At 35.1% G+C, this 132471-nt stretch overlaps 4 protein-coding genes across 4 annotated transcripts; 3 read left to right on the forward strand and 1 right to left on the reverse strand.

The window, feature by feature from the left end:
* Positions 1-2896: 2896 nt before the first annotated feature.
* LOC137390583 (probable inactive protein kinase DDB_G0270444) lies at positions 2897-7233 on the reverse strand. Its single transcript, XM_068076912.1, has 2 exons — positions 7047-7233; positions 2897-3843 (listed from the first exon to the last, which is right to left on the reverse strand). Exons 1-2 carry the CDS (start codon positions 7231-7233, stop codon positions 2897-2899), a joined length of 1134 nt encoding a protein of 377 aa, XP_067933013.1.
* Positions 7234-7351: 118 nt separating this feature from the next.
* On the forward strand, positions 7352-13814 carry LOC137390584 (platelet binding protein GspB-like). Its single transcript, XM_068076913.1, has 2 exons — positions 7352-7460; positions 10543-13814. Exons 1-2 carry the CDS (start codon positions 7352-7354, stop codon positions 13812-13814), a joined length of 3381 nt encoding a protein of 1126 aa, XP_067933014.1.
* Positions 13815-27000: 13186 nt separating this feature from the next.
* Positions 27001-40213, forward strand: LOC137390263 (uncharacterized). The gene is made up of 4 exons (XM_068076597.1): positions 27001-27230; positions 30273-30482; positions 34336-34479; positions 39968-40213. The coding sequence occupies exons 2-4, from the start codon at positions 30278-30280 to the stop codon at positions 40108-40110; spliced, it is 492 nt and encodes a 163-aa protein (XP_067932698.1). The 5' UTR covers positions 27001-27230; positions 30273-30277; the 3' UTR covers positions 40111-40213.
* Positions 40214-40732: 519 nt separating this feature from the next.
* On the forward strand, positions 40733-105471 carry LOC137390585 (uncharacterized). The gene is made up of 19 exons (XM_068076914.1): positions 40733-40820; positions 40870-41241; positions 41291-41859; positions 46845-46976; positions 47097-47268; positions 49001-49149; positions 52720-52860; positions 55559-55733; positions 68449-68619; positions 79904-80049; positions 80883-81102; positions 81339-81421; positions 82140-82281; positions 83591-83786; positions 85994-86218; positions 90986-91104; positions 91573-91661; positions 102821-102927; positions 104803-105471. Exons 1-19 carry the CDS (start codon positions 40733-40735, stop codon positions 104822-104824), a joined length of 3318 nt encoding a protein of 1105 aa, XP_067933015.1. The 3' UTR covers positions 104825-105471.
* The last annotated feature ends 27000 nt before the right edge of the window (positions 105472-132471 follow it).

The raw sequence follows: 132471 nt of genomic DNA on the forward strand, positions 1-132471 counted from the left end.
TAGACTTGCTGCATACATCACACTGGGGTGTAGAAAGAGTAAAACAGCTTGCTCGTCGATACGCATGGTGGCCTAGCATCAATGCAGACATAGAACAGCTAATCAAAGCTTGTGAACCTTGCCGAATCTGTGCTAATGACCCAGCCAAGACTTACCAAAGTTGGCCGTCCACCCAACTACCATGGGAACGAATTCATTTGGATTATGCAGGACCTTTTAAAGGTCAGATGTGGTTGGTTTGTGTAGATGCACATTCCCGATATCCGTACGTTGCTATGCTAGATGTAGGAAAAACTACTTCTAAGGACACAATTGGCGTGCTACGACAGATCTTTGTACATGAAGGTCTTCCTCGGACTATTGTTACAGACAACGGCCCACAATTCGTGTCAAATGAATTTGACCAGTTCTGCACCATGCATGGCATTAAACATATAACATCTCCCGCATTCCATCCTGCATCGAATGGAGAAGCGGAGAGATTTGTCCAGACTCTTAAGCAATCTGTAGAGAAGAATTGTGCAGGAGGGGAGAAAATCAAGACTGCCCTACAACTGTTTTTAACCACTTACAGATGTTTACCTCATCCCTCTTTGAACTGGAAATCACCTGCTGAAGTTCTACATGGACGACAGCCGAGAAATACTCTGACCTTGCTGAAACCAATTCAGAACAAGAAAACTCTTTCACCAGGTCAAGCATCTTCTACATCATCACGGTATGAAGTAGACTCTTTGGTTTATGCAAGGAACTATAGCTCTGGACCTAAGTGGATACCTGGAACGATAATTAACAAGCTGGGTAACATACTGTATGCTGTGCGAACAGACCGTGGTGTATGGAGACGACATGCCAATCAGCTACAAGCTAGACTTGAAGTTAATGATACATCGACCAATGACAATATCATCACAGCTTCAAATGATCTTAACATCCAACCTGCCCAATCTGTACCTGTTGAGAGGCCAGTACAAAGTCCCAGATATCCTACTCGTAATAGAAGACGACCTGATTACTATGACAGTTCTAAGTTCTAACAAGGTCATGACTAACCATAAACTCAGAATAGTGAGGGAGATGTGTTACATATTAGCTGTGCAGTCAGCTTTCTTTTAGCTGTGCTATAATTGCATAATTGTCTAATAACCCATAGCTATGGGCTTGCTAACTAAGTCAGTTCCTTTATGTGCTTCTTACCTGTTAGCTGTGTTTTCTGTGATACAAGACTTATTGTGATAATACAATACAACAACTACAATACAACAAGTATATAGAGTAGGGAGGTAAAAGTATATAGAGTAGGGAGGTAAAAGTATATAGAGTAGGGAGGTAAAAGTATATAGAGTAGGGAGGTAAAAGTATATAGAGTAGGGAGGTAAAAGTATATAGAGTAGGGAGGTAAAAGTATATAGAGTAGGGAGGTAAAAGTATATAGAGTAGGGAGGTAAAAGTATATGAAGTAGGGAGGTAAAGTATATAGAGTAGAGAGGTAAAAGTATATGAAGTAGGGAGGTAAAAGTATATAGAGTAGGGAGGTAAAAGTATATGAAGTAGGGAGGTAAAAGTATATAGAGTAGAGAGGTAAAAGTATATAGAGTAGAAAGGTAAAAGTATATAGAGTAGAAAGGTAAAAGTATATAAAGTAGGGAGGTAAAAGTATATAAAGTAGGGAGGTAAAAGTATATAGAGTAGAGAGGTAAAAGTATATGGAGTAGTGAGGCATTTTGATGAGTTTTGGCTGTTGAAGAAAAAGTCGTAGACCTATCTAAACCACCAATCATTCAATTACATGTAATATATTCAACTGTGTGTAATATTAATGCGCTCTTTAACCATGCCTTTAATCTCGTCAAAGGCGACCACAAGCTGGTGTCTATTAAAATTGAAAACAATGAAATGAAATCTTTGTAACTTGTAAACATGTGTAATATAAAAACTCTTTTTAATGTCTAGGAAAAATCAATATATTGGCGGGCAATTTCTGCATGTTTTAGATGACTCACCTTCCAGTTAAAAATCTGTACTTGCTAATCTCCTACAATTGTGAAAATTTTAGAATTGCAAAAAATTTAATTTTCACTGGTTTTATATGTAAGTAAGACTATTTGAAAAACAAATATTCTGTTAGCGGATACAAAGAGAAACAAAGAGAAGCTTAAGACCAGCGCAAATCCTCATAACAGATAACACTCTTCAGACAAACAGAGCCGAGTTTCTGATCCGGAATGGCGGTGGTGCTGGTCTTGTTCCACCTACCAGATATATCTACAACACTAATAACAAACGTACATATGACTTAATAAAATTATATAACTTCTCCCACACCTCCTCCCTTCTTCCTCCCTTCCTCTCTTCCCACCATTATTCGGCCATCTAACCAATTATAATGCATGTCAGTTGAATATATTTTATTACTAGCTGTGCCACCCGGCGTGCCGTGTAATAGAGGAGTCATTGCACAGAAAATTGATTTGAATTTAAAGTATAACAACAATTGCCATTTTAACTTTCAAACTACATATCATGAGAAAAGTGTTTTGTATTATAAACAATGAGAAGTAGTGAGAGTTGTTCACTATTAGCGCTATGTGAGCGAACAGCTTCTCGTGACGTTATGCTATGACCCACGTCATACGCAAAACAGTTAGGTACTTGCTCTCATATAATGACTTATATTGGCAAGGTTGCTATTCGATTTCTGTAGTCTAGTGGGCAAGGTGTCAGACTGGCACACGGTCCGGTCCGAGATCGAATCTGCTTCGATATGGCATCTTGAAAGATTTTAAGGGCTATAGCCGGAAAACCGACATACTTTGAGAAATATATATGTAGATTTATTTCATCTTCTTTTCTCTCTCCCTCATGTATTTTATCACCTTCATATATTCTCTCTTTCTCATCTATTTTCCTCTCTCTCATATATCCTCTCGTCTATCCTCTCGTCTATCCTCTCGTCTATCCTCTCGTCTATCCTCTCGTCTATCCTCTTGTCTATCCTCTCGTCTACCCTCTCGTCTATCCTCTCGTCTATCCTCTCGTCTATCCTCTCGTCTATCCTCTCGTCTACCCTCTCGTCTATCCTCTCGTCTATCCTCTCGTCTATCCTCTCGTCTATCCTCTCGTCTATCCTCTCGTCTATCCTCTCGTCTATCCTCTCGTCTATCCTCTCGTCTATCCTCTCGTCTATCCTCTCGTCTATCTTCTCGTCTATCCTCTCGTCTATCCTCTCGTCTATCCTCTCGTCTATCCTCTCGTCTATCCTCTCGTCTACCCTCTCGTCTATCCTCTCGTCTATCCTCTCGTCTATCCTCTCGTCTACCCTCTCGTCTATCCTCTCGTCTATCCTCTCGTCTATCCTCTCGTCTATCCTCTCGTCTATCCTCTCGTCTATCCTCTCGTCTATCTTCTCGTTTACCCTCTCGTCTATCCTCTCGTCTACCCTCTCGTCTATCCTCTCGTCTATCCTCTCGTCTATCCTCTCGTCTATCCTCTCGTCTATCCTCTCGTCTATCTTCTCGTTTACCCTCTCGTCTATCCTCTCGTCTACCCTCTCGTCTATCCTCTCGTCTATCCTCTCGTCTATCCTCTCGTCTATCCTCTCGTCTATCCTCTCGTCTATCCTCTCGTCTATCCTCTCGTCTATCCTCTCGTCTATCCTCTCGTCTATCCTCTCGTCTATCCTCTCGTCTATCCTCTCGTCTATCCTCTCGTCTATCCTCTCGTCTATCCTCTCGTCTATCCTCTCGTCTATCCTCTCGTCTATTCTCTCGTCTATCCTCTCGTCTACCCTCTCGTCTATCCTCTCATCTATCCTCTCGTCTATCCTCTCGTCTATCCTCTCGTCTATCCTTTAGTCTATCCTCTCTCTTTTCCTCCATCTCTTTTTTGTTGTTAAAATATAGCTTCTGATTATTTGCTATGAAAACCAGATCAGAAAACTTATTTGAAGGGTAAAAGAGATTATTTAAAGCCATCTTATTTATGATGTGACTGTAAATTCTCCTAGTTTAACCTGATTACTGTTTTCTGACAGCAGAGTTTTCACCTAGCTAAGAAATTGGTTGTGTATCAAGTACTTTGTGTTGTATGAAGTATGTTGGATGAAGTTTATTGTATGTTGCATGAAGTCTATTGTACGTTGTATAAAGTCTATTGCATGTTGTGTGACTAAAGTCTGATGTACAAAATCTATTGCATGTTGTATGAAGTCTGTTGTATGTTATATGAAATCTATTGCATGTCGTATGTTGAATATTGTAATTGTGTGTTGTACAATGAATTCTGTATTGTAGCTTTTCTTTTTGTATAAATAGAAGTTCATATACTGTTAAATTATATATTGTGTGTGTCAATTAATTTAACCAAGAATAACAATGATATTTAGTTCATTCATGTGGAAACTGTGATGTTTTAATGGTTGTTCACTTAAAAAAACTTCGTAAATTAGAGATGAATGCATGGAGCAAATGAGCGGCTGACGTCAACCTATGAAGTGAGCTGTAATCCAACAAAGCAAGGAATTCATCAAACCAGGCAGCTGTAAGTAGCAGTCTTTGGCGTATGATGAATGACATAAAGGTGAATTAAAATTACGTAATGTTATAATGGATAACCATAATTAGGCCTACTGAAATCATTCCTGACTTTTGAGATCACATGCGAAATATTTCACGTTTCATCTCCATCAATAGAAAAGCTTACATAATTACTTCAAATCCCTGGGAATCAATAGAAGTAAAAATGTCAAGCACATGTGCTCCTATTTTCTACAAGCATAGGATGAGAAACCTGAAACTAAACTGCTGTATATGCTATCTATCTCAATGAAACACTAATATGTGAACTGACCCAAAATTATAGCTGCCACTTTTTTTGTAATTTCATAATTTTCCAAGCATCAAAATCAGCAATGAGTTCATATAAGCCGTCAAAGTCATCATAAAATCTTAATTTAATTTTTCAACTTCAACAAATTTAGAGATGTTTAAGAGGAACAACAGACAAACCGCTGCTAATGACAGATTAGGTTTCCTGCATGTAAAAAAATCTAAATTAAAATCATGCTTACACAAATTATTGCAAAATGGTGGCAATCCATGCGAAAAAGTCTCATACCATTTGTTTTTATCAATTAATCCAGCAAATCGTTAGATCAAAATATTTGACCTAGCAAATAAAATAATGAGGTTTCAGGTTCTAAATTACACTGGTGTATCTACTGGCCAGTTAACCGCCATAATAATTGAATAATGATAGGGAAATATGGGAATCTGGAGAAACAATAATCCTCCTTGTACTTCTGAAAAGGAATATTCTGTAATTCTTTGAAATTAATTTAGCAGTATTAAAATAAGCCGTTCAGGTTCAGAGTTTAAATTTAGACAGAGTTTAAATTTATGCAGATCAAAATAGAAAAGTATGGTTGAATTGAGAAATACATTGTGCTTTTATCACAACTCACTTTAAATGAGGATGCCACAAAGCATTTAGAAATATTTATATATTTAGTTACAGTAATATATTTAGATAAATTTTATTTATATAATGATTCATACTTATAGATATTTAGCTTTGTCTGTCTGCAATCAGCACAATAAACTCTGGGCAGTTTTAGTTTACTTAATAGTATGCATATTCTTAAACATGCTCAATAAATTTTATATTCAATACAAAGTATATGTAGCAGATAGCCTAAAATACTTTTTTTAAATCTTATTAGTGGCTTGGAAAGTTTTTTGGGAGACAATTATTCTACACACTTAACAAAAAATAAGTTTAAATTTTTATTACATATGTAAAGTAATGTAAAATGGATTTGTTTTGGATAATATGACAGCGAGATCTTTAATTGTTTTTAAAAAATTAACTCAGTTGCCTGTTTTTAAAGTGAAAACCACAATAAAGTGCTACAATCTAACATAATGAGGGGCACTAAAGTACAAGATTATAAAAGCATTTTACAAATTAAATTTGATTGTACTATCAGGAGTTTTATAAAATATGTGATTATGTAAGAACATCAAGAACAAATGTGCTATATCTCTACACTGTGTAATAACTCTACACTGTGTGATGTCTCTACATTGTGTGATGTCTCTACATTGTGTGATGTCTCTACATTGTGGGATATCTCTACACGGTGTGATTTCTCTACAGCGTTTGATATTTATAGGCCTCCACTATGTGATATCTATGCACCATGCCAAGTTTGAGTGTTTTATCTTCATAGGAAATTATACTAATAATTCTATGGTTAGTATATACTGTTAGATATACAACTTGCAAAAATTTAGCAAAAAGTCAAAAAGAACATTTTGTGTTTTACAATCATGCAACATTCACTTAGGCACTCGTCCACTTAAGGCATTTGTTCACTAAGGTGAGTAAGGAGCCATCCGTTTTATATATTTGGCTGAAGTTTGTTTTTAACTAATGTTTTATGATGTGATGACAAACTGAGCTATCAAACACATAAACAATTTTAACACAGTATTAAACCTATAACCGTCATTTAATGTATATATAGTTCAACTATCTATTCTACACCGTATCTATGGTACGTATCTATGGTTAGCTTTTCCTAGAGTACATAGCAGAGACTTCAGATGCTGCGAACAATTGGAACTCATCCAGTTAATGATGTAACTTAGAAACATTAAGCCGGTTGATTTGGTCTTTGTTGATTACATGTCTCGCCTGTTATATTATATTCATTGTACATAATTCGCACCAGATAAATGTACGAGTTTACTTTAAAACTTAACGGTATGTCTACTTGGATTTAGACACTATAAATAACAATAACATACATAAAACATCACCAAAAAATGCTTAAAAATGCAAATTAGAAGGCTAACAAATAACAGGAAATTTTTTTTTATTTAGCCGGTAAGTTATCTTTTTAGGAGTTTTAACAGAGAATATTAAATCTTTCTGCCGTGTTCTTTTGTAGTTTTATTTTGGTATGTTTGAAACTAACACCTACTTGAGTAAGTTGACTTCTCACAAAAATTAATAGTTTGCCTAAAAAAGGGATGGAGGCAAACTCTGCAAGACTAGCAAAAGAGCCAGGCAATTCAGTGTATTAGTGAGCCCGTTGCATTCAAAGGCCTGTATCAGTGAGCCCGTTGCATTCAAAGGCTTGGATTGATAAAGATCGATACTTTGCCAAAAGTTAACAAAAAACACAAAGCAGCAGTAAGGAAATGTTGTGGTAAGAGCATTCTCTGCCATCATCTGGCGCAAGCTGCAAGGAATTGAAGTGCCAGGTACAGCTCAATAGCCAGCCATTGAGATTATGACTAGCCCATGATTGAAAGGTTCATGGTCAATAACATCTGTGCCTGGTTAAATGGGCTTGTGGTTGTCTCGTTTGGCTCCTTCTATGTTTACAAACAGCTCTGATAAGGATTCAGAATGTGATGACCTGACCATCAACCATCACTTTGTGCATTATGCAGGTATATTAGATGAATGAATGAGAGCTGTAATTATGTTCACAACTTAATATCTAAGCAAGACTGATAGATTTGTGTTTTCTTGCAAAAAAATGATGAATTAAGAGGGTTTTCAATGTCATTATTGTCTACATTATTTTGAAGGAAGATGATCATTCATTTTGTAAACACTCCTATGACGGACATTTTCCTCATTATCTGGTTATGAAGCTGCTGATAAATTAAATCACCCTTACGGTTAAAAAAAATAGGTCAAATCTTTCCGCAAACATCAAACTGCAGCCGCAGAGGAAAATGACAATCCAGTTCACCACCTGTTTCCCCTGAATGCTTTGTTCTCTGAGCAGTCTTGTCCAAGCTGTTACCAAGATGTAAAATTAATCAAATGAGTTGATTGATACTCTGCATGCAACAAAGAGCTGGCAACTTATATATAGCTAATTTATAGTATGAAATTAATTCATTTGCTTTATGTTACATAACAATAATGGATCGACTAGCACCTATCCTGTTGCCACCCACTGACATTCATCGGTTTCTGTACTCACTATATCGCTCTCCATGCCTCTCTTTTTCACCCATTATATTCTCTTCTGCTATTCTCATCAAAAGCAACGAAACTTCAAAAGGCCACCAAATTTTTCTTTATGCTCTTAGATCAACTCTTCCGTTCCACAAGTTCTTAGTTGTACTCGTTTTCAGCAATAGTATGCATTTAAATTCTGCGTCTGGTTTGAATTCTTTTAGCCACTGATTTTTATGTATAATATAATTAATCTCATACGTCTTTAATGCAAAAATCAAAATAGAATTCGACACCAGGTGGTAGACTGAAGCGCGAGTGTACATTCCATGATTAATAACTCTGTTAAATTACATTATTAAAAATCAAAGAGCACAGAAATATAGTGCAAATGCGTTAAAAACTTTAAATTGACCCCTATTTAGTCTTTAAACCCTTATCAAATAAACCGCTGATTTATTGAACATAAATTTGACGTTTAATAATATCGGCTTAAGTTTAGTGGAGCAGAGGTGTGAGAGCGCGCGATAGCTGACACACAAGAAAAGGGTTTGCCCTTCAAGCGACTGTGCAAAGAACCCGCCTTTGACTGAATTAGTACTTCAATGCAATTTCAAGTAAGAACACAGAAACAGAGAAGCAGACATGTTTAACAGATAGTTACATGAAAGTACTTACAGCACAACATAAGGAGCCAAGACCTGCTGATGTACATGTGTAGAAAAGTACAAACGTACAAACATACAATTGTGCAGATAAACAGACATACAGATATATAAATATAGAGGGATATATAAGCATGCAGTTGTGTAGCTATACAGATATATGAACATATGGAAATGCAGCTGCTCTGCGATACTGTAATAGTGGCATCCACATTACAGTAGTACAGACGCATGGGCATGCATATATGCAGGAGTACAGTCGTATATACAGTACTATAGAGTATTATATAACAAAGTCTCTATGTAAGTAAACATTACCAAACGCTTGCTCCACAATTATTAGAGCACAACCAAAATTTTACTAAAACGTTTTACTTATTTTTTTAAATAGTTAATTCATACCTTTTAGTAAAAGCAGTGCTTTCTATTATTTTTGAAAACTTAAGTCATTTTATTATTTTAACTAAGCCTAAATTCTTATTGCCCGGTATAGCTTAAACATTTTTAAACAATTTGAGCTCTGCACACACTGATACCAGTCAACAAGTATTATCGTAGATATCACTAATACTGATACCAGCCAACAGGTATTATCGTAGATATCACTAATACTGATACCAGCCAACAGGTATTGTCCTAGATATCGCTAATACTAATACCAGTCAACAGGTATGATCGTAGATATCACTAATACCGGTACCAGCCAGCAGGTATTGTCCTAAATATCGCTAATACTGATACCAGTCAACAGGTATTGTCCTAAATATCGCTAATACCGATACCAGCCAACAGGTATTATCGTAGATATTGCTAATACTGATACCAGCCAACAGGTATTGTCCTAAATATCGCTAATACTAATACCAGTCAACAGGTATTATCGTAGATATCGCTAATACTGATACCAGCCAACAGGTATTGTTGTAGATATCGCTAATACTGATACCAGCCAACAGGTATTGTCGTATATATCGCTAATACTGATACCAGCCAACAGGTATTGTCCTAGATATCACTATTACAAAACTAAGAAAGAAAATATATGACTCAAAAAGAAAATACTTCTGACAACCATATGCTGGTTTAACACATAAATTCATTTGTCAGTTTGTAGTTAGCTATGAAGCATTGAAGAGTTGAGTAATAACAGCGACTCAATACCAACTCAATACCAACTCAATACCATCTCAATACCAACTCAATACCATCTCAATACCAACTCAATACCATCTCAATACCAACGCAATACATTAAGAGTAGGTTAGAGCATGGGTTTTGTTTGATAATTGTTGTCCAGAATAGAAAAAATTCTTGTGAAAATTTAACTGGCTCATAGAAATCTATATATCTATGAACTGGCTATAATAAAGATGTGAATTTGTAACTTGAGTATGCATGAGCTTGCACTAATTTACTTTTTTAAATGTTACCTTATCTCTAAATATTTTGATAGAAGAATTAGTTTAATTACCCAGATTCAAAGCAGTTTGAGATGAAGATGTCAGATGTCGCTGCATCTTCACTTGTGTATGAAACCTTCAATGAAAAGCTCGTAAAATATAAAAAGACTGATAAAAGTCTTACAGCAGACCTCATCTAGAGTCATACATATCCTTTAATATTTTTAGCATTTTTTATCTAGCCCTTCAAACGATATTAAAAACCAAAATATTGTTATATTATCACCAGCACTCTATATAAAGTTCTGTTAATTTTGAACGGCATAAGTGGAAATGTCGTTTACTTTAAGATTAGGTTCATTAGGTGATGACCACAGCGTTTTGTTGACTTTTAAAAAATATATATATATAGCCAGAACTGGGCAGTAGGCCTACTTCTGTTTAGCTTAAAGCAGTTCATATAACATCTGCTCATTAAACATTGCCTGCTGCCGAAGCGGTGTCATCTGTTTCTAAAACATCGTCTGCTCCCAAAACATCATCTGCTCCCCAAAACATCGTTCACTCCCTAAACATCGTTCATTCCCTAAACATCGTTCACTCCCTAAACATCGTTCACTCCCTAAACATCGTTTACTCCTTAAACATCGTTCACTCCCTACACATCGTTCACTCCCTACACATCGTTCACTCCCTAAACATCGTTCACTCCCTAAACATAGTTCACTCTCTAAACATCGTTTACTCCCTAACCATCGTTCACTCCCTACACATCGTTCACTCCCTAACCATCGTTTACTCCCTACACATCGTTCACTCCCTAAACATCGTTCACTTCCTAAACATCGTTTACTCCCTAAACATCGTTCCCTCCCTAAACATCGTTTACTCCTTAAACATCGTTCACTCCCTACACATCGTTCACTCCCTACACATCGTTCACTCTCTAAACATCGTTCACTCCCTAAACATAGTTCACTCTCTAAACATCGTTCACTCCCTAACCATCGTTCACTCCCTACACGTCGTTCACGCCCTAAACATCGTTCACTCCCTAAACATCGTTTACTCCCTAAACATCGTTCCCTCCCTAAACATCGTTCACTCCCTAAACATCGTTTACTCCCTAACCATCGTTCACTCCCTACACATTGTTTACTCCTTAAACATCATTCACTCCCTACACATCGTTCACTCCCTAAACATCGTTCACTCCCTAAACATAGTTCACTCTCTAAACATCGTTTACTCCCTAAACATCGTTCATTCCCTAAACATCGTTTACTCCTTAAACATCGTTCACTCCCTACACATCGTTCACTCCCTACACATCGTTCACTCCCTAAACATCGTTCCCTCCCTAAACATCGTTTACTCCCTAAACATCAGTCACTCCCTAAACATCGTTCACTCCCTAAACATCGTTCACTCCCTAAACATCGTTTACTCCCTAAACATTGTTCACTCTCTAAGCATCGTTCACTCCCTAAACATCGTTCACTCCCTAAACATCGTTCACTCCCTAAACATAGTTCACTCCTTAAACATCGTTCTCTCCCTAAACATCGTTTACTCCCTAACCATCATTCACTCCCTACACATTGTTTACTCCTTAAACATCGTTCACTCCCTACACATCGTTCACTCCCTAAACATCGTTCACTCCCTAAACATAGTTCACTCTCTAAACATCGTTTACTCCCTAAACATCGTTCATTCCCTAAACATCGTTTACTCCTTAAACATCGTTCACTCCCTACACATCGTTCACTCCCTACACATCGTTCACTCCCTAAACATCGTTCCCTCCCTAAACATCGTTTACTCCCTAAACATCAGTCACTCCCTAAACATCGTTCACTCCCTAAACATCGTTCACTCCCTAAACATCGTTTACTCCCTAAACATCGTTCACTCTCTAAGCATCGTTCACTCCCTAAACATCGTTCACTCCCTAAACATCGTTCACTCCCTAAACATCGTTTACTCCCTAACCATCGTTCACTCCCTACACATCGTTCACTCCCTAACCATCGTTTACTCCCTACACATCGTTCACTCCCTAAACATCGTTCACTCCCTAAACATCGTTTACTCCCTAAACATCGTTCCCTCCCTAAACATCGTTTACTCCTTAAACATCGTTCACTCCCTACACATCGTTCACTCCCTACACATCGTTCACTCTCTAAACATCGTTCACTCCCTAAACATAGTTCACTCTCTAAACATCGTTCACTCCCTAACCATCGTTCACTCCCTACACGTCGTTCACGCCCTAAACATCGTTCACTCCCTAAACATCGTTTACTCCCTAAACATCGTTCCCTCCCTAAACATCGTTCACTCCCTAAACATCGTTTACTCCCTAACCATCGTTCACTCCCTACACATTGTTTACTCCTTAAACATCATTCACTCCCTACACATCGTTCACTCCCTAAACATCGTTCACTCCCTAAACATCGTTCACTCTCTAAACATCGTTTACTCCCTAAACATCGTTCATTCCCTAAACATCGTTTACTCCTTAAACATCGTTCACTCCCTACACATCGTTCACTCCCTACACATCGTTCACTCCCTAAACATCGTTCACCCCCTAAACATCGTTTACTCCCTAAACATTGTTCACTCTCTAAGCATCGTTCACTCCCTAAACATCGTTCACTCCCTAAACATCGTTCACTCCCTAAACATAGTTCACTCCTTAAACATCGTTCTCTCCCTAAACATCGTTTACTCCCTAACCATCATTCACTCCCTACACATTGTTTACTCCTTAAACATCGTTCACTCCCTACACATCGTTCACTCCCTAAACATCGTTCACTCCCTAAACATAGTTCACTCTCTAAACATCGTTTACTCCCTAAACATCGTTCATTCCCTACACATCGTTCACTCCCTACACATCGTTCACTCCCTAAACATCGTTCCCTCCCTAAACATCGTTTACTCCCTAAACATCAGTCACTCCCTAAACATCGTTCACTCCCTAAACATCGTTCACTCCCTAAACATAGTTCACTCTCTAAACATCGTTTACTCCCTAAACATCGTTCATTCCCTAAACATCGTTTACTCCTTAAACATCGTTCACTCCCTACACATCGTTCACTCCCTACACATCGTTCACTCCCTAAACATCGTTCCCTCCCTAAACATCGTTTACTCCCTGAACATCGTTCCCTCCCTAAACATCGTTTACTCCCTAAACATCAGTCACTCCCTAAACATCGTTCACTCCCTAAACATCGTTCACTCCCTAAACATCGTTTACTCCCTAAACATTGTTCACTCTCTAAGCATCGTTCACTCCCTAAACATCGTTCACTCCCTAAACATCGTTCACTCCCTAAACATAGTTCACTCCTTAAACATCGTTCTCTCCCTAAACATCGTTTACTCCCTAACCATCGTTCACTCCCTACACATTGTTTACTCCTTAAACATCGTTCACTCCCTACACATCGTTCACTCCCTAAACATCGTTCACTCCCTAAACATCGTTCCCTCCCTAAACATCGTTTACTCCCTAAACATCGTTCATTCCCTAAACATCGTTTACTCCTTAAACATCGTTCACTCCCTACACATCGTTCACTCCCTAAACATCGTTCCCTCCCTAAACATCGTTTACTCCCTAAACATCGTTCACTCCCTAAACATCGTTCACTCCCTAAACATCGTTCACTCCCTAAACATCGTTCACTCCCTAAACATCGTTCACTCCCTAAACACCGTTCACGCCCTAAAAATTTTCTGATAATGCTCTATAAACAAAATTTTGCTCAAGCTTTCTGTTATATTTGTTGTGAGATTATCAACCATATTGTGATTCATTTCCAAAAAATTGCAGAGAACCTGTTATTCTAACAAGAACTAAGAGAGTAATACAAAAACACAAAAACTCAATTATTCATCAGCGGTAAAGCAAGCCTTTTATGTTCTTCATCCTGCTAGTCCAGGTTACACGACTGATTAGAATGTAAGCCGTGTGTCACTTCTGTAAGCGCGTGCAAGTCTGATTTATTTAGATAGAATGAAAAATTGAGCTAGAACATATAGTTCCACTTTTTATAAATAAACCAATAATTTAATTTCTCCAAATGTGAGGTTTTATTTACTTTTTAAACCTTTGTTTTCACAACTATTTAAAAAGAATATTTAGTTATTTAGGCATAGAAAATATTAAAACATGTATAGTGTTTTAATGGTATAAATTATTTACTGCACAATCATTGGCTGTTAGGTAATATCCATGGTGCAAAGAGCTATCAGAGAAACTTATTCACAATAATACTTTTACTCTATCATAAATGTAGTATTATATACTGGATGTGAATATGGAAAAACAGTTTAGTACAAAAATAGCAGTTCAATTTGGAAATTTTTTCTTGCAGTTTTTGTTCTTGTTAGCTGCAATATCATAAATTAACTAAAATGTATGATATAAATATATTAAAAGTTAATGCATGGCTAATAGACCATAGATGGTCTAAGATGATCTAAAATGGTCTAAGATGGTCTAAGATGGTTATAAGACTTGGTAAGAATCGACTTGGAGATATTAATGAGTAAACTTGTAAAAGAGGTTAGTGCTAAAAATTCTATGCTTCAAATCAGCATCATCTAGACACAACGAAAACCACAAGTGTTATAAAGCTTAAAATTAAGTTACCATCTTGTAAATAAGAGTATAATGCTTTTGTTAATAACTCTGTAAATGAAAATACTTACTGTGAGATTATTACGCAGCTTGTAATAAAATATAAAAGGACGTATGTATTATTTACATACCTGATTGCAATGGGCAATCAGTGGATCTGACAGACAGAGACTACACAATAATATGGTTGTCATACAGAGACTACACAATAATATGGTTGTCATACAGAGACTACACAATAATATGGTTGTCATACAGCTTTCTTGAGGACAAGCCAAAACTACTTGCTAGACCTTAAAATTCTACTTGTAGGCTTTCCTTAACCGGTGTCTCAGGGAGGCATCTGTGAGTCCTTAACCGGTGTCTCAGGGAGGCATCTTTGAGTTGGTAGGCCCTGAGCATGACTTCTGTCAACAGCTTATGCAGAGATAGGATGTAGAAGCTCGCAAGACTAGCACTTACGAAGATGGAATTTAAGAAAGTAACAATGACTGTTGTAAACTCTAGCAATCGACAGCGCAAGATATCACAGTCTCTCTAAAAACCTTCAAAGATATACATTGGTTTACCAAATACCATCATAAATTTATATTTTATAATTGTAGATATTGTATAGATCAGCAATATTCGTATTATCTTATATTGCTTAGTAGGTCAGTCTTTGATTTGGAGGAATGGCTGAATCATGAGGCATATACAAACCTATGTATACATATGTAGCTTGTTAGTTGAGACAATACAACAAAACAGACGACGAAACACTTCCTGGACTTTTTGAACATTTTACAAATTTTCTTATGTTGCTATCAAATAAAAACAGTTTGTATTTCTTTATTTTAAATTTTATGTATAATATTATTTTTGTTTATATTATATTATGGTATATTAAATTGTATTATTTTTATATTGTATTATATCATTGCTACAGCTTGCGCATCCAATGTCATTTTCAAGACATCTTGTATCATTAAAACATTTTTCTCAGCAAAGGAGATTGCCTGTCAGAGTGCAGACTACTCTATATCTCTGGCTATTGGCTTCAGCCACTAGAGACCGCTGCCTCTCGCTAAATCTCCTCTCTGCTTATCTTGTTTAGATAAATAACAACCTGAAAAATAAACATAGACTGCTGTCAGCATCTGTAATAAAACTAAAACTAAAATAAAACCAAAATGGTTTTGAGGTTATATGCTAAGATATTTTATGAGTACCCAAAGTGAGCCAAAGTGAACCCCTACCCTTGCTATTTTCAAACACTCAAATAGTTATAATATTGTAGTGTCATAGTTCAGCTCTAATAATAACAATAGGTCCTTAAAAACCTGCTCAGATATTACAGAGTTCCCTATGCTATCTAGACCAAGCTCTATTGAACAAATGTTATCGAAGGCTAACTATTACCAAGTTGAATATTGCAATTTGGGATCTCTATGAAAGCTCGAAAACTCCCTGAAGTGGTAAAATAAAAAAATCTATGCAAAATTGATAGTCATACTTTTGTCAAATGTTTTTGTTCCTCCAGATGTTTAGTAGATCGGTTCTGCATAACCAGCGCTTAATTCTTTCCGCTAGTTAAATTTCGGCTGAGATATTAAATGCACATGTGGTAGACACTGTACTTGCAAGGAAAACATCTTCAAACCCAAAATGCATAAAATACATTATGTAGATTGAAGTGAATAACTAATAGATGGCATAGTTCTATATTTAGGGTGTCTGGCGATTGCAGGCTTCTTGTTTTGACCAACATAACAAGAACAATGGATGATATTAACACCTAGAGTTCACCTAAAATGCATTTAAATTGATCTGACAGCTGTGTAAGTGCACATGTGTATTTGAACATGCCCAAAATGTGTTGAGGTGGCAAATAAAACGAGTGGCTTAACCGCATCTTGTTATTCAGGCTGCGCACTCAATGTTATGTAATAAATTATTAAAACTAATCTATGGCGATTAGAAGAGAGTGAAAGATGAGCAATGGAAAGCTACTAGGAGTGATAAATTGGCAGTAAATCATGCATATTTATCGCCTTCTCATCACACCCATAACTGATGGACATGCGTTTTAATGGAGTCAGACACAGCTGCTCGACAACATTAAAAATACTCTATCCCGAAAGACAAGAGGATCAATTAACCAAAACAAGCTGAATGTGGGTGAGGCTTGGATTAGTCTACACGCATTTAGACTGACAAAGGGCCAAATTGGGACTGTCATTTGAGCGACTCGAGATAAATAATAATATACAGCTTACAAAATTGACATTCAGGTAATTAGGATTTAAATTGGATATAGCCATAAAATTTAATTAAGCGTATTCAAAAACACAAGAAATGAAGCTAAAATAATAATCAAATGGAATCAGATCGTCAACCGAAACTGCGTATCAGCTGCCAGTTGCAGCTGTGTTTTCTGCAGGCTGCTTAAATTGATTCAAAGGTTACATATTTCAGGATAATTTGGCAAAACATGGATCTTAAACAGTAATTTTATGCAGTCTCAACCTCAAGTGAATAAAATAAAGATCAAAACCTTTAGATTCTCATGGTTTTTGATTGATGAAATATTCGGCGGTTTGTAGCTGGCAAGGATAACGTGAAGATTCACTCTGATGCGGGTATCGCTATGAGATATGACAACAAATACTGCTAGTCTCCCGATGAGAGTCTTTCGGCGTCAACAAAAAGTCTAATTGAATGTAAATCTCAAGCACTTATAGAAAAAATGCAGCATTATTGGAAAACAATCTCATCATAAACGTCAATCTTTAAAATCCCGCTTATTACTAGAATGTATCCATAAATATAGCACCGTGTCTTGTTAATGTAGACATTGTATGTTGACATAGACCGTAGGATTTGAAGAGTTATTAACTTGGCAGATATTGCTTAGCCGGTTAAATTTATTTAACGCTAATCTATGTAAAATTATGTTTGCCAATGTTGTTTTGAAGCACGCGCAATAATCGATGCTATTTGCAAGAACTTGAATTTTCAAAACAAGCCGAGTGTTTTGGTATCTATTACCGAGTAGGTATTCCTAGAATATGATATAACAGATATGATGCAGCTGAAAGAGTGAGTAAGCTAGCTCATGGAGTACATGACAGTTCAAATCATGCTCGCCCGATCCCTCCTCTCGGAGGGTAAATGAAAAATTGTCTGCGCTTTTCCAAAATCTTTTATAAACTCTGTGTTTGCTCTTATTGCAATGTTTGAAAAAAGTTACTAAGTCTTTGCCATAGTATTCGAGGTTAGGCCAAATCATTGCGTTCACCACATAAAGTTGGTACAATCATTGCTTGAAACCATGATTACAATGCAAATCACTAACAATAGTTACCTCATGAGAAAAATCAGAGCTATTTCAAGAACTCCTCGAATTGGCAATGATCTCTAACAAGAGAGGTGTCTGTTATGAAACCGTGAAGGTCATGTTGGTTACCTACCACCAGTTGGATATGACAAGGATCTCTAACAAGAGAAGTATCGTTAGTTTCTGTAAAATCATCTGGGCCCCTGACCAGCGTCATCAGGTAGTAATAATAGTAGTAATAGTATAATACTAATAATAATAATAATAATAATACCTGTCGCCTCTGTATTCAATTGTTTAGCTTTTTTGGAATTCCACCTCGAACTGTTGCAAACAACAGGTCAGGATTGATTTCCAAAGAAGGCCACTAGTGGTGACAGGAATGATATCCTACCTTGGATTTCTCTCTTCCACTGGGCATTTGTCCAGTCATCGACATTCCTTTGCCACAAGATTCAGATCACAGAGACATTGTTTGCTCAATCAAGCTCTTAAAAACACGCATAACCTCTGCAGTAAGCTAAACAGCTAAACAGACATCATACTCCACCTTCTTCCACCGCACACATTTGATCTGTTCGTACAAAAACTTTTTACTATTGGATGAATGAATGACTGAAAATAAAATGATGAGAGTTTTTGGTGAAGTGCGATGTCTCAGTTGACCCTAATGTTTCGTTTTGTCTTGCGTTTCATCGGAGCTTCATTTTTATGTAAACTAGGCACTAGTTTGGCGACATTCATCCTACTGACCTCTGTTATGCACAAGATAATAGTTTAAACTTTGGCGATTGATTACTCATCATATTAATATTCTCCTGGCTCTCTATTTATCATTCGTAGTAATAGTATAAATACTGTTAAAGCACTAAAAGACTGGTAAATATGCATATTGTGTGATGGCATGTGTATCATATTGCTGATTTACTGATGATATTTTGTGGTTTAATCTGGAGTCATACATCTTCCTAATTTTTGTAATAAAGGGCAGTCAGAGGAATCATGTCAGAGTATGAAGAGATGAGATTTAACAATAAGATAGCCGTTGACAATGCCATGATAGATCTATGCGGTACCCTTAGATTCAGAGATCACCTAGCCATTGACAATGCCATGATAGATCTATGCGGTACCCTTAGATTCAGAGATCACCTAGCCATTGACAATGCCATGATAGATCTATGTGGTGCCCATAGATTTAGAGATCACCTAGCCGTTGACCATGCCATGATAGATCTATGCGGTACCCATAGATTCAGAGATCACCTAGCCGTTGACCATGCCATGATAGCGCTATGTGAAACCTATAAGTTCAGAGATCAATATACTGATAATCATTTATATAGTAGAATATAATATGCAAAACATGAGTCAGATGAGTTCTGCCCTTGGTTCACAGAATGCTATTTCTATGTTGTGAGGAAACGCAATTGAAGTTTTGCTGAGTAGAGGAATGACGACTCCTCTGCGACACTATTAAATTACCAACTTTTAAAACACATTTGTTCAACTTACCCAATAATTCCTGACGTTTGCCTTTGTTTCTTTTTTTTGGCTAGTAACGAAAGGGCATCATTTTGTTGATGACTTTAGTTATGTTAATAAGTTATGCATACATCACTGTTGACAAACGCGAAATACCTGATAGCATCTATAGGCAACATTGTAAAACAACAAGGCTGTTTTGAGCACCCCACTGCCTGCCTCCAATGTTATATTTTTCAACTGCATACCAGCAGATTAGCCTTCAATTCCTGGGTGACCAGAGACGATGTGGCATCATTAAATGGCTGCCCTCACCGACATACATTTTATACTGGATTATTTCTCTAACTTACTCTAGTCAGGTTGAAAAGAATGCTAGCTTATTGTTTACCATATTATTAATGGTGATACACATCTGTACCATATCTCAAGTAAGATTCAAGGTTATGCAATGGTAAAAGCTACTTTCTTATTCGTTGAAATGGAAATGGTCATAAAGTCGTAACGAAATGGTAAGTCACTTATACATAACCTATATACAAAGTTAGCTATATTTTTTACAGTCACTCAACACCATGGCATCTTTTTAAAAACAAGATTTGTAAAAACATTAAAAACATTTTTTTCAGGAGTTTTGACAGATTAGCTGACATTCATCTCAAATCGTAATTAGGATTTGACTCAGTTTCTTATCAGCATATTTTCTAGGACTTAGAATGACCTTTGTCTGACCTGCTAAGGCTGCGTTTCTTGGAGCGGTTCAGAAGAACGGAACAATGTCACCACGAGCGTATATTAATTGGTTGGGTGATTAATGGTAAAACGACATTTTGCTTCACCAAATTTTGATACTCTAATTTCCGCAGGCTTGTACGAATTAGTAATGAGTAGAGATTAGAATAAACAGGTTTGTGATTTCCAAACATAATTCAACCAGAAAAGCATTAACTAATCCTCAGCGATACCAATTGAATGGCTCGGATTGGCTGTTTCCTACAATAGTGGTTTGTGGATAAACCACCAGCTCTTAGATGCTTACCCATTTCTAAATGAAGGAAATTTATTTGATGCAATCATAAAAAATATAGTTTGGTTGCATAAACGCCTACTTGGCTTTTCATAGGCATCAAGGAGAGGACCGAGAGAAGGAATGTCGACGATCTCTCTGCCTACATTCACACTCTTAGTCTTGACACAAGCCTTCAAAACACACAGACACCTTGATGGCATTGCGGTCCCATATGATTACAAATTATGACAAAATTATGTTAATAATAACAATAACTGCTTACTAAAATATCTATCGTATGCCGAGAACTTTAAGAAAACTGATGGGTGAACATGAAGATAAACAGAAAAAGTTGCTCACTAAGGAGGTCAAACGGACATCGTCAAGCGAGTTTGCTACATAACGCATAGGAAGTACGGTAGTAGTTCTGCGCCTGAAACCAGTCATTTACCTTTAACTTATTATTGCATATAATAGCATTGCTCTTTATCGGGGTTTTCTCTTTAAGATTTTAGTTTCAAACCAGAACACAGTTCTAGCCTCAAATTTAGAACTCAATAAGATATAAAACCTTACGCTAAATACTTTTATATGCACTTTTAAAATATTTATAGTAATGTTCACAAGACTATTTATTACAATAAAGTTTAATTTAAGAAGTAAATTAAGGTGAGGATTCTGTGAGCACCCTATTACATTAATGGCTTGAACGGCAGCATCCTTGAATAGATGCCATCTATGCAATTAGTAATACAGCCTAAAGGTGGTCCGATACAAGTTTGACAAGTTAGTATGACTATAATTGTCATATGCTTTTATGATCATTATGAGTGTATTATATTTTTACATCAGAGAAAGCAATAGGGAACTACAAATAGAGTGGTTAAAACCAACTTTTATACTGTACAATAGAGAGAGCAAACAGGTTCTTTAGCTCACAAAGAACACATAACTCCAAAATAAATAATAGTTTGAATTTTGATATGGCTACTAGCGCCATCTGACTTGAAAATTAGACGTTGGACTAAAAAGGAAGATAACTATTTATTTACATTTATTCACTGGAGAAGCATGAGTGAAATGTATGACACCCAGCCTCTGATTGCATCAACACCTCTAATACATGCGTATGTTAAAATATAATCTGGGGGAATGTTTTCTGTCATGCCACTCAAGAATGCTGGACAGGGTCGACAAACGTATATCAATGTATTTTTCGTACATTAAGTTAGTCATAACGTGCGTTTATCTTTTCGTAACAATTGAAATCTTTTGACAAATTGAAATTTGTATCCCTTTACTGTTATTACTTTTGAAGTAACTTCAAAGGCCCCAATTGTACCATTATGTAAATCTTGATGATTGAAGATAGAAACTTGTAAAGAATATAGAATAAATTTTTGAGAGCATCAGAACATCTAACGGCGCATTTAAACAAGACTTGACACTTGATGACTTGACGACTTGAAACTTCTGGCTAGAAGATTAAACTGTCATTATTGTTCCTGGTGTGTTGTATCTACCCATAAGCACGGAGCCAGTAACCTAAATTTTTGTTATTTCCATCACTTACTCTAACACTGAACCCACGGGTTACTGAGTCTACACTTGGGTTCTCTAATGTATGTCACAGTACAGGCCTCCTGTATTGATTATTCCCTACTTAAAATAGCTTTTTATATTTTTGTTTTTGTATATATTTGTTACACAACTTTATATAATGTATTTATTTTGAAACACATCCTTTCTTAAAGTACTTGTTATTGTTTGTGAAGACTCTAAAAAATTAGACAAAATACAATGTAGTTTGATAAAAATATTAACTCTAAAATATGCCAGTCTTGATGATCAAAGCAGACATGTGAACAATTAAACTTTGTACGTCTTACGGTTTACTGTTTGCTTCTTTAAACCAGTTCTTGTTGAGTTTATGTTGAATGCTGCGTTTAAGAAACATACCAGCTCTTTATACAAACTATATACGCAGTAGTATTATCATTTGTACTATTATGCAAATCTTGATCATTGAAGATAGAAACATGCAGACAGTAGTTGGGATTGCCTACTGAAAAAAACAGTTATATTTTGATGAAAATCTGCAACTGAAAGTGCTAACATGTGTTATTAGGCGTGTTAACATATGTTATTGGAAGTGTTGACATATGTTATTGGAAGTGTTAACATATGTTATTGAAAGCATTAGTTTAAGATATTGAAAGTGTTAACATGTTATTGAAAGTTTTAATGCATGTTAGTGAAAGTGCTAACAAATGTTATCATGAACAAAAAATAATATCCATTAATTACAAGCTTAAGACCTGGTCTTATGTCGTCTATGATCAAGGTGCAGCAGTTTAAGAAAAGGCTTTTAAATGTTTATAAGCCCTCATAGATTTTTTTTTCAGCTTCCCACATATGACTACCTATGACCACATATGACTACCTATGACTACCTATGACTACATATGACTACCTATGACCACATATGACTATGTTTGTATTTTTAAAGAAACCTCTGGGGCTTTGATATTTTCTAATTAGTTAAATTAAGTAGCAGAGTGAGCAAAGTTGGTATCATTTTAAGTAGCTTAACTTGTCCCAAACACTAAGTTACGCCGCTTATACTATCGCCAGTTTTTCCACATATACCGCTATAAAAGAGTTGCCAATTTTAAAACCTTCAAAAGGTTAACAATTGCTATTGGAAATTTTAACAATTGGCATTTCAAGATATTACAGCTTATTTAAGAACATTCAAAGATACGGTAGGTATACATTGGTTTGACAAGTAGATTCATACCTTACATTGCTTAGTAGGTCAGTCTTTGATTTGGAGGAATGGCTGAATCATGAGGTATATACACACTTATGTATACATATGCAGCGTGTTAGTTGAGACAATACAACAAAACGGACAACGAAAACAGTCTTGGGCTTGTAAAGTAAAAAGTAATTTGGTTTTAAGGTCAAAGCAAGGCTGGATATAGCAGATGGAGGACTAGTTGCAGTTTCCTTATGACAATTTTTGAAAGTATGCAATGTATCAGATCTTGTCATTTTTTGATGCCCTTTTAAGAGGGTCAGCATTTGTGAGACGGGACAGTTCTGGCTGAATTCACCAGCGTTTTTCTAATCAGATATGGCATAATTTTTGCTGCGGTTCATGTAACCATATCATTTGGATGTATGCCTATTGCTTAACGGTTCATGTAACCATATCACTTGGATGTATGGATGCCTATTTCTTAACAAATAGAGCTTCCTTGCCATATCTTATTCTTGCATTGCATATGCATCAAGTGAATGCTAATATTAAAACAATTTGAACAAAAATAAAATAAAAGTAGTCTATTTACTCCACTTAGTTGAGTAAATTTTAAAAGGTTTTCTCTCTTTCAGCATATACCTTTAAGGGTAGCCATAGCTGACTTATCTGTCCAGTTAATTTGATAGAGAGATTAATTTAGGAAGAAATATCCTTCTTGTTTTCAACAGCGGTAATTTTTTGGGTCAAAGACAATCCATTGTTTACCTTTCTTGACATCTCAATGGTGTTTCTACCCCGTAGCTGTAGGTTAGACATCACTATAACTGACGAGTCAAAAAACCAGACTCTTACACTAACACCACCAGATTGTATAATTTGCTATACTCTTACCCGTTGCTTCTAATGACATCATGTTGATATATAATATATGTTGATGATAATAAAAGCTTACAAATATAGCAATATCTCAAGAAACTTCTCATCTATAGGAATTAGAGACTCAGCATGGATGAGATGTGAGACTTTATAGGCATAAAGCTTTAGCTTTTAGTTCTTTTGCATCTTTGATCCTTACACCTAAAAATTATTATAGTATCATGTCTTTTGTTTACTTGAAGTTTCATTGGTTAAGATGCAAGCAACTCACTGATTTGACAATTACTGTTAAAGCTAATGACCTTATTTGATAGATGGAAAGCTATAATACATTCTATATTATTGTAGCCAAACCTTTTTGCTCTTAGTGAGATGAAAGTGAGTAAAGCAAGGTGGGTATGTTCTGATAACACATTCAATAGTAAGTTTGAAATGCCTAAGATTCAGGGGCGAGTCAACCAAAGAAGCTATACAAGCAGCAAGAAGCAGCAACATGCTATATGGCAGCGGATTAAAAAGTTTTCAAGATATTTGTATTTTTAACGACAGCAACCGAAGTGTACCAGATATTTCCTTTTAGTCCATGTTATTATGGTTAGTACGATTTATTGCTGCCAAGGTTTTCCCATCAATAGAGTTATTACGTCTATAGAATTTAGGGTATATTAGTTGTTATGGTTATCATGGTTGACATGATTATCATAAATAATACTGTTATCCCTGGCTCTCGTGGTTGACATGGTTATTATTGGCAAAAACATACATGTATTTTTAGCAAGATTTGCTGAAGATGTTTGCAAGTGACCTTGACCTATGAAGACAGCACTATAAAAATTGTGTTCATTGTGTTTATAATATGTTTTTTGTAAAAGTCAAAAAATAAAATATTATTTTCATTATTAATATTATTATCATCTACATTTATTAGATCGGTTAAACTGACAACAAAAGGACTAGTCTCAATGAAATCCTTCAATTAATAACAATAATAACGGTGTCAGGGCCCCTTAACTTAAACTAACTAAATAAAACTGTAGATAGCTCTGCAACATATAGATATGTTTTTCAATATTAACTTAGTGACGATGTGGAAAAGCCTATTAAAACACCTCTTAGGTTTAATTATGGCTTATGTCTTGTATCCTTTTCATACACTATAAACTGCACTGGAAATTTCTTGCTTTTTACTTGCTGACCACACATCAAAGAGCACCTGCTGGCACTCGTCATTGTGCAACAGTTCACTTCAACAAGCAATATGCAAACGCTAACTTTTATGCGAATACAACGCTTTTATGAATATTTTAATGACAGTCAAATATTTAAACTCTATGTTTTGCCAAATTTATGCACACCGATGAATGTTTTAGCACGAAAATGTGTCATCAAGGATTAATGTTTGCATTGCTATAGCGGTTACGTGTGTAATGGTATTATATTAATTAAAATATTCTTGAGTATGATTCGTCTTCCCGTTTTCTTTAAATCTTCATGAAAGATTTAACGATTCACTCATCTAATACGATTGTTTGCAACTACCTTTATAACACCAGCTATCCCGACTCCTCCGCAATACTATTGGGTTGCTACCTTTTCAAACACTTTTGTTCAACTCAGTCAATAATTCCTAATTTCTATCTTCTCATTTTTGTTTTCCGCATGTATTAAATACCTATTTTGTTGTTGACTTACTAGTGCAAATAAAAAGTTGTGTTTTATATACATACGTACGTACATACATACACGCACATACCTACATACACGCACATACGTACATACACGCAAGTACATATGTACACACGTACATACATACGTACATACATGCATACAAACATACATACGTACATACATACGTATATACATACATGCATACATACATGCATACGTATATACATAAAAACATGCATACATACATACGTACTTTCCATTCTCGGCAGAAAAGAGTTGGTATTCAGCTGGCAAGAACAAATCGAGGCATGCTTTTCATTCTGTTGCACCGGCTAGCCAATAGATATTTTTGTTTATCCTCGCCCTCTAGATGCTGCCACGGTGAATGTTATCAATGTGGTATGGCCTCCTTTTTCATTGCGAAGAGAAATGAGCGCACTGCTCTCTTGAACTGATTTAGGAGTAAAAAATATAATCTTTTATTGACCCAACAGTTTTAACATTTGAAAGACTTCATCTACGTAATTTGAATTCTACATGCATTGAACATACACTCATTTTCATAGGCACATCAAACGTTGCAGTCTCATAGAAAGCTGCAACCACCTACAATTTATATGGCGTTTTTGTATTTTTTTGAGAGTTATCTGCTCTGGGAGAATAATACTTTAAAATGTGCAGTTAATTTTACTCCCGATGGCCAAAACTGCTATACCTTCTTTAAACGGGTAACTAATTGTAAAAAAATACACGACTAATGCCAAACCTTAAAAACTTAACTAAAAGCTTTAATCTACAGTAGCTCGCAAAAACTGTCAGTATGCAATTAATATATTTATTTCTTTTTACCTCCCGCCCTAACAATGGTTTTATGAGAAACCAGCCGATCATTGCTTACAGTTATTTTAGTAGTCTACTAACAAAGAGTGCGTAATTTGGGGAAACGGTAAGTTATTATTATTTTGGTAGTGGTAGGAAAAAGCAACCGATAACATCATAACAATGAAAAGAACATTATGGAACGAGTTTCACATCGTACGTCATAGTATATTTGAGACGATGGTGGCGCTTTGCAGGAAGACATAGGTAGCGCTGCGTTGCAACAAGCGCCCTCTAGACTGCCAAAATCAAAACATAAATGCACGTGCTCTTACTAGAACACGAGGCGAAAGTTTTCTTCTGTTTAAGATATGTGCCGTACAGTAATATTGAGTTCGGATAAAACACATCTATCATTGGTGACATATAACCAGTTGGCTCACGACCTAGTGACACATTGAAGGATGCACTAATGCAAATACATGTGTACTACTAACACCTTTCTATAATATAGTCGACAAATTGCTTCAGCAGTCTACTCGAGAGAATCATCAACATGTTCCTTGTTAGGTGCTGACGATTTCTTTAACTTATTTAGCATATGTTGTGTTGCTGTGTTGCAAAGGTTCCAAATTCTTTTAAAATAATACGGTATGACATACATACTTTGTTGTTGATAATTAATATGATCTTTTGTTTATAGAATGTGAGTAATATTACTGATATATATATATATAATTGAAATTAAAATTGTTTCCTCACCCTGGATACTCAGTATGGGTGGTAAATTCTGCTCTAACTCGGGTCTCCTACCAGAGACCTGGGAGTTTGAGCACTCGCCTCAAGATCTTAGCTGTTCCCAATAGCGCACTTTTCTGCAACCCACCTGAGTTGATTGTTGTTGGTAGTTGGGCAAGCCACATTTTATGCGCCGGTGTTATTGCGCCCAGTGCCCCAATGACTACTGGGATTACAGTTGTTCTTACATTCCAGCAGTTTTCAATTTCTTCTCCAAGAGGGAGATATTTCTCTACCTTTTCTTTTTCTTTGCTGGCTATATTGTAGTCATTGGGTACTGCTATATCTATTATAGTAGCTCTCTTGTTCTCCTTGTCTACCACCACTATATCTGGTTGGTTTGCTAGGACATGCTTGTCAGTTCGGATGTAGAAGTCCCAGAGGATCTTAGCGCGGTCATTTTCATTGACCTTACCAGGAGCTTCCCACCAGTGTTGTGGTTTATTAAGGCCATACTCATCACATAGACTTCTATACACAACACCTGCGACATGATTATGCCGCTCAGTGTATGCGTTTCCAGCTAGCTGTTTGCATCCACTGATGATGTGTTGGATGTTCACAGGTGCATCTTTGCACAGTCTGCATCTAGGATCGTCTCTAGTGTAATAGATTTTTGTTTAGAGTTGCCTTGGTGGGAGCACTTGCTCCTGGGCTGTCATGATTAGCGACTCTGTATTGGCCGTTAGGTTTCCTTTGTTCAGCCGCATATATGTCTGGTGAAGATCACCAACCTTAGATATTTGTTGGTGGTAAGCACCATGAAGAGGTTTCGTGTGCCAGTCAATTTCCTCATCATCAGGGCGTAGGTCCGTTGTAGGAGCATCTGATTGAAATTCAGCTAGCAACTTATCTGAAGTGGCCATGGAGGCTGCATATGCTTTGATGCTTTGCTCCTCCTCTTTCACTGTCTGATGTACACTTTTGAGCACCCTACCGCCATCTTTCCTATCAAGATACAATCTAGTAGTATCAGATTTTGGGTGAAGTGCTCCATGCATGGTCAGCAGTTCACGAGTTGCTATATCTGTTTCTTTGATGGCTTCCTCAGTCCACTTTATTATGCCTGCTGGATATCTTATCACTGGCAGTGCGTAGGTATTTATTGCCATGACTTGGTTCTTGGCATTGAGCTGGCTCCGTAAGACCTGTCGAAGGCGTTTCTTGTATTCGGTAATGGCTTTGTGACGTACCTCGGCTTCGTGGTTGATGTTGCTTTGCATAATCCCCAAGTAGGCCTACTTGTACCCTTCTTCTATACCTTTGATGGTACCATTTGGCATTCTTAGGCCATCTGTGAGCATAGAATGGCCTTTCTTGAGAATTAGCCTTCCACATTTCTCAATACCGAAGGTCTATCATATAGGTCTATCGTATATATATATATGATATATATATACAGTCAAACATGGATAACTCGTTCACGGATAGCTCGAACACATGGTTAATTCGAACGGTTTCTTTGGTCCGTTTCCACGTAATGATAAATTGCTATAGATAACTCGAACTCAACACTGTTAATTCGAACTGTTTTTTTTGCCCAACGGCTACCGAAATGGTTGTTATTGCTTTAGAAAATCACTTTATTCAAAGCCATAGAGGTAAACCTCATCTTTTCGTAATTCATACGCGTTGTTATTACCACCATCGGCAAAATATTTTTGTCAACGACTTTTCTAAAGGTTTGGTCAAATTTGATTTATACTGCTATACGATGAATAGCACGGGCTTGCCGGGTCACGCGCGCAAGGATTTTCGCCACGCACATACAAAACAAAAACAGCATGTTGTTTTGTATGTGCGTGGCGAAAATCCTTGAGTGCGTGACCCGGCTAGCCCGTGACGAATAGTTTTCCGATGTTGATTCCGTGTTAAATCAACGTCGGAATGTTGAATGTTTAAAACGTCTTAAAAATTGTTGTAATTAGACGTATACGTTGTCTTAGCTAAAAAAAACTATTCATCGTTTGACCTAAACACAGAATACGTGTGTAAATTCAATAAGTATCCATTCAAAAAGCGTGAGTGATATACAATGTGCCGTAAAACCTCGTAAAACTTTTAATTGAACTGCCTCGGAGTGTTGCTCTTAACGAATCCCAGGTAAAGTAAGGTAATCCTTGCATAAACTTCAAGAAAAATCGGCAAAATTGATCGTGGGTAAAACGCTCAAAAGAAAAAGATGTCTTTTCTTTTGAGCATTTCAACAACGATCAAGTTTTGCCAATGTCAATCTAAAAAACGTCCTGGCAATAACATCACCTCAAACAACAAACCAATCTCAAGTGATAGAAAAATCTCTATACTTTTTGATAAAAACGTTTTAAACTTTACATTAGAAGCATTTAATTTGAAACAAGCCATTTGTGCTTTTTATTTATATTATAGTTTGCATATGTACATGTATCTACTAATAAATAAGTAAATACATGGACTTGTGACAGTGCTCTGATAACTTGAACGCTCTGATAATTCGAACACTTTTGCTCGGTCCCGTGAAGTTCGAGTTATCCATGTTTGACTGTATATGATATATATATATATATATAGATATATATATATTTCAAATGATTCATGATTGTCTTTCGAGTTCCTGATAAGTTTTAGTTTTCCTATCTTTAACAGCAAACAAGTTTACTTGCAGCGGTATATTTTTCTTCTCTGATTAATGATTATTCCTTAGTATAACATAGCTATGTGGTGTTTGAAGCACAATCTTAATAGCTTAATCCTAGACGAATGTATTTTTAAGTCTCTGAAAAATCGATGTAGGCAATAAATATTTTATTGAAGTATCCAGTATTGTTATTTTAGGGGGAATGGCCGACTCCAGCACCCTTGGGGATGAATCGCAAAGGCCTGTTGGCAATGCTGTGATTGAAACCCTCGAGAATGACAAATTGGCAGTACTTAATCGAAGTACATGTGCTACCGCCCTCAGCATGCAGAGTTTCTGCAGTACAGAGTACCAGCACACTGACGGTATTCAAACTAGCTCTCCTGCTGTTGAAAGAGCATTTGAATGTAAGCAATTAGTCACGAGATTTGCTTCATTTGTTAAGACTATTGCATGTTGGAGCAAAAAGTTTCATATGAATACAGTCAAACCCTAACACGTAATCATTTCAATGTATGAATGCTCCGACATATGGTATAAAGTTTGAACATGTATTCATCTTGTCATCTGCAGTAATTTCCAGCATGTCATGCCCAAGTTATTTAAATCTGCGATTTTAGAAATCAGTGCACTTGTACGCAGTTGTACAGTTGTAGTACTGCTGTAGTACAGTTGTGGTGTTGTACAACTGTTTTTGCTTATTATTTATTTGTTTTTGTTTATTTTTAAAAATCATGAAATCCTAAAAAGACTAGCACCAGTGACAGTATAAGTGATAAAAGGAAAGAGACAATGCTTTTTATCATTAAGGTAAAAACGATAACAAGCATGATCAAACATATTCAGATTAGTCTCTAAAATATAGTAGTTATCAAAGCGATAAATGTGAAGGGGATGCCAAGAAAAAAGTCTGACACAAGCAGAGAAAGTCTGACACAAGCAGGGAAAGTCCGACACAAGCAGAGAAACTGAACATGATAAATACATTTAAAGTGTAAAAAGTATTCAGTGATAAAACAACCATAATAATACATATAATAGTAATAATAATATAACAACCATAAGCGAAAGTCATGTTAAGTTTATGATGTTCATGATAAACAAAAAACTATACATCTCTATCACCTCTCCCTATGCGCTATCCATCTCATGTATCGCCAAGGCTACACATCAATTTTTGTGTCTGTAATATCATGGAAACGTGACAATGAAATACTCTTTTTTTACTGTTTATGTATTTAGGGTCTACATGCATTTTGTTTTTTTTACACATAGTCAGTTTTTCACATCTCATTTCTACATAGTTTTATATAATACATTTGTTTTAATGCTAGGTGGAATTACTTCGTATGTTTATCGTTAAGTATTTCGACTGTGGACTGAATTAAACAAATATTCGCTTCAACGTATCATGGTTGTGACATGCTAAGCAAATATCAAAACAGATTAACCTTGTGTGTTGAGGTTCTAACGGTTTTTAGTTTTACTTTGGAATCTGTAATGGTTAAAAAAATTGGAACATAACACCATTGTAATTGACAAATATTTCCTTAAAGGTTGACTTGCAACAAAATTCACATTACAGTTATTTGGTATCAAAAGATTCACTATGTCTTACTCTGTTGTGTTGTAGGTGCCAAATACGTGGAAATGGGATTACAAGCTCTTAAAAGCTCAAAAACGAAAACCTGCCGTAGATTGGAATCTCTTTATTTCTCTGGCGTATTCATTACAGTTTGGTTATCGTCTTGTCACGTGATGTTCTCACGTGAATTGAAAGGCCAATAAAAAGCTCATTATAAAACTTATCATAGCACTAGTTTATGACAAGCACTTCGGGTTTTACCGAAGACCCCGTATCAAATATAGATGCTCGCTACTTTACAGTTTTGTTTCGGTTTGGTCTAATCGGCAAGTCGTAATCTGATCATGTGACCCAATACTTCGCAAATAATTTCTGCAGCACTTTTCGATTATCACAAGTGACCAACAGGCTCGTCATGATTATCAGACAATGATATGTAATCCTTCGAGCTAAGGTTAAAAAGTTTAACGATTTTTCTACGGTAAGTTACCGGTATAAGATATCAGTGCTAGAAGTGACAGCATTAAAATGACGATAAATAGGCGCGTAAGAACAATAGACATGGTTTTATTGAATGCGTGAAGTATATTTGTGAAAATATTTCGACGAATGAGATTGTATAAAAGTGTAAACAGAAACCGTTCTGTAACAATTACGTCCCATTTGAGCTGTTTTGGAAAGCGAATCCAAACTACGGCGGTCTCGTGTGGATGCGATTAGTTGTTCATTTTTTAGCTTTGAAGAACCTGTAATCACATTCCCATATATTTTGCACCTACAACACAACAGAGTAAGACATGGTGAATCTTATGATACCAAATAACTGTAATGTGAATTTTGTTGCAAGTCAACCTTTAAGCTTGATTGTCATATGTAGAAGAATTCAGATGGAAAGGTGATTGTACGTCAAGATTTGACTTTACTGAACTTTATGAAAAAACTAGATTATAATTTAATAATCAATAAACAGTAATAATCAGGTTTAACCATTATTTTACCTTATTTTACCTTAAGTTTTAACGAAAAAGAGTGAAAAGCTTTGGAGATGAACAACGAGAAAATTGATTGTTATTAATGTAAACGATTCATTATTAATACGATGTTGTGGACACTTATCTACTGGTCACTTAATATTCTGGATTCATAAAGATCAAAAATAGGGAAAGTGGTGGTCAAATGGAGGTGATGTTCAAATCGAGGGTGGTGCTTTATTTTTCAACCCTTCTCTGATAGTGGCGGTCAAATAGAGGTGCCGGTCTAATAGAGGTGGCGTTCAAATAGAGGTGGCGTTTAATTAGAGCTTCTAAGGTAACTTTTATTATCTATCTTTAATAATTTCTGCTAGCTATTTTTAGTAACTTTTACTATCTATTTTTAGTAGCTATTAAGAATAGCGGTAAGAAGAAATAATGTATCAACTCTTATGATTATAGTAGTTATTAAAAATGCTAGGAAATTGAGTTGAACAATCTCCAGTATTTTACTTCATAAATGGTTATAACACCTGGGCTACGTTTTCCCACAAGAGGGACTTTACCCGAAACAGAATAATCGATAGGAATAAAAGCTTAGCTTTTGCTGGTTACTGAGGAATTGTAAGAAGTTTATCCGTTTGAAATTTCTACATTTTTTGTATGAAAGACACCACACCTCTCAAACTTTATAAATAAATTTTAAAAAATGAATGCCATTTTCTTAAATGTAGCATCAGGGTCATTCATTTTTATTTCATTAGATACTAGCGCTTACGGGATGCATATGTTCTAACATTCAATTTTTTGAGCATCTTGTGAGAATTGTGAGCTTCACAAGTTGTCACCTACTTTCAGCACCTCATGACTGAATTCAAAAGTTCCGGGGGGATTTTTCTTTGCACATAGTGGTGTGATTAATTACGCTGGTACAGCCCGTTTTTGGCCTTGATTGACTGTAACCTCTTGCCCTGCCAGAAATTACTTGAGGTTCCAGAGTCAAATATTTTTATTCAAATTTGACATGTTTTAAAAAAGTGGTATGTTGAGGGGATCATAGGTTGACTTTGCTTTCTTTTTGCTACCGGTAGAATTATCTTTTCATGCGCTTCTGCCTCCAAAAATACATAGCAAAGCACTTTAGATCTAGTTTTGACTGTGATTTACTCTCGCAATTGTCGAACTGCGTCAGAAATTCAGATTTTAAAACACAGAATTTTAGGAAGCTAATGATTACCACGCATCAGATTCTAATCAGTTTAGATTTTGGTTTAGATACATGTTGATATAGCCATGCCGCTGTCTCTCGTTATTTACATGTTGATGTAGCCATGTCGCTGTCTCTAGTTATTTACATGTTGATGTAGCCATGTCGCTGTCTCTAGTTATTTACATGTTGATGTAGCCATGTCGCTGTCTCTTGTTGTTTACATTTTTTACTTTCTAAATTAGGTTGCTTTAGCCCAAAGCTGGTGTTACATCAGCAATTTGGGGCAACACATTTGATGTGGTATACACATGAATCACTGAATCTCATGACATTTTCTATTGTGTAGAGTAGCCTTGGGTTGATCTGCTCATTTGTTTCCCCAAAAGTTTAATGTGAGACAACAATTAACTCATGGGGGCCAACGAGTAAACCTGCTGTCATGGGAAGCAGGCTTTTTATAGATTCCGTGTCGGATGCTTTTTCTCTGTTACAAGCAATCGGAGTGGAAGCCTCGCCATCTGGACCACCAATAAACACGTTGATGCAACAAGACAGACAGTTTCTGCAAGTTGATACGATCTGTGAAAACGGAGATATCTATCTTACCTCAACTGAACATCAGCCTATTACCTACATGGGTGCGTTTATGTAGCTACATATATAGTTTGGTTGTAGAATAATTTGTGTTGTACTATATTTCCCCAATGCAAGATATTTTAACTATTATAGCAATTGCCAGTTTCTGTATCATTAAAAGTTCATACCCTTCATCAATTTGGAATGTAGTAAATGAACCATGGACATGAAGTCGAGACTTTCGCGTCATCTTAGCGTTATACTCTGTGATTTTGTGTTGCCAAAGTTGTAACATTGGTATTATAACCTAAAATCGGCTTTGATGTGTTGGAGTCCATTATTGAAGGATAGAATTCGTGCCAGCTGATCTCGATTTTCCTGTTCAGGGATAGTTTTATAGGCTATGTTTTCCAATGTAGTGTTTACTTCTCGGCAGAGGCATTAGAATCTAATATATAGGCCTACATCAGGAGTTGCTAATCCTTTTTGCTTTTTTGGAGTTGGCCAAAATATATTAGTTGGCCAAAGTATACTAACTGTGCTACCCGGCGTTGCTCGGGTAATAGAAAGGTTTTTTGTCTTAGAAAGAAAGTTTTCTGTCTTTGGACAGAAAATTGATTTGTATTTAACAACATTTGCCATTCTAACTTTCAAACTACATATCATGAGAAAAGTGTTTTGTCTTATAAACAATGAGAGGTAGTGAGAGTTGCTCGCTATTACCCTGCGCGCTATCAGACAGTATGTTTAATAATGTAAGCGAACAGCTTCTTGTGACATTAGGCTATGCCGCAAATCCGTTGAGTATTTGCTCTCCTATAATGACTTATATAGGCAATCTAGCAATTCAATCTCTGTAGTCTAGTGGGTAGGGTGTTGGACTGGTGAATGGCAGGGTCTGAGGTCGAATCTTCTTCGGTACGGAATCTGTATTCCAAGATTTTAAGGTCTATAGCCGGAGAATCAAACCTACGACTACATATATGATAACCAACTTTAAGAAATATATGTACACGTATATATAGATTTAACAAGGTTGCATAAAAGCTCACTGCACTCTTTGATATGTGTGCTACAGCTTGTTTTATGTGCAATAGAAGAGGAGTTACGGGCATCGATCCATTGTAAGCTGAGTTCATTTACCACAATGATGCTATCAAATAATATACTATAGATCTGCAATTTTATACATGTAAATTATATAATAATCTATCAAATGCTGCAAATATATATATTCAAAAACAAGTAGCATAAACCATATTTAAAATACATTCAGAAATAAAAATTAACATTTCTGAAAGGAAAAAAATATTTGCATCGTTTGCTCGGCAGCCTCGGCTAGGTGCATTCTGATTGTTCCTTTCATTTGCAAGCATTTAATATTCTTCTGGGTGTCCAACACCTTCCACAGTGTCTTCTGACCTCAAATCTTCTTCTGTACGGCGGAGCTAGTCGAGACTAGTGTCTAAACAATTTTTTAGCAGAGCAAAACTTTTACGCGATGCCATTTAAAATAAACACTTTGCTCGCTAATAAAGCGAAACCGCGTGTAACCAAAATAGGACTAGCCTCAAAATTTTATTCTCATAATACGTAGTAGTAGAGATTACATTGTAAATGCTAAAACTTTTTCACATACATCAAAGTATTAAGACTGCTTTAAACAACGAACTACTATTAGTTTTATACAGTTAGTAATTATTTCTATAAAGTTGCATTCAAAGTTTCAACGAGAAGCAAAGGTATGCTTTGGATTTGAAAACGGACTTTGATATGAACAGAAACAACGAACAAATTAATTGTTATGTAATCTAGTCATAGTACGGTTTTGTGGATACTTTTCTACTGATCACTCGCTATTATCAAGAATGTTCAAATAAATGTGACGTCCAATTTAAGGGTGGTGCTCTTTTTTAAACCATTCCCCCATAGTGGCGTTTAAATAGAAGTGGCGTTCAAATAAAGGTGTGTTCAAATACAGGTTGTACGGTATACGTGTATAACTGTTTATTATACATCACATAGGTTATGTTTGGATGCTTACAATTATTATACATCAAATAGGTTATGTTTGGATGCTTACAATTATTACACATCAAATAGGTTATGCAGAACAAATCCAGTGAGTTTCACGAATTATTTTACACACGAAATTTAGCACAAGCGAGGCACTCCAAATAGGCAAGTGGGTCACATTTAGCCCATGGTCCATAGTTCGGCCAACCCTGGCCTACATAATTTATGTAAAGTTTTAGATTAGCGCTATATAGTTTAGCTGAGCTATGACCATTCTTCTTTTTGTGATGTATTTCAACTGCTATCCTTTTTGTGACACTCGCACGTGTACTTGTGTAAAAGTCACTTATATACTGAATCTGTCCGTCACATATGTTATTCAAATTTCAGCTCTATATTAACTCTCTTTCATAAGTTTTGTTACTTTAGCTATCAGCCCATTTTGTGTTTTTTGTTGTTTTGCCTCTCACTTTAGGCTCAGCTTTTCTGAAAAAAAAGAAACTCATAGTTTTATTTTGGAGGAAATAACCTTGCACAGTCAAACATTTTAAGGGGTTCATTTAAGTCAATTGCACAGTCAAACGGTTTAAAGATGTGGTTGCGTCAAATTTGAGTTGATCTTAAAAGAAAGCATTTTTTTCCTCTATCAGTTGATATGTCGTTTGTTGTGTTAGGCGATTTCATTGCCAAGATATTTGAAGATTAAAATCGAAAAAGTCTGATCACGGTAAAAATGCTCAGGCCAAAAAAACATGCCCAGACTTGTCCAAAATGATGTCACGCGTGATATATCTGTCAATATATCTCGTATTCACATCGGCTATTTGCGATAAAAGTCTAGTCCTACGCGGCTCTATAGGCATATATTTTATTTTGTATTTGCTCATGTTGGCTAGAATAAAATTTTAAATCCCGCTACAGATACATTATTATGAATGTTTCAAAGGCCTCAAATAACGAAAATTGAAAATTTGTCTTACTCTCTTTCTCCAAATGCTGTGTGAACATTGAGTACCGACTACCAATTCTAACGGTCTACGGTAATTCTGTCAAGCAAACTATGTAGAATAAGGTCTTTGTATCGGCACAGTTCCGCCGCTACCCACACTAACGATATACAGCCTCCCAAAAGCCCCGCCCACATTATGCCCGTCGCCTATCCTTGGGGCAGGGGATGTAATGTATATCATTGCCCACACCGAAAACTAGTTTCTTACTACCCTAAGTAAAATAAGCAAGCTGCGTCTTTGAAAAGAATATACATAGGGATAGAGTTTTAAGGATGAGAAATCTGCTGCAAACTGAATTTGAACTCACATTCTCCAGTTCTGCGGACATCCATATACCGTATCCAATTCACTACAATATTCTGCAAATCATGTTTTGCATTATCTTCAACAATATAATTTTATTATATAATTTTTACAAGCAAAAAGATTTTCATCTCGGCATAAAGCTTTTATTAAAAATATCAAGTCGTGGCCACTCACATAGTTTTAGCTGATACAATAAGACAAATTCATCTACTGCAGCAAACTCAAACAAAACATCACGATTTATACAGCACACATTCAAGTCTCTCTTTCCCCTTTATGGCAGTTTCCACACTGACAAAGCTGCTTCAGCTGGTGGGACGACATAAACTTCTTGTAATCAGTAAAACAAATGCAATAAATATATGTCATTCATAGATATGTCATTCTAAAGCGTATCTACTGAAAGCTTTCAAATTGGGAGTTTGATAGATTGCGAGTGTAATTTTAAAAACGAATAAATGTTTAACAAAGGCACAAGTACGCCGAGCCAACGATTCGAAGCTTTGGTTCTGGAATTTAGAGATTTGCATTGATCAATCGATTTTCTTCACTTTCTACAAGTGAAAAGTGAACATCTAAAGTCAAATCATATATCTAATTTACTAGATAAAACTGCCACAGAAAATGTGAAGCAAATGTAGCTAGGTGAACCGATAAAAAAATATAAAACGATGATTAGTGACGGCAAAAAGTTATAATTTTATTAATTAGTACATGTATTAATGAGTACTAAAATATTACCTTTAGTATATTCATCAATCTAAGCCATTGTATTGCTAGATGTTATGGATTAAAGAGAAGCCGTCAAGAACTCACTTTACATACGTATCTTGCAAGCACAGGAAATTACATTTTAGCCTCAAACAGGGAAATATAATCTGAATGTAAACTCAACAGGAAACTCTATAGGAGACTCAGAGTAAAAGATAAATTTAGCTCCATTCTCCGATCTTCCTCCGTAAAACTTTAACCACCTGATGCCCAAAAAACTCGGAGTCACCTTCGCAGTAACTTCACAGCAATTTTTACAATTATGTTGTTCGCCAATAAAACGTGTCGATCGAGTAATTCATCAAAGTAACGATGTTAATTAATTTAGTAAATATCGATGTCCATGCGATTTAACAATAGAGTAAAATCCCTAAATTTGAGATCACAGACAACGCGTTTTAAGAGTGATAACATTTTTTACAACCTATATAAAAACTTCGTCCTGATGATTGGCTAATAAAGCGGTCTTATATTTATCGCTCGCGGACTCTTTTCACATGTATCACTCGTTACGTCACTAATGAAGCACCCGCTTGAATCTGAGCTTTTTAAAAGATGGCCTCATTCAAACGCTTATATCTCTGGACAGGGTTGGTCTACAAAGCCAAAAATGACATCAAATTGTAGCTGATGTTTTAGCCTTTTATGGGTCTTAATTTCATTAAATCGACCTTTTTGACGCAACCAAATCTTTAAGGAGTTCATTTAAGTCAATTGCACAGTCAAACGGTTTAAGGAGCTCATTTAAGGTAATTGCGCAGTCAAAATGTTTTTGAAAGCAATCTCCAATCACTTGGGCAGGTTCGTGCAAGCCACTCTTGGGCTTTATATCTCAGTTTTTATGAGACAGAACTTGTGTGGGATAGTACTTTTTGCTCGTATGTTTGTCTACTAAAAAGAATTGTGCAACTAAAACCAACTCAGCATCAATATTTTTACTAGTAATTTTACCATTCCACCATGCAAATATAACTTTCGTGGCGAGTGTTTCATGTTGTAATTTTTTCAGACGCTAGTTTCCTCCTGTTGATTTTATTTACAGAATGACCATGTTGGTTATTGTTTTAGAAATTTTATTCAATTGGTACATGTCAATTCTGTTATAACCCCTTTGTTTGTGGAGCTTGTTTTGCGAACTCTTGTTTAAACCTACATCATTTGCGGATGTTTTGTAAGGGAAAAAAATCCTTGTTTTTCATATAGACTTGGAGACAACTGGTTTACACTGAGGTAGCAATAATTTGACTGAGCTTGCGAGTCGTGTAATAAGCAATTTTTTATCGAATGCTCTCTTTATAAAAAAGCGATGAGTTTTTGTGATCTCAGTCACATGGAGCGATCAGCAGATTTTCTCACCTGTCAAATGCAGTGTCTCTTCCCGCTTCATTAGAATGGCCAGCGATAGAAATGAGTTTGCATGTACATGTAAGTCTGTTGTGGTTTTCAGTGTCTAATCCTGAGTTAGCAGTTCCTTCTACCAGCCAAGTGACTGTTCAACAGGAGACTGATGCTAAAGATGAGCAGGTCTTGGAACCTGCAGGAATTCTTGGTTCGTACTCCTGTTTGTCATGCCTAAATATAGTTGCCTAATATGTCCAATCGGAAGTGGCATGCTTCTGTCAAGGATGACAATGCTTGGATTGTGTTTTACTTTCATCTCTGAGACTTGCTCAAGAGACAATATGTCCAATAGGAAGGGACAATATAGATACGAGGATTATATATGAGCCCTTCACAGTATAATCACTCTGCATTGGAAATGTTATCTCTGTTTCTCCACTTACGAGTCATTTATGTTTTCAGCACATCAAAATCTGGACACTGCAAATTGTTATGCATTCATTGTGATTACACCTCGCGGCAGCCTGTAGATTTATGAATGTACTTGTTGAGTGAACATGCAAGGGTGGCACTTAGTTAAGTGTATAATAGCCAATAGCGTACTTTAAGGTTCTCTCCAATGTCTGTGACGATATAATGTTCACTGGTTTTATCGATATGCTTTACAGACACCAGTGTTTCTATCAGTCTTATTGGGTAGCTGTGCCTATGGTTCGGAGACAATAATTTTAGTTCACCAACAAGTTCAAGGACGAACCGCTTTATTTGAAATTTTTTCAGCAATAAAGGCGTGTTAATAAATATGCTTCTATTTTTAAATGACAGTTGATATTAAGAATATATTTACATGTAAAATTTTCATATCCAGCTTATGGGTATTGGAGTATTTCCTGCTGGTATTGGAGTATCTCCTGTTGGTATTGGAGTATCTCCTGCTGGTATTGGAGTATCTCCTGCTGGTATTGGAGTATTTCCTGCTGGTATTGGAGTATTTCCTGTTGGTATTAGAGTATTTCTTGCTGCGTATTGGAGTATTTCCTGCTGGTATTGGAGTATTTCCTGCTGGTATTGGAGTATTTCCTGCTGGTATTGGAGTATTTCCTGCTGGTATTGGAGTATTTCCTGCTGGTATTGGAGTATTTCCTGCTGGTATTGGAGTATCTCCTGTTGGTATTGGAGTATCTCCTGCTGGTATTGGAGTATCTCCTGCTGGTATTGGAGTATTTCCTGCTGGTATTGGAGTATTTCCTGCTGGTATTGGAGTATCTCCTGTTGGTATTGGAGTATCTCCTGCTGGTATTGGAGTATTTCCTGCTGGTATTGGAGTATTTCCTGCTGGTATTGGAGTATCTCCTGTTGGTATTGGAGTATCTCCTGCTGGTATTGGAGTATTTCCTGCTGGTATTGGAGTATTTCCTGTTGGTATTAGAGTATTTCTTGCTGCGTATTGGAGTATTTCCTGCTGGTATTGGAGTATTTCCTGCTGGTATTGGAGTATTTCCTGCTGGTATTGGAGTATTTCCTGCTGGTTTTGGAGTATTTCCTGCTGGTATTGGAGTATTTCCTGCTGGTATTGGAGTATTTCCTGCTGGTATTGGAGTATTTCCTGCTTGTACTGGAGTATTTCCTGCTGGTATTGGAGTATCTCCTGCTGTTATTGGAGTATTTCCTGCTGGTATTGGAGTATTTCCTGCTGGTATTGGAGTATTTCCTGCTGGTATTGGAGTATTTCCTGCTGGTATTGGAGTATTTCCTGCTGGTATTGGAGTATTTCCTGCTGTTATTGGAGTATTTCCTGCTGGTATTGGAGTATTTCCTGCTGGTATTCGAGTATTTCCTGCTGGTATTGGAGTATTTCCTGCTGGTATTGGAGTATTTCCTGCTGGTACTGGAGTATTTCCTGCTGGTATTGGAGTATTTCCTGCTGGTATTGGAGTATTTCCTGCTGGTATTGGAGTATTTCCTGCTGGTATTGGAGTATTTCCTGCTGGTATTGGAGTATTTCCTGCTAGTATTTGAGTATTTCCTGCTGGTATTGGAGTATTTCCTGCTGGTATTGGAGTATTTCCTGCTGGTATTGGAGTATTTCCTGCTGGTATTGGAGTACTTCCTTCTGGTATTGGAGTATTTCCTGCTGGTATTGGAGTATTTCCTGCTGCGCAAACATTTTCTGTCAAAGATGAACTTATGCATAATTTTAGTAGATTTTATCAGAAAGCCTCACCGTTTTCTATCATTTGTGATTGTTTTTGATGTTTGAGGTGATCTGACTGCTAGGATGTTTCAAGATTAAAACAAAACTTGATCGCTCCGGAAATGAATATTCGGGATGAAATAAGTAAAACTGCTTGAGTGTTGGAGTCTTTTAATAGGTTATGGTCTTGAACTAACATTTGAAAACTGAACATGTGAATTACAAAGTCTTACTGATCGCTATTAAAGTTCTTGATTAGCCGATAATCAAAAATGGTTTTAAATGATTGGCTGATTTGTTTTTGGCACAAATCCGCCCAGTATCATCTGGAGTCATAAATTAAATATTCACTCCATTTAACGAGTGGCATTACTATTACTATTTTCAATATCTAATGTGAAACTTTCGCATACAGTCGCATTGAAAAAAACGAAATATGGTAAAAGTACTTGGTTTTCGTGTAAAATTTTGGCCTCATGTTTTCTCCGTCGCATTTCGTTATGTTCTAATTGTACCTTTGTATTTCATTTAGCTCCTCAATCTGTGAATGTTTTGTATAAGTGAATTTGTCATGTTAAATGATAAATTATGAAAAAATTATTGGTTGTTCTGGAGAAGGTAACACCAAATTTACTTTTCATGCGTCGGTCTACCTTATTAAATGAATTATGTTGTGTTATGGTCTACCAGGGTTGCCAAAGCATGGCTTTTGTAAATTGTTTTATGTAATGGTAAACTTATGCTATACAGACAGGGGTATTGTTAATTCATCACGCCCAGTGATGTTCGAAGTAACACAATCTGTTACTAGATGTGCGCCAAAGCGAAGATGTCAGTGCAGTCTCATGTACACATTTTTACGAGACTTCAATATCACTGCATATATTTTATTGGTCAACAATATGTACTCCGCACTAGCTTTATGGTTTGCCTGTGCACTTACAATAAGCTTATTAATAAGCTCCATAGCTGCACTCGAATATCATTCATTCTACCGAAAAATATTTTTAATGACTCGCCTTTGTGCCTATACAAAAACAATGATCACGATTGAGGTGTTATCAGAACCACCCAAAACTTTGCCACAATTAATTTAAGAAGTTAGGTTATCATTGTGCCAAAAACGAATCAGTTACACATAGTTTTGCTTTACTAATGAAACGCAGCAAAAACTGTTGCTTCAATTTTTTTAAATTTCTGGTTTAGAATAAATGAAAGAAGTATTGTAAACAGTGAACCAGATGTATTTCTGCTAGTAAAACCCTTCAACACTGGATCAATAATATTTTCTGGTACTACATTTTTATAAAAGAGGTGTGTCTGCGTTTTGGTCAAACTGCAAAAATGGTAGCATTTTTCTTCTGCAGGTTAACTTTTGACTAACTATAAAAATACTAAAAATTCCTTTTGTTTTTCAAATGTAATAATTCTTGTACAGAATCTTTTGCTTATTCCAAAAAACTTTAAATTGACATTAAATGACAAAAACTCAACATTTAAAGCAAAAATGTTGAGTTTATGCCAGCAAAAAATGGTAGGCATGACTTAATTCCATCCATCTGAAAAAGCAATGAAATACCTAGTAAAATAGTTGATATTTGCTATGCAAACAGTCAATAGACTGAGCTAATGCGTGTAGCTAAATCAGCGATTGTGGGTTATTGTAATTTTAATATATTTTCATATATCAATTTTTGTAAGAATAGATAGAAAATTTATTTTGTTTATTTGGGAGAATTAAATTGAATCGAGTCATTTAAGTTAGGATAGCTAAAGAATTGAGAAATGAATTGCCAGGTTTTTGCCATGAATTATAAATTGAACCAATTCTCGCGCGACATATGATGCAAAATAAATTGAGAATTGAATTTTTAATTTTTTAATGAGAATTGAAATTAATCGAGTCAATTTTCAAAGCCTGATAAACATCTCTGGTAACAAGCTAAATACTTTTGCACATGACCACACTCAGTATGACCGAATGGTCCAATCATCACACAACAATGTTTTTATCCAAAAATTATGCAGTCTCAATGATATGAGGGTCAATCAATAAGTAGTGGGAATTTTGTCATAACTTTTGTTCTATTTTATCTAGTAGTTTGATATGTTCTTGACTTTTATAAATAGGCGTTGTCATCACATACCCAAAAATTTAACATTTTAGTGATTCAACTTTTTGATATTGTCTACACTCAAAATGTCTGCCAAGCTGAAGACATGGTCACTCATAGAGGAAAAAGCTGTCAAGGTTTTTGACAGCTGAAAGTCTAAAAACAATTGTCATGCACAGTAGAATGAAAAAACGATATGGGCAAGGATTTATGTCACAAACAAGTTGCTTTACGTAAGCAGATGAATTCAAGAATGTGTGAGAATACATTACTATTGAGCTAAGTAATGCTAGATCAGTGGATGATTCGACTCCACACACAGCTGAGGCAAAAAGCTGATTAACCCTGATAGAACACTTGCTAAATTATATGTGATGTTGCTGAGACCATGGACATTTCACATGGAACTGCACACAATATTGTCCATGAAAAGCTAGCCTTCAAGAAAGTCTGTGCACGCTGATGACGGTACCCAAGATGCTGACTGATGATCACAAAATGCAGCGTGTTACGGCTGCCAGAAAGTGCATGGAGAAGTCTCAGACTGGAAGGGGGAGATACTTTCCCATCTAGGATTGTGACCCCAGATGAAACCTGGCTGTATCATTATGAACCAGAATTGAAAAGACAATCAATGTAATGAAATCATACGAACTCTCCTTTTAAGTGGTGGTTCAGGTCTCAGAGGACGACATGGAAAGTAATACTCACAGTACTCTAGGATGGCAAGAGTCATATAACTTTGGATTTGAAGTGCCAAGGTAACACTGTTAAAGGTTGCCTTGCAACAAAATTCACATTACAGTTATTTGATGTCAAAAGACACTATGTCTTAGTTTGCGGTGTTGTAGGTGCAAAATATGTGGAAATGTGATTACAAGCTTTTAAAAGCTAAAAAACCAACAGTCAATCGCAGCCACACGAGACCGCCGTAGTTTGGAATATCTTTCCAAAACGGCTCAAATGGGACGTAGTTGTACAAGATGGCTTCTGTTTACATTTTCACGCAACCTCATTCCTCAAAATATTTTCACAAATATACTTCACACATTCAATACAATCATGTCTATTGATCTTACTCATCTATTTTATTGTCATCGTAATGCTGTCACGTTCACCACTGATATCCTATAACCTACCGTAAAAATTCGTTCAAATTTTTAACCTGAGCTCGAAGGAGTTAAGGTTGAAAATTTAAACGAGCTCTTCATGTTTATCATTGTCTGATAATCATGAAGAGCCTGTTGGTCACTTGTAATAATCGAAAAATGCTGCAGAAATTATTCGTGAATTATGGGTCACATCATCAGATTACGACTAGACGATTAGACCAAGCCGAAACAAAACTATAAAGTAGCGAGCATCTATATTTGGTAAGGGGTGTTCGGTAAAACCCAAAGTGTTGGTCATAAACTAGTGCTATGAGAAGTTTTATATTGAGCCTTTTATTGGCCTTTCAATTCACTTGAGAACATCATGTGACAAAACAATAGCCAAATGTGATGACTACGTCAGAGAAATAAACTGATTCCAATCTATGGCGGCTTTTAGTTTTTGAGCTTTTAAGAGCTTGTAATCACATTTCCACATATTTTGCACCTACAACACAACAGAGTAAGACATAGTGAATCTTTTGATATTAAATAACTGTAATGTGAATTTTGTTGCAAGTCAACCATTAACATTCAAAACTACTGTGAGCTCTTGGCTAGAATAAAGTAAATCATAAGGAAGAAGAGAAAAGGTCTCCAGGCTAAAGGTGTGTTCCACCAGGACATTGCTTGCCTATGTACCGCTACCCATGCAAGAGCCAAAATTAAAGGGCTGGGAAGTGTTGGTACACACTCTTTATAGTCTAGATCTGGCACCAAGCAGTTTTTATCTTATCAGACCAGTTGTCTGTCATTAAAGCCGTGCGTAAATGGTTTGGAAATCAGCCGCCATATAATTTTACTCTGTAACAAGTAAGAAGCTCGTAAAAAGGTGGAACAAATGTATGGGAAAAAGGAGACGATGCTGGAAAGGGGAAAATGTAAAGTGCTATTGCTTGGTAATAAAATGTTATCACAAAATTTCCACTACTTATTGATTGACCCTCCTACATTCATCCAGTGAAACTAACTCATTGAGGGGAGTTCATACTTGCGCCACAATAGTTGAAATCTATCTTCCAATCAAATACACCCAAACAAGTTACACAATAAATGGCGACAAACCTTGATAAAACAAAAATCTTTGGGCCCTACACCTCAAGTCGAACCCAATTATTTTATTTAAACAATCTAAGGATTATAAAGCAGACAATCACTAGTACACGCTTGAATATTTTTGATAGTAGCTTGTGTTGGTTCATTTTATATTTATAAATGTGTGTACTGATTTATATTTATAAATGTGTGTACTGATTTGATTTCCTGCAAGCTTAATTAATATGCGTATTATCTTCAATCAATTATATATCTTTAAATACATACATCTGCAAAATAAAGCCTTAAATTTGAGTACACATTAAATTCAAACTCAATTCCGTGAATCAAAGTTGTATCATTAAAAACTAAGTATTGTGAGACATAAAAGTAATATCATCACAGGGTCAGATTAGAAATCTCATGACAGGTTTAATATCATCACAGGGTCAGGTTAGAAATCTCATGACATGTTTGATATCATCACAGGGTCAGGTTAGAAATCTCATGACAGGTTTAATATCATCACAGGGTCAGGTTAGAAATCTCATGACAGGTTTAATATCATCACAGGGTCAGGTTAGAAATCTCATGACAGGTTTGATATCATCACAGGGTCAGGTTAGCAATCTCATGACATGTTTGATATCATCACAGGGTCAGGTTAGAAATCTCATGACAGGTTTGATATCATCACAGGGTCAGGTTAGCAATCTCATGACATGTTTGATATCATCACAGGGTCAGGTTAGAAATCTCATGACAGGTTTGATATCGTCACAGGGTCAGGTTAGAAATCTCATGACAGGTTTGATATCATCACAGGGTCAGGTTAGCAATCTCATGACAGGTTTGATATCATCACAGGGTCAGGTTAGAAATCTCATGACAGGTTTGATATCATCACGGTCAGGTTAGAAATCTCATGACATGTTTGATATCATCAATGGGTCAGGTTAGCAATCTCATGACAGGTTTGATATCATCACAGGGTCAGGTTAGCAATCTCATAACATGTTTGATATCATCACAGAGTCAGGTTAGCAATCTCATGACATGTTTGATATCATCAATGGGTCAGGTTAATGAATTATATGCCAAACATAGTAACCACTCTTTTTCACTCGACGGATGCGTAGAATATTATCAATATATATTGCAGTTTAAGACTAGTACAGTACATACTAATACAGTTACACGTTACTATATACAGTTTGAGACTAGTACAGTACATACTAATACAGTTACATGTTACTATATACAGTTTGAGACTAGTACAGTACATACTAATACAGTTACATGTTACTATATACTGTTTGAGACTAGTACAGTACATACTAATGCAGTTACATGTTACTATATACAGTTTGAGACTAGTACAGTACATACTAATACAGTTACACGTTACTATATACAGTTTGAGACTAGTACAGTACATACTAATACAGTTACATGTTACTATATACTGTTTGAGACTAGTACAGTACATACTAATACAGTTACATGTTACTATATACAGTTTGAGACTAGTACAGTACATACTAATACAGTTACATGTTACTATATACTGTTTGAGACTAGTACAGTACATACTAATACAGTTACATGTTACTATATACTGTTTGAGACTAGTACAGTACATACTAATACAGTTACACGTTACTATATACAGGTTGAGACTAGTACAGTACATACTAATACAGTTACATGTTACTATATACAGTTTAAGACTAGTACAGTACATACTAATACAGTTACATGTTACTATATACAGTTTGAGACTAGTACAGTACATACTAATACAGTTACATGTTACTATATACAGGTTGAGACTAGTACAGTACATACTAATACAGTTACATGTTACTATATACTGTTTGAGACTAGTACAGTACATACTAATACAGTTACATGTTACTATATACAGTTTGAGACTAGTACAGTACATACTAATACAGTTACATGTTACTATATACAGTTTGAGACTAGTACAGTTCATACTAATACAGTTACATGTTACTATATACAGTTTGAGACTAGTACAGTACATACTAATACAGTTACATGTTACTATATACAGTTTGAGACTAGTACAGTACATACTAATACAGTTACATGTTACTATATACAGTTTGAGACTAGTACAGTACATACTAATACAGTTACATGTTACTATATACAGTTTGAGACTAGTACAGTTCATACTAATACAGTTACATGTTACTATATACAGTTTGAGACTAGTACAGTACATACTAATACAGTTACATGTTACTATATACAGTTTGAGACTAGTACAGTACATACTAATACAGTTACATGTTACTATATACTGTTTGAGACTAGTACAGTACATACTAATACAGTTACATGTTACTATATACAGTTTGAGACTAGTACAGTACATACTAATACAGTTACATGTTACTATATACAGTTTGAGACTAGTACAGTACATACTAATACAGTTACACGTTACTATATACTGTTTGAGACTAGTTGGTCACTGTTCAGTTCTGACAAGTTAGCAATATTAACCCTCACTTCATGCTTGATGTTTAATGAATCCTGCATATTTTTGGCTTCGCCATTTTTTGAATCATTTTGAGTTATGGATTCTTATAATATTCTTAGCATGGTTGCAGATCACACTTATGAACAGAGCAGCGATAAAATAAAGGAGGATCGAGTCCGCACGGAGCTAGTCCCAGCTGGCGAAAATAATCCCGCTAATAACCAAAGTTTTAAAACGGTTACAGTCACTTTGCTAAATGAGAATGAGACGTATCCCGAGGTGAGCAGCTCTGTGTCTCTGCTAGGTCATGCCGCTATCATTTTATTGCTTATGTTGCCTACACTTGCTGTATGTGATTACATATATGTGCTACACATAGCTGTATGTGATTACATATATGTGCTACACATAGCTGTATGTGATTACATATATGTGCTACACATTGCTGTATTCACGAGTTTGTTATGAACTTGCTTGGATCCATGCCTAAAGATGTGATTGTGTCAAATTTTAATTGATTTTAAAAGAACTTATAGTATCTTTTTTTGTCTATCAGTTGAGATGTTGTTTGTTGTGTTAGGCAGTGTCATTGTCAAAATATTTGAAGATTAAAATCGAAAAAATTGATCGCTGTAGAAACGCTCAGGTCAAAAAAACATGCCCAGTTTTGCCCAAAATGATGTAACGAGTAGTACAACCTGTCTCCATCTCTCGTATTCACATCGGCTATTGCGATAAGTCTAGTCCTGTGCGGCTCTATTGGCATATATTTTATTTTGCATTTGCTCATGTTGGCTAAAATAAAATTTTAAATCCAGCTACAGATACATTATTATAAATTTCTTAAATGCCTCAAATAAGGGAAATTAAAAACATGTCATATTGGTTTCCTTTAAATGCTGTGTAAACATTTGAGTACCGTCTACGATTCCGCTGGTCTATGGTAATTAGGTCGTCGAGTTAACTTATTTTATCGCAGCCTTTGTATCAGCTAAGTTCTCAGTTGCTACCCACACCGAAAACTAGTTACTAAACAAAATAAGCACGCAGCCATCTTTGAAAAGAATATGTTCGAATATATGGCGAAACCAACTGCATCCCAAAAAGTCATGTATAGTCAAGGTTATTTAGTCATTATCAGTATCAATTTGTAGAAAAGATTTACTGGAAAAAATTTACATAGTTAATTCAAATACAAAACAAATGGCTTTCTGAGTTGACCGTATGAGTGAACGCAAAACAACGTCAATTTCGTTGAAAGCAATTATTCCACAGATTCTGGCTAAGGACTACTAAAGCCATTCTTGCACCTGGTTGGCGGTTTGTGGACTCAACTGTTTGCACTTGGTAGGGTGGAGCATAAATCTTTTTGAACTTAATATTTGGTCCGTTGGAATTGGGTCGAGCTAAGCAGAAGTACCTGCCCATACAGCTCCGATTACACTTCCTAAATCCATCTATCAGAGAAGATTTCAGCACAGATGGAAACAGGGCTATGTGTGTGTGTGCGCGCGCGCGTGCGTATTTATTTTCATCAACAGAAACAATACAGAAAAATAAACTGCATATTAGTAAATATATCAGGTTAAATAAAAATTAGTGAGAAAATGAAAAAGGTATAGCAAAATTCACTCAACCTGAGCACGAGATAATGATGATGGAGCCATAGGTGCGCTGTAGCCCAGCTAATGTCGCGCAAGCCCCAAAAACAGCCAACAGCAGCAGAACAAAGGCAGGCCTCAGCCCACCCCAGTCAGAGAGACAGGAGATAGCATTTTACTTGTTTTTTAAAGTCAAATTTGTTTACAATTTTCTTCAATCTATCTGTCAGGTAGGTTATTCCAATGAAAGGTTGTTTGATATTGAATAGTTTTTTGCCCAGCACTAGATGTAAATAAGGGAATATGAAGATTTAGAAGAGAGTGACGAGTGCTATAAGAGTGCGGTGGTCCCCCATTCCCAGATTAATGAACTACAGTATGACCCCTTAGCAGCAGCTTTAACATACAACTTATCTATTGGTAAAATATTAGTTTGAGTAAACAATTCTTTTGATGGATAGTCAAAGGGTTTATGACATATAATTCGCACTAGCTTTTTCTGAAAGATTTTAATTTTATTTAAAAATATGTCAGGCGAGTTGCCCCAAAATTCGAGGCAGTAAATAAGTTTAGAATTCACCAAGGAGTTATATCATGTAATCATTATTTCTCGTGGGAAGTACTTTGATAACCCATAGAAAAGTCCAACCGCTGGACGAAGGTCCTTTAGTATGTTAGATATATGAGTAGACCAATTCAGATTATTATCAAGCCAAACACCTAGGAATTTAAAATGATCAGTCTGGTTTAATATGTTATTTCCTATTTGCAGAGAGTGAATTTTTAAATTAATATTATTAATATTAATGTATTCAATATGTTCTGCAAATCAGGTTCTGCATTGTCTTCAACATTTATTATATAATTTTACAAGCTAAAAAGTTTTTATCGCAGCTTGAAGTTTTTAATTAAAACATCCATCTAGGTCGTGGCCATTCACATAGTTTCAACTCATATAATAGGACAAATTACTCTACTGCAGTAAACTCAAACAAAGCATATTATGGTTTGTGCCGCGCACATTCGTGTCTCTCTTTCCCATTCATGGCAGTTTCCAGACCGACACGACTCCTCCCCTAGTGAAGCACATAAACATCTTGTAACAATAAAACAAATGTAATATATGTCATAAATATGTCGCGCTAATGCGTATCTACTGAAAGCTTTCAATTTGAGAGTTGGATAGATTGCGAGTGTAATTTTCAAAATGAATAAATGTTTAACAAAAGCATAAATACACAAAGCCAACAATTCGAAGCATTGTTTCTGATAGTTAAAGATGAGCATTGATCAATCGATTTTCCTCATTTTCCACAAGTGAGAAATGAACATAAATTCTAATCATGAATCTAATTTACTAGCTAAAATGCCAAAGAAAATTTTAAGCAAAAGTGAGGGCTAGGTGAAACGATAAAAAGTTGTGAAATGATTAAAAAGTCATGAAACGATGATTCGTGATAGCAAAAATTTATAATTTTACGTATTAGTAGATGTATTCATGAGTACTAAAATTATTACCGTTAGTTTAGACTTTAGAATATATGTAAAGGATACTCAAAGTTAAAGATAAATTTATCTCCATTCTCCTATCTTTCTCTGCAGCATAACGCTGTTGACGCCTGTCAGCTCTAACCATAACCTGTTTGCCCCAATCTTTAACCACCTGATGCTCAGAAAACTCTGAGTCACCTTCGCTGAACTGTGCATTGTTACAATTCTGTTGTTCGTCAACAAAAACGTGTCGGTGCAGTAATTCAGTAAATTAACGATGTCAATTAAATCAGTAAATTAAATATCGATGTCGATGCCCGTAGCTACTAGAATCTACTAGTAGTCGATGCGCATAACTAACTAGTAACAGAGTAAAGTCACTAACAACGAGAAGCTTCGAAATCACAGATAAACTGTTTTACGAGTGATAACATTTAATATGACATATACAAAAATTTTGTGCTGATGATTGGCTAATGAAGATATCTTATATTTATCGCTTGTGGACTCTTTTTACATGTATCACTCGTTACATCAAGTATGAAGCACCCGCTCGAATCTGAGTTTTTTAAAAGATGGCCTCATTCAAACGCTTATATCTCTGGACAGGGTTGGTCTATAAAGACAAAAATTACATAAAGTTGTAGCTGATGTTTTAGCCTGTTTTATGTCTTTTATTGGTCTTAATTTCATTAAATTGACCTTTTTGTCAATCACATAAGTGATGCCAAGTTTATAAAATTCCTTTCATCTACAGCAGACAAGTTATATCTTACTCGTGTCGACCGATGGAGAAGAAGTAGGAGAAGAAAACTCTGGAGACGTAATCAGTATTACAGAGCACAAAGCCGAACCTTCTTCTTCAGCCACCTCCAGAAGTTTATTATTTGCTCAAAAGGTAGTATAGTTGTACATATTGCTTTTTATTACAAGATGAAGGCTGTTGTTAACTAACTACATTGTTTTTATTAAGAAGAATATTAAAAAAAATTAGCTAAATTTCATTCTTGACTGTACAATCGCCTTTGATTCTCATTTGGATGCTGTAGGAACTGACATGCAAGTTCGCTCAGAAACTGCTAGCAAATGATCTCACTTTAGAAAGATGCAGATTTGTATCTTAATGGTTATCCAGTGATTTAGTTTTCCTAAACTTTGCTGTTTGAATGGATGTCAATACTGTTATTATAATCAATAATAGATAACCAATAGGAGCAAGAGAAAAAACTGTACAGTACGCACTGCTACTCCGTAAATAATTCGTTATAGGAATTTCACGTTATAAGAACTGTAAAATACATGTAAATTGCCTAATCAATTCCAAGATCTTTCAAACTCATCCCTTTGGGCACAGGTGTCAAACACATGGCCCGCGGGCCACATGTGGCCCGCCACCTCATTTTATGTGGCCCGCGAGGGCTTAATTACTCATTCGCCCGAGACTCATTCTCCCGTATTTATAACGTTGCTAGGCACACCAACGCGAGTTATCTTGCCTCTAAACTTTGTCTATTCCTTGTGTTGTTATTTTTACATTACATGAGAATAATTTTGATTAGTCAGAAAAACTTTTTTCTGGCCAATCAAACAAACGTACATATATACCTCAATGATCTCTCTGGCAAAAGTTATAACTAAATTACTACGCCCATTGCGACATCTACTGAACCGAAAATCCTCGCTGTCACTTTAAAATTTATCGTTCGCGATCAATTTTTTTCAACTCGAGAAGCGAGAAGTAAATATGCAGATTCAGAAGGGGTAAGACAGTGAAAGACTGCATAAATCAAATTGAAACATTATTTTTAATGTTTCGAAGTTTTTACTAACTTTTAATTTTGTCAATTTGCATCGTTACACTCGAATAAAAATGCACTTTTTAGGCTGTCAACCATAGTCAGACAAAAGTTATTCGATCTCGATAGGATCATAGTCATTCTTAGAGCGGCCCCTGAAGTCTGAAAAGTCAAGAACAGAGTTACTGAACATAATTTTATTCTTTGAAACATGTTTATGACAGTTTATTTGAGTTATATTAGGATGTAGATTTGCTAGGCTATGAAGATAATACTCGCGAGGAAAAATTCGAAATTATAGTTTCGTGATTTTCATGTTCATGACTAACTATTATTCATAACTTTGTATTGTATGTATTAAATCACTAATTTTAGTCAAACTCTGTATATTTTGTAATTTCTTTGGTGCAAGTCTAACTTTGTTTCAGCAAATAGCAAATAATTTTTTGATTTTTTGCTGCTTACATATTGATTTTGTGTTGCTGCTGTTGCAATTATTTAGTGTTTGCAGATTTAATGTGTGTATGCCAACAAATTCATGTTCTTAGCAGCTCACAATTTTTGATTTTACTGAAAGTATGCTCATGTTGATGGGTATTATGTAACTTTTCTGATTTTTTTTCGAAAACAAGTGTTTTGCATATTTTGCTGTGCAACTGTTCTGTTTGCAACTTTAAGTAATAAAGTCAAGAGTTATTTAATATCAAAGACTATTTAAGTTATTTTATATTATTCGATTACATTTCATTACAATTATAAGTTACATCTGGCCCTTTGAGGACTGCCATTACGCTGATGTGGCCCTCGGTGAAAATGAGTTTGACACCCCTGCCTTTGGGCATAGAAAAAGGAAAAAATGATATAATCTTTTTTCTTTGTGGGCTGTACCGTAACTGCAACATTATTAGTCTGCACAGACAACTTTTCTCCTTTTTTTGATCAAGCTCACAGGTTTTTATAAACTATAATTGCGACAATTCTACAATAAGTTGATGGGGAGCGCACATCTTCAGCGCTCATTTACAACAATTTGCTTATTTATTTAAAAAACAATGTGTACTCTTCAAAGTAAAACTAATAACAAATATTCTATATGTCTACAAGAAAGCAATACAACCAAATGTATTACAAAAAATAGTACTTTTTCGTCGGCTACCTGTATTTAGGGGTCCAGGTTAGGATAAAAGAGAATTTTTCATGATACCCAAGTCGTGACATTCCAATTGCTGGACTGACGCAGTGACACCTCCACCAATAATTCATAAATACAAAATCGAATAAATACAATCGACCTGGTATTTATGAACAATGCGCAGCTGCCCTATTCTATGTTTTGGCGACACATCTGACGATCTGTCACGATGAACTAGATAGTTGCAAAAGTTGTATGGGTATATAATTTGTAAGTATAATGCTATACTCACGGCAGTTTTTCTTTCGCGAGGGCAGCGAAATAGGCGACATTCAGCGAGATAGGCGACATTCGTTTCGCCCGTAATAGTGCTAAATTTATTTTCCCAAAATTCTGACGAACCATTTGAAAAATGGTCGCCAGTCTCTATTTGAACGCCGCCTCCAATTGACTGCCACTATAGAGGAAGGGCTGAAAAATAGAGCGCCATGGCATTCAATTAGAGGTTTTACGGTAAGTTAATTTAAAATGAATTTCATTTGAAGGGGCTAGCTATCTTCCGCTTGTTGAGAATGAAGGCGTCTGTTACTGCTTCCATAGCATGCCTGTTCTCCAGTGTCAATCTGCAGTTGTTGGAGCAAAAGCTAGTATTTGTCTATGGACTGCAGGCAAGTGACACAGAGAAGGGTTCATGTAGCTTCTGTGATTACAAGACGACCCAGCGACACCTCCTACATAAGCATATTAAGACTCACTCAGAAGAGAGGCCTCACAAGTGTCCTCTCTGTGGCAATGCCTTCAAGACTCTCGGGGCTCTCACCAATCATGTCAACACTCATTCAGGTGCTATTGGATTAGTTTTACCATCTTTTCTAGCTCTTAGCTAAAAATCTTCTGTTTGTTGCTTGGATCTCATTTTTTCTGCTTCACTGAAGCTCCATGTATGCTAATTGATAGTTCGCGGATTTGTTGAAAAAAATCACGTCGGTCATTCAAAACCTTTCTATCATCCCTCAATCGGAAATTAGCCAGTCCATCATTGTCGTGTCCAATTTTTTTTCAGACAAGTATATCATTGCAATAATCAATCCACAAAGACTTGAATAACCAATGAGTGTAATTTCATTAATTCACAAAGAATAATAAGTTTCACCTTTAAACACATTTGATAGTAATAGTTTGCTAAAGTTAACCTTAAAACCTGCTGAACGGTCTCAGGTCGTTCTTATTAAAAACCTAGTGACATCTATCTCCCTGTTCAATTAATGCCAACATTCAGTGACCAGTTTTAAAATAGAACTATACTAACAATAATATCTGCATGTTTCATAGGATAGATTACAAGCAAGTTCATAACATGGTTAGAGAGCAAAAATACTAGCATACCTTAGTTATAGCCTTGATCTGTATGTAAGAATGTCTTTGCCATTAATAAAAATATAACAGTGCAGCCTTGATCTGTATGAAGGGTTGGCCTTGCTATTAATAAAAATATAGCAGTGTAGCCTTGATCTGCATGAAGGGGTGTCCTTGCTATTAATAAAAATATAGCAGTGTAGCCTTGATCTGTATGAAGACTTGTCCTTGCTATTAATAAAAATATAGCAGTGTAGCCTTGATCTGTATGAAGGGTTGGCCTTGCTATTAATAAAAATATAGCAGTGTAGCCTTGATCTGTATGAAGGGTTGCCCTTGCTATTAATAAAAATATAGCAGTGTAGCCTTGACCTGTATGAAGGGGTGTCCTTGCTATTAATAAAAATATAGCAGTGTAGCCTTGACCTGTCTGAAGGGGTGTCCTTGCTATTAATAAAAATATAGCAGTTTAGCCTTGACCTGTATGAAGGGGTGTCAGTGCAGCGCAGGAGACAAACCGTTGGTTCAGGGGCAACTTACTCTTTAGCAGCGGCTGTTGTAGTTGCCGTTTTATTCCATTTACATTTCATGCCATTATTCTCTCTATATTTACATTTCATGCCATTATTCTCTCTATATTTACATTTCATGCCATTATTCTCTCTATATTTACATTTCATGCCATTATTCTCTCTATATTTTCGGGATGACTTTTTTTATTAGAAGCATTTTATTATTTTCTTATATTTTTATTGCGGCTCAATAACAGTCAACTTGTATGTGATATGCATAAAGTTTTACTCATGCTATTTGACTGTATTTGCTTAAAGGTTGTTTCCGGTAAAGAAATGTAACCATTTTTGGGTCAGCTACTACATGAAAACAAAAACCACTTTTAAAAATGTATTGTTGGCAAGCCTATTTTTACAATCACCATGGCATAGGGATTTTCCGGCGAGCGATGCAAAATGAAAATACACCTGAAGCAGTTTCCAAAATGTTAAGACTTTCTCAAATCAGTTTTGAAAAGAGAGGAGATTTTAAATTGAAACAAAAACAGAAAATTTATAGAATTAAGTTGAAGTTAGTTTTAACTTCGTCGAATCCAAGTTAAAGTAAGCCACAACAATGGTTTACCAAACTTACTAAAATTTTCCATCGGCAATCTGCCAGGCTAATAGCACGAGGCAAGCAACTCTCATTACTTCTCATTCATAGCTAGTTTATATACATTTTGAAGTGAGTTTTCAACTGAATTACATAGAACATTAAGCATTCTCTCCAGTGTTGTAACTTACTTAGAGAGGTATACAAATATATGCTTATTGTTCTATGTAATTCAGTTGAAAACTCACTTCAAAATGTATATAGACTAGCTATGAACAATGAGAAGTAATGAGAGTTGCTTGCCTCGTGCTATTAGCCTGGCAGTTTGCCGATGGAAAATTTTAGTAAACTACATAATGACAATCACTTACTTACGCAATCACCCTGCGTGGTATGCAAAGCCGCTGGGTATGTACTCTCATATGGCGACTTATATCGGCAAGTTAACAACTCATTCCTTTTGGGTAGAGCGTCTGACTGGCCAACAGCAGGGTTTGAGATCAAATCATCTTTGGTACGGTTTCTCTTCTTTAAGATTTTAACAGCTATAGCTGAAATGCAGACACACGACATACAGAGATAAAACATACTTGGGAAATATAGATTTGATGTATACACATTCTTTGAGAAATATAGATATAAGGTATATACATTCTTTGAGAAATATAGATATAAGGTATATACATGCTTTGAAAAATATAGATATAAGGTATATACATTCTTTAAGAAATATAGATATAAGGTATATACATTCTTTGAGAAATATAAATATAAGGTATATACATTCTTTGAGAAATATAGCTATAAGGTATATACATTCTTTGAGAAATATAGATATAAGGTATATACATACTTTAAGAAATATAGATATAAGGTATATACATGCTTTAAGAAATATAGATATAAGGTATACACATTCTTTGAGAAATATAGATATAAGGTATATACATGCTTTAAGAAATATAGATATAAGGTATATACATGCTTTGAGAAATATAGATATAAGGTATATACATGCTTTGAGAAATATAGATATAAGGTATATACATGCTTTGAGAAATATAGATATAAGGTATATACATACTTTAAGAAATATAGATATAAGGTATACACATTCTTTGAGAAATATAGATATAAGGTATACACATTCTTTGAGAAATATAGATATAAGGTATATACATGCTTTAAGAAATATAGATATAAGGTATATACATGCTTTGAGAAATATAGATATAAGGTATATACATTCTTTGAGAAATATAGATATAAGGTATATACATTCTTTGAGAAATATAGATATAAGGTATATACATTCTTTAAGAAATATAGATATAAGGTATATACATTCTTTGAGAAATATAGATATAAGGTATATACATTCTTTGAGAAATATAGATATAAGGTATATACATGCTTTGAGAAATATAGATATAAGGTATATACATTCTTTGAGAAATATAGATATAAGGTATATACATTCTTTGAGAAATATAGATATAAGGTATATACATTCTTTGAGAAATATAGATATAAGGTATATACATACTTTGAGAAATATAGATATAAGGTATATACATTCTTTAAGAAATATAGATATAAGGTATATACATTCTTTGAGAAATATAGATATAAGGTATATACATTCTTTGAGAAATATAGATATAAGGTATATACATGCTTTAAGAAATATAGATATAAGGTATACACATGCTTTAAGAAATATAGATATAAGGTATATACATTCTTTGAGAAATATAGATATAAGGTATATACATTCTTTGAGAAATATAGATATAAGGTATATACATACTTTAAGAAATATAGATATAAGGTATATACATTCTTTAAGAAATATAGATATAAGGTATATACATTCTTTGAGAAATATAGATATAAGGTATATACATACTTTGAGAAATATAGATATAAGGTATATACATGCTTTAAGAAATATAGATATAAGGTATATACATTCTTTAAGAAATATAGATATAAGGTATATACATTCTTTAAGAAATATAGATATAAGGTATATACATACTTTAAGAAATATAGATATAAGGTATATACATTCTTTAAGAAATATAGATATAAGGTATATACATTCTTTGAGAAATATAGATATAAGGTATATACATACTTTGAGAAATATAGATATAAGGTATATACATGCTTTAAGAAATATAGATATAAGGTATATACATGCTTTAAGAAATATAGATATAAGGTATACACATGCTTTAAGAAATATAGATATAAGGTATATACATACTTTAAGAAATATAGATATAAGGTATATACATTCTTTAAGAAATATAGATATAAGGTATATACATTCTTTGAGAAATATAGATATAAGGTATACACATACTTTAAGAAATATAGATATAAGGTATATACATGCTTTAAGAAATATAGATATAAGGTATATACATACTTTGAGAAATCTAGATATAAGGTATATACATGCTTTGAGAAATATAGATATAAGGTATATACATACTTTGAGAAATATAGATATAAGGTATATACATACTTTAAGAAATATAGATATAAGGTATATACATGCTTTAAGAAATATAGATATAAGGTATATACATACTTTGAGAAATCTAGATATAAGGTATATACATGCTTTAAGAAATATAGATATAAGGTATATACATACTTTGAGAAATCTAGATATAAGGTATATACATACTTTAAGAAATATAGATATAAGGTATATACATGCTTTAAGAAATATAGATATAAGGTATATACATGCTTTAAGAAATATAGATATAAGGTATATACATACTTTAAGAAATATAGATATAAGGTATATACATACTTTGAGATATATAGATATAAGGTATATACATGCTTTAAGAAATATAGATATAAGGTATATACATGCTTTGAGAAATATAGATATAAGGTATATACATTCTTTGAGAAATATAGATATAAGGTATATACATTCTTTGAGAAATATAGATATAAGGTATATACATGCTTTGAGAAATATAGATATAAGGTATATACATTCTTTGAGAAATATAGATATAAGGTATATACATTCTTTGAGAAATATAGATATAAGGTATATACATTCTTTGAGAAATATAGATATAAGGTATATACATACTTTAAGAAATATAGATATAAGGTATATACATGCTTTGAGAAATATAGATATAAGGTATATACATGCTTTGAGAAATATAGATATAAGGTATATACATGCTTTGAGAAATATAGATATAAGGTATATACATGCTTTAAGAAATATAGATATAAGGTATATACATTCTTTAAGAAATATAGATATAAGGTATATACATTCTTTGAGAAATATAGATATAAGGTATATACATTCTTTGAGAAATATAGATATAAGGTATATACATTCTTTGAGAAATATAGATATAAGGTATATACATTCTTTGAGAAATATAGATATAAGGTATATACATTCTTTGAGAAATATAGATATAAGGTATATACATTCTTTAAGAAATATAGATATAAGGTATATACATTCTTTGAGAAATATAGATATAAGGTATATACATTCTTTGAGAAATATAGATATAAGGTATATACATGCTTTAAGAAATATAGATATAAGGTATATACATGCTTTGAGAAATATAGATATAAGGTATATACATTCTTTGAGAAATATAGATATAAGGTATATACATTCTTTGAGAAATATAGATATAAGGTATATACATTCTTTGAGAAATATAGATATAAGGTATATACATACTTTAAGAAATATAGATATAAGGTATATACATTCTTTAAGAAATATAGATATAAGGTGTATACATTCTTTGAGAAATATAGATATAAGGTATATACATACTTTAAGAAATATAGATATAAGGTATATACATTCTTTGAGAAATATAGATATAAGGTATATACATGCTTTAAGAAATATAGATATAAGGTATATACATGCTTTGAGAAATATAGATATAAGGTATATACATTCTTTGAGAAATATAGATATAAGGTATATACATTCTTTAAGAAATATAGATATAAGGTATATACATTCTTTAAGAAATATAGATATAAGGTATATACATACTTTAAGAAATATAGATATAAGGTATATACATGCTTTGAGAAATATAGATATAAGGTATATACATGCTTTAAGAAATATAGATATAAGGTATATACATGCTTTAAGAAATATAGATATAAGGTATATACATGCTTTGAGAAATCTAGATATAAGGTATATACATTCTTTGAGAAATATAGATATAAGGTATATACATTCTTTGAGAAATATAGATATAAGGTATATACATTCTTTGAGAAATATAGATATAAGGTATATACATACTTTAAGAAATATAGATATAAGGTATATACATGCTTTGAGAAATATAGATATAAGGTATATACATGCTTTAAGAAATATAGATATAAGGTATATACATTCTTTGAGAAATATAGATATAAGGTATATACATTCTTTGAGAAATATAGATATAAGGTATATACATGCTTTAAGAAATATAGATATAAGGTATATACATGCTTTGAGAAATATAGATATAAGGTATACACATTCTTTGAGAAATATAGATATAAGGTATATACATTCTTTGAGAAATATAGATATAAGGTATATACATTCTTTGAGAAATATAGCTATAAGGTATATACATTCTTTGAGAAATATAGATATAAGGTATATACATTCTTTAAGAAATATAGATATAAGGTATATACATGCTTTGAGAAATATAGATATAAGGTATATACATACTTTAAGAAATATAGATATAAGGTATATACATACTTTAAGAAATATAGATATAAGGTATATACATACTTTGAGAAATATAGATATAAGGTATATACATTCTTTGAGAAATATAGATATAAGGTATATACATTCTTTGAGAAATATAGATATAAGGTATATACATACTTTAAGAAATATAGATATAAGGTATATACATACTTTGAGAAATATAGATATAAGGTATATACATACTTTAAGAAATATAGATATAAGGTATATACATTCTTTGAGAAATATAGATATAAGGTATATACATACTTTGAGAAATATAGATATAAGGTATATACATACTTTAAGAAATATAGATATAAGGTATATACATTCTTTGAGAAATATAGATATAAGGTATATACATTCTTTGAGAAATATAGATATAAGGTATATACATACTTTAAGAAATATAGATATAAGGTATACACATACTTTAAGATATATAGATATAAGGTATATACATTCTTTGAGAAATATAGATATAAGGTATATACATACTTTAAGAAATATAGATATAAGGTATATACATACTTTAAGAAATATAGATATAAGGTATATACATTCTTTGAGAAATATAGATATAAGGTATATACATACTTTAAGAAATATAGATATAAGGTATATACATACTTTAAGAAATATAGATATAAGGTATATACATTCTTTGAGAAATATAGATATAAGGTATATACATTCTTTGAGAAATATAGATATAAGGTATATACATACTTTAAGAAATATAGATATAAGGTATACACATTCTTTGAGAAATATAGATATAAGGTATATACATTCTTTGAGAAATATAGATATAAGGTATATACATACTTTAAGAAATATAGATATAAGGTATACACATTCTTTGAGAAATATAGATATAAGGTAAATACATACTTTAAGAAATATAGATATAAGGTATATACATTCTTTGAGAAATATAGATATAAGGTATATACATACTTTAAGAAATATAGATATAAGGTATACACATTCTTTGAGAAATATAGATATAAGGTATATACATTCTTTAAGAAATATAGATATAAGGTATATACATTCTTTGAGAAATATAGATAAAAGGTATATACATACTTTAAGAAATATAGATATAAGGTATATACATGCTTTAAGATATATAGATATAAGGTATACACATTCTTTGAGAAATATAGATATAAGGTAAATACATACTTTAAGAAATATAGATATAAGGTATATACATTCTTTGAGAAATATAGATATAAGGTATATACATACTTTAAGAAATATAGATATAAGGTATACACATTCTTTGAGAAATATAGATATAAGGTATATACATTCTTTAAGAAATATAGATATAAGGTATATACATTCTTTGAGAAATATAGATATAAGGTATATACATACTTTAAGAAATATAGATATAAGGTATATACATGCTTTAAGATATATAGATATAAGGTATATACATTCTTTGAGAAATATAGATATAAGGTATATACATACTTTAAGAAATATAGATATAAGGTATACACATTCTTTGAGAAATATAGATATAAGGTATATACATTCTTTAAGAAATATAGATATAAGGTATATACATTCTTTGAGAAATATAGATATAAGGTATATACATACTTTAAGAAATATAGATATAAGGTATATACATGCTTTAAGATATATAGATATAAGGTATATACATTCTTTGAGAAATATAGATATAAGGTATATACATTCTTTGAGAAATATAGATATAAGGTATATACATACTTTGAGAAATATAGATATAAGGTATATACATACTTTGAGAAATATAGATATAAGGTATATACATTCTTTGAGAAATATAGATATAAGGTATACACATGCTTTGAGAAATATAGATATAAGGTATATACATGCTTTAAGATATATAGATATAAGGTATATACATTCTTTGAGAAATATAGATATAAGGTATATACATTCTTTTAGAAATATAGATATAAGGTATATACATGCTTTAAGAAATATAGATATAAGGTATATACATGCTTTAAGAAATATAGATATAAGGTATATACATTCTTTGAGAAATATAGATATAAGGTATATACATACTTTAAGAAATATAGATATAAGGTATATGCATGCTTTAAGAAATATAGATATAAGGTATACACATTCTTTGAGAAATATAGATATAAGGTATATACATTCTTTGAGAAATATAGATATAAGGTATATACATTCTTTGAGAAATATAGATATAAGGTATATACATACTTTAAGAAATATAGATATAAGGTATACACATTCTTTGAGAAATATAGATATAAGGTATATACATTCTTTGAGAAATATAGATATAAGGTATATACATTCTTTAAGAAATATAGATATAAGGTATATACATGCTTTAAGAAATATAGATATAAGGTATATACATTCTTTGAGAAATATAGATATAAGGTATATACATTCTTTGAAAAATATAGATATAAGGTATATACATTCTTTGAGAAATATAGATATAAGGTATATACATTCTTTAAGAAATATAGATATAAGGTATATACATTCTTTGAGAAATATAGATATAAGGTATATACATGCTTTGAGAAATATAGATATAAGGTATATACATTCTTTAAGAAATATAGATATAAGGTATATACATTCTTTGAGAAATATAGATATAAGGTATACACATTCTTTGAGAAATATAGATATAAGGTATACACATTCTTTAAGAAATATAGATATAAGGTATATACATTCTTTGAGAAATATAGATATAAGGTATACACATTCTTTAAGAAATATAGATATAAGGTATATACATTCTTTAAGAAATATAGATATAAGGTATATACATTCTTTGAGAAATATAGATATAAGGTATATACATGCTTTAAGAAATATAGATATAAGGTATATACATGATTTAAGAAATATAGATATAAGGTATATACATACTTTAAGAAATATAGATATAAGGTATACACATTCTTTGAGAAATATAGATATAAGGTATACACATTCTTTAAGAAATATAGATATAAGGTATATACATTCTTTGAGAAATATAGATATAAGGTATACACATTCTTTGAGAAATATAGATATAAGGTATATACATTATTTAAGAAATATAGATATAAGGTATATACATTCTTTGAGAAATATAGATATAAGGTATATACATGCTTTAAGAAATATAGATATAAGGTATATACATGCTTTAAGAAATATAGATATAAGGTATATACATACTTTAAGAAATATAGATATAAGGTATATACATGCTTTAAGAAATATAGATATAAGGTGTATACATTCTTTGAGAAATATAGATATAAGGTATATACATACTTTAAGAAATATAGATATAAGGTATATACATACTTTGAGAAATATAGATATAAGGTATATACATACTTTAAGAAATATAGATATAAGGTATATACATACTTTAAGAAATATAGATATAAGGTATACACATTCTTTGAGAAATATAGATATAAGGTATATACATGCTTTAAGAAATATAGATATAAGGTATATACATTCTTTGAGAAATATAGATATAAGGTATATACATTCTTTGAGAAATATAGATATAAGGTATATACATTCTTTGAGAAATATAGATATAAGGTATATACATTCTTTAAGAAATATAGATATAAGGTATATACATTCTTTGAGAAATATAGATATAAGGTATATACATACTTTAAGAAATATAGATATAAGGTATATACATGCTTTAAGAAATATAGATATAAGGTATATACATGCTTTGAGAAATATAGATATAAGGTATATACATACTTTAAGAAATATAGATATAAGGTATATACATACTTTAAGAAATATAGATATAAGGTATATACATGCTTTAAGAAATATAGATATAAGGTATATACATTCTTTAAGAAATATAGATATAAGGTATATACATGCTTTAAGAAATATAGATATAAGGTATATACATGCTTTAAGAAATATAGATATAAGGTATATACATTCTTTGAGAAATATAGATATAAGGTATATACATACTTTAAGAAATATAGATATAAGGTATATATATGCTTTAAGAAATATAGATATAAGGTATACACATTCTTTGAGAAATATAGATATAAGGTATATACATTCTTTAAGAAATATAGATATAAGGTATATACATTCTTTAAAAAATATAGATATAAGGTATATACATGCTTTAAGAAATATAGATATAAGGTATATACATGCTTTAAGAAATATAGATATAAGGTATATACATACTTTGAGAAATATAGATATAAGGTATATACATACTTTAAGAAATATAGATATAAGGTATATACATACTTTAAGAAATATAGATATAAGGTATATACATACTTTAAGAAATATACTGACTGGCCAACAGCAGGGTTTGAGATCAAATCATCTTTGGTACGGTTTCTTTTCTTTAAGATTTTAACAGCTATAGCCGGAATGCAGACACACGACATACAGAGATAAAACATACTTGGGAAATATAGATTTGCTGTATACACATTCTTTGAGAAATATAGATATAAGGTATATACATTCTTTGAGAAATATAGATATAAGGTATATACATTCTTTGAGAAATATAGATATAAGGTATATACATTCTTGTTTTTGACCACAATTTGAAATTCAGCTGCTTATCTCGCTATTAGTTTTGTTGCTCTCTTTCGTCAAATTCAAATTTATTTTTCTATTTAAGGCTTCCTTTGGGGAAATTTATTTCATATTTATTCTTGCAAGGTCTCTCATCCCGACTCTCTTTTTGCAAGGTCTCTCCTACAGACTCTCCCCTTGCAAGGTCTCTCATCCCGACTCTCTCTTTGCAAGGTCTCTCCTACAGACTCTCTCCTTGCAAGGTGTCTCCTACAGATTCTTCCTTTGCAAGGTCTCTCATCCCGACTCTCTTTTTGCAAGGTCTCTCCTACAGACTCTCTCCTTGCAAGGTGTCTCCTACAGATTCTTCCTTTGCAAGGTCTCTCATCCCGACTCTCTTTTTGCAAGGTCTCTCCTACAGACTCTCCCCTTGCAAGGTCTCTCATCCCGACTCTCTCTTTGCAAGGTCTCTCCTACAGACTCTCTCCTTGCAAGGTGTCTCCTACAGATTCTTCCTTTGCAAGGTCTCTCATCCCGACTCTCTCTTTGCAAGGTCTCTCCTACAGACTCTCTCCTTGCAAGGTGTCTCCTACAGATTCTTCCTTTGCAAGGTCTCTCATCCCGACTCTCTTTTTGCAAGGTCTCTCCTACAGACTATCTCTTTGCAAGGTCTCTCCTACAGACTCTCTCTTTGCAAGGTCTCTCCTACAGACTCTCACTTTGCAAGGTCTCTCCTACAGACTCTCTCTTTGCAAGGTGTCTCCTACAGACTTTCTTCTTGCAAGGTCTCTCCTACAGACTCTTCCTTTGCAAGGTCTCTCCTACAGACTCTCACTTTGCAAAGTCTCTCCTACAGATTCTGTCTTTGCAAGGTCTCTCCTACAGACTCTCTTTGCAAGGTCTCTTCTACAGACTCTCTCTTTGCAAGGTCTCTCTTACAGATTCTTCCTTTGCAAGGTCTCTCATCCCGACTCTCCCCTTGCAAGATCTCTCCTACAGACTCTCTCTTTGCAAGGTCTCTCCTACATACTCTCTCTTTGCAAGGTCTCTCCTACAGATTCTTCCTTTGCAAGGTCTCTCCTACAGACTCTCTCTTTGCAAGGTCTCTCCTACAGATTCTTCCTTTGCAAGGTCTCTCATCCCGACTCTCCCCTTGCAAGATCTCTCCTACAGACTCTCTCTTTGCAAGGTCTCTCCTACATACTCTCTCTTTGCAAGGTCTCTCCTACAGATTCTTCCTTTGCAAGGTCTCTCCTACAGACTCTCTTCTTGCAAGGTCTCTCCTACATACTCTCTCTTTGCAAGGTCTCTCCTACAGATTCTTCCTTTGCAAGGTCTCTCCTACAGACTCTCTTCTTGCAAGGTCTCTCCTACAGACTCTTCCTTTGCAAGGTCTCTCCTACAGACTCTCTCTTTGCCAAGGTGTCTCCTTCAGACTCTCTTTGCAAGGTCTCTCTTCTACAGACCCTTTGCAAGGTCTCCCCTTGTCTTCTCTTCTACCCCGTTGCAAGGTCTCTCCTACCGACTCCCCCTTGCAAGGTCTTTCGTCCATACTCGGTTATGAATCAATAAATACATTGCAGGAATTCATTTTCGAGTTTTTTTAGCTGTCTGCGTTGTTTTTGGTGATAAGAAAGTGTGATGTGAATTTGATATTGCTGATTTCTTGATCATCAGGCAAACGGCCACACAAGTGTAGGTGCTGTGATTCGGCCTTCACTACTTCTGGAGAGCTTATACGTCATATTAGGTACAAGCACACCTTTGAGAAGCCACACAAGTGTCCCCAATGTGACTATGCAGCAGTAGAGCTGAGCAAGATGAAGAGGCATATACGCACCCACACCGGTATGTACACTGGTCTATAAACTAGTTTTCCTTATTCGGTGCTGAGAGTACTTGAGAAACATAATGTTTTCATCTATAACGTAATCTTAGTTGTTCTTCATTTGGTCAGAGTAGCGGATACTTGAGTTGACTAGTCTCACAGGCAAGGATTTCTGATAAATCGTCTATCATCATTGCTTACCCTAGCTGCATAATTTACCAAGTCTGTTTACTTATATGGTAAAAGAAATACAGTATAATACACTGTAGCAATGCCTCAAGCAGTGCTCGTTGTTTTTTACCCGAATCATTTGTGTAGGTGAGAACTTGGCAGCATTGAAAGTTTTTTAATATGTAACAAAATTAATAATATAGTGATTCAAAGGTTTGCTGTCAACCAAATCAATAAAAACGCTCAGGCCAAGAAAATATGTCCAGATTTGCCTAAAATGATGTCACGCGTGATACAACCTGTCTTTATCTCTCGTATTCACATCGGCAAATGCGATGAAAGTCCAGTCCTACGCGGCTCTATTGGTATATATTTTATTTTGTATTTGCTCACGTTAGCTAGAACAAAATTTTATATTCAGCTACAGATACACTATTATGAATGTTTCAAACGCCTCAAATAAAGGAAATTATAAACTTGTCATATTAACTTCCTCTAAATGCTGTGTAAACATTTGAGTACCCGACTACCAATTCTCCCGGTCTACGGTAATTAGGTCGTCAAGTTAGCTTATTTCATCACGGCCTTTGTATCAGCTAAGTTCTCAGTTGCTACACGCACACCCGAAACTAGCTATTAAATAAAATGGGCACACCGCCATCTCTGGAAATAATATGCTAGAATATATGGCAAAACCAATTGCATCCCAAAAAGTCATATATAGTCTATGGTATTTAGTCATTATTAGTATCAATTTGTAGAAAATTCTACTAGTCCATTCTATTAGTTAATTCAAATACAAAACAAATGACTTTATGAGTTGACCGAAATAGTGAACGCAAAACAAACCTACCGATTCTGCCAAAGGATTACTAAAGCCATTTTTGCACCTGGTTGGCGGTTTGTGGATTCAGCTGTTTTCACTTAGTAGGGGGGAGCATAAAATTTTTTGAACTTAATATTTGGTTCGTTGGAATTGAGTCGAGTTATTCACAGGTACCTGACTACACAGCTCTGATTACACTTCATAAATCCATCTATCAGAGAAGATTTCAGCACAGATGATAACAGGGCTACAATGTATTCAATATGTTCTGTAAATCATGTTCTGCATTATCTCCAACAATATTATTTTATATAATTTTTACAACCAAAAAGAATTTTCATCTTGGCATAAAGCTTTTATTAAAAATATCCATCCAAGTCGTGGCCACTCACATAGTTTCAGCTCATACAATAGGAAAAATTCATCTACTGCAGCAAACTCAAACAAGACATTGTTTATGCAGCACACATTCAAGTCTCTTTATCCCATTTTTGGCAGTTTCCACACTGACAAAACTGCTTTGGCTAGTGGGACCACATAAACATCCTGTAATCAATAGCACAAATGCAATGTCAGTTCAGCGCGTATCTACTGAAAGCTTTCAAATTTGGAATTACCGTAAGTCCTTATGCTCAAGCCGTGCGGCTTGTCGTTGAGCGCGGCTTCTGGTTCAAGGTAATAAGCCGCGGCTAAATCCAAGTTTTTAAAACTTATGTGAGGCATAGGGCGGCTTCTCGATAAATGCGGCCTCTGCTCAGTTCCGCGCTATAACCATAGAACCGCAGTCATGATACACTTTTATGTACGGGATTTTGGCAACCTACTCGTTTCTTTTCAGGGTCATGTTTATGGAATACTTTAGACTAACGAAGAATTTATTGCTAATGTTTAACTCACCACAGTCGTAGGTCATTAAAACCGTTTCATTCCTGACCGCATATTTCCATTAACGTGAAGCCCTCTAACAGCGCAATAAAAATTTAGCAGAGACATGACAAAAAGTTGTTGATGCAAGGGTTTAGAAATTTTAATTCGAACTTGGAAGTAAAAGAAAATTCTTTTCACATGTACTGATGTAGCCTGTTTTCTTATTCAAGAGTACTGGGTATAACAAAACCCTTCTCAACACTCTCGCTCCTGAAGGGGTCAAGGACGACAAAACCTTGGTCATTAGCCGCGGTCTGTGGGCATACGCGGCTTGTTGGAGGATTATTTTTTCTTTTGTGAATCATCTGGTTTTGAGCACAAGCCACACGGCTTGAGCATGAGGACTTACGGTAGATAAATTGCGAGCGTAATTTTAAAAATGAATAAATGTTTAACAAAAGCATAAGTACACCAAGACAATGATTCGAAGCTTTGATTCTGGAAGTTGAAGATGGGCATTGATCAATCGATTTTCCTCACTTTCTACAAGTGAGAAGTGAACGTCTAAAGTCTAATCATAAATCTAATTTACTAGCTAAAACTACCAAAGAAAATTTGAAGCAAATATAGCTAGGTGAAACAATAAAAAATTATAAAACGATGATTGGTGATAGCAACAAGTTATAATTCTATTAATTAGGAAATGTATTCATGAGTACTAAATTTATTACCTTTAGTATATTCATCAATCTAAGCCATTGTATTGTTAGATGCTATGGATTAAAAAGAAGCCGTCAAGAACTCACTGTACATTTGTATCTCGCACCCGCGCACAGGAAATTACATTATAGCCTCAAACGGGGAAATATAATCTGAATGTAAACACAACAGTCCAACAGTATATCTACAGGAGACTCAAAATAAAAGATAAATTTACCTCTATTCTCCTATCTTCCTCTGTGGCATAACGCTGCTGACGCCTGTCAGCTTTAACTATAAGTTGTCTGCCAAAAACGTTGACCACTTGATTCTCCGAAAACTCAGTCACTTTGTTGTCAGAGAAAACTTTTGTTCGTCAATAAAATGTGTCGATCGAGTAATTCATTACAGTAACAAAGTTACTAATATATACAAAATATATACAAATATTGACGTCGATGCGATCTAATAATAGAGTAAATTCAAGATCACAGACAACGCGTTTTATGAGTGATAACATTTATTATGACCTATATAAAAACTCCGTCCTGATGATTGGCTAATAAAGCGGTCTTATATTTATCGCTCTTGGACTCTTTTCAGATGTATCACTCGTTACGTCACAAATGAAGCACCCGCTATAATCTGAGCTTTTTAAAAGATGGCCTCATTCAAACGAATATATCTCTAGACAGGGTTAGTCTACAAAGACAAAAATGACATCAAATTGTAGCTGATGTTTTAGCCTTTTATTGGTCTTAATTTCATTAAATCGACCTTTTTGACGCAACCACATCTTTAAGGATGGTTACTGACCAATGGTAATGATGTCCTTCATTGCATGAAAATAAGAATTTACAGTGCACTTTCAGGATAGGATTTCGATCCGTTCCAGAGTTGGCGTCGTATGGTGAAAAAATCGTATGTATGGTTATACAAACCATAGTCCCACGACCAAACGAGCGGAGCGAAGGGTGGGAGTTTTTATGATAAATGCATGTGCACACCGCTTACGAAAATTATTCATTAACAATGAGACGAACCCTCATCAAGAAATTTCATCAACAAATTTAAGCATCGTTATGTAAAGTCGTTAAAGTATAATAACGATACAAAACACATTTAAACCTATTTAAATATGTTACCAAGTCTTTGTAAACCGTCGGTATTATCGTAAAACTTACCCATCTGATCGGATTATACACAAATAGACAGATTAATTTCAACGAAAATCGCCACAAAACACTTGAAAAGCTTGGTTTAATAAAAGTTAAGACCAAAAATTGAAACGCCGAGGGACAGATAACAGAACGATAAAGTCTTGCGCATTTCACGAAAAAATAAAGTGCACTTTGCACCAGTCTATAGCATTGTCGAATTGCCAAAGGTTTTGGCAATTAACATAGGAGTACACAAATCGTTTCATTTTTGCCGATTTCAATTTTTTCATTTTCACTTGCCGACACATTTGAATACTTTCCCATTCTAACTGATGTCCAACGCAGTATAAGTAAAGCAAATGACGATGATATTTTTTAACGTTTCTTATGAGATTATTACAATAATTAATTATAAGTTTGGATGACTACAGAACAATGACTACGTAGTACAGACTTTCTAAAAATCTAACGCAGTGTAAGTAAAGGCATGACGATGATATTTTTTTTAACGGTTCTAATGAGATTATTGCAATAATTAATTATAAGTTTGGATGACTACATGACAATGACTACGTAGTACAGATTTTCTAAAAATCTATATAAATATCACAACTTCGTGATATTGTTAGCTATGCCGTTTTGAAATGTAAACAAAATTGTGCATTGGTTTTTTATTATTACTATATAAATAATATTGGTTATTCTAATAATATCAGCGCATTTTACTTCTAATATTGGCCAATATTGCATTTCTTTATTTGCAGGAGGAGAGATATAAACATATAATCTTTTCCTTTCATTATTGCTATTTGTTGTATATAATAACACCCAGTACATTACAGCTACCATTGCAGTTATCCTATTTGACTGCTAATATTGCATTTCTCAACCATCAGTACCCTTTCTTTTTTCCAATATCACTTTGGTCGTGGGCTGTATGACAGTGGAATTTCTAGTAATTATAATGCAAACATCCCCTGGTACAAATCGTACAAATATAAGTACTGTACATATTACAAATATAAGTACTGTACATATTACAAATTAGTAACAAAAAAGTATGTTACCCTTAGTAACTATAGTTGCCTACAGTAACTTTATTGTATTTAGTGAATTTATCGATTATGATCTGCATTTAAATGTAACATTACAATGTGCTATAAGCGAAACTGCGTGCCGCAGAAAGTTCTTACCTTAAAGATGAGACGTACATATAGCAAAAACTTTGAATTCATTTCAAATAGGTTTAGCTTAGTAAACGCACGCCCGCACACACACACCCACACACACGCACACACACATAAAGCTATGTTTTAGTATGTACTAGCTGCATTACCTGTTTACGGGAATAGATTCACCTACAGCAAGAGGTTTATTGAAAGTTGTCTTGCATACTATAAAACAGCTCCAAATATGCAGTTTACTGAAATTGTTGCCCTGATCATACTGCATACACATATGCAGTCATACATGTCAATAATGTTGGGAGAACAATGGAAATCTGCATTGTGTTTGATAGCTAATCTACTATGCATCAGTCTCGAACCACTCAAATTGGAGTTGTCCTATTTTTGTAAAGAGAACTGATAATGAAATTGACATTGCTAGACAAACTGAAGCTCTTCAAACTGGCAGTATTGAAAGATTTTGCACATTTAAGAAATTCTACAAAGTATTTTGCTATCACCAGCATTTATTCAATGGAGGCTCCTACATGCTTAAAACACTAATCAGGACTCACCAGTTCTTCAGCTATAGCCTGTGTTTTGCCATGGTATATGCAAACAGTGTACCCGTAATGTGGTTGTGTCGATAAAATTTACTATCAGTAAAATTTGCATGTATAACACCACAGACAGTATGATGTCAAGGCAGATACAGTATTGGCACCTTACAATAATAAAATAACGCCGGCATGATAGCCTTTTTATGAGATACAATAAGGAAAACGAATGCATGGAAATCTATGCATGTATATACTGAAAGATATGTTAGAAAATGCTTCATGTGGATAATAGTAGGTATTATTAGCAGAGCATGAAAGACATAGCATAACAATAACATAACGTTAATTCAATACAAGCATGGCATAACAATAACACAATGTTAACACAACTTGCGGATAAACAACATTTTTTGTTTTTCTGTTGGGTGTATGAACAAACAGTTTTCGGCTTGTGCCTACACTTGAGCAGGCAACGTACAGCTGGCTGAGCAGCTGTTGTAGTTAGTGAATCTTGCTGTTGTCGCCGTTGCGTCTGCTCTGGAAATTCAGCTCGCCGAGCAGCTGGTGTAGCTAGTGCATCATGTTCTTGTCGGCGCTGCATCTGCTCAGTGCTTTCTGCACCCCAGGCAGCTGTAGCAGCTGCTTTGAGCAGTTTCAGTCGCTGCTAGGTCGGCTCTGCAGTCTCTGCACTTCTAGCAGCTGCAGCATCTATTCTGGCCTGCTCTCGACGTAGCTGTGTTTGTTCAGCAGTTTCTGCTCTTTTAGCAGCTGCAGTAGCTATTTTGCTTCATTGTAGGCGTAGCTGTGTTTGCTATGCAGTTTCTGCACTTTTAGCAGATGCAGTAGCTCTTTTGTTTTATTGTAGGCGTAGCTATGTTTGTTCTGCAGTTTCTGCACTTCTAGTAGCTGCGGTAGGAGTTCTATTTCGTTGTAGGCATAGCTGTGTTTGCTCTGCAGTTTCTGCTCGTCTAGCTGCTGCTTTGCGAATACGGTCTTCCTCTACGGGAATCAATCTGTTTTTGCGTTTTGGCTGTAGAGTAGGCTTTTTGGGAGGCATCGTACTGCTTCAAAATGTAAGCATTTTAATAGGTGAAACTTCTGATTTTTAGGTTATTTGAGGTATATTTTCAATCGGGAGCGTTTCTAAAAGTGAATGAGATGGTGTGCTTTTTTTAATATACCCTGCTCTCTTCTCACCGTCGTCTATCGCAACGCTCGGAGTACCCGTGCAAGTTCGGTAGCAGCTGTAGTTCTGTAGTACTCATAGCTGAAACAAAGTAAAAGTAATTCAGATGTGGAAGGAAATGAACATGTTTACTATTACGAACAGTGGCGAATCCAACGTTTTTAAGTAGTGGATGTGTGGCAGTTTATAGACAATACAACATTGAATGAGAATTACTTACCTTTTTAAAGTAGAAATTTAGTAGGTAAAACGCAGTAGCAGTACCCGTGCAAGTTCTGTAGTAGCTGTAGTTCTGTAGTACTCGTAACTGGAAAAAAGTAAAAGTAACTTAGCTGCGGAAGAAAATATACATGTTTACTATCACAAACAGTGGCAATTCCAACGGTTTTAACACTTTCGCTGCCGTTGACGCATTTATGCATTTTCTATGGTCAACTGCCGCAGACGCATTATTGCAACTTTCCCAGCAATTGTGTAGTAACTGAATTTTATTATTCATTGATAACATAACCAACGATCTTTAGGACTTTTATGGTAGTGACAGTGTTGTCTGAAGATTTCTCTATAAAATTAGCTTGAAATTTAATTTTAAATCATGTTTGGGAATTTCCAACTTGAAAACGAACATTTTTGTGTAAGTTTTGTAAGTGCCTCTCGAGTTAGAAAACAAATAGTTGCTTGTGTTGATGACATTATAGCTGATTCAGACTTTTGTGATTACACAGATAATTAAAATAGCAATAGCAGCAGTGACTCTGATGGTGTTGAGAGTATTGGTTTTGTAAAAATAAGGAACATTGTAGAGGATCGTTTTAGCTTCGTAGCTTCACATTGTTTTATCAATGTGCAAGGTATAGATACAAATAATTTTGTGCATTATAACAGTGTTTGTTAACATGTTGGCAAAATGAAATATGTAACCAAAACAAACGTTCTAGATGGAGTTTGAAATTGAAAAAATATTGCATACATATTATGAAGCAATATCGGCAAAATGGCTGGCAGTAGGCCGATAGCTAAATTTGTACAAATTTGTGAAAGGATTATGTAGTGAAGGTGTGGCAGTTCATGGACAATACAACATTGAATGAGAAGTACTTACCTTTTTGAAGTAGAAATTTAGTAGGCGAGGACGTTTTTTCAGTGGCCGCAAGAAACAAACGTTCGTGTGACCTTCCCGGTACACGTTGGCAGTAAATATTAATTATATGTAATTTACTACTCATTAATCCCACGACCAAACGAGCGGATCGAATGTTTGAGTTTTTATGATAAATGCATGTGCACACAACTCACGAAAATTATTCATCAACAACGTCGCAAACCCTTGTATCAAAATCTCATCAACATATTTAACCATTTTTCTGTGGAGTCGTTCAAGTATATTAACGATACAAAACACATATAAACCTATTTAAATATATTATCAAGTCTTTGAAAAGTGTCGACATATTTTTAAAACATACCCATCTGAACAGATTATACACAAATAGACAGATTAATTTGGCCGAAAATCATTATTAAAACTTGCTAAGCCGTACTTTTATCAAAATTAAGACCAGCAACTGAAACGCCGAGCGACAGAGAATAGAACTATTAAGTCGTGCGCATTTCATGAAAAAATAACGTGCACATTTCACCAGTCTATAGCATTGGCGAATTGCCGAAGGTTTCTGTAATTAACGCAGGAGTGAAATCGTTTCTTTTTTGCCGATTTCAAAGTAACTGACATTTTGGAAACTTTTGAGTACTTTGGTATTCTAACTGATGTCCAAAGCAGTGAAAGGAAATGAAGATGATATTTTTTTCTATCGATTCTTATGAGATTGTTACAATATTTAATTATAAGTTTGGATGATTATTGTAGTGTTATAGTCACACTAACAACATCGAGGATGGGCAATATGTTACTGTTATTAATTTTTCTAAATAGTTTTGTTAAATAGATTTTCTAAAAATCTATCTAAATATCACAACTTCTTGATATTGTTAGCTATGACGTTTTGAAATGTAAACAAAATTGTGCATTGGTTTTCTATTATTACTGTATTACTATATTAATAATATTGGTTATTCTAATAATATCAGTGCATTTTACTTCTAATATTGGCCAATATTGCATTTCTCCTATTGCAGGGGGAGAGATATAAACATATAATATTTTTCTTTCATTATTTCTGTTTGTTGTATATAATAACACCCACACCCAGTACATTACAGCTACCATTGCAGTTATCCTATTGCACTACAGTGCCATTTGACTGCTAATATTGCATTTCTCAACCATCAGTACCCTTTCTTTTTTCCAATATCACTTTGGTCGTGGGCTGTATGACAGGGGAATTTCTAGTTTATTGAATGAGTAGTAAATTTTATTTGATTTACTACTAATTTAATTTTACTACTTACTCATATTTATTCAGTTGGCTATGTACGACTGAATCGAAAAAAGGAAAGACCGCAGGCTAAAAACATGCTAAAAGTATTAAGCTACCATAGACCCATATTCTGCCACCTGTTGACACAATAATGCCCTATTGCCTCCAGACTATAGTGGCTAATAGTCCAAAAGTATGGTATTTACTACTCATATTAATTCAGTTTGCTTCGTACGACCGAAATTCGTACGATGAAAAAAGGAGAGACCGCTCTATAAAGTGGAGACGCGCGCGCGCACACACACACACATTGCCGTTCATATAGTAGACTTAATTATTTTACTGAATTTCAACTTTTTATCACTAAAATCTTATGACTTATTAGTTTCTGGGTTTGCTTTCACAATAGCTTCTAGCGGACCTGTTTAAAACATTTCTCAACCTAATTCGGCCGGAAAACTCAACCGATGCTGTTTTCGTAATAAAGTGAATTTTTGTTAGCAGATTAATGCAAGTTGTTTGACTACTGGGCCTTCTGTTTGAAGGGATCGTAACTCCAACTTTGTTACAGGTTTTTAAGGGAAAATATTACCGTTTTACGCACAAGGATTGCTGAACTGAGAGAAATCGGTCATCGGTCTTTTTCAAGCGCTGTGAAAACATTTTCGGCGAACAGCATTTTGGTGTTTTGCTATTTTGTTGTGCATAATAAGCACACCGACTGCCAAATTTGAACTCAGGAGAAAATTTTGTTGAATTTGTATGGTGAAATAAGATTTGTATGGTGAGATGAAAAAATCATCATGTTCCACTTTGTAAGGTGAAAAAATGGTATATCAGGGTAATCGTATCCTGAGTACTGTACTATCCTACATAAGTGAGGCGTTAGAGCATGATACGCCATGCATATCTGATCTCCCCTCGAAGCCTTGTCAATCAATGATCATGAGCCATTGCTAATTATATTCTGCGCCCAATCGTGTTACTCAACCAATTGCGGTACTTAACCAATCCTGTTACTCAACCAATCGGGTTACTCAACCAATCGTGTTACTCAACCAATCGGGTTATTCAACCAATCGGGTTACTCAACCAATCGTGTTACTCAACCAATCGTGTTACTCAACCAATCGTGTTACTCAACCAATCGTGTTACTCAACCAATCGTGTTACTCAACCAATCGGGTTATTCAACCAATCGGGTTACTCAACCAATCGTGTTACTCAACCAATCGTGTTACTCAACCAATCGTGTTACTCAACCAATCGTGTTACTCAACCAATCGTGTTACTCAACCAATCCTGTTACTCAACCAATCGTGTTACTCAACCAATCGTGTTACTCAACCAATCGTGTTACTCAACCAATCGTGTTACTCAACCAATCGTGTTACTCAACCAATCGTGTTACTCAACCAATCGTGTTACTCAACCAATCGTGTTACTCAACCAATCGTGTTACTCAACCAATCGTGTTACTCAACCAATCGTGTTACTCAACCAATCGTGTTACTCAACCAATCATGTTACTCAACCAATTTTGTTTGCTGCAAATTCTTAGGTTTTGGTTTATTGCTTTTTCAATTACTGTTCATATCACGCTGATCTGCCATTGTTAGCTAATCCGAAAGTATAAAAACATTTTAATACATGCTCGAATGAACCATTTAACCCTACTTCAACATGCTAACATACCATTCTGCAAATGACAGGGGAGGCGCATTCGCAGTAGCTTTTGTATGTAAAGCCTGGTTTCCATATGACAGCGCAATGATCGCGCTTGGCCCAGTGATCGTGCGCAATGCATATCTTGGGCCGCGAGGCAGTGTTTCCATATTGCGCGTAAGCTCTATGCTTGCTTTGGACAGGGTGGATATTTTCCTTACTTTTTTGTAGGAGAGACATAATTCTTTGAAAAAACAGACCTCCATTGCGAAATTACGCTGTCATATAAAAATCAGGCTTACTCTTTCGTACGGGAGACCGATTTCTTCGGAACAAAGCCCTTCGCTGGAATTGTGGGATAGGTTGAAAAGGTCTAGCGGTGTATTGTGGGATACATAATCGCACGCACCCATCGCAAGGATCCATTCTGTTGGATACTTGCGATCAGCGTACGCACGTCGCGCGACCGTCGTGCGTTGACGTTTCCATATCACAACTGGCCTACGCATGACGCGCCTTGTTGCGCGCCTTGCGCTGTCATATGGAAACCAGGCTTACGAGAATTAACTTGTTAAGTTGGTAATTAGTAGCTGTATATGCATTGAGCTATTATATAACTTACACAGGAGAGAGACCATACCAGTGTAGCCAGTGCTCCTATGCCAGTCCAGACTCTTACAAGCTCAAGAGACACATGAGAACGCATACAGGAGAGAAACCATATGCGTGTGATATGTGCTCTCTTAGGTTCACTCAGAGCAACAGTCTCAAGGTATGATAACTTCTCAGACTCTCTTCATTTCAACCAGAGACCCCTCAGTCTTATTTACTGCATCTTCTCATTGCTCAGATCTTCCCTATTCATCTTAAATGCTAGAGTCTGAAGGTTTACTATGGTTGCGCTTTTAGACATACATTTATGTAAAATATCTAGTTGTTTAGTATCTCATGGAGATTCATATGAACTCTTTGTTCAGAGGTTACGAACTAAAACGCCTCCTTCATGTTGATAGCTGAGCTTCTTACGCAGTTTTGTTTATTAACTTGCAATCGCAACAGCCTTTGTGTAGGAGTTTAGTCTGGTATAGGGTCAAGTAGTTCCAATCGTAATTCATACAATGGGTGCTTCCATAAATGATATTCTCACTCATCAGATAGCCATCATTTGCAAAACAAGCCTCATTTATAAGTGACTCTACGCTCTACTTAAATGGATACACTTGTTTAAGGACACCTGAGCAAGTGTATCCATTTATATTTCTATCTAGCACCGTAAATGTAGGCTCAATAAGCTCTAACGCTTATGATAGTATAATGGACAACAGGCTATCATCATTAATGCACCAGTCAGCTCAAGGAATCTGTATGTAATTTCCTCTCGCTGACAACTGATATTGCAACTGATATCTTCTGGCAATCACCGTAGCTCTGGTCGCTGACGCTGACTTGTCACTTTTAGGCACTGTTTGAATTGTGTTTTATTCAGCAATGTTCAGTCGATCTACTCTAACTGTCCATGAATGAATCTTGGGCTGTTTTTATACACAGCTTTTAATCTCAGTTTTACAGCATTGATTACCTCTTGTTCTTGATGCAATACTTTAGGCCCATAGAAGGATACACCTCGGTAGCAAGCCTGTGTTCCAGTGTGAGCTATGCCCAGCTACTTGTGGACGGAAAACAGATCTGAGGATACATATGAGAAAGCTGCACAGCAAAGAAAGCACGCCTCTTGAGTGCAGGAAATGTCAGAGAGTCTTTCACGATCGCTATAGTTACAAGCTACATCTGCGCAGCCATGATGGTGAACAAACATTTGTGTGCTGTAAGTGGCCTAGCCTCATTCTCTTTGACACTAGCGGTGATGGCTATTCTAGACCCATTCTCTCTGATACTAGTAGTGATGGCTATTCTAGACCCGTTCTCTCTGATACTAGCAGTTATGGCTATTCTAGACCAGTTCTCTCTGATACTAGCAGCGAGGACTAGCAGGTTTTATTTGGCAATTATGCACACATCGATTGTTTGTTTCATTGTATAATGGACTGACACTTGTTGCAGCTTTATGTGCCTTTGCTACCCTCAGTGAGAGAAAACTGGTAGACCACCTGATATTGCAACACGCTAACCATCGTCCATACAAGGTAAACTATTTATGCAACTGTATCTGCTGGCATGTGTCAGCAAGACAGCGTAGCGCTAGGTAGCTTTTTGAGACTACGCCAACAGCCAGTAGACATACTCATAAGGTCGAGAATTGCTTATGATGACGCTGCCTCGGTTCACTGGGCTCCTCCGAGGTTCGGCAGCTTGCACATGTTGCATATGTGTAATGTTACTCTTCCTCTTGGCTGTCTCCATTTGCTGTTAGCTAAATGACTTATGATCTAAGGTACGCCCCTTATCAACATTGAGGGTGTTCTGGATTTTCTATGATTAGATATATGCAAATGGGATGTGTGTATGGCAAATGAATTTGAATGGTGCACCCATTACAACTTACAACAGTTTATTTAACTTTCTATGTCTCTCAAGTGTCAAAATAATCCATTGCTTGAGATTTTTGGAGATAGTGTTTATAGGTTTCTGTAGCCAACGGCTTGTCTTCTACCATGGTAGCTTGTTCGGTAAACATTAAGAATGTCTTTACTGTGTCACAGATCAACCTAAAATTGCATATTAATCGCTCAATAGAGCTTCATTCATTGCATAGATGAAATAGATGAAGGCTCTATGGAAAGATGCTTGCAGGCGCCTATTTAAGATGTACGCATCATGAAATCAGATGGTATGTTCATGTATTTACTCGGTTCCAGGATAACCCTGGTAGCATAGATACAAAGTATTTATGGTTTGTTGTAGTGTATGCACGAGAACTGCGAGGCCGTGTTTAGATTCAAAGCCCTCCTCAAGCATCACCAGGTCTTTGTTCATTGCGCAGAGAATCTGCGGACTGTCTCAAAGTGTTTCAATTGTACTTGTGGCAAGAAATTTGTCTCACAGAGTAGGTTACCCATATCTTTAGGTTTAAACAGCTGCAGTAACACATCTTTCCTGCGTCATGTAATCAGCATCCATCACTATCTATTGGTTGAATGACACTTCTACCACTACTCATGCTTTATAACACTTGCTCATCACCTCTATTGGTTGTACCACCCTTCTACCACGACTCATGCTTTATAACACTTGCTCATCACCTCTATTGGTTGTACCACACTTCTACCACTACTCATGCTTTATAACACTTGCTCACCACTATCTATTGGTTGTACCACCCTTCTACCACTACTCATGCTTTATAACACTTGCTCACCACTATCTATTGGTTGTACCACACTTCTACCACTACTCATGCTTTATAACACTTGCTCACCACTCTCTATTGGTTGTACCACACTTCTACCGCTACTCATGCTTTATAACACTTGCTCATCACCTCTATTGGTTGTACCACCCTTCTACCACGACTCATGCTTTGTAACACTTGCTCACCACTCTCTATTGGTTGCACCACACTTCTACCACTACTCATGCTTTATAACACTTGCTCACCACTATCTATTGGTTGTACCACACTTCTACCACTACTCATGCTTTATAACACTTGCTCGCCACTATCTATTGGTTGTACCACACTTCTACCACTACTCATGCTTTATAACACTTGCTCACCACTCTCTATTGGTTGTACCACCCTTCTACCACTACTCATGCTTTATATCACTAATTCTTATCCACTGTAACGCACATTTAGCATTTTTCATGAATTGTAACAAGTTTGCATATTTTATCTGAACATCATTATGCTTGCCGAGTTTAGAACTGCATGTTGTGTTTCGCATTGGTGCTGTTGTTTGCTGGTGATTCTTTCTGAAATACACTGTTTTTATGATTCCATCTCAACATTAATTTCATACATGAAATTCGTTTGTTCGGTTAAGTTGCCAGCCAACATGCTAGGGCAACATAAATAAGTAAATGAATTTTCAGGGATATTTAGGTTGCAACAGGTTGGTATTGCAACTATCAGTTCAGGCTTACTTATCATTTCCAGCCTATCAACATTTAGTCTCTAGAAATTCACTCAGAATGCTCGCAAATGCGTTTGAATGTGTTAGCTCGGGGATTTTAGTGACCATGCTCATTGTGAACTTGTCTCCACCTGGTTTCATCGTTAAGCTGCCAGTGAAGCTCATTGTAAACTATTCAACAATGTGTCTGCTCTAGACTGGTTTGTACACTAATATTATTAGCTCGCTCATCCAAATACTTTTAGAGTGTTCTGTAGCTTCTACACATTTCATTTGAAGGCAACCAGCTGAAGCATCAAGAGCTGCACGCGGGTAACTCTGTGCTCTCTTCACTGCTGCCATTGCTGCAAGATGTTGAAAATATTGACGACATCGGGGAAGACTTGGTAGCGGAGGTGTCTGAGGAAATCTTAACAAGCAACCCTGAGATAAAAGAAAAAAGTGAAACGTCTTCTCTTACTCCCTTGTCTCGCAGGTAGAAAATAATTACAACATCACCATAGAAAATCTATTTAGCTAGCCATATTCCAGGTCCTATTAAACCCAATAACCTCTGCAGATATAAGAGCAAATCCTACAAGTTGCTTTTTCCTACAGCTTGCCATGGGTTTTACCTAAATTGTATTTGAAATTGATAAAATTAAGAACTTTTCTAATCAAAATCACAAGTAGTTTTCTCCCCACCTTTCTTTGGTTTTTGTAGGCACATAAAACTGAGTCATAAAGGTTTTCTTAACATCGGATATGTCTATGCACATCTCTCAAGTGTCATAATAATCCATTGCTTGAGATCTTTGGAGATAGTGTTTATAGGCCACTGTAGCCAACCACTTGCCTCCTACCATGGTAGCTTGTTTAGTATAAATGTTAAAAACACACTAAAATGCTTGTTTGTGTCCATTAGGTCATCTTCCAGCTGCTAGATGAATTATCGTGTAGACTGTCCATTGTGAAAACTTTATTTGGATATGCGTAGACCTCAGCAATTTTATTTATAGACGTTTGAACATACTCCAGAGGGTGTAGGCAGCGGCTGTGCAAAGTTGATCGCAATGCTCGTCAAATTACACATTAGCTACGTCATCTGTACAGTAAATCTACATATTAGTACTATACGTATCAAAAGTTAGTAACTTTGATGAATTTAGCTTACTAAATACACACTGAAAGGTAAGCTTTAGTACACGTATGTACATATTTTTAACTATTTTACTGAACTTCAACTTTTTCATCGCTAAAATGAATGAAACCTATCTGTTGCCAGCTCCTTTTCACTATAACTTTTAGCCGATTTCGCTAGAACCTTTTCAACCTATTCGACAAGAATGCCAATGATTCTGTTATCGTAATGAAGCGAATTTGCATCAGCAGATTAAGGGAAGCTGTCTGATAACTGATCCTCTGTTCGAAGGAATCGCACCACCAACTTTTCTATTAGTTTTGAAGGGAAATATTACATACCAATTTTCTTCCCATGAGGAATGCCAAACTGAGAGAAATCGGTCATTGTATCTCTTTCAAGCGTTGTGCACAGGTTTTCAGTCAACGGAATATCAGCATCTTTGTTATTTCGATGTAATAAGCACAAGCAATTTTTTGTTAAATTCGTATGGCGAAATAGCATTCGTATGGCGAGGATAACAAATCATCGTGTTCCATTTCGTAAGGCGAGAAAATCTTTTTACAGGGACATGATAACCCGAGGGTACACTGTATATACACCTAAGTGTTTGTTTGTCTGTCATATGTCCAGTTTATGTTTATTGTTTATTGGTTGAAGTACGCACGCTTGCAGTGCTTGAACTGCTAGAAGCAAACTACTCAAAACACGCTTGAACTGCTAAAAAAAAAGTGTGCCCAGGTATCCCCAAAAACAACGCTTGCCGTCCGATGCGCCCTGAGAGAGATGATGATGTGTAATGAGTATAAGTACAATTATTCTAAGCCATGGCAAGATAGATGTATGGTTTAGTGATAGTGCTTACTATTCGTGCTGAATGTGCTGGCTCAATTCATGTGAGTTGTAATATTCTTTCTTAACGCCCAGAGTGAAGGACAGACATGGCTCTTTTTGTAGTAAAGCTTTAGACTAGCTTAAGTTACTAGCTTAAGTTACTCAAATTCATTGGATAAAAAAGACTTAGCCAATGGCAACTACATTACCTGTCACCGTTTATAAGCTATTTTAAATCTTGAACAAATGTAGCATAATAAGTAAGAAATATTTTTCAACAATCTGTTTTAGCTACGCCTCAAGCTTGAAAATATTTAAATTATTCATTGGCTGTAAACACACAGAAATAGACAAACACATTCATTTAAAAGTTAGAATGGTAAACGTTGTATAGGTTGATGAGAATAACTTTTTTTGGGTAAAAATATTTTTTATTACCTGTGCAACACTCGGCGTTCAATTAGTATTCTTATAAGAATACACTGTAGTTCATTTCATTCCTTCGACACCTGAATTAGTAATGTAATAATGTATGCAGTGCAAATAGAAATGTAGGCTCAACGTTGTGAGGTTTCGATGATGGAGGGAGCTAACTACAGTCAAATATTTGATGAAATTTTATTTCGTAAGTTAGAAAATGCCAGGTAAGTGGAGGCAATGGTAAGTGGAGGCTTGACTGTAATGTTGTAAAGGATCCGCCCTTTAATTCTCTGTTGGCATTATTACAGCAGGAAATATATTGACTCTGATGATAACATCCTCAGACACAAAATGAAAGACTTTGAAGATGGAGATAACCTGATTATGCGGCGCGTTGTCAAAGAAGTCAAAGGTCACCGGGTAGTCGTCATGGAGGTTGGACCATCAGACATTAACAATCTCAGTGATGAGCTGAGTGATGGCTCAAGTATTGGTGGAGGAGAGTCGATGTTAGCTGAGTGCCAGGATAGCCAGTGAGTTGGTTGTACAATTGGCTAGGAGCAGGTAGCCATAAATAAGGTGGATTTACATGCGAACAATTCATCAGAGTTGCTTCTACGTCGACAAAGTCTCTTTGGTGTAAAACGGAAAATGGTTGTATGGTGGCTTTCTGTCAGTTGCTAAAAAAAGATCGGTAAAATGCTGCATGCTATGGTTGTCCGAATTTGACGGCTGTCATTGATGGAGTACAACATGGAATTGACCAATCCTATTTCGCAATGTTATTAACACCAAAAATACAAGCGGATAGAATGGATCTCAATGTTTTCTTTCATTGGCTAAAAAGGTGACCTATTTTGTGTAGACGGAGGTTGAGTTGGTTTGGTGTAAAGTCATTCAAGAATGATTTCAAATTTTAAACAGGCTAGATGTTTGCTTGCGAAAAGAATTATCATAACATATGGAGTACAGCGCCTCCTTCTCGGGTTACGATATCCCTGTTATATGATTAATTATGGTTTTTCCACCCAATGATTTAGAACAAGATTTATTTGTCCTTGCCATATGGCCTTTTTCGCCATATGTTATCACCAAAATTTCTCTTGAAACTACAATTTAGCAGTTAATGTGCTGATTATGTCGAAATAACGAAGATGCTGACATGCTGTTCACCGAAATCTTTCTCGCAATGTCGAAAAGAGATATGCTGTTTCCTCTCTCTCAGTTCGGGGTTATTCATTATAAGTTACTAGCTGCATTACCTGCCTACAGTAGCAGATTCACGTGCAGCATAAGGTTCATTCATTATAAGTTATAGTGAACAGGAAACAGGAAACAGATAGGTGATAAAATTTTAGACAATGACAAAATTAAAGTTTAGTTTAGTAAAATACATACTGAAACTTAGCTTTAAGTGTGTGCTTAGTACACTAAATTCATTTAAGTTGAAGTCAAAGTTTATGTTATACATCTGTCTCAAAGGTAAGAACTCCCTACCGTATGTACTGCACATAGTACATACTGATGTAATGTAATAGTAATGTACATAGTAATGTTACATTTTAATGCAGATCATGACAACCAAATACACTAAATTCACTAAAGTTACTGTTGGTAACTATAGTTACTAAGGTTAACATACTATTTTGTTAACCTTAGTAACTATAGTTACATCTTTAATATACATACTGTACATTTTTAATATGTACAGTATGTATATGAAATTTTGATGCTTTTCACAAGGGTGTGTTTGCATTAGATAATTACTATGGGTTTCTATACCTCTTTATATGACATTTTTTGCCTTACTGATGCCAACACTGGAACGAATTGAAATCATATAGCGAGGGTATACTGTAATCATATAGCGAGGGTATACTGTAATCATATAGCGAGGGTATACTGTAATCATATAGCGAGGGTATACTGTAATCATATAGCGAGGGTATACTGTAGTCATATAGCGAGGGTATACTGTAATCATATAGCGAGAGTATACTGTAATCATATAGCGAGGGTATACTGTAATCATATAGCGAGGGTATACTGTAATCACATAGCGAGGGTATACTGTAATCATATAGCGAGGGTATACTGTAATCATATAGCGAGGGTCTACTGTAATCATATAGCGAGGGTCTACTGTAATCATATAGCGAGGGTATACTGTAATCATATAGCGAGGGTATACTGTAATCATATAGCGAGGGTATACTGTAATCACATAGCGAGGGCATACTGTAATCACATAGCGAGGGTATACTGTAATCATATAGCGAGGGTATACTGTAATCATATAGCGAGGGTATACTGTAATCATATAGCGAGGGTCTACTGTAATCATATAGCGAGGGTATACTGTAATCATATAGCGAGGGTCTACTGTAATCATATAGCGAGGATATACTGTAATCATATAGCGAGGGTATACTGTAATCATATAGCGAGGGTATACTGTAATCATATAGCGAGGGTATACTGTAATCATATAGCGAGGGTCTACTGTAATCATATAGCGAGGGTATACTGTAATCATATAGCGAGGGTCTACTGTAATCATATAGCGAGGATATACTGTAATCATATAGCGAGGGTATACTGTAATCATATAGCGAGGGTCAACTGTTTTGATTTTTGCAACTTTTAAAACACAAAAAATTACGCTCGAATTATTGTTAGAGCATGTTTAAGAAAGAATGGAAAAAGTGGGCTCATTTACAGCATAAATTGGCCATTAAAGATTGCGTCAAAAAAGATTGAGACAGACAGCTTTTGGTTAGAGCTGACAGGCGTCAGCAACGTTATGCTGCAGAGGAAGATAGGAGAATGGAGGTTGATTTATCTATAACTTTGAGCCTTCTATATATATACTATAACTTTGAGCCTTCTATATATATACTATAACTTTGAGTCTCCTAAATACATGTATATACTATAACTTTGAGTCTCCTATATATACTATAACTTTGAGTCTCCTATATATATATACTATAACTGAGTCTCCTATATATATATACTATAACTTTGAGTCTTCTATATATATACTATAACTTTGAGTCTCCTATATACATACTATAACTTTGAGTCTCCTATATATATACTATAACTTTGAGTCTCCTATATATATATACTATAACTTTGAGTTTCCTATATATATACTATAACTTTGAGTCTCATATATATATATATACTATAACTTTGAGTCTCCTATATATATACCATAACTTTGAGTCTCCTATATATATACTATAACTTTGAGTCTCCTATATATACTATAACTTTGAGTCTCCTATATATACCATAACTTTGAGTCTCCTATATATATACTATAACTTTGAGTCTCCTATATATATACTATAACTTTGAGTCTCCCATATATATACTATAACTATGATTCTTGTATATATATACTATAACTTTGAGTCTCCTATATATATACTATAACTTTGAGTCTCCTATATATATACTATAACTTTGAGTCTCCTATATATATACTAAGCTAAAGGTAATAATTTTGATTTCTCTTGAATACATTCACCTATTGATAAAATTATAACTATTTGCTATCACGAACCATCGTTTCATAACTTTTTATCGTTTCACCTAGGTATAATATTTGCTTCAAATTTTCTTCGGCAGTTTTAGCTAGTAAATTAAGTTGATGATTAGAATTTATGTTCACGTCTCATTTGTAGAAAGTGAGAAAAATGGATTGATCAATGCTCATCTTTCACTCCCAGAAACAAAGCTTCGAATTGTTGGCTTGGAGTACTTGTTCATTTTTTAATTTTACACTCTCAATCTATCGAACTCCAAAATTGAAAGCTTTTATTAGATACGCGTTAGAACGAAATATCTATGAATGACAGATATTTATTGCATTTGTTTTTATGGATTACAGGATGTTTATGTGGCACCACCATCGGAGCAGTTGTGTCAGTGTGGAAACTGCCATACATATGAAAGAGAGACATAAATGTGTGCGGCACGAACCATGATATGTTTTGTTTAAGTTTACTGCAGTAGAGTAATTTGTCCGATGATATGAGCTGAAACTATGTGAGTGGCCACGACTTGGATGGATGTTTTTAATTAAAACTTTATGCTGAGATCAAAATATTTTAGCTTGTGAAACTTATATAATAATATATTTCAAAATAATGCAAAACATGATTTGCAGAACATATTATTGAATACATCATAGCCCCGTTGCCACATGTGCTGAAATCTTGTCTGATAAATGGATATATAAAGTGTAATAGAGCTGTATTGACAGGTACTTTTGCATAGCTCGACTCAATTCCAACGGACCAAATATTAAGAGCTCAAAAAATTTTATGCTCCATGTTACTAAGTGAAAACAGATGAGTCCACAAACTGCTAACCAGGTGCAAGAATGGCTTTACTAAACCCTTTGCCAGAATTGGTGGGTTAATAGTTTTAAAAGAAATTGATGTTTGCATTCACTATTTCAGTCAACTCATAAAACTAGGTTTGGTACTTGAATCAAATGTGACCAGTAAATTTTTTTCTACAAATTGATCCTAATAATGACTAGATGACATTGACTATACATTACTTTTTAGGGGTGCAGTTGGTTTCGCCATATATTCGAACATATTCTTTTCAGAGATGCGGCTTGCTTATTTTATTTAGCAACTAGTTTCCGGTGTGGGTAGCAACTGAGAACTTCGCTCATACAAAGGCTGCGATGAAATAAGTTAACTCGAAGACCTAATCACCGTAGACTGGCAGAATCGTAGCCAGTACTCAGATGTTTACACAGCATTTAGAGGAAACTAATATGTCAAATTTTTAATTATCTTTATTTGAGGCGTTTGAGACATTTATAATAATGTATCTGTAGCTAGATTAAAAATTTTATTCTAGCCAACATGAGCAAATACAAAATGAAATATATGAATATATGCCAATAGAGCTGCGTAGGACTAGACCTTTATCGCAATAGCTGATGTGAATACGAGAGATAGAGACCGGCTTTTTTACTATATACATCATTTTTGACAAGTCTGGGTACATCTTTTTTTTTCTGAGCGTTTTCGCCGCGATCATTTTTTTCCGATTTTAATCTTCATATATTTTGATGAGATCGCAAAAAACAACAAACAAAATCTCAACTGATAGAAAAAAATTGATACTTTCTGTTAAAATCAACTAAAATTTGAAGTAATCATATTTTTAATACGCAAGCGCTAGAAAATTGTAATAAATAAGAAAAACTATTTTTAGATCTTTTGGCTCTGATTATAGTACCTGATTACATCCCCACCCTATTGCAGGATCTCTGCTCAGGAATTTGTGTCTGACTCGTCCATCAACCAGGATGCTGCAGAAATACTATACACTCTGGCTGTAGAGTCACAGAACCATGAAATCTCTGATACCCGCAGTGATGCTGGTACATTTCAATGGCATTTATATACAATGTTGTTTCTACGTTGTCTCTAAGATGATGCTTGTTCTGCGCTGCTAGGTTTTCATATTGTTATATCAGGATGGTAGTATTTACACGTATCAGCTTATGGAGTTTTTGAGTTTATTACTGGGTATTTTGAACTTGCTCATCGAATACTCAAACCTGAATTATAACTTAAATATTGGTCCTGAGAAGCACTCACCTGATTGTGCAAACAGTAGTTTAATATTAAACAAGGAATAGTCTGCTCTTACTAATCATGATTAAGATTGATAAATGCCCAGTAAGATAAGTAAGATAATTCTCGAATTTTTCTTAAATTAGGATCGTGAAATTGTTTACAACATATTTGCAATTTTCTGATATTAAAATTCATTGTAAAAACGTATGGTCAACATGTGGCGAATTATTTTCAGTTTATGTCGCAATTCATAAAGTGGTTCATTTTAGGGCTGGTAGCAAGGCTCACCCCTGATCGGATGGTTAACCTAGAGCTTGAAACATTACCAGAGAATGTGATGTCAGAGGCAGTCGCAGGGGTAAGTTTCACTGATAAAATATTCTAATTTCGTAACGATGTGTTCAAATTGAGCAATATTTGCAGCACACAACTTTTTGCATGTTTTATAAAAGGTCATGACAATGCAAATTTTGTAAATGAAAATCATGACTGTTTTTAGTAATCATGAAGGATTAACTCATAACTTTTTAAAGATGACTCACTCCTATGCAATTCGGTTGTCCATTGAGGTCGACTGGTGGTGTTTGTCGACTTGTTGCAAAAGCCTCTTCTTGCGCCTTACTGTCTTTTGATGATTTACTGATATAATCGTTGGAAAGTGACCCGGCACCATTCATACATGCTAGCACGCTAGCCAGTTGCATTTACTCAAAGAGTTTTCTATGCTTGAGTGTTAGTGTTCCATAGTCATTTTGAAGGTATCCACTTAAAACCTTTTAGTCTCAGTCTGGTTCCTATTCATAAACCATAGTTGAGGCGGCTTCCTTCACCTGTGATTATTTTTCTTCTCAAGCATTGAGCTCAAAGCCAATTCATAGTCTGGTTGACACAGGACATTTTTGTGTCACTTCTTTACAAAGGAGGCAGGACTATAGGCGTGGTCACACGAGCACCGAACCGAACTAAATGACGCAAAACGACGTCGCTCTCAGCTGTAAAAAGTTCGGCCGAAGACATTTCTGACCGAAACGAACCATTTCGGTACTGCTCGAAATTTCGTGGCCGAACCCTTGCTCTTATTGGCTGGTTAAAATTCTAGAATTCTAGCGAGCACGCGTCACATTTCTCCTTACGTGCATTTGTGTAAAGTTCAAAAAGAAATGTGACGATACTTTTATTTCGTTAAATAAACAACATGAAGCAATTTACGACAAGGTTTACCCGGACTTGTGATTGTGTTGCATAAATGTAAGATGTTGCACTTAAGTTTTGCATAAATGTAAGAGAATGGTTGTGACTTTCTTTCGTGTAGAATATAAGTAATGTGTCATATTCATCCTGATGAAGTATCGTTGACTGATTTATTTATGTAAAACCCCAGTACTATGATAAAGACTGTTTTTGTTTGTTATGTACTCAGCATAGAAAAACATTCATATATTAATTAAAAAATATAATTATGTTGATGGGAAGGGTTGGCAAAATCTTTGTATCGAGAGATTTATTTTGAGCAGCTGGACGATCTTCTGATAAATCTGCTGTGTAATTATAATTTATAATTGTTCCTCAAAGTTTTTTGTTTACAATAGAAATATTTAACTCAACTACATAACAACTACTAATGAAACCGTGTCCTGTCTCTATACGTATGGTATCTAGGAAGCGAAGTGACTTTGGATGCCGTGTGACATTTGCCACGAACTGAACCAGCCTCATAACCGATCCTACGTCGGTTCGGTGCTCGTGTGACCACGCCTTATGGGGTATAACATCTCTTCCATATAACAAGTAGACCAGAGCATCATTTGCCTCTTTAATTATACCTACCGGTGATACTATTGTTGAGCAGCGGTAATTAGCTATTTAACGGATGAGTAGAAATACATAAACAATTTTTTTTCTTATGCTATGCGTAATTTGGCAAATCAACCAATCAGCTCTACAAACAAAGATCTAGACTTTTTTAATCCGGCGGCAATTTAGGGCCAAAGATTGCAATTAGGTTCTTAGTCTGTTTCCGGTATCGGGTCTGTTAAAAACTGTCGTTATCATTGGTAGTAGCGGTAAAAATTTAATGTTTTATTAAGTTGGTTCCTACTGCTAGCTATCGAGGATTGCATAATTCATTACAATAGAGTACCACATCTTAGCAAGATGAAAAGCTTTGCTAATGGAAACAAGCCGGTAGTAGAACGTTTTTGTGAGCTATTAAGCAGCACTGCACCTACAAAGAGCCTGAGAGGCTATTGGAAGCCACCTGAACATCTCAAACGGCTTGTCCCTTAAGACTATACTGAATGCTAGATGACATGTAGCCTGCTTGTGAATCAAAATGTCAAAGAACTTCCCAAGCTGCAATGAATCTCAAATCTGAAGAAACTAAGATGAGAAATCATTAATAATAATCAAATGATTACTCAATCAAGAAGTAAATGCATCGATTCATTGAAAATTCTTCATAATCTCCACTTAATCACTAATCTGCAAAAACTTTCTACTGCAATCCAATGGATCAATGATGTAGATTATACTTCCACATGATTCCATATCATACATATAGGTGATAAATTATACATCAAACTGCTGTCTGCTTTTGATAAGGTGTTGGTGTACTCGTATGATCTATATACGAGGTTTGATCATGACCAACAGTTTTTGACCAACAGGCTCGTCATGATTATCAGGCAATGATATGTACTCATTCGAGGTAAGGTTAAAAAGTTTAACAATTTTTTACGGTAAGTTATAAGATATCAGTGCTAAAAATGACAGCATTACAATGACGATAAAACAGACGCATAAGAACAATAGACCTGGTTTTATTGAATGCGTGAAGTATATTTGTGAAAATATTTCGACGAATGAGGTTGCATGAAAGTGTAAACAGTGACCATCCTGTAACAACTATGTCCCATTTGAGCCGTTTTGGAAAGCGGATCCAAACTATGGCGGTCTTGTGTGGCTGCGATTAACTGTTCGTTTTTGAGCTTTTAAGAGCTTGTAATCACATTCCCATATATTTTGCACCTACAACACAACAGAGTAAAACATGGTGAATCTTATGATACCAAATACCTGTAATGTGAATTTTGTTGCAAGTCAACCTTTAACCATTAAAGAAATACTTGGAGAGACTGAACTTGGGTTTGAACTGTTCAAAGGGTTTTAAGTGACGATTTGAACATGAAAAGAGTCACAACAAAGTTGGTGCCACGTCTGCTAACTGATGACCAAAACGAGCTCAGGATGCATGCTTGCAATGATTTTAAGGAAGCAGTAAGGAATAATAAAAACTTCCTTTCGAAGGTAATAACTGGGGATGAGTCTTGGGTGTATGGTTACGACACCCAAGACTAATCAGAAACTAAATTTCAAAGTAGCCAGTGGAAGTCTCCAGGCTCCCCAAGACCAAAAAAGGCAAAGATGTCTCGGTCAGGTGTTAAGACTAAGCTGATCATGTTTTTCGATATTCATGGAGTAGTACTTCATGAGTACTTACCACAAGGTACTATTGTGAATCAGTATGTTTATATTGCGAGTTTGAGACGTCTTAGAGAAAGAGTTAGGCGCAAAAGACCTGAATTGTGGCGCACAAGTTCATGAGTGCTGCACCATGGTAACACACCTGCCCACACTGTATTTTCTGTGAAGCAGTATTGCGCTAAAAACAATATGGTTGTTTTATCGCATCCTCCATATTCACCAGATCTGGCTCCATGTGACTTCTGGCTATTTTCTAACCTAAAACTTTCTATGAAAGTAACCAGATTTAACAGTATAAAGTTGATTCGATGTGCAACAACGAGAGAGCTAAACAGCATCGACACTGATGGTTTTCAGCACTGCATGGCATCATGGCAGAAGAGGCGGGACAAGTGTATCGGTAGCCAAGGGGAGTACTTTGAAGGGGACTAACTAGATAAGAAAATTAAAGCAACACACTTTGAGTTATACCTATAGCTCCATTCCTGAAACTTGTGGATCAGACCTCATATCTGCAACTAAAGATGTTTCATGAACCCTGTTGCAGTCTCATAATCTGTCAAGTTTCTTTGGCCATCCAGTAAAACCTCACACATTTGGAAAAACCTCTCCCAGACACAAGTTTCACAATTCTGTTTGAAATGCATCTGCCAATGAGTTGTTTGAGCAGCGTTGAATGGATTGCGTAACAATATACCCCAGTGTATTTATCATGGCTGAGTTGTACTATTCAGATCTTCACAAAGTATATGCTACGAGTGTAACATAAAAAACCGCACATGGAAAATTATTTGTTACACAGTAAATACCTTTAATTGAAAGCCTCAAGAGCAAACAGCAGATGTTGGTAAGTGAATGGTAGTTTAAGGTAACACGTGAAATTGATGGTCATACAATTAAGATAGTTGCATGATATTTAAACATTGTCTAGATGCAGCTCACTACATGTCTACTAGATGGCTACTCACTGTATTTGCAACTTACCCATGACTAATGATCGCAGCTGTCTGCATAAGATAAAGACTCAACACTCTTGGTACCCCTTTATTTTTTATGCTGCTTCACCATTTATTCCATTATTATTTTTATTGATGCTTTTATTCATAACAAACGATCATCATGGCACCAAGTTAACCCTAAATTGTATCTACAACAAACCTTTGGCTCATGTTGTTTGGCTCACAATGTTAAGCAGGACATGCTAGTTGTTTTGCTTATAGAACAATTTTCAAATGTCAGTAATATGGTTGATCTTCCCATTGTCACAGCTATCTTTACCCATTGTCTTTATCTTGCAAGTATCATATCCATTTGGTGGTCCTTGTATCTTGTTACCTGCGTGTATCAATAAAATATACATATACAATCAATAAAAAGGTTAATGTGTTGTTATAAAACTTACTATCATATCTGAATAACACAGGCAAAATAAACATAATATATCTTTCTTCAATCAAGTACCAGACATTAGACAGCACATTTCATAGTGAAAAGGGTTCTCGACAGATGCCATTTAACTCTATACAGCCTATACAATATCGTTAGCTCAACTTACTGATTTCAATTTCGGTAGAAACAGCTTGCGTAAGTACTATGCGAAAGTAGTCCTTTCTACAAGAATGGTAGAACTAGACTTCCTTCGCCATAAAGCTCCTTGCTGTAGTGATATCACAATTGAATCATTCCCCAACTGAGCTGCTTTAAGTGGCCTAATTCTAGTGATTATACTCAATTATACAGTTGACTACACAGTACATACGAAATACATGGTTGCGGCAGTTGAATGATTTGGTAAAATAATGCAGAATATTCAATAAAATAATACATATACCTTTTGATTTATTAATCATTTGATTGTTCATTGAAAAGGATGGAGTAAATGGGTTTGCTATTTTCTCACCTTGGTTTTTTCAGGTGGTGTGCGATTCCTTGCAGCGTGACAAGCACTTCGATTTATATATTTGGCTCACTAGCAAACCTCATTCAGAATTCTGTATTTGGATGTCAATAATGCAAGTTGTTGCGATGATTTTAAATGGTTTGCAACGAACCTTGCAGACTCTTTGTTCATAGTGCTCAACAGCTCACAAAAACGTCTGATTACCAGCTTTCTTCCATTAGTAAAACATATTAGTTTATTGACATGTGATATTCAAATGTAATAAATTGTGCAATCATGATATCTAGCTGTGAGAATCAATTTAGGTAGAAATATGGCCAAATATAAATTATTCACTGCTACTAGCGTTAACACAGCCTCTAACTGACCGATGCCGGAAACAAACTAAAGACCTAATTGCTATCGGTACATGCAAATATTCAACGTGTTAAAAATTATCTAGATTTGGATTACAGTTATGATTGGCTGATTTGACGAATCTCATGGCGTAAGAAAATATAATTTTTTGTATTTCTACTCATCATTTAATAGCTAATTATTCTCAGCTTATCAACTCAAAGGTACCGAGTTAATAATTACTGAGCAAACAAATGTTAAAAAGGGTAAGTTACTTGAACACTTGTTCATCAATCTAAGCTAGTTATTTGCTAGATATTAAGCTAGATTAATTTGGATGATGTTAATTTCACATTTAACAACGTTTATTTGCTAGCAAGACTTCCCTGCACATGCGTATCATGCACATAATAGTTATATATTATGGTCTCAAACAGGGAAATAAAATATAATCTGAATGTAAGCGCTACAGCCACCATAGACCTCATTCTCGACAAAAGATGTTTTGAATTGCTTGGCTTCCTATATGCTGAAATAACTTCTCCAGTGTTTGTCTTGAATTTATTCTGTCATTTCTCCTGCTAACAGGAAGAGACCATTGGAAGAAAATTATTCGATATTACATAGATTAGACTTTAGCAAAACATGGTTGGAGATATATATATGTATAAAAAAAAAGATTGTTGTGTAGTTAGCAAGGATATTAAATGAAGTTAAATAAATTAAATCTATCACACCCAAAACAGTGAACATTATGGATATTGGACACATTAGCAATTACTGTAAATCTTTGTGTATAAACCGCACTTGTGAGCCTAGAATTCTGTTGAAAAGATTGATGTGCAGCTTATGCAAGCAGTCTAAAGTAATAGCTGTAGACTTCTCACAACACTCTGGGTTAAGGTACCTTTTAGAATGCACAAATCCTGAAAATAATTTATTCAACAAAAAGACGCCAGAAAATATCCAGTACTTTTACTGATGTAATAAGGTCATGAGTCGTGATCACTGTCATTTGACATCTCCAGCACTTGATTCCATTCTGTTGGGTTGCTTTTCAGTGGTGCCAAAAACTGCAGCAGTATTTCGTTTCGTAGTTTCATAACTTGCATTCACAACTCTAAGTTTTAACAATGGCGTCGTATTTTGTCCTTCGCGATGACATGTGTTACAAAATGTGTTCACCGATTTGGTACTTCTGTAATGTGCGACCCCCCCCCCCCCCTACCAATGTGCACTCACCAACAAAGGTGAGACACTCATTAGTTCATTGCCACCTTGTCAGTCAATGTTTGCATGTGCCAACAGACAGACAGTGGACTTGGCCAATAACTTTGTTAGGTTTAAACCATAACTGTCACGTACAACTTTTATCGTAGAGCTAGGTATATAAACTATTTAAAATTGCTCATAGCTTGTTACATGATGTTTAAATAGGCTGAATGCCTAGAAAAATAAGCTCAAAAAAGCGCGATAATAACGCTAGCAGCTTGTGATAAAATCGCGTTTTTTGAGCTCATTTTTCTCGGCGTTCAGCCTATTTAAACATCATGTAACAAGCTACGAGCAATTTTAAATAGTTCATCTACCTTTCATAAAAGACTGAGATTATTTTGCAAGCTGGGTTTAGATAATAATGGGTTTTAAGACACCCATCTCTATTATTCTAAATCGGACTAAATATCCCTAACTTCCGTTCCTGAAAAAGCTAGGTTTCGTCACATATTTATGGGCGGAGCTTGTTGTGCCGATTGTGTTGTTTTCGAGACTGATATGACTTTGAAGGTTAGTGGACCAATCTTTATTTTGAATACAAAATCAGAATTAGTGTGTCTGATTTACCTAGAAAATACGATAAAAGTTGTACGTGACAGTTATGGTTTAAATAGATTAAATTGCCAGTAAGTATGTTAAATGAGTTGAAAAACAGCAAGTGTGGCTTATACACTTTATAACTTAATAAACAGACTTCAAAACAAAATTTTGGATGCGGTCTATACATGGGGGCTTATACATGAGGGTTTACGGTATGTACTGCTGCCACTACAATCACTACTAATCACTCTGTCTATTGACCATTTTAAAACGCCTTTCACTATCAACTCATTGACATGTATGTTACAATTGGAAGACATAGTTTTCTATTAATGCAGTCAATTTATGTGTGTTATATCCATATATAGGTATATATATATATATATATATATATATATATATACCTTTCATATATATATATACCTTTATATATATATATATATATATATATATACCTAGTCGGGATTGTAAAATTCGGAGTTATCTACACTAGCAGAAAGAGAAAATTCTCACAATTATTTTGCGAAAAATTTTTTGATTTTAGCTTGATTACAGCAGATATTATGGTCAATAAACTGAATGCACGTTTACCATTAGTGCGAAAACATAGTACTGAGGAAACTGGTGTTAAAGTTTGAGAAACGAAAACCAATGCATAATTTTGTTTACATTTCAAAATGTCATAGCAACCAATATCAATAAGTTGTGATATTGATCTAGAATCTAGATGTCTGTATTTATATCCAGAACAATATGCTGAATTTAAAAATCTAAACAGATTTTAGCTGGTTGTCATAGAAATAGTTGTATATCTATAAGAAAATGTATTACTTAATTTTGCAGATATTAAAAGCGGCTTGGCAGTATATTTTTTTGGCAGGCGATATTGGGCACAGCCGTAGTATCATCAACAAAATCTTTGAAAAAATAATAACGGTAACATATTGCACACCATCGGTCACTATATACTTTGATCTTGTAAATTCGAATAATTATTCTTATAATTAAATCTTATAAAATCGAATAATTATTCTTATAATTAACTATTGTAATAATCTTATAAGAATTGTCTCACGACCACACGAGCGGAGCGGAAGTGTGGGAGTTTTTATGATAAATGCATGTGCACACAACTTACGAAAATTATTCATCAACAATGAGACGAACCCTCGTCAAGAAATTTCATCAAAAAATTTAAGCATCGGAATTTAAAGTCGTTAAAGTATAATAACGATACAAAACACATTTAAACCTATTTAAATATGTTACCAAGTCTTTGTAAACCTACGATAATATCTTAAAACTTACCCATCTGTTCGGATTATACACAAATAGACAGATTAATTTGAACGAAAATTGCCACAGAAAGCTTGAAAAGCTCGGTTTAATAAAAGTTAAGACCGAAAATTGGAACGCCAATAAAGCCGTGCGACCGATTGTAGAACTATTTAGTAGTGCGTATTTCACGAGAAAACCGTGCTCATTTCACCAGTCTATGGTGTTGTTTGCTTGTAATCGAATTTATTCGAAGGTTTTTGTAATAAACGTAGACCGTTTGAGGCGTAGACCGATTTACATGTACGAAATTGTGGTACACCGTTTATCAGCCTATGTTTTTTGTCCAATCACCGAAGGTTTCATTATTTAAAACGTTAGCCGAAATTCTTCACAACTTATGTACAAGCTAGGGCCGAACTACAACGCCCCTTCATGACGAGAACATTTTTTATTTTGCTACAGTTTTATACGCGTGGATGCTCCTACACGCTTTCTGTTAAAGATCGCTTATCAAAACCATTCTACATTCAACGCAACCAACTTTCAAACTGTGTATAGTACACAGTAGCTTGCCATTTTACTTCTAATTTTGCATTTCAGAGTTATAATAAACATATTTCTTTATTGTTGTTGAATTACATACATTACAGTAATTTAGGCCTACAGCTTTATAACAGTTTTTATTTTGCTGCAGTTTGCAGAAATCTTCGAGACGCGTGAACGCTCATAGGTTTTCTATTATTGCTGTATTACTATATTAACAATATTGGTTATTTTAATAATATCAGTGCATTTTACTTATAATATTGGCCAACATTGCATTTCTCCTATTGCAAGGGAGAGATATAAACGTGTAATATTTTCCTTTCATTGTTGTTGTTTGCCATGACCAAACACTTTTTAAATAAATTTTCTAAAAACCTATATAAATACCACAACTTCTCGATATTGCTACCTATGACGTTTTGCAATGTAAACAAAATTGTGTATTGGTTTTCTATTATTACTATATTAATAAAATTGATTATTCTAAGAATATCAGTGCATTTTGCTTCTAATATTGGCCAATATTGCATTTCTCCTATTGCAGGGGGAAAATATAAACATCTTTTCCATTCATTATTGCTTATTGTTGTATATAATAACACCCACACCCACACCCAGTACATTACAGCTACCATTGCAGTTATCCTATTGCACTGCAGAGCCATTTGATTGCTAATATTGCATTTCTCAACCATCAGTACCCTTTATTTTTTTGCCAATATCTCTGGCCATCTCTTTGGTCGTGGGCTGTATGACAGTGGAATTTCTAGTTTAGGAATATATCATCGTCATTCCCTTTACTTTCAATGCTTTTGAAATCGGTTGGAATACTGAAGTACTCATTATAAGTTTCCAAAATGTCAGAGTTATCTTTAAAATCGGCAAAAAAGAAACGATTACTTTTATCGTACGCCATTTTTCAGTACTTCCTGTTTAGCATAGCAATAGTTTTAAGGTTTTTTTCCCCGAGGATTTAAGACTTCTATTGGCTAAACCGACTTCAGATTCAGAAAGATCACTCTTTGATTGGTCCAGATTCACGTGTTACAAAAGTCGTTACCAATATTATGTATTCAGTTAGTGTAACTTCAAAGTCGGATAACTCAACTTCGTGATTTGCAACTTAACCATGGTTTCCGTGATCGCGATCCATATAACAAATTTAATTGCAATTGTGTATTGATACGTCACCTACAGATATGACCTTTTACTTTAGTGAATGAACAAGGTAAATACAAAGGCTATTATCAGTACTACCGTTGTAAACTGAATATGACAGAAGCTAGCATTCACTTCATCGTTCTAGGCACTTGCTATTTCAATAGAGAGTGTTAGAGAGTGGGATTGTTACATGTATGTGTAGCGCAAAGTGTCATAATTGTTTACTTGTCATATTCACTATGTTTCCATGATGCGCAGTGCTTCGGAGTTGCGCTATCTCCGAATCATGGAAACGGCGTCTTCGCACTGAAATCACTGCGCACTGATCAGTGCGAAGCCAGTGCAAATTCGCAGCAAGGAAACAGCGACTGCGCAGTGGCTGCGCATAGCTCTTATGCCGTGGAGACGGATTTTTCGATGGCCATAAACTAGTACAAAGGTTGTCCTGCTAATCTTGTTTTTTCACTATTCTTCCGATCTTCTTTCACATAAATTTAATTATGGTCTGCATTCACGAGGATGATGAGGTGATTACTTTCCTGGACTTTGTTATCGATGCCAACACTTCGAAAAATAGGTGGCAAGTCCTAAATTAACGTTTAAATAATATATTACTTAAAAAATACTTATTAAAAATATATTACTATGTAAAGAGTGTGTTAAGGTTTGTAAAACCTTGTGAATGTGTATTGTAAATAAAAGTATAATGACGACAGAATCATAAAAAAGACTGTTTATGACGTTCGGTATCCGTGATCGATTCTATTTCTCCATCAGGCATTCGATTTATACAATTTCTCTTCTCTGGCTAATTTGCGGTATTTGCTGAAAACCACTGCGCTGCATGGAAACGTACAATCCCCTTGACTTCGGAGGGGGCTGCTTCGCAGTACTGCGCACCATGGAAACATAGTGATTGTCATATGTGGTCTGTATGCGGTCTGATGAGTCAGCTATGAGCTATGTAGGAATTAAAGATATTCTGCTGGTGCATGCAGGCATCTGAGACTAGTGTGCTTGGACATCATGTAGCGGAGAAGAACTTGAATCAGCTAGCACTGGTTGACCAAGCATCCTCTGTCCACGACACTCCTGGTTCTATCATGTAAGTCGTCCTCTCTCATCACTTTACAAGTTTGCTTTTGATGACAATGGTATCAGCATTCAATTTATTACTACACGTATAATGAATACAGGGTAAAATACTTTAAAATATAAATTCACGTATAAATAGCTGGTAAGTGGTATTTACTTACATATAAGTTTATTCCTCACCAGGCAGGGACTGCCATATTCTGTGCTTTTACATATATTCTTTCATAGTTTTACGTCTATAGAATAATCTAATGGCAAAGTTGTCAATGTAGCTTTATCTACACCACTGTTAGTAAATAAGATAAGTAATAGAATATACTGCATTTCAAACATTATCAAAGATAAACAGGCTTCTCTCTGTCAGTAGCACAAAGTTGGGTATGAGGACAGGCTTGGCTTAGTTTAAGAGTTGATGAATAACCATTAATGGATGCCTTTTCAGGCAAGGTCGGACCAGGCAGTAAAATTTCTTTCAACATTTCGCTCATGAATTATTTTGATTGTTTGATTGATGAATTAAAGTTAAGATTGGATATTTTAGGAGTACAATTCGTAGGTCATTTATTTAAATGTGATTATATATCAAGATGTTATATAACTCACTCTTGAGCACAGGCATCTCATGGGAATGATTGGATGGTCTACAGCTTGAGAGAACATAGTATACCTATTATACATGTATGCTCCTCTTTTATGAAAGGATAGTCAGGAATGTGTAACAGATTTTAATGTATTAAACAGTCCGTCATTGCATGAATAGCAAACTAATAACCAATGGTGGAATACATTAGGTACTAATAACCAATGATTGGATACACTATATGCTAATAACCAATGATTGGATACACTACATGCTAATAACCAATGAATGGATACACTATATACTAATAACCAATGATTGGATACACTACATACTAATAACCAATGATTGGATACATTAGGTACTGATAGCCAATGATTGGATACACTATATGTTAATAACCAATGATTGGATACACTACATACTAATAACCAATGATAGAATGCACTACATACTAATAACCAATGATTGGATACACTGCATGCTAATAACCAATGATTGGATACACTACATACTAATAACCAATGATTGGATACATTACATACTAATAACCAATGATTGGATACACTACATACTAATAACCAATGATTGGATACACTGCATACTAATAACCAATGAATGGATACACTACATGCTAATAACTAATGATTGGATACACTACATGCTAATAGCCAATGAATGGATACACTACATACTAATAACCGATGATTGGATACACTACATACTAATAACCAATGATTGGATACACTGCATACTAATAACCAATGAATGGATACACTACATGCTAATAACCAATGATTGGATACACTACATGCTAATAGCCAATGAATAGATACACTACATGCTAATAAGCAATGATTGGATACACTACATGTTAGTAACCAATGATTGGATACACCATTTGCTCAACTTCTGGCATCTATCAAAAACTTGGCTTGTAGAGGTGATCGTAAGTCAAAGTTTGAGTGTTTGAGTAAATTGTTTTTTAATTGTCAGTAAACGTTTGACAAGAAGTTTAAGAATTATTTTAGAACGTGAATTAGAATTTATGAAGAATGTTCAGTTGTCTACCTTTAGTGAATTTGGCTGTTTTCATTTTTCGTTTATTTTAATAAATTTTTCGTATCGAGGAGCTGTTCTACTATTACTACACAGCTGATGATAAATATTGTCTCTGAACAAAGACTCGCTACTTGTAGTGATTAATATGAATGCTTTGTTGCCATTTTGTGCACTTGATACTAAATACAAAACCTTCAGTGATTGAAATATTTGTGTTCTATTTATTCCTTTACGTTGTTGTAGGAATGGCGAAGTTATGGAATAGCATGGCCAGGTTTCATTCATACCAGTACATTATCTATATAGACACATATATATTTATTAATTGTAGGCTTCATATTACGAAAAGGTTTAATCACGTACACGCATTCATCTTTTGTCAAACACAGCTTTTGTACATTGGGCATGTATCAACTGCCGTCTAGCTCCAGTTTATAGCTGAGGTGCAAACGAATGGAGTACTATTTTTGTTTTAACGTGGTCCACATGTATATTCTATATTTTTAGCATTGTTCACGCTATGTAGAGTAATGAGGCACTCCCGCTGTGATAAACAACGGGTTTTGTTTTGTCAACAAATTGCTTACTAGGTATTGCCGAAAGGGTTTGTTGCACAGGAGCTGGTATTTTTTGATACATTGCTATTAAGTTATGGCATGATGTTATTAGTTATGATGGTTGTAAGACTGTTGTTTATTGGTCATTATGGTTGTAAGACTATTGTTTATTAGTCATTATGGTTGTAAGACTATAGTTAAATTATCACTTTCTTATGGATCAGCACAGAAGTTTTAGCATACAACATTACACGTAGGCGTGTTTTACTAGCTGGTATCATGAAAATATTACTTAATTAAGCTTTCACAAAATCATACTTTTTTTCTACTTGTTCAATAAAATATAAAAGTCCAACAGATTTAGTTTAAGTTGAGAAAAGCCAGTGCTATGTCTTCTAACTTGAGTGTATTTATAAATAGTAGTAAATTGTGTGTCAAGCTGTGGCAGCACCTGTGATAGTCAACAATCAGCGTTCCTCGAGTTGAATTAATTTGTCAATCAGTTGACCCAATAATAAATTGCAATTATTTCAACATTTATCTTTTTAATCCATGTAGTGTTTCTTCACCCAATGCCAAAAATGGCTACGCCGTATTTCACTCCTAGCGTTTGTTTTTCCAACGCAGGAAATGACTATGCTGTACATTAATTCTATTAGCGCTTCCCCTATACCACGAAATTGCCACACTGTACAACTACTTCTATATTACATTGGTCTTGTTTCATAATAAATTAATTCTTTTGGCTAATACCGAATTACAAAATTACATAATTCCAAATTTATGGTGTAAATAGCAAATTGCATGCTGTCATTGCCATGTTCAGGGGATTCTACAGGAAAGGTTTTGTCCTATAACAGGAATTACTTTCTCAGAAAAAGTGTAGAATAATGTAACGCAAACAGCTCAATTCATATTTTACTTCAGTGACATGACATGATTGGCCAAGAGAGCACGCAATGTGATTGGCGTATCTAAACTATGATTCATAGCTAGCTACCTGATGTTCAGTCTACTCACTGGCCATTTTCAGAATAATCATGACTCACCCTCAATATCATAGTTGATATCAGCACATCTCATGTCAGAGTACATGGTACAATCTGAATACCAGACTTCATGTACGAGCACTGTGTATACCAAACTCAAAAGTATACAGGCTTCTAATACCACGACCTCTGGCTGAATGCAATGATGCTATAGCGTGACTCATGCCAAATCCGGCAGCGTAGACTACCAACACTATCAGCAAAATATAATTTTGTTGCGCTGAGGTATAAATTCATATTCATAGGATTATTCTTATACATCGTAAATTTGTTATTTTATGGATTTTAATTAATAAGACTACTTTGTTGTCAGTCAATTCCTGGATGTCAGCTGAAGACATAATCTGAAGACATGTATTATACTTCAAAAATATACAAAAAAATTATTCTAGGAACTTTTGTTCTTTCCAGATTATAAATGAACTAGCTACTACTACTTACATATAAAACATTTGTTTATGCAAATGATTAACTTTCTCGGTTGTTAGCTGGTCATGTTTCAATCAAGGAAGTCTATTTATATTTACCAATAAAAGCAATTTCTTTTCATGCATCAGGCTGAAATCAATCGAGCGGAACTTTTACTAAAACAAGTTTCTTATAAGTTGGACTTGTAAGCTTTGCCTATCTATTTACTTCTATACTCAGCGGCCCAAGCACTGTTGAGCCCCATAGGACAACCAAAACTCACTAAAAATTTCTATATAGCTTTTTAATACCTAGCAGAAATGGTGTGCAGTTCATGAATGTTTGCACACAAATTTATTGCGTGCGCTGCCGCAGAGTAATACATGTATCAGTACAAATCTTGTCAGTAAGTGTAGCTGTTGTAGATTGGCTGCATTTCTATTGCTGCTTAGCCTAACCGCACACCTGTTCAAGCATGCTGCAATACAAAGCTGTTGGTTATCTCCATCAGGTACTTTGGAGAACTGCAGACTCTACTCCTATCCGTTTTATTTTCTAAGGGACTCAAGTTACATAATTTGGAGGTGTCTGGCCTTTTAAAGAAAAGGGAGTATATATACAACTAGCTGAATGCCCTGCGTTGCCCGGGTAATAAAAAACAGCTTTTAAATATTGCATTACCTACTTCATTACATTTACACTTGTCAGGGTTTGAAACGATAGATGACCAATAAGTCTAAAAAATAATAAATTGTTGGATCATGTAATACCACAGTTGCTGCAAAACATTGCAGTTAGCACTCCGATACATCAACAAGCAAACATAAAAATCTAGGCAATTGCTATGCTGCTGGAAATGTAAAGCATGGGAGTTGTCCAACCAATGCGATGTGATGTGAATATATGAGACATCAGTTGGATTGGGAGTTGTCTTAATATTATAAGGAAAAACATAGAATTCCAACTAAATCTTGATTATTATTGATCATCACCATTTAATATGAAAGAGACTAACTGGCTACAGCAAATGCTAACAGATATTTAGTTAAGCCAACAACTCTACAGAGTGTCAAGTGCAAGGAGAGGTATATTACCAATATTACAGGAGCCAGTTAGATTTATGACTTGTTGAAACATTACGACTTATTACAGTTGGCATACGCCAGATCAGCAACCAGCCATCAGCCAGACAAATATTTATGACACTTTATTTAGTATATTTAAATATAGCTTATAACATCATTTTATTCTAGACAATGTTGTATTGTATAGCAGTTGAAAAATATAGCATAATTATTCACGAACTCAAATATTGTATTTTACGCGAAAATGTTGACAAAATGGCTGTGAGAAGAATGATATGAAATGAAAATATGTTTGCTTCATGTAAGTTGGCTAGCTAGTAGTGTCTTAGGATAAGGTTTACTGCAAAATCAACTTCACAATGCTACTAATAGTTTTTGAGTTATAGCCAGGTTGGTACCATTTGTTACCAGACTTGGAATATAATTTTTTCACTTTTCATAAAATTCCAACATCAGCAAGGAATGTTAGCTCACTGCAGGATTCCTAAAATAGATATTACGCAAAGAATAATACAAGAATCGTAAGTAAAACACAACCAACCAATGCCACTTGGCAATGACTAAAGGACAAGTATAGAAGAGGAGCAAATCAGTGAGACGAGCGCAGAGGGGAGCGAGGCAAGTGCAGAGGTGAACTAGGGAGGCAAGTTCGAGAGGGTGCGAGCTAGAGAGCGAGGCGAGCTAGAGAGCGAGGCGAGCTAGAGAGCGAGGCGAGCTAGAGAGCGAGGCGAGCTAGAGAGCGAGGCGAGCTAGGGAGCGAGGCGAGCTAGGGAGCGAGGCGAGCTAGGGAGCTAGGGAGCGAGGCGAGCTAAGAAGGGAGCGAGGCAAGCGCAGAGAGAGGCGCCAAGACAGGGGAAGGCTGACAGAAGCTCAAGATAGCCAAGGAGCCGGCAGCAAACAGCTAGCCGAGGATCGACTCATCTAGATGGAGATCCACAGCAAATACGATTCACCCAAAGAGGTGGCAAGCCAGGAAGCCATAAAGTCCTGAGAGAAGAAAGTTTATTCAGCGCCCCGCTAACAAAAAGAGCTATCACTACAAACCTAGCAGGCACCTAATCATTGAACCTAGAAAGGCCACAACAAATAGAGCCAAGAACACAGGCATATTGTTATTTTTCTTGGGCTAGTGAGTATCGACAGAATAATTGTAATTTCGACCTTTTGAAAAAAAATGGAGTTCACAGACGCTTGGAAAGAAGCCACTAGTGTGTTAATGTCAATTATAAGATGAATACCTGCAGACAGTTGTAGACCTCACAATCTTAACGCTACTTGTTGGGAGCATTGATACTTGGGCTTACATATTATTGTCATCAGTACGATACTGTCAAAACACAATTTCAAGGAAAATTATAGTAGTGCCCATCTCCAATGATTGACTTTTTGACTGAATTTTTCTTTATATCAACTGTCCGATTTTTGTGAGGCAGAAGTGCCACTTTGTCTGCGGTCAAAATTTGTCAAATTTGTGAGAAATTTAGCTCAAGGTCCAGAGGCTAACATAAGGCTAAAATAAGAATAATGAAAACTACTACATTTTGATAGACTATGTAAGATGAACTTGTAGACCAGTCAGTGCTTTATGGGGGAGGAGGGAGTGTGATGCGCAAGAATGGATGCTCGGATACTTGACCATTTACTTATGCTAAACATATCATATTGTATTGGCTTGCCAGTTAAGGCTGGTTCACACTAGAGATGCCCCGATTCTAAATTCACCATCCGGTCCAGATACCGATCTGATATACCAATTCTTATTGAAAAATAATCCGATTCAGATCTTCTGTGTTGCATAGATAATTGTTGACTCTATTATACAAATATAATGCAAAAAATATAAATAGTAATGTATTTATTTGTTTGTATTTATGGAAAAAAAATATATATATTCACATACTGACATACCGCCCTTGTAGTAACAAAACAGTCCATGCTTCCTATAATTTGTAAATAATAATAGTAATTACTGTTAGTGGTATAGCTCTCTCTGTGATAATGAAGTCTCTCGTCTATTGCTGAACGAACTGCTGCGCCTGTACAAGTTTAGAGCAAATCAATGTTTCTTTTAATTACCGTTAGTAATTCAATTCTCTCAGTGAGAAGTCTTTCTATTAGGGCCTACTATTAATGTAGCCAGTTGTACTGAAGTGGGACTCACTTGCCACAGAGGATGGAGGACAGGCTAAATACCGATAAGCCACTGGGATTATTTTGTCCGATACAAACGATACGTTGTATCATTAGGATTAAGAGAGAAATAATAACTTTATGCATCGACTGCTTAAATTACTTCCCTAATGTTAGTACCTAAAAATATTACACTGCATTCTTGTTTCCCATTGTTGTTTTCTTGTTCATGATTGGCTGCAATAAATCCTATCGCTGTAGTTGGAAAATACCACACTTTGTGATTACGTTCTGACTAAAGCAAAAAGGTTCTCAGCTGTGCTGATGTTGATCAGGCTATAAACGTGAAATAAATTGTGTGGCAGGCCCTGAATTAGGTAAATTAAGGAATTCATTAGGTAAAAGTAAGGAACTTGCAGCTGATGATTTTTATTTGTGTAGCAGTCTAAAATACGGTTTTCTGCTAAATATTTGATCTGTAAAAAGTATCTGAAGTTTCAAATGTTTTAAGAAAGATCGGCCGATACCGATTCAAATACTTAACACCCATATCAGCACCGATATCGATACCACAATCGGGGCGACTCTAGTTCACACTATGTCGCCATATCTCGGAGTTGATGCCACAATACTTCGGTGATTGCCGATGATATCAGAGTTCATACTATCCCAAACCCATGTTTGCATCAGCAAATACTCCGTGACGTGGTGTTCTCATCTTTTTTTTTTAATTTTCGCGAAGAAACCTCTTTTTTTGCATGTTTGAATCAAATACTAGTCTCGCAGCAACTATCATAAACGGCAATAAATAGATAACGCTATCGTAGAACTTTAGTAGGTAAATCGCAGTAGCAGTACCCATGCAAGTTCTCAATCGGACATGAATGAAATCGGACATCATTCTTCCACCTCCTGGTAAATTCACAAATCGTGACATTCATAGCCGCAAACGCTGGCGCATAATGCAACATCTCGCTAAAGGTGAAAACACACTAGGCGATATTTAGAGCAATATCGCGCTGCGTAGCGCTAATCTGCAATAGAATTCACTCAGCGTGCTCATGCAGAGCGATAACACTAGACTTTCTCTACAGAACTTTATCGCTAGCAAGATGCATTTCGATTGGTTGGTTTATACCAGAATGCAATTTTATGGCGGGCAATTATTTCTTATCTATGTTCACCAACGTACAGCAGCGACAATTGGTTATTTTGTTACGATTGAAACATCTTCAGAACGAACACTGAATTGTTCATAAATTTAATAATAGCACTCCCAGTCCTGTGCACCATAACAAACAAAATTTACAAAAAATCCGAGTTGAAAACCAACATTTGGAGTCAATCGTTGCACAGGTTGACCATCTTGAGAACGGTAAGTATTTAATTTATTAAGTATAAAAAACTACTACAAAATAAAACATGTATACAAATCGTAAAAAATATTACAGGTTAAAATACGATAATCGTTTTTTCTTATGTCTTCTTGTAGTGTAGGCAGTGTACAATCCGTGAAAGTGAGATAGGTTATAACAAATGCGTAAGTTGTTTACGTTGTCGCCAAGACGGCGCCATATTGACTAACCTAGATTTATTAACAATTCCGAAGAAACTAACGATACAGAATTTTATTGGCAGTTTGTGGGCGTGCCCATTATATCATTTGCTAGCAAATCGCTCAAGTGTGTTTATGCACACGCCAGCGATATCTCCGCCCTCTTCATGACGCTCGCGATAAAATCGCCTAGTGTGTTTGGACCTTAAAGGTTGACTTGCAACAAAATTCACATTACAGTTATTTGGTATCAAAAGATTCACCATGTCTTACTCCGTTGTGTTGTAAGTGCCAAATATGTGGAAATGTGATTACAAGCTCTTAAAAGCTCAAAAACGAAAAGCCGCTGTAGATTGGAATCTCTTCATTTCGATGACGTAGCCACGAAATTTGGTTATCGTCTTGTCACGCATGTTCTCACGTGAATTGAAAGGCCAATATATATACAAAGCTCAATATAAAACTTATCGTAGTACTAGTTTATGACAAACACTTCGGGTTTTACCGAAGATCCGTATCAAATATAGATGCTCGCTACTTTACAGTTTTGTTTCGGCCTGGTCTAATCGGCAAGTCGTAATCTGATCATGTGACCCAATACTTCGCAAGTAATTTCTGCAGCACTTTTCAATTATCACAGGTGACCAACAGGCTCGTCATGATTATCAGACAATAGTAGTATGTAGAGAGCAGATCTACACAAAAAAGTGACGGATCCAGCGGGGGGATAGAAAAAGGGGGTTGCGAATTAAATTGGCTAGGGGTGTAGATTGAATTGCGTGGAGTTGAATGAGATGTTGGGGTTTGGGGGGAAATTGTGGTGTAGAGTAGGGGGTTGAATTCGAGGGGGTATGGATCCGCTCCCGGCGTAATCGGCGGATTATCTGTGGATGAGTCATCCGATTAGTGGGGGATGAGTCATCCGATTAAACGTGGATTATCGCGGGATTAGTCGGGGGAATCGTTGCGGATTAGTCGGCCGAATCGTCGCAGATTATCGGTGGATTAGTGGGAGGTGAATATCTGGGACATCGAGGGCTGGTTGGTTTTCCGGAGTGGATCTCGCGGATTATCGAGGAGAGCGAGAGATTACCGGATGAGTGAGGGGGTTAATATCTGGGACACCGAGGGGTTGATTTTCTGGAGATTGTTATATATTTGAAACATTGAATATATATGAGAAAGTGTTTATGTACAAAGTTATTTTTTTTGAAGATTTGATGTTTTTGTAATGTTGAAGCTCTTGAATGGTTAAGAATTTTAAGGAATTTATTTTCGGTTTTTTTTTTGTATTTTTTTGTATGTAAGATTGAAATTTGTTGGAGAAATTAATATGTTGAATGAAAGATCAGTTTTATTACAAAATTATTCACTTTAAAAGATATATTTATATGTAGTATTCATTATTTCCATCATCATTTTGTTTCAATAAAAATAAAATAGTTTATGTTTAACTTGAAATATATGAAAATGTTCAAGTAGATAGGACACAATAAAGATAATATAGTATAAATGAAACATTGAATATATACATAAGAAAATGTTCATGTACAATCTTTATAACGAAGTTTGTATCGAGTTGTTTATCATTCACTCATCGTCATCGGAAATATCTATGATAGCAGATTCCTTTTTGCATTGTGAACTCTCGTAAAATCTGCTTGCTTCTTCATGTCCCATGACTACTACATCGTAGTATTCGCGAGTATTGTGAGATGTTACTAGTCCCTTGTATATAATGATACCCGGATAATTTTCTTTCAACGAAAGGGCATATCTCGAAGGCATCGTTAAAGTTCCTTGAACTTCCTCTCCATCAACTTTGGTTGAAAATGCTACAGTTGGTACCACATTCACCTTGCCTTCAGCATCTTTGTATTCACTTGTTCCAACATTGTGATAGTAGAAAATAGATGGTGCTTTGAACTCCTTGAGATGACGAGTCTCGAAAAGTTGTATAAGTTTTTCAAGTCTCTTCGATCTCAGATTGGCTAGAGTGCGTTTCATGTCCAAGGGAGTTGAGGTTCCTTCTGTTACTCGTCTTAAGTCATGGTAACTTCCCTGTCCATTACTCTTAGGTTTTAATCCAAGATATACCATAATACTTGGATAAGACAGCGATTCATCTAGAAATCGTTTTGGAGCAAATACAGCAGTAGATTTAGTAATCCCATTTTCCACATAGTTGAAGTGAATGATACAGCACGCTCCATGGATCGAATGAGCTCCTTCCGTTTTTGTCACCTCCATAATCAATCCTACTGAAAGGTCTGTCATTTTCTGCAGTGATTTTGCCTCCATTAAAGTATCCTTACTTAATGTTCTTAACTTGTCTGCCACATCTTTTGCCCTTTGCTCCAAATTCGTTTCGATTTGGTTGGATTTCTTCTTCTTCGTTGGAGGAGTCGTGTTAGAAAGAGTTACAGGTGAAATTCTCTTTTTCGTCATCTTCACTGAACTATTCGATCCAGGTTTTATCACTCCAGATTGAGTATTATCCTCCATAGTTGTGTAGTGTGTTAATTCTCTGAGTTTGAATGAAGAACTGATATCGTTTTAGTAAAATTCTGCTGGTTATATACAATTCTCCTCATCAAATGATTAATGAGTTTTGATAAATTTAGCTGCATCATCCATAATATCAGAAGACTTTTCGCGAAATTGAAAATCGCGAAATTCAATTTCGCGAAAGTTGACTATATAATATATATAATGTGTAATTTCGCGAAATCCAATTTCGCGAAATTCACTTTCGCGAAATTCAATTTCGCGAAAGTTGACTATATAATATATATAATGTATAATTTTGCGAAATCCAATTTCGCGAAATTCACTTTCGCGAAATTCAATTTCGCGAAAGTTGACTATATAATATATAATGTGTAATTTCGCGAAATCCAATTTCGTGAAATTCAATTTCGCGAAAGTTGACTATATAATATATATAATGTGTAATTTCGCGAAATCCAATTTCGCGAAATTCACTTTTCGCGAAACTCAATTTCGCGAAAGTTGACTATATAATATATAATTTCGTGAAATCCAATTTCGCGAAAGTTGACTATATAATATATATAATGTGTAATTTCGCGAAATCCAATTTCGCGAAATTCACTTTTCGCGAAATTCAATTTCGCGAAAGTTGACTATATAATATATATAATGTATAATTTTGCGAAATCCAATTTCGCGAAATTCACTTTCGCGAAATTCAATTTCGCGAAAGTTGACTATATAATATATAATGTGTAATTTCGCGAAATCCAATTTCGTGAAATTCAATTTCGCGAAAGTTGACTATATAATACATATAATGTGTAATTTCGCGAAATCCAATTTCGCGAAATTCACTTTTCGCGAAACTCAATTTCGCGAAAGTTGACTATATAATATATAATTTCGTGAAATCCAATTTCGCGAAATTCACTTTTCGCGAAATTCAATTTCGCGAAAGTTGACTATATAATATATATATAATGTGTAATTTCGCGAAATCCAATTTCGCGAAATTCACTTTCGCGAAATTCAATTTTCACGAAAGTTGAGTGAGACAAGATGGATTAGAAGAGATTTATAACTTTTGTTCGGGTTCCACCTCCTTGAACTTGACTAGTATAAATACAGCTAAGTTTGATGGGCTCACCATTATCGAGACTTTTTTCCTGGAGTTATTATACATGAAATTCTCAAATCTTCGAACTATTTCTTTACCTAACTGGATTATATATCTCACAAAAGTTTGGATTAATTCTACAATTTGGATATCTACGTATAATCTTCTCTCAGAACTTTGGATTATATTTCTCCGAACTAACTGGATTATATATCTCACAAAAGTTTGGATTAATTCTACAATTTGGATATCTACGTATAATCTTCTCTCAGAACTTTGGATTATATTTCTCCGAACTAACTGGATTATATATCGCACAAAAGTTTGGATTAATTCTACAATTTGGATATCTACGTATAATCTTCTCTCAGAATTTTAGATTATCTCTGTTTCACTGGATTATATTTCTCCGAACTAACTGGATTATATATCTCACAAAAGTTTGGATTAATTCTACAATTTGGATATCTATGTATAATCTTCTCTCAGAACTTTGGATTATCTCTGTTTCACTGGATTATATATTTCCGAAATTTGAATACATCAAGGAAATGTATCCGGCATCTTCCCATTCAGGAGGAGACTGGAGCAAATCTGATGAGGTGAGTTGATTTACAATAATTGGTGGAAAAAATTTTTAATGAATGAATAAATGTAGAGAGAATAGTAAAATGAGATTTTTAATTCTTGGCAGCTGGAAATCTTCCTCAAAGATGTTCAAGCTTTCACGAGAGCATAATTTAATTTCATCGAAAAATTCTGCTCCTTCCACTTCAATTGATAATAGAGAAAGAAGCAGAAGTAGGGAAAGAAGTGTATCATCCGTTTCAGCTAATAAATATATCTGCTTAGAATGTTCGACTTCATTTAACAAAAAATCAATCCTCAAAAGACATGTTAAACACATTCATCTCCAATCGAATGAAAGTTCAGAATCGTTTACAACATCAACTAATGATTCTTCGGAACAATATCACGAATATGATGATGATAATGATGCCTCGATTATTATACAAGTTTCCAATCCCCCTTTCATTTTCGAAAAAGTAAAGATTGTTTCTCATCATTCTTCATTTCGTTCTGCTTCAACTCAAATTGGAAGAGGAGATCTTAGACGATCTAAGATAACAGTAACTCCTATTACTCGAAATCTTGCTGATGATGAATCCGATGAATCAGATGTATCAGAAGAAGAAAATACAAATGAAATCGAAGAAAATAGATATTTATCTGATCAACCTACAAATCAAATCGAAAGAAACGAAAATGAAGTGGACGCTGATGATGACAATTTAGTTGGTATTAATGATAGAGTCGAGCCCATCGTTCCTATCGAAAATGAAAGAGAACAAGTTAATCAGGATATCATTCCTGTTAATGATGATGAGGCATGGGATGAGTTAATAAGAAGATATTGGAATGCTATGAAAACAAAAAGACGACGAGGAAGAGTTGTTGAAACGTTAAACGTAAATTTATTGAATGGAAATATTCCTCAAGCAGAACTTCCAACTCCAAACCATTCGGAAAGAATATGGAACGAAATGTTGACAACTTGGAATGGGTTACAAACAAGAGCTAAATTAAATTGTAGTGTGGGATGCATTCTTGAACATAAAGCCTCAGGAGAATTAAGATATTTTCATGCTTCATCGAATAATGCTACAATTTTCAAAAAAGCAAAACTGATTACAACAAGACAGGAACTACAGAATTTTTTTGAAGAATTGACAAGACAAGATCTTGCTGCTATAGCGATTCGAGAACGCCCGAATACAGCTTGGAAATTGAATGTAATTACCAATATTTCATTTTATTTCTATAAATTGATTGGAATGGGGCAAATAGGAGTGGCTTCAGATCTTCCGTCTCACATTCTTAACAATCGACATGTAATCACTATGAGCTGCACTCCTTACACAGACAATCTCTGTTTCTTCAGATGTTTAGCATTGAAGGAGATGTGTGAGTGTTCAAAGCGATGTAATTGCACCAGACAAAGACCAAAACAGCAACTTGTGAAGATGCTATTTCAAAAGTACTCGAAACACATTTCTTCTCCTTCCTCATCCTCCGAAGATCTGATGAAGAATTTTCCTGGAATTGAGTTAGGAGACTTAATTTCTCTTGAGAAGTGTTTTGACATCCGTATAACCGTATTATCTCTGAATGCTGATGAAACCTCAACAGTCATCTGGACATCGACCCAAAAAGAGGGAAAGGAACTCTTCCTCGATTTGCAGAACTCTCATTTCAGTTTCATCAAGGATGTTAAGGCTTATACTAAAGGGTTTAGTTGTCCTTCCTGTGAAGTGAGCTTTACAAAAAGAGGAAATTTCAAGAGACATAAATGTAGTCAAGAAACAGTAACAAACTTCATCTTCGAAGGAGGAAAGTTTAAGGCAACACCTACAATTTTCGAACAACTGAAACGAGAGATAGGAATATCCGTGGCTGAGGAAGATACTTATTATCCTTTTTTAATCACCTATGATATCGAGTGTTATCTTCCAAAATCCGACCTTCCACCAAATTCCAATTCGGTTACATTCACATCGAGACACGAATTGATGAGTATATCAGTTTGTTCAAATGTACCCGGATTTAAGGATCCAAAGTGTTTTGTAAGTGAGGGAGATACTGATTCTTGTATATCTTTTTTTGTTCAGTATATTTCCCAAATTGCTGATGAAGCCCGGGATATCCTTGAAAAAAAACTTTACTACATTAGACAGATGATGAAGGCAAAAGCTGAAAAGCAAGGAAAAGTTGAAGAAAGATTTAAATTCTGCAAATTTTCCAATCCTCGAGTATACCATTCAAGAGAGGGATTTCGTTATTTATTTGAACGTTTCGACAAATTCATCTCATTTATTCCGATTCTAGGATTTAATTCACAAAACTACGACCTGAATGTGATGAAAGGACCTCTACTTCGATGTCTTCAAGACACAGAAGATGAAGATTTTGATTTTGTAGTGAAAAGAACAAACAAGATGAGCTGTATTCAATCAAGAAGATTCAAATTCTTGGATATTTCCAACTTCATTGCTCCAGGATTTTCCTATGCAAAGTATCTCAAAGCTTTCAAATGTTCTCAACAAAAAGGATTCTATCCTTATGAATATATGGATGATCTTGAGAAGTTGAAACAACCGTTTCTACCACCTAAAGAATGCTTTTACAGTTCTTTGAGAGATGAACATATTTCGGATGCTGATTATGAAATCTGTTTAAACATTTGGAAACAAGAGAAGATGAAAACGTTAAAAGATTTTCTAGTATGGTACAACAATCTCGATGTAGTACCATTTGTTGAAGCTGTAGAAAAACAAAAAAAAGTTTACAGAACCATGGGAATTGATATGTTGAAAGACGCCATTTCACTTCCTGGATTGGCGGTAAAATGGATGTTGAAACTTTCAGATTCACCTCCTCATCCTATGAGTTCTCATCATCAGACAATCTCATCACATCATTTCAAAACTTGTCAACCTGTCTGTCTGATCAAGGAAAACGATAAAGATATTTACTTTACCATCAAGGACAATATCGTAGGTGGACCTAGCATTATTTTTCACAGACTTCATGAGTCGAAGAAAACACTGATTCGAGAAAGAAAGTTTGGAAAGGAATCCAAACTTTGTGAACTTATTCTAGGAGTTGATGCAAATGCATTATATTTGTGGAGTATGATGCAAGAAATGCCTACTGGAAACCCTAGAATAAGGCGATTCGAAAATGGATTTGCATACACTCATCCTCGAAAAAATAGCAAGGCTGCTCATGGATGGTTACAATTTTTGACTTGGAAGGACAATATTCAAATCTTACATGAAAACAATGATAAAGAATTTAGAATTGGACAACATAATCTTCCTGTTGATGGATATTGTGAAGAATCGAATACAGTGTTTCAATTTCATGGATGTTTCTGGCATGGACATAACTGTAACAAGACCAAAGGAATAAGTATACATCCATATAAGAATCGACCCATGAGTGAAGTTCTGGAGGAAACGAAAAAGAAGGAAGAATATGTTAAAGAACTTGGATATTGTTTAGTAAGAATCTGGGAGTGTGAATGGGACAAGATGATTGAGGATAACACCGAGATTAAGAACTTTATTAGTATCTTCAACGAAGAGTTTTATCCTTCCAATTCCTTTGCCACCGAGGATGAGATTATTCAGCAGATTATAAAAGGGGAGATATATGGATTCATTGAATGCGATATATCTGTTCCTGAAAACTTATACGAAAAGTTTTCAGAAATGAGCCCCATTTTCAAGAATACATCTTTGAATAGAAATCATCTTAGTGAAAGTATGAAAGAATTTGCTGAAAAGGAAGGAATGCTACCTCAAGAACAACGAACTTTGGTGGGGAGTATGTTTGGACAAAAAATTTTACTACTCACCACTTTAGCAAAATGGTATCTTAATCATGGGATGATTATAACCAAAATATATCAACTCATAGAATACACCCCTAGAAGAGTTTTCAAGTCATTTGGAGAATCTGTCTCAAATGCTAGAAGAGCTGGTGACAAAGATCCTGACCAAGAGTTGATAGCCACAACCAATAAACTCATTGGAAATTCATCGTACGGGAAAACAATCACTGAGAAATTAAAACATCGAAATGTCAAGTATATTCAAGGAGATTATGAAGCATCCTTGAGAATACGATCACACAGATTTGAATCTTTGGAGGAAATCGATGATAGCTTCTATGAGTTGACTCAACACAAGTCTTCAGTTAGTAGTATATATTTATTATCTTATTGATATAATTGAATCATAATGAAAAATTTACTTGAACTAATATATGTAAAGGAATCTAATAAGACTGTATATATATATTTATTCAGATGAAGATGGATATACCTGTACATATCGGATTCTCCATATTACAACTGGCTAAACTTCGGATGTTGGAGTTCTACTATGACTTCATGGATAGGTAAGTAATCTCATTTGTATCTTCTAGAAAAAATATGTATAATGGTAAACATTTGAATGATAAATTTTTGAAATGAGAGTATTATAATACTAAGATAACAAGAATTAAGGATTGAAACTTTTTTATTTTAGATACTTCGACAGAAAGGACTTCCAGTATGTGGCGATGGATACAGATAGTGCCTACATGGCTCTTTCAGCACCTATGGATAATATCGTTAGAAAAGAGATCGCTGATATATACTACAAAGAATATGGAAAATGGTTTCCTAGGATGTATTGCGAACGACACGCGGATGATTTCCAACTCTGTAAATCTGATCCTACAAAGTTGTGGGAATTACAAAATTGTTGCAAAGAAGTATATCAATATGATATAAGGACTCCTGGTTTATTCAAAGTAGAATTTTCAGGTCATGGAATAGTAGCCTTAAATTCTAAGACTTACTTTTGCTGGAATGATGAAACTCATTCTACAAAGCATAGCAGTAAAGGATTAAGTAAAACTACGAATAGTTTTACAAAAGACACTTTTTTAAAAGTATTACAATCAAGATTTCCTAAGGAAGGGATAAACAAAGGCTTTGTAAAAAAAGACAATAGAGTGTTCTCATACACTCAACTTAGAACAGGATTAACATATTTTTATTCAAAAAGAAGAGTATGTAACGATGGAGTGAGCACAGAATACATTTTAGCATAATTTTTAGAAGTAATTTTGTTGCTAAGTATATATGATAGTAGAGTTTTGCTCCACGATGTATTATTACTATAAAATTTTATTTTCTTCATTGACTCTTCTTTTCGTATATACAATATCAATAATATATAACTAAGCTCATATAAATTCAATATACTATCCAATGTAAAATCATTTCGAATGTAGACTTTCTCATAGTAACATGGCTCAAAACATTCTGATTAAAGATTTTGTTCCATTCGAGGTTGCAGAAATAATCCCGGATAACATCTTGGTTCAACTTGACGAAAATGAACAAATTCGTACACATCTCACCGAGGAATGTTTATACTACATTCTAGGAACAGCTGCTTTTAGAAAAGTTGTGTCATTGAAAAGATTAAAGTCCAACTGTGTCTGCAGTGCGATGGAATGCAGGGAATGTTTGGAATCAACAATATCTGTAAAAGAAATATCGATAACACCCTCAGATTTGAAGATGATCTTTGAATGGGTTGATCTTGAAGCTACCATTCGAGAAGGTAAAATTGGAAAAGAGGTTGATTTAGAATGGATTAACAGATTTATCGCGATCGATTTTAAAACGATGGAAGAAAAGATTTTTGAAACCATGCTTTGGAATAGAATTCGGCACTACATGACTCATCCTACACAACGTGAAGAAACGAAACAACTGCTCTTCAGAAGACTCCTTCATATAGCACAATTTCCATTAATCGGAGAAAGACTGGAAGAGGAAATCGAGCATGAAATTGATGATGTAATTATAGATGAAAAAACTGTTGGATGAAAATAATAAAAGATTCGGAATGTTATTAAGTCTACTCCTCTAGAATTCTCCACCATTCTTCAATTTAGCTCTGATGGTGAAGGAACCAAAAACGAAGAAAACAGAAACAATGTCGGTTATATTTCTAGAGGAGTTTATTCCAGCTCATCTTAAGGATGGACAATTATCAAGAGTGGTTGTAAAGAAAAACACAAAAAAATTCATCAGAAGAGTTACTGAAGAAACTTTTTACTATGTTATCGGATTCTATATCTATAAACGCTTCGTAACATATTTAGAAAGTCAGTGTAGATGCTTCGAGGGAGCTCAAGGATGTCAACATTGTATTAGAATAATGCAAGTACGATATGGAAATGAAGGATTGACTCGACAAGAACTTCATGAGACTTTTGCCGAACTCGATATTGGAACGTGTTTGGAATCTGCTCAAATCGGACCAAGGAGTGACAAAGTCCAACTATCATTATTATCCTCACTTGATTGGAACACACCTTCAAACATAATATTAACCGAATCAAGACTTTATCCATATTTGAGAGGAGAAGCCAATGATCAACAAGTTACAAATCATTACTTCAGTGAACTCCTACATATCAATGGGAAGAATTGATAAACATCACAGTTAGACTTTGCATAATTCTTTATATTTATTCACTTCATTTCTAAGAAGGATTGAGTCATCAAACAGAATTGAATAACTTTTTTGTATACTATTTCAAGATAATTTTGAAGAATGAACTATATATATTATATCGACATACTTTTTATTCATTTTCTTTGCCTACTTCAGTCAAGAGAGTAGTATTTTAAAAAGACACTATGACTATAATGAATTTGCACATTATAATATTTCTCATTTTACGGTTTACGGGAATAATAAATGGAAATCAAAGAATTCAATATGTTACCGATGCGAATAGCTGCTTAAGCAGAACACTCAATGAATTTGAAGTTTCATTACTACTTCCATTCGAAGAAACTACTTTATATCACAAGAATAATGAAACATGTGGAAGAATATTTCCATCAGACTACTTTCATTGTGGTTATCCATTACCAGGCAATCACAGATTTGCATGTAAAGAACTACTAAATGAAGATGAAACAGATGGAGAAAACCTATACCTTAATCCTATAGTGTCAGCTTCATCGGAACAAGTTCTAACATATTCTGAATGTGAATATTCAGTTCAAAATTCCACAATCGATATTCTAATTGATTTCAAATTATTCTACAGAGGAGAATTATGTGGATATAACTCTACTCTTTCAATGTTGCAATGTCCTCCAGGATCGAATTTTCAAGATATTGACTTTATCTGTAATCTTCAGCCTATTTCAAATTCTACTACACCTAAAGATACCTTCATTTATGATAATATTGGAAAAAATGAAGGGTTAGATTTGTTACTTCCTGTTCAGTTTCTCAATTCTTTGGGAAAATCAACTCTTATTTTAGTTCTTCGATGTGACACAGAAATTGATGAAAGATGTATTCCAAAACTTTCCTTTTTAAAACGAATGACAGAATGATTTTGAATTTTTTGTAACATTTATAGTTTATATTTTATAATAAAAACTTATCTCTCATTCAACCAAATATATAACATTCTCCTCTCGCTCTCCTCGATAATCCGCGAGATCCACTCCGGAAAACCAACCAGCCCTCGATGTCCCAGATATTCACCCCCCACTAATCCACCGATAATCCGCGACGATTCGGCCGACTAATCCGCAACGATTCCCCCGACTAATCCCGCGATAATCCACGTTTAATCGGATGACTCATCCCCCACTAATCGGATGACTCATCCACAGATAATCCGCCGATTACGCCGGGAGCGGATCCATACCCCCTCGAATTCAACCCCCTACTCTACACCACAATTTCCCCCCAAACCCCAACATCTCATTCAACTCCACGCAATTCAATCTACACCCCTAGCCAATTTAATTCGCAACCCCCTTTTTCTATCCCCCCCGCTGGATCCGTCACTTTTTTGTGTAGATCTGCTCTCTACATACTACTGACAATGATATGTAGGCCTACTCCTTCAAGCTAAGGCTAAAAAATTAAACGATTTTTTACGGTAAGTTATAAGATGTCACTGCTAAAAGTGACAGCATTACGATGACAATAAAATAGACGCGTAAGAACAATAGACATAGTTTTATTGAATGCGTGTAGTATATTTGTGAAAATGTTTCGACGAATAAGGTTGCAAGAAAGTGTAAACAGAAACTATCTTTCACAATTACATCACATTTGAGCCGTTTTGGAAAGGGAATCCAAACTACGGCGGTCTTGTGTGGCTGCGGATTTTCTGTTCGTTTTTTTAGCTTTTAAGAGCTTGTAATCACCTTTCCACATATTTTGCACCTACAACACAACAGAGTAAAACATTGTGAATCTTTTCATATCAAATAACGGTAATGTGAATTTTGTTGCAAGTCAACCTTTAACAACTTCTGGCAGCGCTGGAGTGCAGAGTATGTACAACAGTTACAAGCTCATCAAAAGTGGGTATTGCCTAACATTAAGTTAACTCCATAGGATTATTAAAGAGTGATAATACCATCATAATGAATGGCCTCTAGCTAAAATGGTTGATTGTAAACTCTCGTCAGACAAACAGGCGCGTTCAGTCAAAGTGCTGCTAGGCAGCCAAGAAAGTCCTAAAAATTCTGCAAGATTCTAGACCAATATTTGAACTAGTTACTATATACAAAATTGAACTAAAAACAGTAATAAACATAAGATACAACCTCTTCTAGCCTACAGACAAAATTTTAGTTGGGAGTGTAATGACTTGCTAGTTAGCTATGAAATTTTACAGTTTTCCTTTCAATTAGGTAACTGATTTATTGAATTCGCAGTCACCATGCTGCTGGTCCAATCGTACGCTTAAGCACAGCATCTCATCAAATCTGTTTCCAGACGAATGTGGTAACTGTGCAGCACCAAACTCTCGCCGCTCGTGTGTTGTCACTGCCACAGCAGGGTGTTGTCATATAGTTTGGCTAAATGGTTTTCTTGGATTCATTCTCACAAATATTCTCAAATTGCGAGGTTGTGAGTCTTATAGCATTTATTACACTATTTTATTTTAACAACTTTTTATTTATCAACTATCTCCTGGAAAGGATGAAAAAGGTATGTTGTTTACCATCATACATGTATTATATATAGCATATATATAGCATGCTCGTGTTTCTCATTCTGTTTTTGCCGATTATTAATCAGCTTTTTATCAACTATTAAAAACCTGTGTTTAATCAATTACTATCTCCATGTTGTCTAAAGTTGTTTTACTGTTTGGAGTTTTACGACGCAAAATAAATAAATACACATATACAAGATAATCATATGCGCCCGTACGAAATTTATTTTCCGTCAATCCGAGAGAGACGTTACAATATAGCTTCATAAATAATATTATACACTAACCATTTACATGTAGGAGAAAAGTAGGATACTTAGGCCAACAAAACAGTAGAATTATTGAGTGCATTTGTGGACATGGTTTTACTTTTGTACTCCCAACTGCATTCGAATAACTGTGGAGTGAAGTCAAGGCTCATCTATCTTTGAAAAAGGATACATGGGTCAGTATGGAGGATTGAGGGTATTTGAGGATATTTGGGCATAAGTGACCCACATTTCCTCAATGTTTACAAAAGAATAATACATTTCAGGTGTTAGCGTATAATTGTACTTTATTGTTACCTTTTTATTAATATTTAATAACAAAACTGCATCGCAAAATGTTAGTTCCACACTGTTTATAAAGCCTGTGACCAGAGCATTAGGTCTATCTTAATTCATGGCCAAGCTCAATGTCAAACTTTAAACATCTGTTCCCTAGTTCTGCTGCCTGACAAGGTTGTTGGTTTTGGGAGCATAGTGTGAAGATCATCTACACTCCCACAATTCTGATCCACAGTGGCAGGTAGCCTAAAAACACCATCTGAACTCCTTCCATAGAAAATCACCTCCACATCGTTACCAGGACCAATTCTCAAAATACACCTAATAGAGAACATCTGTGTCTTCTTAGTAATAATTTTACCACATAAAATCTTCTTACTTCAGCTGTTACTCCCTGAAATTATAAAGTAAAACCTTATTTACAAGAGTGACAGGTCCAGAGCATTTAGTACCACTACTTTGCTAGATTTTTATTTAATTTGATTCTGAAAGAAGCTAAAACTAGTCATAGTACATAATTCTCGATGTTTCCTCACACTGCTCACCTCTGGGATACCTTCAGGTAGTCTCTATTCTACTTAATCTCCAGATGAATCATCTCCTACTATCACTGTACCATTCTTATCTTCATCAGAAGAACTGGAATAATCTGTTGGTCTCATTTCTTTTAATGATAGAGTAGCATTCAGGTAACCACTAGCAATGTTCTTTCTGTTTCCTTTCTTGGGAGTAGTTGGTTTTTTCTTTGCCAAAAGTTGCGCATCCGCTGGTGCTTTACTGAACACACGTACATTGTTTTCTGAAGCTGATGATGAGCCAGGTTGTTGAGCCAGCTGAAAGTTGGAAGACGCTGTTACAGACCTACCTGGTTCCTCAGCAGTGGTTGCTTCAATAACAGTGGCAGGAAGAAGACTATATCCGTAAATATATTTTTGTCTAAAGGCCAGATTCCTGAACCTTTGAAACCATTTAAAATGTTCTGTGCTCTGCATGCTTTAGTGTATGCTTGCCTAATAAGCGCTACGCTTTGGTAATTGTTTGACCTGGATGGCTCAGTTGCCATGAGTTGGCATTAGCATTGATGTTTTGGGTCATTGGTTTGTTCAAAAGGCTGTGTTTTATTTGATGTGTGTGGTGGTAAAGTAACAATGTGTATGCCATTCTTCTTAGAGTGTTTCAATACAACACAACTGACATGACTGGGGTGATTGTCCGTAACTAATATCTTTGGATCTTCCTTATTTGATTTGGTATGTGTGATTATGCGGTTGATAATCTTCAGGAACAGTTCCTTAGTCATCCATGCTGACCCAGTGTCGGAATTGGTTAGTCCCAAGCTTTCTTCAAAAGTGCCATTTAAAAAGTTAGGGTTAAGTTTTTTCCTTGGAAATATCAGCACCGATGGTAGTTTGTTTCCCATTGCATTTACAATACCAACACATGTAACCAGCTTCCCTCTTTCTCTGCTTGTAGCCTGACCAACTTGTTTCTGACCTTTTGGAGATATCACTTTCTGAAGTTATTGTACTGTGGTAAATCCTGACTCATCAAGATTATAGATTCTTCCTCCCCTAACATTAGTCTCAGTGATCACTTTCTCCAACTCAAAGAAGTAGTTCTTCCTCCACTAACATTAGTCTCAGTGATCACTTTCTCCAACTCAAAGAAGTAGTTCTTCCTCCACTAACATTAGTCTCAGTGATCACTTTCTCCAACTCAAAGAAGTAGTTCTTCCTCCACTAACATTAGTCTTAGTGATCACTTTCTCCAACTCAAAGAAGTAGTTCTTCCTCCACTAACATTAGTCTCAGTGATCACTTTCTCCAACTCAAAGAAGTAGTTCTTCCTCCACTAACATTAGTCTCAGTGATCACTTTCTCCAACTCAAAGAAGTAGTTCTTCCTCCACTAACATTAGTCTTAGTGATCACTTTCTCCAACTCAAAGAAGTAGTTGACATTTCGTTTTGTAAAAGTTGATGCTCAAGCAATAGAAGTTGCCTCTGGTTGACGAAGGGACAGTTATGCATTTCTAGCCATAAATCCAACAAGCCATTTTTCACCTGCGGCCTATTTACCTGCCATTGATTTGGTAAGCTAATCGTATTATCGACAGCTAGCTGGTAAACAAATTTTCTTGTTTTGTTGTATGTAAGCCCATAAAATCTATTAGCACAATCAATTAGATAGTCCTTGATCATAGTTTCTTGGTCCACAGAAAATACCATCCGGCATTAACAGTTTGGTGTTAGGGCCAGTGGAACCTTTCCTGTACTTCTCAATATACCTTAAATGAACAAAAAATTACAAGCTAACATAAGAAGGCTGTTTGAAGTGGCAAATTATTATGTGAGCATGAGATGTATTTCACAAACGGCCATATACAAATAATGATTCTATATAACAAATTTGGCTTTGTTCAATTAAAATGAACTTTAAACACTACATGTATTATTTGAAAAACTTGTTTACCTTTGCAGAGTGGTTCTTGAAATCTCATGATCTTTGGCTACACATCTTACTATTTGATTTTATTTATTACCTTGTCTACAGCATTTCTCATAAGATCATTTGATGTATAGCTTCTTGCTGTTTTCTTTCTATAAAGCTGTGGTATTGTCTAAATGCATAAATTGAATGTGTTGCGATAAATGGACACTTGGGTCGCTTGACCATCTATAATTTCTTTTATGTGCTTGCTTTGCAGCAGGATAGTTGGGCCCACTGACCCAACTATCCTTTTCCTTAATGGCCCATGAATCTCCAGCTTTTTTTGGGAAGTGCCAAAACTCTCAAGTTATTTACAGACTTGTTTTAAAATCGGTCTTAAATCAGCTAATAGTACAGTAGGAACATAAACTTATCTTTCAGCTTTTTCCTTCAGAGGGTGGGCTACTGAAACAGAGATGCTTCAGTCAGAAATTTAATCTGAATTCAATTATAATGTTTCTACACCTATGTGTTTCTACATTTCTGAGCTAGAGAACACAATCAAACTGGGATGGGGCAACTCCAAGTTTGCTTGGAAAACCTTACATATAAGACAAAGAAAACTATTTTATAATCTCGAAAAATAATAAACGCCTTTATTTGAGATTAGGTGAGTCAACTTGAACATTCCTGCGACATGGAATAGTATTGTATAGAATAGAATATTATATATTATAATATTCTTTTCATTCATTCATGCCGTGGGCACAACACAAGCAATTTTTATTTTGATTAGTGGTTTTGAGGTTAGAGTAGGATAGTCACAACTAATTTCTAGCAATCAAATTATAGGCATCAAAGTATTCAATGCCAGCACCACAACTACAAACATGCCTTTGCCGCAACTTACCAGAGCTGCTCATGTTGATTTCTTTTACACACACACACACGGCCACACGACACGCGGTCCTTTTCTTTTTTCTGTAGAGGGAGATCGCGCGTGCACTTAGCCTCGGTATCGATGGTGCACATTCGTTGCCAAAGTTTGGGGTAACTTCGCAAACGTCGTAAAAATATTTTGATCAGTCACAGAAAACAAGGCTATAGATAGCGGTGTGATTTGATATATTTTTCAAATCAAATCTTCAAATCAGCTCAAAATTTCAAATCAAGTTACTTCCCAAACTTTTCAAATCAAATTGCCATTTGTGTCAAATCAGTACAATATGATTTTTTTCAAAGATTCAAATCACCATAATTTGATATGATTTGAGAGCAGCTCTGCAAATGTGCAATCGACCAGTTGAATTGCTGAAACAAAATAAAATTAATGATATAAAAAATGTCGTTTTTTTATTGTAGATGCCAGTATAATCATCATAGATTCCACTCAATAATTGAGGACTCTATTGCAGTGAAGTCTGCATGTCAAAAGGCTCATCCATCATTTGTAAAATGGCATTATAGATGAACACTCTGAAGAAACCTCGTAAGAGTGGAGTGGAGACAACCCTTATTCCTAGTCACTGCGCTGTAACTAGTGCTGCACGATATCTTTGCATGTACATTCAATTATTTGGTCTCAAAATATATCGAATATCGAAAAATATCGAACATTAGAGTTGTCTTCTTTTGATATATAGTGTTAGGCTTTAACATGAACATGATATGAGAGGATATTGGTGAATATTGGTTGAAAATCAGGAGTTGTTACCTCGTTACAATAAAGAGAATAGACAACTCCATTTTTGAAAAACTGCAAAATAAAATAAGCCGATATTTCGATAAAATATCGGCTTCGATATTCATATCGACTCGAAAACTGACCAAATATAAAATCATCCACTAAAATATATCGTCATATCGAATTATATCGTGTTATCGTGCAGCACTAGCTGTAACCAACACTAAAACCTGCTGAACCCAACAGGAGGGAGCTACAACCAACTCACTTGTGCTCTGCTGAACCCAACCAAGTGCCCTGAACCCAATGCTGCCGATAGTACAACCTGTGGAAACCATCAGGAGGGAGTTGAACCCAACTCACTGGTGCTCTGCTGAAACCAACAGAGTGCGCTGAAACCAACGCTACAACCTGCTGAACCCAACAGGAGAGAACACAACTCTTTTAAGAACAATAACTCGTTAGTTATCCAATTGTTTGTTATAATTTTTCCGAGCTTTCTGCTAGTCTGTAGTAACGCTTAGAATTAATATTTCTCCGAGCAGTACAACAGTTTTATTATAACAATAATATTAAGCGTCTATTTCAAAATCAAAACACAAGCTGAACTGCCTAAAAATTTGTGGCAGTATTTATATTACATGAGCGATTGGCCAAGAGATAGGCGATTACCGTTCAAATCAACCTATTATATCGTCTTGCTGACTGCCGACTTTCTCAAAATTTTCACATTCGTAACAATAAAAAATTATTGCTAGACAATGAGCCATTGCAGTGTAACAATCTAAACACTAACAAAAAGCCCAGAAAACTCGGCATATACTGGATAGGGAACAATAATCGTAACAAAACAGTAAGAAATTTTGATAATGAAAAGTGCTAATCACAAAATATTATCTCAAGAAAACGTATGAATAAAAATGAAAACAATATTATTTAAGTAACCTGAACAACTAACCATAAATTGGAATAAAAACTTAAATTATTCTGACATGCAACCATGTACATAAGAAAATTCTTCAAACGAGCGAACAGTAAGAAATAAATTATAAACGATTGTTCATTGCGTAAAAATCTTAACACATGGCGTCCGTTATTTTTTCTAGGTCAACCACTGTCCCAGAAGTCCCCTTTTGTATATATATCGTCTAAGTCACCTTTTCCTTTGATCAGTCTATTATGCTTTTCTGCGTCGAGTGTCCAAAGCGTCTCGATGAGCCTGACGTCCTTGGAACCGATAGCATTCAAATAGGACAATTCTTTGGAGTCATTCCTCCCACGGCCTTCTTTAGGGGCACCACTCTTTTCATAGAGTTTGTTCTTTAGAATATTTCGCTTGATTTACTAAAGTTTGTTTCAGTGATTTCGCTTGAAGTTCACTACAATTCCAGGTAGTACACACATTCCTTTAAATCCATGCGCGGACACATTACATTTAAATTAGTAAAATGGCCAGTAATGAAATAAAGTGCCTTTCCAAACTGAGTGATTTCAATATATCAACAAGTCTGTGCACTTACACATACAACCAGTCAAGCCACTACTCATTGCAAAGACTAACTGGTAAAAAAAACACTTCGTGATAATTATCATGAAAATACATGTAGATCATACCTACCTGGAAACGATAAAGGTTTGGTTTCAGAATCGGTCCTGAGCTTGCTGACTTTACCATCAGTACTTACATGTATATACTTCACCATATATTCTATTTCATGTGCTTTGATGAGTGATAGGGCGTCTGAGAGGCTATCAGCAAACATGAGCAGTTGCTTTGTGGACATGGCGCGCTTCATTCACTGCAAGAATACCGGTACCTATGTTTGATTACAAAAAATCGAAATAAAAGCACGAAATAGCCACGTGTCGTAGATAACTCACAGGGTAGAGTGACAGAAATAACAGCTAAATGCGATCAGTATGTTCAGAGAGCCGCGGCAAAACGGTAAGATCAGTTTCATATGACAGATAGAAAATGGAAGCGATTGAGGGTGGAAATCAATCGTCATCAGGCAGGAGATTACTGGATTTCGCACTTGAATACGTCTGCTGTAAAACATACTTTCGATAGAAAAATAAGAGTGTATCAATGATTTTTTTAAATCGATTTGTGAAAAATTAATTTGTCCAGAGGGTCTCAAAAAGCCCCAAAGAGATTACAAGATTACATATCTATTATTTTGCGCCCTTGTTGCATCACTGATATGGATTATTACAACTGCTATATATCATCAGAAAAAAAATACACCAGAAGGGAACTGGAGCTATTAATCTTGATTTGATTTTATGTAATTTTAAGTTTTATGAATCATGGGATTTTCCCTACTGTGTTGGTGCCACCGATGGAAAGCATATTCAAATAAGATCATGTAATATTCCCTGCGTTTGTGATAACAAAAGAAACTGTTTTCTTTATTACAGTATAGCTCTGTTTTTGTAACCAACACAGCACAACTATATTCTCCTTGACTGCCAAAACTATAAATCAACTGCATCAGGGGACTGCTAGCAGACAACTGACCTCCTGCTCATGCAAGCAGTAAAACAGTATCTCATTGGTCCGTGTAATATGATGCCATCGGTCACGTAAGCAGTTAGTAAGAGTACACATGACCTATTGGCTATAAACAGCCATTCGTGTAAAAGAACACATAACTTATGTAGCACAATACAGTACATATAGTATAATTCTACATGTGTATATAATACTACAGATCACCTGATAAATGTGGGTCTTTGTATTTCAACTATAAAAAACCTCAATAAACCTAATGGCAGTAGCTGATGCTTCTTACAAGTTTTTGATTGTGGACAACAGAGATCCGCTAGTGATGGAGGTTAGTCTAAAGTTTTATGATTGTGGACATTGGACAACAGAGATCCGTTAGTGACGGAGGTTAGTCTAAAGTTTTATGATTGTGAACATTGGACAACAGAGATCCGCTAGTGACGGAGGTTAGTCTAAAGTTTTATGATTGTGGACATTGGACAACAGAGATCCGCTAGTGACGGAGGTTAGTCTAAAGTTTTATGATTGTGAACATTGGACAACAGAGATCCGCTAGTGACGGAGGTTAGTCTAAAGTTTTATGATTGTGGACATTGGACAACAGAGATCCGCTAGTGACGGAGGTTAGTCTAAAGTTTTATGATTGTGAACATTGGACAACAGAGATCCGCTAGTGACGGAGGTTAGTCTAAAGTTTTATGATTGTGGACATTGGACAACAGAGATCCGCT

The sequence above is a fragment of the Watersipora subatra genome, chromosome 3 (genome assembly GCF_963576615.1).
Source record: "Watersipora subatra chromosome 3, tzWatSuba1.1, whole genome shotgun sequence".
Classification (NCBI taxonomy): Eukaryota; Metazoa; Bryozoa; class Gymnolaemata; order Cheilostomatida; family Watersiporidae; genus Watersipora; species Watersipora subatra.

What these genes read in the sequence shown, in the direction of transcription:
- LOC137390584 (XM_068076913.1), top strand. Translation starts at nt 7,352, where the DNA reads ATGGGCTTGTGGTTGTCTCGTTTGGCTCCTTCTATGTTTACAAACAGC. An exon ending in TCACTTTGTGCATTATGCAG is followed by an intron (nt 7,461 to 10,542) that starts GTATATTAGATG and finishes CTGCTGCCGAAG; the next exon opens with CGGTGTCATCTGTTTCTAAA.
- LOC137390263 (XM_068076597.1), top strand. Translation starts at nt 30,278, where the DNA reads ATGGCCGACTCCAGCACCCTTGGGGATGAATCGCAAAGGCCTGTTGGC. An exon ending in TGTTGAAAGAGCATTTGAAT is followed by an intron (nt 30,483 to 34,335) that starts GTAAGCAATTAG and finishes CTCTGTTACAAG; the next exon opens with CAATCGGAGTGGAAGCCTCG. An exon ending in TCAGCCTATTACCTACATGG is followed by an intron (nt 34,480 to 39,967) that starts GTGCGTTTATGT and finishes TGTGGTTTTCAG; the next exon opens with TGTCTAATCCTGAGTTAGCA.
- LOC137390585 (XM_068076914.1), top strand. Translation starts at nt 40,733, where the DNA reads ATGGGTATTGGAGTATTTCCTGCTGGTATTGGAGTATCTCCTGTTGGT. An exon ending in CTAACCATCGTCCATACAAG is followed by an intron (nt 81,422 to 82,139) that starts GTAAACTATTTA and finishes GGTTTGTTGTAG; the next exon opens with TGTATGCACGAGAACTGCGA. An exon ending in GCTGAGTGCCAGGATAGCCA is followed by an intron (nt 86,219 to 90,985) that starts GTGAGTTGGTTG and finishes ACCCTATTGCAG; the next exon opens with GATCTCTGCTCAGGAATTTG.
- LOC137390583 (XM_068076912.1), bottom strand. Translation starts at nt 7,233, where the DNA reads ATGGCAGAGAATGCTCTTACCACAACATTTCCTTACTGCTGCTTTGTG. An exon ending in TCTTTTGCTAGTCTTGCAGA is followed by an intron (nt 3,844 to 7,046) that starts GTTTGCCTCCAT and finishes ACTAAAGGATAG; the next exon opens with ACGAGAGGATAGACGAGAGG.